The following is a 120857-nucleotide window of genomic DNA, read 5'->3' on the forward strand; positions in this document are numbered from 1 at the left end:
TTGACTAGCTCTGCATCAGTGGAATTCCCTTCTGTTTGGCCTGTGAAGCTCAAAACTGCGTGAATTTCCTCCGAGTTCCTTCTCGACGCTGAGGAGAGCCCCGTTGAGGCAACACACGCCCACTCGCTCGGCTGCTCCGCTGAAGATGGGAATCAGGTGGTTTCCAGGTCTCGGAAAGGCTCCGCCACTCTTTCTCACGTCCCGTTGGTTGGAACGTAGTCACATGGCCACGCTTGGTTGCAAGGGAGGCTGGGAAATATAGTCTTTTTGAGACACACCCGCCGCTATAAACTGGGGTTCTCTTTCGAGCGCATTTAAGGACATTTTCGTCCGTAAATGCCTTCGGCGGTCAGCAACAGAAAATCCTGCCTCAACTGGGCTTAAGCAATGAGGCACGTATTTTCTCCCGCCCCCGCCCCGTGGCTCCTGGATGTTTCCCAGCAGGCCTCCCTACTTCGAACCTCCTGGACTCCTCTCGGCTCTGTTGCTCTGTGATTCTCTTGGTTCTGCTCCTTTTCGCGTTGCATGCTTCCTCAGATGGGCACCAGTATTGCTGCAGCTACTCCAGACGTCTCATCATGAAGCCGCAACAGCCACAGGCACGGGGTCCACTAGGAACCTTTCTGTGGTCAGCAGAAGAACAGCCTCAAGGATGTTCACTTCCAAGTCCCCAGAACCTGGGAATGTGTTACGTTGCGTGATGAGGGGGATCAGATGAAGGTCGCAGATGGAATTAGGACTGCTAATCAGCTGCCCTTGAGGGGGGGAGATTATCCTGGATTATCTGGATGGGCTCAATGTAATCATAAGGGTCTTGGTGAGTGGAAGCAGGAGGCAGAAGAGAGAGCCAGAAAGTTGGCAGCATGAGGAATCAGCCCACATTGCTGAAAGGGTTATAAGCAGAGGAATGCAGAGGCTTCTAGAAGCTGCCCCCACACACACACACCAAGACCTCTGTCACATCTCATTAGCCAGAAGGGGGTTACACATCCATTCATAAACCAATCCCCAGCAAAGAGGTGAAACAGCGGTGAAGATTTATGCCAGCGCCCGGATAGAGTGGGCTTCCCTGAGTCCCACAGTGGGGAGTGGACACCCAAACAGTATCCAGGCTCTGTCCACAAGGAGGAGGCTGGCAGGTGGCTGGTGTCCAGCCGTGTCTGGCCCCAGGAGTACAAGAGGCTGGACCAAGAGAAGGCAGCGTCGTGTGCAGGGAGCAATAGTGGAAAACCTGTAAGGCAGGGGACAGCTCAAAGTTACCCTACACGGAATGACTATAACAGAAAACAAGACACTGCCTTGATTGGCAATGCCTTATCTGATATCTAGACCCTGTGCCCTCGGGAATTTGGACTCACTTGTCCTGGGTTGAATCAGGTCTCCCCAGAAAGACATGTTCAAATCCCAACACCCCCTCCACACCAGTGATCTGAGAAGACCAGGAGGAACTTCACTCTGTGGGTTCCCGAATGCTCCATGAACCTGGAGGCTGGGGCAAGGACCATTTCCAAGCATAATGGGGGCTGCCCTCCTGCCCCCTCTAGGCCCTTCTCTCCCAGGCTGCTCCCCGGGAGGCACAGCCCAGGCTCCTCTGAGCTGCTGCCTGCTGACCCAGCTGCCAGCATCTGTTGCTGTGGCAACCGGCTCGGCCCCCCGCTGGGACACCATCGGAGCTGCTGGTGACATTTGAATATGGACAGTGTTAGATATGAGCACTGTATCGGTGTGAAACCTCCCAGTCACTATCATCACAGTGGGTTCTAAAAGCAAATCCTGGTGTTTAGGAAATATACTGTGGTGTGCTATGGGTGAAGGGACATTGCACCTCCAGTCTTCAATGGTTCAGAAAAGTGCATTTAAATATGAGTGTGTGGGGGTGGCTGGGTGGCTCAGTCGATTGGGCATCTACTTGTCGGCTCAGGTCATGATACTGGGGTCCTGGGATCAGCCCTGTGTCGGGCTCCCTGCTCAGGGGGGAGCCTGCTTCTCCCTCTCCCCACCCCCTGCTCATGCTCTCTCACTATCTCTCTCTCTCTCTCAAATAAATAAAATCTTTAGAAAAATAAAAATAAATAAATATGAGTGTGTGCATATGGATGACAGATATGTGTAGACACAGAACATGACAAAGCAAATGGGGCAAAGTGCAACCAACTGGTGAATCTGGGCAGAGTCTACAGGAGTTTCTGGCATGAATCTCGGAAATTTCCTGTAAATTTGAGATTAGATCAAAATTAAAAGTTATGAAAACAACATCCAAAGTGCAGAGTTCTGGACCCCTCCAAAAGACTTGGCTCTGCCGGTCTAGGTAGGCCCAGAATCCAAATTAACCAGCAGCTGAGGAAAAGAAAGGTGTTGTGGGTTAGACTATGTGGCCCCCATGTTCAAGTCCCAACTCCCAGAACCTGTAAGAGAGACCTTATTTGAAAACAGGGAGTTTGGAAATAAACTTGAATCAAGACAAGGTTGTCCTGGAGTAGGGCCCCTAAATCCAATGACTGGTGTCCTTATAAGAAGAGGGAATAAGGAGAAGGTTTTGGAGGACAGAGGTTGGAGATGGGAGCAAGCGTCTACAAGCCAAGGAAGGCCAAGGATCATAGACACCACCAGGATCTGGGAGAGAGGCTTGGAACAGGTTTCCCCCCTGAGCCCCCAGAAAAAGTTAGCCATGCCAACACCTTGATCTTGGAGTTCTGGCCTCCAGAGCAATGGGAGAATATGTCTCTGTTGCTTACACTGTCCAATGTATGGCATTTGGTGCAGCAACCCAGAAGGCAAGTCCAGAGGGCATCTTGGGCAGGAAAGTGGGGGGAGGGGCCGCTCACCTCCCCAGAGGTGACCTCCCTAACTCAGCCCGTTAGGGAGCACTGAATCCAGGTTCAGACACTTCTAGGAAGAGCTGGCCATGGCCCTGGACAGTCAGTCAATTATTCACATACACTTTAAGCATACATTAGGCACCTACTCTGTGCACACCCCGGCAGAGTGGGGACCTAGCTATGAACAAAACCAACAGGGCGCCTGGGTGGCTCAGTTGGTTAAGCAACTGCCTTCGGCTCAGGTCATGATCCTGGAGTCCCGGGATCGAGTCCCATATCGGGCTCCCTGCTCAGCGGGGAGTCTGCTTCTCCCTCTGACCCTCTTCCCTCTCATGCTCTCTCTCTCATTCTCTCTCTCTCAAATAAATAAATAAAATCTTTAAAAAAAAAAAAAAAAAAACCAACAAAAAATCTCGGCCCTCCTGGAGCTGACCTCTCACCTAAGGTCACAAGGGTCACAAGATAATAAGCGATTTATGGGTTAGGAGGAGAGAAATCCAGCAGAGGCAGGGTGGCCTGGGGGCAAGATAAATAAAGTGGCCACAGGAGGCTTTACCAGGAGGGGAACTTTGAGCAAAGATGGGAAGGAAGTGGGGAAGTAGAGGGTGGTGCACCGGCAGAGGTACAGCCAGAGGAAAGGCGTAGGGGTGAGGTATGTGGGAGCACAGGGCACCGGTGAGGCCAGAGTGGAGTGAGGTGCTGAGGAGGGGTCAAAGAGGGTCCCATGACATTGGGGCTGTGACTCTACAGGGCTGGCCCACCACCCTGTGTATGGGTAGATGTGTGTGCGGGGTGCGCCCGGCGCACCCCTGACCTCCCCAACTCCCCTGACCCCCCACCCCGGCCTGCGGGCAGCCCCCCAGGGCTCCTGGAACACCCGCACGGGAAGGCTTCCCGGGCCCGCAGGTGCTCACCGGCGCCCTCTGGCGGCAGCGTGGGGAACAGACCGCGGGGGGCGCCGGGAGACGAGGGGGGAGGGGACTGCGCTGGTCCCTGAGGGGTGGGGGGAGGGGGGAGGGGGAGGGAGAGATGGGGGAGACGGCGGGGCGGGGCGGGGGGGTGCGGCGGGGGTATGGCGGAGGGAACAGCGGCGGAGGTGAGATGGGAGGGACGGTGGGGGGACTGGTGGGGGAGGAGGGACAGTGGGGGCTCGCCAGAAGGGGGGAGGAGGGGGGGAACAGTGGGGGTGAGGGTGGGGGGCAGGTGAGTGGGATGGCAGGGAGGGGGGAGAGGGGAATTCTGGGGAGGGCTGGGGGTAGGGATGGTGGGGGAGAGGGTCAGTGTGGGGGGGAATCTCACCAGGCGGAGGCTCAAGTGAGGGCAAGAAATGGGTGAGTTCTGAGAAATGTTTTCGTATCCTTTCTATTGAAATATAGCTTACAATACAGTAAAACGTACAAATCGTAAGTGTATCAAGTTCAGTGAGCTTTTTTAAAAATTGAACTAGAAGTCACATAAAATAAAATTAACCATTTTAAAGTGAACAATTCAGGGGCATCTGGTACATTCACAATATTGTGCAAGCCACACCTCTATGTAATTCCAGAACATTCCATCAGCTTAAAAGGGAACCCCATCCCATTAGTCCTCACTCCCTGTCTCCCCCCCCGACCCCCGGCCCCCGCGGGCCCCCTTCCCGTCCGCGGATGAGCCCGCTCCGGACGTGTCACCCACGTGGACGCACACCCCGCGTGGCCTCCGGTGTCCGGCTCCCTCCCTGCGCGTCGTGGGCTCGGGGTCCGGCCCCGGGGCCGCGCGCGTGGGCGCCTGGCTCCTGTCCATGGCCGATGGGTGGGTGAACCGCATTGTGTGTATCTGTTGATCTGTGGATGGACTTTGACAGTTTCCGCTTTTTGGCAGCTGTGTGAACATTAAAGTACAAGTTTTTGAGGCAAAACAGAGGCACCCGTTTCAGTCCTTCGGGTGCATCGGGGAGTGAACTACTGGCCGTTCCATGTGTCAGGTTTGAGGCAATGCCAGTCTGTTTTCCATCCCCAGCAGCCCTGTGTCAGGCTCCAGTCTGTCTAACCCTCACCAGCACGTGTTCTCTGGTTTTCTCGATCACGGTTATCCTGTGGGTGAGAAGCGGTATCTCCTCGTGGTTTTGACTGGCCTTTTCCTGGTGCCTGATGGTGGTGACCATCTTTCCATGAGCTTGCTGGACACTTTTATATCCTCTTTGGAGGCGTGTCTGTTCCCCTCCTTTGCCTATTTTTTAATTGGGTCGTTTGTCTTTTTTTTTTTTTTTTACTGGGTTGAAATTTTTAAATTTTTAAAATATATTCTGGATACTTGACCTTTATGAGCTCAGTGAGCATGTATAAATAAACTCACCGCTGTAACCACCACCCAGACCAACATATGGACAGCAACAGCTCCCGCAGGCCAACCTCATCCCCCTCCTCATGACACCCCCCCGCCGTGGCCACCATCCTGACTTTATCACCCCACATTCATGCTACCTGTCCTTGAACTCCTTATAAATGGAATCGCTCAGCATGTCCACACATTACGCGTGAGGGTTCATCCATGCTGTTCATTCTTTGCAGAGATGGTTCTGGGTGTGTTTGGAAGGCAGAACCTTCCGGGTTTGCTGGTGGGTGCGACAGAGTGGGGCTGAGAGAAGGAAGCCTGGCGTGACCCCCACCCACATCCCCGCATCCAGTCTCAGCACATGCCAGAGGGTTTATTTTTTTTAAGATTTTATTTATTTATTTGTCAGAGAGAGCGTGCTAGAGTGAGCACAAGCAGTGGGAGAGGCTGGCCAAGGGAGAAGCAGGCTCCCAGCAGAGTTGGGGGAGCCTGACATGGGGCTCCATCCCAGGACCCGGGGATCGTGACCTGAGCTGAAGGCAGATGCTTACCTACTGAGCCGCCCAGGCGCCCCTGTGCCAGAGGCTTTACACCTCAGTCTCTTTCAGATATGTCCTCTGCCCACTCCCCCCACACACGCCCCATTTCCATACCAGCCCCCTCCTCTGGATACAGCCCCAGCCTCCTCCCATGCTCTGTGGGGGCCAACAGTCCCCCTCCCTCCCAGACACCAGAGGGTCTCTCTTGAACATTTATCGAAGCCTACTCTCCCCCCAGGGACCCCTGTCCCGGTGAAGTCCACACACCGCTCAGACCCCTGGCCTCTCGGGGCGCACAGCCCTTCTTGCCCTAGGTCAGCGCTGCTCTTCCCCTTCCCCTCCCCATTCCCTGCCTCTTCCTCCAGAAGGCTCTCCAAGGGCAGGGCTCTGGTCACTCAGACAGGATACGTACCCCGAAACTTAGCGACGATGCTGCTGGACCCTGTGCCTCAGGGGCTTGGGCAGGCGCCACGGGGAGGTGAGTGTCTGCTCGGCGATATCGGAGACGCCAGCCAGAAGACTGCAGTCCAGGTACACACTGGCTCCATGAAACCTCCCTGGGACCACCAGCCTGACCCCTCCTGGGCCTGGGCCTCCCCCCAGCATGGCACAGGGCTCCGAGGGTGAGCATCCCAAGAGGAAGCCAGGCCAACACTGTGTTCTCACTGTGGCCTGTCCTTGGAGGTCACATGGTGTCCCTTCAGCCACGTTCTGTTGCTGCGGAGCAGACACGGGGCCTCCCGGATTTGAGGAGGAGGACCCCGAGAGTCCAGCCCTTGCTGGGGGTAGGCCAGGTTCTGGAAGAGCACGTGGGGCTGGAAATACCATCCCGGAGGCCATCTGTGGACGCTGTGGTCTGCCACAGCAGGAGTCTTGTCCGCGTGGCCTGCCGTGGGGTCCCCCGTGTCCAGCTAAAGCCTCAGCAGGTTGCAGGCACTTACTTGGTCAATATCTGCCACACAAAAAAGGAACAGCGAACATGCATTGAGTGTTGAGAATGTGGCGGCCACCATGCCAGGCACTTCCCATGCTTCCTCTCTTAGCACCCTCATGTGAGAAGAAAGCACCCTAGGACTTGCAAAGGGGCAAAATGGTCATTCTGTGCAGTATCACTGTAGGCCAGGGGCTCTCCCTGGGCACCTCCAACACTGGGGCAGGGTCATTCTTTGGGGTGGTGTGGTCCTGGGCCCAGTGTGGCATCCAGCAGCATCCCCAGCCCCCACTCACTCAACGCCACAAGAACCCCCAGTGGGGGAGCGGGAGGGTCAGAGGGAGAAGCAGGCTCCCCGCGGAGCAGGGAGCCCGATGCGGGGCTCGATCCCACCATCTGGAGATCGTGACCTGAGCTGAAGGCAGACGCTCAACCTACTGAGCCACCCAGTTGTCCCTATGCCAGAGGTTTTCACCCCAAGCCACCGTCAGGTTGGCAAATACGGGCTTGGCTGCTAACCTGAGGACTCGCAAGCTGCAAACATGTGAACTCTGTCCACAAGCCTACATTTTATTGCCTAACTAGTTTTGCTTCACCTTGAACTTGGAACGTGAGTCTCCTCTGAAGCAGCTTCGCCATCCCTTTGGTCCTCAGCGTGCACCCAGATAAACCTGTGACACACGTGGTCACTGGATGTTTGATGAGGTTTATGTTGTGACTCTCTGCCATTGGCCCACCCCCAGAGCTGAAAGCAAGCTTAGCGCCTTATTTTGCACACGGGGAACCTGAGGCTGGTGGGAGAGGTCTTGCCCAGGGTCCTCTGTGGGGAGTTTAGGGACCTAGGGTTGCCACCCATGATTCGAGGGACCTCCCTGACATCAAGGAATGAATAAGAGGCTCTGTGGCTTGGCTGGGGGAGCGGAAGTAGGGTTGGGAATCAAGGGTGGCCTGATCCAGGGACTCGGAGGGTTAGGGAAGTGACAGGGATGGGGAGCCCAGGAGTCAGCCAGGAGCTGGGGCTGGGGGGAGAACTCATGTGTCACCATGGCAATGTGAGCCCCCAGGGAGGGTGTGGACCTGGGTTGGAGGGTCCCAGAAGCAGCCGAGCTAGAAAGAGAAGACGGCCCAGGCTCCGCTCTGACATCAACTGCAAATTTGGGCATTCCCCAAACCACCTTCAGGTTGGAGAATTCTCTGGAGGGGACTCACAGAACTCACTGAACACAGGGAAAGGCTGTACAGGGCACTGGGGCTGAGGGAGGTGCCCAGGGGTGGAGTCAGCAGAGACACGGGAGCTGGCCTCCTGCCACATCTGGCCTGACCCGCGTGGCTGATCTCAGTCTCAGGTCCACTGATTCAGGGCCCCAAGGCTTGGTCTCGCTGGTATCAGGCGTGTTAAGGTTCACCTCCCAGGCCCCTCTGGACAAGGTTAAATTCTGGGCCAGCTCTGCCGGGACCAGGTTTGGGAGCCACGCCTGTACGCCTCAGACCTTGCCCCCAGCCCCACCCGCACGGTGTAGAGTGCGGGGTCCTGGGCGGAAACCGATTCCCAGAAGAGCCAGGCCCGAGGGCAGGCAGGGCCTGGAAGGCTGGGGGTCAGTGCCGCTCATGAGAAGGAGACTGTGGGTGTGTGGCAAGAGGGGGGACGGCAGCGCGGGTAAGGTGGAAGCCTTCGGGTCTGCGCCCAGCACCGGTAGGAACTGCCTTCCTGCCACCTGCTGGCTGGGTTTGCCCCCCTGTGCTTCAGTTTCCCCATGTGTGAGGAGGGTCAGCAGACTTGCTGCATGTGGGCCAGGCTTCGCCATCCATTTTGGGCTTAATATATGGGCCCTGCACGGTATGTGCATATCTTATGTAATGCTGGAGTGGAGTAGCATCTCCATGGTACAGAAGGGGAAACTGAGCCCCAGGGAGCCTGCAAGCAGCGGAGCCAGACTCCAGCCGCAGTCCGCTAGCCAGAAACCCAGGCAGCGGGAGGGGCGAGAGAGGCGCCCCCCCCCCCCGCCCCCGTGGGGAGGAGGGCATGCAAACGCGGGTCCTTCCATCCCTGCGGTTCCTTTTTACCGAGGTCGTTTCCTCCTCCGGGTCCCCAGAGCCTGCTAGGGCAGCCCCTCCCTCCCAGCCGCTGAGGAGCTGAGGAGAAAACAGAAGCTTAATTGAATCCCACACTGGAGGGAGGGTGCAGGCAGCTGGAGGGAGGAGCAGGTGCTGCTGGGAGAGCCGCCCTCCCCCCCCCCCACCCCCGCCCTCGCACCAGGAGGCCGAGGGAGAGCCCGGCCTCGGTGGGTCTGATGGTAGCCTATAATTATTAGCCTAATGTGATTATATTAATTATCATCGCAATATTGTGCCTGCTTCCGCGGAGCGTGCCTGAGCATTGAGCCCTTCTTCCCACAAAGGAGCCTGGACCTCATCACAACCCAAGCATATTGTGCATGGGGCAGCTGAGACTCAGACATGCCATGTGACGTGCCCAAGGCCACACCGCCTGCAGAGTGGAGAATGGGGGGCTTGAATTCCACCTCGGAGCCTTCCACTTGCACTTCTCCCAGACGAGGGTTCAGAACTCTGGGCCCAGGGAGGTGGGAGGCAGGTACGACACAAGCAAAGGTCCTGGGGAAGGGGCGTGAGCCACACGGTGGGGCAGGCACAGGGTGGGTCTCCAATGCGGGGATATGGGGCCATGGGGACCCCCATACCCAAGCCCCTTTCCTCCACCTCAGGAAGGTCCTCGCTGCCCCAGGACCCCTTCCCTGCTCAGATTCTGCCCCTTCTGCAAAGCCCTCCTTGATCAGTGCCCTGAGGGAGCGCCCTCGGTTGCCATCATTCCCAGCTCGGTGGGACATACAAACCCCAGGCCTTCCGGGGGCTGCCTGCCTTCTGCTTTCCCATGTCAGACTGCGACAGCCCTAGGTCAGCGTTGTTTCTATTTCCCCAGACTGAAGATCTGCTGTCTAATGTCAAACTGGTTTAAGCCAAGAAGGGACTTTATTGGCCCTCTGGACTGAAATGGCATGCAGTTATGGACTTCAGGCACAGCCAGATCCAGGTGCCCACAAGGTGAGCAGGCACTGGACTCCTCCTCTCCTGGCTCTGTTGTGTGTGGCCTATGCTGGCTCCACTCAGAGAAAGGGGCAGCATTTCGTGATTGGCACCCAGTTGGGTGCCTACTGCTGGCGGGGGCCCTGGATGTCCCTGGCTCTCCTGAGAGTAGCTACATTTGCGGTGGCGGCCAGGCTGCAAGGAGAGAGGACTGATGCCTCCCCTGGTTGCACCCTGGGCTGAGCGCTGGGTGCAAACACAGACCATCCTGCTCAGATTGCTGTCACAGGCAGTAGAGGGGGATCTGACCTCAATGGGGTATGGGTTGCCCTGGGAAAGAGAAGGGGGTTGAGACCTAAAGGCAGAATGGAGCACTCGGCAAGGGTGTTTCCCGCGAGGAGCCAGCACGCAGACAGGAGGAAGGAGTCTTCTCAGGCTGCTGGTCCCATTTGGGTATGTCCTTTCGGGTGTCCTGAGGAATGGCCAGTCACAGCACACACACGTGCACATGCATGACATAGCTTGTTACTGACTTGCACAGAGAAACACACACACACCACCCATGTAGACATGAGAGCGTGCGGGCACACATGCATGCTAACACACGCACATGGCCACACCGGCGTGCATGCGTGCCTTCACGTGCTTGCACCTGCACTGTGTCTTGTGTGCATACAAACAGGGCTGCACTCAGCATGCACGCGGCCACACGAATACACTCACATGTGTACAGAGGCACATGGCTGTGTACATGGCACACATGCGTGCATACACAGACATGTGCGCACGCGCACACATGCACACAGGCTGCCCAGCAATCAGTGGCTAGCAGGGAAGAGGCAAGAAGGTACTTGGTTGCCCTGGCAACACATCCTGGGACCTGACCAGGCCTTGTTCTTGTGGCTCATCTGGCAGGCTCTCGGGGGTGGGGGGGCTGCTCGGGACCCTAACCCCGCACAAAGGCTCCTGGTGGCTTTGTAATGGACAGTCTGGACCCCACGGGGCTAAGAGGAGAGAAAGCAGCCAGGCCCAGGGTCAGAGCAGGAGTCAGGGACCTGCACTGGGGAGACGCACACTGCCCTGGGAGACACAACTCAGTCCTGGGACCTGTGTGGGGGTACAGGGCCCTGCATGGGGGCACAGAGCACTCTCAGCCTGCCCAAGAATCCCAGAGGAAGCCAGCTCCAGTGCACAGGTCCGACGGGACCCCAGCTCTGAGCCAGCAGTGGGGGGTGACCCAGCCCAAGCCTGTCTGTGCTCCTGCCCTACTGTGCACGGGTTCAAGGCCCCCTCCTTTCTGGGGTTGCTCTGCTGTGAAGTGGGTGCACACATAGGAGGCCAGGCACACCCGGGGTGTAGGAGCTGCACGCAGTAGGGCCACATCCTGACCCTCCCACCTGGTTCCTGGGTTCTTTACCTGTGACTTGGGGCTTCCTTGCTGGCCCCAGGGGGGTCTTGTTTCCAGCATACAGCAGGAACCCAATAAATGCTCCCAGGCAGAAAGGCCGACTGCTCAGATGTGTTTGCTCCCCCCGCAGCCCCCCAGGCTGGCAGGACCCCCCCCAGGCCTCCCAGTTCTACGTGGAGGGCGTTGGCTGCACCAGGACAGGGCGGGCATGCCCAACACAGGCTTTGCTGAGTAAGGGGTAGCAGGGAGCACCTGCCGTCCCCTGGAACCCACGTCCCTGACCCTGCATGTCTTCCAGGCTGTGGTTCAGGTGTCCCTTCCTCCCGCCGTACCTCCCGACTCGATGAAATGATTCTGCTCCTGTCCCCAGCCTCCAGGGCTCACCTCTGGTCGGCACCACCTGGGAAGGCTTGTCTTTCCAGCTTTGCCTCATCTACCTCTTAATCCCAGAACTGGGGTGGGGGAAGCACAGCTCCTTGTTGAGCAAGTCCGTGAAGGTGCAGCTGGCCTTCTTCGATTCTCCGGGCCTCGGTTTCCCCATCTGTCACACAGAGCGAGTCAGGAGTAAACAGAGCCCACGTCAGCCCGGGCTCTGCGCTCCCTGAGACGGAGGAGGCCTGTGCTGACTGACCTGCTCTCCTCCTCACGATGTCCCCTCTCCAACCCCAGCCTCCTGTGACGGATGCCACCTCCCATCACGCCTCTGCTGGAAAGGGTTCCCCACATGTCTCGCCAACTCAGCCCTTCCACCGAAGGAGAACACGGGGAGGCAAGGTTGGGGAGCCCCGGCTAAACGCAGCAGCCCAAGTACCAGCTGTTCGTTAGGGGAGAGCAGGGGTGGGGTGAAGGGTGGGTGGGACCCTCGCCCTTTACCGCAGGCTTCCAGTTCCCCAGTGACTCTGCAGGGGCCTAGGCATGGGGTCAAGCCACGGTTTTCCAATGACTCATCCGTTACTGGTCAGGCGCCTCGTGGGTGCCCAGCATGGTGTTGGAGCTGAGGGTACCACTGACCAAGATGAACCTGTCCCAAACCCAGCCGGCATGTGAGCTGAGATCCGATGCAGGACATACTGAGAAAAGTCCCCTTCTCCAGCAGAGAGGACAGGGAAGCTTCCTGGAGGAGGTACCATCTCAGCTGAAGCCTGAAAGTGCAGTTGGGGGCTGGGAGGCGTTCCAGGCCGAGGAACCGGCATTGGCATCGATGTGAATGGCTGCAGCCCAAGCCTCCAAATCATGTGTCTCCAAGTCATGTGGGAGTGGTGGGGGTAGCCTCCTGGCTGAAGCACTTGCTTTCTGCTATCTGTCTGATCTCAGGGGCTGGGGCAGGCCAGATGAGGGCGAGGAGCAGGTCACGGGGGATGCTCCTGCTTGGCAGCCGATGGCATCTGATGGGGTCCCTGTTGGTGATGACGCTGCAAGTCCAGTGTGTCCCCAAGTGGGCAGAGCCTGGCCTCCTTGCAGTGGCCACAGTGAGGGTGCCGGTTCCAGTCCTGGCTCTCATTAGCTAGGCTGCCTTGGGCATATTACTAAGGCACCGCTGCCCTCGTCCGTGAGGTGGGACGCTGTGTGTGCAGATGGAGGGCGAAGACAGAACCGCTGAATAAATGCATGCTAGCCGCCACCGCGACGGGGCCCAGGGTCCCCAGGGGCACCACCCGGCTGCAGTCTGCCTTCCCACCCCCACCCCAAGCAGGAGACAGACCCAGAGGATCCGAAGGGGCTGAGAGGACTCCGACGGATCAGAAGGCCCCCACCACCCTCCCTGGAGCTCAAGGCAAAATTCCTCTTGTTATTAAACACCAAAGCAAACAGATCTCCACCCCCGCACTCCCGAAACACCTTTATTGCACTAAAAACAGCATTTATAAACAAACACACTTGGGAGAGGGTGTCTTAAGGATTTACCCACAGTCAACTTGGAACACAAAGATATCAAACAGTGCAGGGACATATAAAATGGGCCCTCCCCAGAGGGAAAGCAGGAGTTGGGGTCAGAGGGAAGGGAGAGGGTGCAAGCTCCAAGCATCTGACTCAGTGCAGGCTCCTCTGTCCACCTGCTCCAGCCCACGAGCCTGGTCCTGGGGGGTTCTCCAGGTTCTAGAGTAAAGGGGAGCCCCCCTCTGACACCAGGAGCAGGGAGCATGAAGGAACAGGCCCAGGACAGAGGTGGGGAGGGGAGAGGGGGCACAGCAAGGGACCTCAGCTCCAAGGGCCCCAAATCCTCAGTCCCAAAGTGCAAACAGGAACAAGTGCTTTCCCCGGCTATGGGGGAAATTTCCTTCATCCCTCCCCCAGTGGGATTTGGAAACCTAGTCAGGAGAGACAATGTTTGGATGGGGAGGGGTACCCCAGGATCCCCAGGGACTGCGCCGTCCAACCATCAGGCAGCCAGGCCTGGCCCCTGCTTCAGACTGTACCGTTTCTGTTGTGTTAAGCTGGGAAACATCCACAAACATCATTCAAGGACCCACATACGGACACAGTTTTAAACCCATGCAGCACGAAGGCGCACAACCAGGGTCCTCCCCGCCCGCCAGCTTCCACCCACGCTAACCAAAAGCTATTTACTGTGTGGAGTGAAAACCCAACCATCAGTCCCTGGCTATCACTTCCTGGCATCGTGCGGCCAAGGGTGCTGCGCAGGGGGGTGGCAGCCCCCTGCCTTGGAGGGACGGGGCAGAGTGGGGGCTGGGGGCTACGCTCTGGGCCTGTTCTGAGCAACCCCTCCAGGGGCGGGAGGGTCCTGAGCATGAGGTGGGCTGGCCCAGCAGGGCAGGCGCTGGAGGAAAAGCAGACAGGAGAGCTCCCAGGGGCAGGAGGGGAGCCCGAGCCTCCGCTGTCCTCCCCCGGGCCTTCCTCCACGTCCAGCCCCACAGCAAAGGTGCCTCCCTTCTCTGCCTGTCTTCTCCCAGTGGGAGGCACCTGCCTCGCTGACCTGCTCTGCTCTGGAGCCTACCCCAGGTGCGGTGTCTCCTGCAGCCTTGTGGGTGCTGTTGGTGGATCCCAGACCTGGTACTGCTGTCTGGTGGGGGCAGAGGGGGCGGGGGGGGGGTGTCTGGTGGGCCGAGGCAGGAGGACTCTCATGCAACCAAGGGAAATATTGGGCTCAGCCTCAGAACTGGCCACCTCTAGGTCTGTGATCCACTTCTGCGGCCTCCAGGCCCTCTGGGTCCCTGCAGGGTCACTGGGGAACTGGGAAGTAAAGGGTCTCACAGGTTCCTGCCACCCCCCCCCGCCGGAGAACCCCTTTCCAGAACTCTGAAAGGGGTGAGGCAGCATGGAACTTAGGGCATGGGGTAGCGGGGTGCTCAGCCCTGCAAAGTGTCCCCTTCTCTTCCTTGGCTGCCCCCTCTCTTCCTCCTCTGAAAAAATTAACCCATGAAAGATAGTGTTCCGGTCACCGTTGGCAACCCAGTAACCCCCAGCATGGACGGCAGCCCAGCCTGAGTTTGAACAGCCCTCCAGCCCCACTCCTGGCTGCTGGCCTCCTGCCCACAGGGATCTGAGTGGGAGGGAAGGGGGTCTTCCCTCTGCCCCCTGGGGAGCGAAAGAAGGAGGGAGGGAGGGAGGCAGGGAGGGGCCTTTACAAGAAAGGGAGCAGGGAGGTCAGCGGAAGCTCTTCCTCCCCGAGCAGCGTGTCCCGCTTGAGGCTGCTGCCCTTGTTGACCACCTTGATCCTGAGGGCCAGCTTCCGGACACTGGCCGGCCCCAGGCCATCGAAAAAGAAGTCCTCGTTGAAGACGGGGTGGCGGCTGTTCTTGATGATGGTGCTCCGCTGCTTCTGTAGCTTGCCGGGGACCAGGCACAGCCCCACACAGCAGTTGATGCTGTGGGCGTCACACAGGCGGTCATAGAGACCCTCGGCTGCCAGCAGGCGTACCCGCAGGCGGGCCTGGGCCGCCTCATACTCCACCAGCAGCCGCACGCTGCCCCGCAGGCCCATCCGGACCACATGCTCTGCACGGGGCACCTGGCCAGTCTCAGGGCCCGGCTCTGGGGTGGCCCTGCGGGTCAGGCGGCGCCGCGCCCTGGGGCTGGTGTCTGGTGCGCTGTCCTCGGCAGACAGGGAGCCGTGGCGGCCCGCCGAGTGCTTGAGCTGGCTCACTTTGGCCTGGCTGTCCTGGGCAAACCCTTTCAGCAGCGACACAGAGCGTGAGAGCAGAGGGGACCCGAAAGGGGAGGACTCCGCGGAGGACCCTGTGTCACTCTCCCCACCACTGAAGTAGCGGCTGGGGCTCATGAGGGCCCCCCCAGCCTCCCTGGGCACCCCATCGCCCCCATTGGCCTTGGCGCCCCCCCGACGGCGACCAGCACCTGGGGATCCCACCTGCGCCAGGGCTCCATGCTCGCTGTGGAACAGGGACTCCTTACGCCGCGTGTGGGGGCTCTCCGCCAGTGTGGCAAAGCCATAGGACGTCTGAGCCTTGGGCACGGAGGGCAGGGACATGGCGCCCTGGGCCTGGGGGTCAGCGTTGGTGGCAGCCTCCTCTACCGGCCAGTCCTCCGCACTCTCGATCTGGATCACGTGCCGAGTGGCTGCCTTCAGCAGGCTCTTGCTCTCAGCTGCCAACTTGGCAGGCAGCCGGGGGCTCCGGGGGGCTCGGCGGGGTGTCCCCGAGGCCAGGTTCTGCTCCGACGAGGCGGGGCCCAGCTCAGCCTGCCCCTCAGGATCTGCGGGGCCAGCGGGCAGTTTGGGGGGTATGAAGAAGTCAGGGATCTTGTCAGGTGTGAGCACATTGCTGTACAGGGGCCCCTTAGAAGCCTTGTCCCCAGCGTCGCTCCCAGGAGTGACGTTTTCCCCAGACCCCCGAAGACGCTCCAGGAACCACAGGTTGGTTTTCTTCATGGGGGCAGGCAGGACGGAGGTCAGGAGGAGCTCTGCGGAGTCTGGGAAGAGAAGCAGGGGTCAGGAGCTGCGGGCTCCCAAATACCGGTGGACTGGAAGAGGGGGCTCCTGGCGCCCGTGTGGGGTCCACAAGGACAAGGCCCTGGTCAGCAGGGCGCCATCAGGGTCACTCAGGGCGTGTCGCGCTTCCCCTCCCCTCCCACGAGAGAGCGGGCTTAACTTCCCAGACCGGAGAGCCCAAGCGAGGGAGGTGGGGGGCGGCGCTCCGACTCTTGGGAAGCTCCCAGGGGAGAGGGGCCCCTCTCCCGCCCCCACCCCGTTTTAAGGATCTCAAAGCGCTTTCTAAAGGGTCTGCGCTCAGTCCAAAGGGAAGACATCCACGGCGTGTGTGCGGACCCCCAGGATGTCCCAGCGCCGCGCCCCCCACCCCAAGCTCCCACCCACCTGTGGCTTCGCGCAGCGCCGAGGGCCCAGGCACCGGGGTGAGGCAGGGAGAGGAGGTGAGTCGGGGGCCTGACAGAGCAGCCAGCTGACCCCTCCCGCCAGTTCTCCGCCCCCCACCCCCGCCAGACTCAGCTTGGGGTGGGGGCGGGGGTCCCAGCAGACCCTGCGGACCGTGGCGGGGGTCCCCGCACTCACCTGCCCCGGGGTGGTGGCCCGAGGCTGGAGTCTGTCCCGCGGGCACGCCGGGGTCTTGGCGCGAAGGTCCGGGGCCCGCGCGGGGGAAGCGGCCGCAGCTCCAGCACGGGCGGCGGCGGCGGCAGCGCAGCAGGGACTCATTCACCGTCGGCGGCGGGAAACCGCCCAGCCTGGCCGCCGCGCCGCCGTATTCCTCCTAGTACGGCCGCACACGCTTCCCCAGCCTCCGCCCCCGCCTCGCCCCGCCCCCAGGCCGCAGGGGGCTGCCCCTCGGCCGGACCCCGGGGGCAGGTGGGTGGGCAGCAGGTGGTGGCGCCCTGTGGATGGCCACCCCTAGCGCTTGAGCCTGCGGACCCGCGAAGTCGGGGACCCCCGGGAGCCCCTGGCCCCTGCCTCAGTCCACCCGGGCGGGGCCCAGACCCACACTCGCTGTGGGCACGTTCTCTGGAGAGCCGCTTTCCTGACTCCAAGTGATGAATCAAGCAATGGCAACAAGGGGCGCAACTCAATTTATCATTGAGCGCCTTGTCCGGGCCGGGCCCCTAAGGACTCACAGCAACCCGGCGGTGGCTCTCCCCCGTCAGTGCGGGACGAAGTGAGGGTTTCCTTCCGGACATAAGGACCCAGCAGCTAAGCCGCGCTCCTCCCCGGTAAACGGTAAATGGGTGTCCACTCTGCAGCCGCCCAAGGAGCGGCCTGCGTTTCGAGAACAGATGTTTATTGAGCAGCTGGTGGACGCCGCGCCCAGCCTTCTGATGATTCCCAGTGCCAGGGACGCCAGTGGACAGGTACACAGGTACATTGTAAGTGTCGGTTTGTGGCTCCCGTGACAATCGTGTAGCAGGAAAACGTGATCCGAAGGGAGAGGGGCGAGCACCCCCACCATGCTGTTCACAGTTCAGAGACTGATGAGGGGCGGGACCAGGCCGCAGCCCCAGGCCTGGCAGCTCCTGAAACCACAGGGTCCCCTGGATGCCACCTGCTCTTGCCTTGAGCTCTGCCTGCCTCAACTTCTGCTTCCTCACCCCTTGCCTTCCCTCCCAACTCCATGTCCCCTTCTGGACCCTAAGGCCAACCAGTCCCTGGTCCAGTCTTGGTCTGTGAGAAGCCAGCAAGTTAGTGGATTGCCAGGACTAACCCAAAGCCTGGACTTTATTAAATTATGATGGTCCAGGAGCCTCCTGTGTTCCTCATTGCGGCCCCAGCTAGGATGGGGGGCTGGTCTGCTGTGACCGCTGGGTCATCAGCAGAAGGGGTGCAGAGGGGCAAGTGGGAGCAGGGCAGAACTCCCTTGGAGTGAAGTGGGGTTTGGAATTCCATTGTCCAGATGCAAAAAGCAAGGCTCTGAAAGGCCCATGACTTCCCCAAAAGGTCTGTCTCAGCTTTGCTCTCTTAGCAAACACTGAGCCCCTTTTTGTGCTGGGCAGAACACTGGCATGGCCACAAAGTCCAACAGGGGAAGAAGATGCCAGTGAATACTTCAGTTCACCTCTACCTCCAGGAAGCCTGCCCTGCCAGCCAGCCTGGGCGGGCTGGTCATCACAGCCTAACCATGCCCACTGAACCCCAACCTTAGCTATGGTGAAGAATGCCCCAGAGCAAATATTTGGTTGATGTCCACTGCCCCTGTCGGGCCTGGAGCTGCTGGGAGGAAGGCAGGAAGGCAGCCTTATCCCTGCTGTGACCCCAAGACACTGGGGGGACACTTTAATAAATACCTGCCAGACAAATGGATGAACTAGCACCACAGTAAAAAGCATGAGTCCTAGAATAGCGCTCGGTCCTGCAGCGGTCAGGAGGGGGCACCTCGGAAGCCACAAGCCACCTTCCTCCATCGCACAGACAGGGAGAGTGAGAGTGGTGCTCACAAAGGGGAAGTTTCTGAGTCAGGTCTGTGGGGGGTTTTCTGATGATAAGCCGGCCTGGGTACCGGGGGCTTCACTGCCCACTCCCCCTTACCCAGTTGGGGCAGGGTCTCCTCCCAGTTGGGTTGAGGGAGGAGGCCTTGAGCTTGTTCTGTGCTGATTCCCGTGCTGAGTAACTGGGGACTCTCATCTGGAGGTGCTCTGTTGGGGCTGGAAGCCTGACACTGATGCTTCCTGTGGTGTGATTGCTGGCAGGTGTCCAGACCTCTGCCTCTATCCCCGGGGCAGTTTGCAGGCATAAAGACTGCCCCGGCACCACAGCCTCAGGGTGAGGATGAACTGGTGATGACATGCAGAGGGCTTACAAAAGGGCCTAGAACACTGTGATGGGAGCTCTGGTCATCATTTCTTGGACGCTGCTACTGGTGAGAAAGGGGGCTGGCCCGGCCTCGAAAGGGACCCCAGAACCTGATCCTCACCACAGCCAGCTCAGCTGAAGCCCCTCCCCTGGACCCCCACCCCATCACCTTCGGGGGCTGGGGAAACCAAGGCCCAGAGAGACAAGGAACCTCGGGATAGGTCCCAAACATCTGCCTTCGGAGGTGCGGGGTCCAGGAGGCGGGCCCTTCCAGCTGGTTAGTTAGCCTTGTGGTCCCTAAACGGGAACCTCACCCAGTCCACAAAACCTACTTCCTCTGCAGAGCCCTGAGGCTGATTGGTGTGGTGTGGCAGATCCCCAGGACTCCCCCCACACCCCAAGCTGCAGCCTTCCTGAGATCAGAGATGCGGAGGCTGGGAAAGGGGCCCAGGTGGTATTAACCAGCCCCTCCCACCCTGAGTCACACCACCTCATGCTGCATGGCCTTGGTCCTCAACTCCCACCCCCCAGGGACCTAAACTTGTGGGAGAGAAGAGGGACAGGGTGCTTGCCAGGAGCCAGACCGCCCCCTGCAGCCACCCGCAGACAGGTCCTCCAGGAAGCTCAAAGAAAAAAGCTCCAGTCCTGAGAAGCCTCCTTACACCCATGTAGCTCTGGCCAACAGCTTCTCTGAGCTCTGTCTCCTCCCCTGGAAGAGGGACCGGAAGGCCTGTCCAAAGCTCCCAGGAGAGACCTCAGCCCAACAAGGCACAGGTTAACCCACTGTGGAGGAGGGCCACAGTCCTCAGTTTACAGACAGGGAAACTGAGGCACAGGCGAGTAGCCCAATTCAGGGAAAGGAAGCAAGCAGTCCAAGGCTACATGGTGCCTGCCTCCCACCCCAAGGCTCCCTGAGGACAAGGCTGGCCCAAGGAGCATTTGTCGACCAAATAATTGAGGGTAGATGGGGGCAGGAGACAAGTGTGGGGCACCAGCGGCAGCCGGGCTCGTGGCCCCCATCACTGCATGGGCACCCCAGACCTGGTGTTCCCAGCTCAGAGAGCAGGACAGGGGAGGTGATGGGGTGGGAATCCCAGCTCTGCCACCTCACCCTCTGAGCCTCTGCTCCCCCTTCTGTAAAGTGGGGAGAATCTGAGCACCCACAGCCGGTGCCGTTCTTAGCACATGCTTCAGCAGGTGTGCTAGATATAGAGGCTTTGAAGGAGGGCACAGGGGACCGAATGAATGGACAAAGTGCATTAGGGCCCCTCTCTAGCCTACAAGTCTCTGAAATCGGATACTTTTGGAGATTCCCCTAGTCCAGAACCCAGTGAATTCTCCCAACTGCCCCCCATTCCTCTCTTGTCCCCAACAGTGTACTTCCCACTTGGGAATCCTATCATTTCTGTGCTTCACAGCTCCCCAGCAGCTCTCCCTGGCTCCAAGCTTCCCCCCAGCCATGTCCTCCACTCCACCACCCCTCTGATCTCACCACCAGCCACACAGGTCATCCTTCTGGTCTCTGAATGTGCTGCGAGCTACACACCACGGGGCCTTTGCACATGCTATCACTCCTGCCTAGAACTCTTCCCCTGGGGCTCTCATCCTCCAGACCATATCCCCTGTGTCATTCCCACCCTCCTGGATTTCCTGGGCTAAGTTCACATTGTCATTACACACTTAGCGGTGATTTGCTGCTTGATGTCACTCGACTATCGATTCCATGAGGACCGATCGGTCTTGGTTACTGCTGCATCCTCATTACCCACCAGAGGTCCTGGCAGATAAGGGGAGCCCAACGCAGGCATACTAAAGGATACCAGGATCGGGGGACGGGTGGATGGACCAATGAATGGAATGAATAATGGATGGATGGGTGAGTAGATGATGGGTGGGTAGATGGATGGACAGACTGGCCCCTCTAACGTAAGAAACAAGGCATCAGAGTCCCCTCTGGCTCTGCCTTTTGATAGCTTCTCCCTCCCCCGCCCCAGTTACAGACAGAGTGGCCGTTGCTCCCCACACCCTCACCAGGCTCCCCCAGAGCATGGGGGTGGGGCCTGCTGATGAGCCAGACCCTAGGCACAGGTGTGGCCCTGGCAGGGTGTGGTGAGGGTCAGGGAGGCCTCTTCAGGATAGTCAGAGGAGGGCTCCCAGGGAGAGATGAGGTCTCTGGGAGGGAAGGTGTGGAGAGGCACTGGGGATAAGCAGGAGCTCCTGGGGAGACTGGAGTGGGGACACCTGAGAAGTCAGGCCACACTCAGGGCTAAGTTAGGAGCAGTCAAGAGGAGAAACAAAGAACTGTCTGCCAGATATTCAGGGCATCCTGAAAGACAGGGGTCTACAGCATATAGGAGATAAACTAGAGTGTTTCCCAGGAGAGGACAGGGCTGTGTCTAATAGAGGAGTGGGGTGCTTTTTCTGGGGGTGGAAATAGAAGTGTGAGGGTGGTGCTGGGACAGTGCTCCCCCACAGGGACACACCTCCAGGCCTGCACCCTCCTCTCCATTCCCCACACCCTCCAGCTGCAGGAGGACTCACGTGTGCCTTGGCTTTCCACCTGGGAGACTGGCCTTGGCCTCCCAGCCCAAGGGCCGCTCAGTGTCAGGTAGGCTGGCTTCCTCACCATCATCCCCATGTGTAATTACAAACAGACCCCAAATGTCCAGTACAGGTGGACAGCTGGGAGGGCAGGGCCCTCGTGGCCACCCCCCACCAGGGCAGGTTGTCCGGGTGCTGCCTGGATGCCCCCCACTGTCCCAGCTGAGCCCTGAGGTTCCCCCCTACACTTCAACATCCACAGGTGTCCTGGCCTGAGGACCCCAAACACCTCAATTCTTCCCCATAAAAGACAACTGTGCACTGATTTTTCAGGTGGAGAAACTGAGCTGTCAAGGACAGGAATCCATCTTTCCAGAGAGGTGAGCTGAAGTCCCTCTGGGGAGAGAGATGGTGCCTCCTGAACCCGGTGGGGACCCTGGCCAGGGCTCGGAGAGAGAGGACTGGGTTTCTGTAATATATTTTCTTTAAAGGTGAGAAAAGTTCTGTCTTTGGTATGGACACCCTCACCCCAGGCAGAGGGTGGAGGCAGGCAGGGGTCGGTGGGATTAAAGGGTCTTGGCCCCCATCTCTTGGCCTCACTGGCCCAGCCCAGGGCCGGCTGGAGAAGGAAGATCTAGAGGCCCAGCCGGAGGAAGGAGAGACAGCAGCAGCTCCAGCCTGACCAGGGTCCAGAGACAGGCTGAGGAGCCCGTAAGGCCACGACAGGGAGCATCTGCAGAGCGGGAGCTGAGAACCATCACCTGGGGAAGAAAGAGGAGGAGAGGTCAAGGGTCAGCTGTGACAGCAACCAGAGACCTGGGTCCAAGTGGCCCCCCGAATCTTAGTTACGGGGCCCAGTGAGGGTCCTCAGGCTGAGGGGCCAGGGAGAGGTCTCAGCTCCCCCGTGTCCTTGCAGTGTGACCTAGGGTAGTGCCTTCACCTCTCTGTGCCCTTCCTTCTTCTGCGAAAATGCTCAGAACCACCTGGGACTTAGGAGGCTTTGGGAGGTGCCAAGCACCATGCCTGGACTCGGCCACTGCTGCCATCGGCATTGTTTCTCAGGTCACACACCCCTTTGGGGATGGAAGGGAAGCACATCTTAGCCTAACACGTGCAAACACACAGCCCCAAAGGCACAGCAGATCATGTCAGTGTTCCATGTGCCCACTCCCAGCCCCGAAAGCCTGTCCCCAGGCTGGAAATCCCATCTGTGCCCGCAGCCTCAGGCTTGGCTGGGGACCGGGAGGCAGGAAGGGGCCATGGTCAGGGGGACTGGAGAGCAGCCCAACCTGGCTGGAAACTCCTCTCTGCGCAGCCCTGGGGGAAATTCCACAACCCTCTTCCCTTGCAGCCCCTCCCTCCCCAGCTGAACCCCCAGCTCCTGGCTTCCCAAATCCCAGGTCCTATCTCTCCCTCCTCCCCAAGTCAGTGCAGCCCAGCTCAGCCACACCTTCTCCCACCTAAACCACCCCCCACCGCCCCCAGAAGCCCCAGTCTCTCACCACAAAGGTCCTGGAATCTCCCAGACCTGCCTGTCCCTCCCCAGCTCAAAACCCTCCCACGGCCCCCCAGCACCAAAAGCAAAAGGCCAAGGGTTTACCTTTCCATCTCCCCCACCTCTCCCTGAACGCCCACCAGACAGACCCAGGCCACCCTAGTCCTCCCTCTGGTGTAGAGCCACCTCCTCCCAGAGATGTTTTATCACCAGTTAAACCCAGAGTTACCATGACAACTCAGCAATTCCACTCCTAGGTATAGACCCAGGAGCCACGAAAACACATCCACACAAAAACCTGGACATGCATGTTCTGAGTGGCATTATTAGTAATAGCCAAAAAGTGGAAACACCCAAATATCCATCGACAGTGAATAGGTAAACATGTGTCCATCCACGCACTGGAGCGTCACTGGGCCACAAACAGGAGCGAGGAGCCCACACACGCTGCCCCGGGGACAGACCCTGAGCCCACGACGCTCCGAGAGGGAACCAGACACAGAAGGTCACATGGGCTGTGAGTCCACATGTGTGATACGTCCAGAACAGACTCATCCACGGGATGGGAAGGGGGCTCGTGGGGGCCGGGGGCTGGGGCGGGGCGACGAGGAGTGATGACTAATGGAGAATGGAGATGGGGAGGGGAGGGGGTGATGGGGGCGGGGCGCCTTTTGGGGCGATGGAATGTTCTGGAATTAGGTAGAGAATAATTGCACATCTCTAAACACACTAAAAACCACTGAGTTGCACCTTTTAAATGGGTGAATTGTGTGGTTTGTGAATTCTTTCTTAATTTTTAAAATGAGAAAAAAACTGGGTGAATGGGTAAATGCTGCAAGCCCGTGGGGGTGGACTACACACCTGGCTCAGGGCTCACGTTTGACCACACCGCGCAGATGCAGCTCGCTTTCGGCAGCCACGATGGGCTGCCCGTTCTGCAGGTGGTAGTCGATCAGATGGCTGATGCTCTCAAAGAGCACATCCTTGGTCCGCACCTGCAGGGCCAGAGGCCTCAGTATCAGCACCACCGGGAGCTTGCTGGAGAGTCCTGCTGAATGGGAATCTGCATTCTCAGGAGCCCTCCCTGTGAGTCTGATGCACGCTCAAGTCTGAGAACTGCTGGCTCAGAAGCTTCCATGGAATCAGACTCAGAATTCCAGAGTTAGCAAGGACATGGGCTCCAAAACCACAGGATTCTGGGGCCATCCCTCCTACAGCAGGTGGAACGGTGGCCCCGAAAAAGATGTGTCTGTGTCACAACCCTGGAACATGCAGATGGGACCTTATTTGGAAAAAGTGTCTTTGCAGATGTGATTAAGTGAAGGGTCTTGAGATGAGCTCATTCTGGTGGCCCCAAAGCCAATGACTGGTGTCCTTATGAGAGCAGAAAAGTTGGACACAGAAAGCAGGCAAGGCAGGGACCAGAGGGATGTGTCAACTAGCCAGGGACACCAAGGGCTGTGGCACCTCCAGGACCTGGGGGAGCCTGGACAGGATCTTCCCTCGGAGCCTCAGCAGGAGCCCGCCCCATGACACCTGCATCTCAGACCTGCAGCCTCCGGAGCCAGGGAAGAAGACTCTTCCCTGTTTAACCCAATCCGTTAGTGGCCATTTGGTAGGGCAGGCCCAGAAAATCTTGGGAACACCTAATGGAAAGCAATCTGCTGCCTCTTAGAATGAGAAAATCTGAGCATCACCACATGCACCACGGAAGGTAACCCTCTGGCCCCACTGTCAAGTATTTCATGGGCAAAGCAGGCTCAACGGACACAGGCTTAGAAGGCACATTCCCGGGCCCCATGGCAAAACTGTCTATTTCTTTGGAACTGGGGTTGGGACCCGGGAGCCTGCCCTTTAACCAAGTATTTGAGGAAGTTCTGAAGTTTCTGGAGCTTTAGGAGTTGCTGATCCTATCAGGTAGATCCACTTAGCAGAGAGGGAATGGGGCCCAGGAGGTTCTGATATTACACGGGAGGCCAGAGGCTGCAGCGGTGAGCCAGACACAAGGTGAACTGAGAACAAGACCCCGGAGCTTCGGCCCCATCATGGGAGTGTGACCCATACGGACAGACAGAGAGGGGATGGCGCTCCCCGGGGCGGTTCTGAGGCTTGGGCTGGATGCAGTAAAAGCACCTGATAAGACTCTAACACCCCTAAGCTCCTTCCCCAGGGAAATAACCTGTAAACCCCAAGACCCTTGGACGCTGCAAAATGCTTCATGAACCCCAGAGCTCCTTGTAAATTTAAAAATGCTCTGTAAACCCCAAAATGCTTTAGGAACTGTAGAATACCAAAGTTCAAACGGACTCAAAGCAATGTTAAGATGCATCACTGTTTCATGTTCCACAAGGAAAGGGGAAAACCTCCCAGCAAAATAATCAGGGCAGCTCAAAGACCGAGTTAAAAAACAAGCAGGCTTCAAAGGTGTCAAAGTGAGAGAAAAGTATGCATTCAGTAACTTGTAGACCCTAGAACTCCTTGTAAATTGAACCATGCTTTGTGAGCCTTGAAATACACTAGAAAAGAAAAACATCGTATTTATCACTCAAAGACATCATTATTTGTAAGATACACAATGCTGATGGAACGTGGGAGAAAAGTGCATCAAATATAGTGCTTTGTAAACCCGGAAAGGCCTTGAAATTGGAAAAGGTTTTGTAACCCCCAAAATGCTGTATGGACTTCGGAACTTCTTTACAGATCCTAAAATTCTTGTTAAAGTGGAAAATGCTTTGTAATTCTAAATTACCTCGTCAACGGGAACAGAATCTGTAAACGTAAAGGGCTTTGTAATCCGGAAAATACTTGATTAAGCCTAAAGTCCGCTGCGGTGGGCGCCAGGGACCCTGTCCTCCTCCGGACGCTCCCCTACCCGCCCCCGCCTGCGGACCCTCCCCGCCCCCGCCCCGCCCCCGCCCCACTCCGGCCCCGCCTCCAGCCTGCGGACCCTCCCCACTCCGGCCCCGCCTCCAGCCTGCGGATCCTCCCCGCCTCCGCCCCCGCCCTACTCCTCCCCCGCCTCCAGCCGCGGACCCGCCCCGCCCCGGCCCCGCCCCCAGCCTGCGGACCTTCCCCCGCCCCGGCCCCGCCCCCAGCCTGCGAACCTTCCCCCGCCCCGGCCCGCCTACGAACCCGCCCCCGCCCCGCCCAACTCCGGCCCCGCCTCCAGCCCCTGTGCCCCACCTTACCACGCCCTCGGGGTCCACGAGCAGCAGGTGCTTGGGCTGCCCCGCGTGCATGCCCGTGAGGACGTACTGCCCAGGGTTGGTGACGCTGTCGCGCACCAGGAAGTCCCCGTCGGCTCGAAGCAGCTTCTCCGCCGCCCTTCGGCTCATCTGGCCGTGGTACCAGGGCTCCTGCCGCAGCTGCTCCTCCGTGGGGGCGATGGGGGCCCGGCGGGTCGGGGGGCTGGGCCACTGGTCTTCCAAGGGAAGGGGCGCTGCCGCCGTGCCCGTCCCCACAGAGCACTCGTGCAGCTTGAGAGCATCCTCGAAGGGTCCTGCAGGCGAGGACGAAGTGCAGGAGGCGGGGGCGGACAGCTGCCCCCTGCTGGCAAGGGAGGGGTCTGGGCTGGGAAGGGAAGGGTCCGGGTGGTCGCCCTACCCTGGGGAACTGAGCGCCTAGGGTGCATCAGACCTTGCACTGAGCCCACCGTACGTCAGCGGCTGTGTGCTGAGTGTGCACTGTGTGTGTGTGTGCTCATGTGCTCGCTGCGTGCTGCCTTCACCGTCTGTTGGGTTCTAGGAGTTATGCAGGATGTTCTCTTGGATTTTTATGTATATGCCCATAATGTATATGCAAATAAAGTGCTTCTTTCTCTCCAATGTGTACACATCCTTCTTTTTCTTGTCTTGTCACTTTGGCTTCGGTCCCAATGCGTATGCCTCCTGGCTCATTGATTGTCTGATCACACTGGCCAGCCCCTCATACAACACTGCATCTCCGTTGCAGGCATGCCTGTCTCCTGCACACTCTCCCAGACAAGCTGCTAGCGGTCTGCAGAGCACCAGTGCGACAGTGGACAGGCCGCTCGTCCTCTCTGAGCCTGTCTCCTCCTTGCAAAATTGGACGTGGGGCAGCACAGATCAGAACCCCAGCCCTGACCCCGACCCTGCATAGCTAGGTTCTGTGCCCCCACGCGCCTTCCCCTTTCTATCTCTCAGAAATCCCTCCTGCCTGACTCCTTCAGGGGTCCAGGTGTAGCTGACCCAGCCTCCAGCTAGCAGGACCTGCGACCAGGCCTGGCCAGTCAACATCTTCATCTCACACCCCCCCCCCCCACTGACCCAGGCCGGACAAATCAGACGCAGACCCAGAATTTTCAATGGATGGCTTGCTGGGGTTGCTGGGCCATCTGGTCACCCCAAGGGGACAGCTGGCCTCAGAAGCTCACACACTGGGGCACCTCCTTTCCCATCTGAGGATTGTTGTGAGGAGCCAGCAGGGGCCACGCTTTTAGCCCACTGACTGGTGCACAGTGGGTGCTCAATGGACATTAGCTCGTGTCATATCAGATGGTGGGAGAGGGGGCTTGGCAGACTTTGTGAAGGAAGAAATTTCCAGCTGGCTTGGTTTGTTTTGGGGGATCTCCCACTAGGGAGGTGTCCTGAGGAAGGGAAATGACCCTGCCTGGGCCAGCATGGAGCCAAGAGCCCCATGGTGCTGGTGGAAGAGTGTGGTGTTGGTGTTGTGGCAGGTAAGGAGGGTGTTTGGACACAAGCCTCCTCCATTAGACTGAGTCCTCCCGCAGGCCGGAGTGTCCCAGAGGGAAGGAAGGACAGGGCTCCCCCATCAGTGGTTCACTCTATCAACATGTGGTTAGGCCTGCCTCATTAGACTAGGGTCCCCCCAAAGGAGCAGTCCCCCCAAGGGTGCCTCCCCTAACAGGCCAGGATTCCCAGTGCAAGGGGTCTGGGCCCACTTCCTCAAACTACAGAGGAGGGAGATAAAATTCCCTCACCAGACTGGGAGACCCAGAGGGAAGGAGCTAAGCCTCCCCCAAGAGACTGAGGAGTCTCAGAGAGAAGAGGGGCCTGAGCCTCCCCCCATACCAGCCACTCGTTCAAGGCCTCCCCTCAGACTAGGGACCCCTGTAGAGAGGAAACTGGGTTACCCCAAGAAACTGAAGAGTCCCAGGGAGGGGGCCCCCCAGAGCTTCCCCTATCAGATAAGGGAGTCCCCCCACCCCACCCTCACCAACTTGCAAAGTCCCAAGGGGAAGAAGGCTGGGCCACCCCATCAGACCATGGGCTGCTAGGGGGCCTGCCCCCACATACGCATGTCAAACAGATCCTTCTTGGGACTGTCCTCTGGCTGCAGGGCCTCTGGGGCTTCCAGACCCTGTGTGTTGACGTACAGGTGGTCCTCATAGTCGCCAGGGCCCCTGGCATCGGCCTGCATGTAACCGTCCCCTGGTGGGCCTGGGGAGCGCAGCAGGGGTGGGGGGGTCAGCTGGGGGAGCCCAGGAGAGGGGAGCAGGAAGGACCCCACCGGGAGCCCCACCCACACCTGCCGCCCTCCAGGAAGCGGTAGGCCTGCTTGCGCAGCACCGTCTGGAGTGACAGACCCCGTAAATGTTCATCCAGGGGCTGTGGGGCACTAGAAGGCCACCCCCCGGGGAGGGGCCACTGCCACCAGGCAGGACGGTGGCGGAAAGCCCCACGCTTATGTTAAATGCCCACGTCCAAAAAATAATCACGATGAGACTGGTCTCCCTGTAATTCTGTTATCCACATGACACATGGGTCACTTGATTCTGTTCCTGTTCTATTTTAGGGTTTCCTTTCTTTCCTTCTTAATTGTGAGTGTGTGCAGCATTGCCATGGTTCAAAAGTCACAGAGACAGCAAAAGTTACCCTCAGAGGAATCTTTCACTTGGGTCCGCTCGGATTCTGCTGGATCCTGACCAGTCCTCTGGCATCGCCCGAGGTGTCCTACCAGGTGCCAGGGATTTGCTGGGCTGAGAGGTGAGAAATGGCATCTAGGGGATGTTAATTTCCATTTCTCGTATTTTGAGCAAGGCTGAGCTTCTCTTCCCAGGTTCAGAAAGCATTCGTGTATACTTTTCTCAGAACTGTCTATTCATTTCTAAACATCACCGTTTTTAATCCTTGGCAGAGAAATAATGATTTCAATACACTGCATGGCCACATCCAGCCCGAGGGCCCTACAGTTTATATTACATCCATGTTATGCCAGCTACATCTTTACCCTTGTGGACGTGTGAACTCACATACCAGCTCCACCTGCCCTCTGTGGACACGAGCAAGTCTGCTAACCTCTCTGCGCCCCAGTCTCTTCCTCGGTGAAGTGGGGAGATAGGAGTAGCTCCTTTACAAGTGGGGCTGAGGATTAAAAACTTAGAACAGTATATGGCAAAAGTTAGGATTCAGGGACGCCTGGGTGGCTCAGCCGTTAAGCGTCTGCCTTCGGCTCAGGTCATGATCCCGGGGTCCTGGGATCAAGCCCCACATCAGGCTCCCTGCTCAGTGGGAAGCCTGCTCCTCCCTCTTCCACTCCCCCTGCTTGTGTTCCCTCTCTCAAATAAAAAATAAATAAATAAATAAATAAATAAATAAATAAATAAAATCTTTATAAAAAGAATATTATGATTCAATATGAGTGCTGACAATGTGCCAGCCCTGGGTGGCTGATGTGGGCAGAGGGGTCTGAGCCCAGGCTTCCTGGTCTGCCTGGAGGGAGGCACCAATTCTCCCAGCCTCTCATAGCCAGGGCCAGGGAAGAGGGAAGAAGCCCGGGTTGTAGGAATCCAGACTGAGAGAGAATTCCGGGACATCGGAGCTGGGGCATGAACGTACTGGTAGGAGTTCTTGGCTAGAGAACAGGGAAAGGCATAACAAGAAGCACTAGCAGCTTGTGCAGAGGATCGGGGCTGGGAGATGCTGGGGAGCCCTGGGAGTCCGGGGTGACAGGGGGCAGGCAGCCCAGGTACCAGGGCCGGATCTTAGCTGGGCACCTGCTGGGTGCCCAATGACAAAAGTGGTCTTTCAGCACCACGCTGGGAGTCACGAAAATGCCCAGATTATTTGGGAAGATCTAAGAAAAACAAAAACAAAACCCAAACCCAGCACAGATGTTAGGGAGGCCGTGGGGGAACAGGCAGCTGCCGTGGGGCTGGTGGGCGGACAGCCTCGAAGCCTCTGGTAGCTCGACTAACAGGCTCTGCTCCTGGCTGTCCTCCAGCCCGGACTCCACAGGGCAGACACAGGGCTGAAAGACCCTCCGTGCCTGGCAAGAGGGGCCGCAGGGGTGAGAAACTGCGGGGCCTGGGCGAGAGCTTGCAGGCCTCAGAAGGACCTCATGGGGAGCAAGGAGCAGCGTGCCCCGGGCGCCCGGGGGCCTCAGTCGTTAAGCGACTGCCTCCCGCTCAGGTCATGATCCCGGAGTCCCGGGACCGAGTCCCGCATGGGGCTCCCGGCTTGGCGGGGAGCCTGCTTCTCCCTCTGCCCCTCTCCCCTCTCATGCTGTTTCTCTCTCTCTCTCTCTCTCTCTCTCTCAAATAAATAAATAAAATCTTTAAAAAAAAATAAAGAAAAAAAAAAGGAGCAGCATGCCTTGAGGGCCATCATCTTTTTGCTTCTCCCCAAGTCTGAAAGGAGACACAAATGTGCCACAGTGGGTGAGCTCCCAGACAGGGAGCGGGGCGCAGGAATCTAATTATGTGTAATGGGATAAGATGCTCATGGGCTGAAAACGCAATCATTTTGTTAAAACAAAAGCCCATGGTATCTTGATGGGAGGGCAACTGCGTGATTTCATCACAATAGAACAAGCAGCCTCTCTCCTGGGGACAGACTCTACTGAGACCCCTGAACCCACCTCATGCTGATGTCATAGCAAACACCTGGAGGTCTATCCACATGCCTATGAGTCAAGTAGAAGCAGAATAGAAAAGACCCTTCACAGGGTGGAGGAGTCCACTGTGGGGACAGGGGGAGGACATCTGCGTGGATGGACGCGGAAAGAACTCCAGGATGGGTGGCTACGTGGAGAAAGCGAGGTGCACCTGTGCACAGCACAGCACCATCTGTAGGGCTGCGGAAGATGGTGCACGCATTTGAATTGGCTTGAATATACATAGAAAATTCTGGGAAAATAATGGAAACTAGTAACTACCAACAGTTGGTGGCCTGACTGGGGAGGTGGATAGGCAGATGTGGGCGGGGGGCCCAGCAACTTCGCACTGAATGCTTTTTTATGCTCTGGCATTTTGAACCATGTAAATGCAGTATCTCTCCCCAAAATGCAATGAAACTAGTCTGTGCGGAATAAAAAGAAACGGATGTCGGCAGCCCTCCTAAGAGCTCGGGGAGTGAGCGTAGTCTCACAGGAGAAAGTGAGAGGAGAGACAGTGTGGGGAGGGGCTGGGGCACCTACCGGTACCTGAGGGGCCCAGGTCCCACGGCAGGCTGTGCGCGTCCCTTCGAGCAGGAGACAGCCCCTGAAAAAGAGAGTGAGGGGGCCTCCGGCCATGTGCAAGGCCCCCTACCCAGCCCAGCACCCAGGCCCCCCCAGCGCCCCACCCTCCTGCATGGTTGGAGACAATGGGAAGCTCTAAAGCTCTAAAAGCTAAAAAAGCTCTTCCACCCTTCCCCCAGCCCCTGGCTCTGAAACGGCCCTCCCCATCCCTCCACCCACCTCTGCTGCAGCCTCAGCTGCCCTCTCGGTTCCAGAAGGCGGTCTGCACCTTCCTGCCACCTGCCACATGCCGTTCCCTCCACCTGGATGCCCCTCCCTGTGCCACTCTCCCAAGCAACTCCTATTCACCCGTCAGGGCCCGGCCCAAACACTGCTTCCTCATGAAAGTCCTCCTGACCACAGAGTGAGTCTCCCCATCGTATATTCCCATTACCGCCCCTGGACTCCCATTTCACGGCCCTGATGAAACTGCTGATACAAGGGTCTACTCAGTGTCTGAGTCTGGAGGAGGGCCAGACGCTCTGTGCGTCGGAGGAAGGGGGGAAGGAAGCACAGGCCCTCCACTGAGATCAAGGAGAAGCAGAAGGAAACCCTAAGGTAAGGCCCAAGGAGTCAGCGCCTGGGGACAACCCTGCCCCCCCGCCCCCACCCATGAGGTCCACAGAGGCTGACCTGGCCGAGGGCTCCGAGGGCCCCGAGGGCACAGGGCTGAGTTAGGGTGAGCCTGGAGTCCACCAGCCCACCCAGGGGCGGCTCCTTCCCTGGGATGCTGTTGTAGTAATTGTGTTCCGTTTCCTCCTCGTCCCCCCAGGCCGACTGCTCTGGCCTGGTCAGCCTGGGGACAGACAGCAAGCAGGAGCACAGGCAGGAGCCCCAGGACTCAGGGGCAGGGAGAACGGGGGACACCCAAGAGGGTGCCAAGGCCTTGTGGCTTGAGCTTCGCCCAGTGGGTGGGACGAGCCAGGCCTCGGGGACTCAGACCCTGCCTCCTCTCAGGCTGAGGGTAGGGGGACCTGGGTGCTCTTTCCTCCTCCACAAAACAGGATCTCGCGCACTTTCCAGCACTTCTGCTGAACGACAGCAGGTCCTCGCTCCCTTCCACCCATCTCTGGCCCTGCCAGGGAGACCCCGAGAGAGAACACTACCCCCAGCTTGCACCCAGAGCCGCGGGGCTAGGATGGAAGTGCCCTCAGCATTGCAACGTCCTTGCCCTCTAGCCCTGCAATGGCACCTGTGGGTCCTGAGAGCAAAACAGGGGAAGCTGCTGGCACCAGAGGGCCCCCCGCACAGCCCCTGCGAGGCAGAGGCGGCTGCAGATGCCCCACCACGGGAGGCAAACACGGGTGTGCGTGTGTGACAGAGGTGTGAACCTGTGGGGAAGGAGGCCCAGGCACGCAGGTGAGGGGCAGTGCGGTGGAGACTCACGCGGCTGTCTGCTCCTGCATACTCTGCCTCTTCCTTATCACGCGCATATTTGAATTTCTAACACATTCATTTACTCATTATTTAGTCTAGCTAAATAATGCTAGTGTATTAAGTGTATTATTGTATTAGTGTATTATTCTACCTAGTGTATTAAGTAGCTGAGAGCAGGGCTCCGCAAATCTGGCCAGTTGCCCATATGCGTGCAGCCCAGGAGCTAAGAATGGTTTCTTCTCTTTTAAGCCACAGAACTTTTAAATGATTCAGAGAATATCCAAAGAACAATATTTGATGACATGTGAAAGTCACATGAAATTCAAAACTTAGTGTCTATAAATACAGATTTCCTGGCCCGGGGCCCGTTGATCCTTTTAAGCATCCCCCCACGGCAGCTTTTGCCGCAACGGCTGAGACAGGTGGTCTGGCCACAAAGCCAAAAACACTGACCGGCCCTTTGCAGAAGTGTGGGCCACCCCCGCCCAGCCTGGGGGTGACAGCAGCTGTGGACTGGCTCCCCGATTCCTCGCCTCGGCCAGGGCAGAGCAGGGTGTGTTCATCCCGGGTTTACAGACGAGGGAATGGGGACCTGGCGGCTGAGCCACAGGCCCACAGGGGCGCACAGAGGAAAGACGGGACAAAGCGGAGACCTGCACCCAGCACGGAGGAGGTGAGCTGGGGACTGTGCATCTGGCCTCGGTCAGGTGACACGCTGTCTCCGGGAAGACGGGGACGAGGCGGGCCTGGTACCTTTCTGGGGGCACAACCACCCTGGGGGGGCTGTGCAGGTACTGTTTGAAGCGCAGCTCGAAGGCTTGGCCCACGGTGCTGATGATGCTCTGGGCGAGGCCCTCACAGCACTCCAGGATGTGGCAGGCTGCAGAGGTTGTTTGTCACGCGGCATTAGCATGGCCTGTGCTGGCCCACCAGCCACAGGGCCCCCGCCCACCCCCGCCAGGACCCCACCTCTCTGGTTGATGGGATCCTTGGCTACATAGGCCACATAATCCGTCATGTCCTGGGAAGAGAGAGGACAGGGGCAGGGGGAGAGGTCAGCTGGCCCCGCCCGGGCCAGCCTGGCCAGGATGCCAGCCTCCAGCACTACGGTGCAGGGGCAGGCAGAGGGGACCAGAAGTCCACCCCCGGCCCTGGCCTTACCGTGTCGCCACCTGACGCGAAGGAGATGGACTGCATGTGGTGGTTGGCAATGATCTGGCCGGAGAGAGACACACGCGGTCACGGGAGCGGTCACGGGGGCTGCCTCCCCCACACGCGGCTGGGGCTGGTCACTGGGCCAGGGCCACGGGGAGGGGACGCGGGATGCAGCTGGATGGGGAGCCCCCCAGGGCAGGATGCAGAGGCCACACCCACCTTCACACGTGCACATGAACATCCCAGATATCCACATGTACAGACACGCACAGTTACACACAGAGACGCAGACACGCTCCTCTCCACAGATGCTCACACACGGACCAGAGCCACACACTCAGACACGCTCCAGCCCTCTTCACACCCTGACAGGCCCACTCACACAGACACCTAGGTGTGGCTCACTCATCTGCACACCCAGTGCAGCCCTGCAGGCCGGGAGAGACACAGGCGGGACCCCCCCGAGCCTCCAGTCCCCACACCGGCACCATGTGCTCACTTGCACACTCATTCGCACGCTCACTTATGCATGCGTCCCCGTATTTGCATGCTGTCTTGTGTGCACATTTGCACACTTGTTTCCATGTTCATTTCTGTGCTCATTTGCCACCATCCATTCCTGTCCTGAGTGCTCACGTTCCTCTCCTCCTCCCCAGGCTCTCCACAGATGCCCTGGCTTGGGCTCCCTCCCTCCTTGTGCCCCCACAGCCGCAGGTCACGGCACTTCCCGGGGTCACAGTGCTCTCTGGACAAATCCTAGAGCTGTGACTTGTCCAGCTCTGTCCCCCCACAGGGGGACCTCTGCCTGGGATGTCCTCTGCTCACCTCCTCCCTAGTGTCACCACCTCCAGGAAGCCCTCCATGACGCCCCTGCTAGGTCACAGTGCCTACAACATCCCTCGCCTGGCCCCATGGTCCTTTTTGGAATTTGTAATTATTCCCTTATTTAGCTGGTTTGTTTCCACCAGAAGATTCCAAGCCAGGGCCCTCCCCCTGGGCACTGCTGACACTGGGTCTGGGTCACTCTCTGCAGGGGCGTCATGGGCACTGTGGGGGTTTGGCCGCGTCCCTGGCCCCAGCGCCTCATGCGGACTGTGGCTGCCACAAGGCAGCTCAGCTCCTGGCTCGGGGGGCGGGTCTCAGCACATCTCCAGGTAAACGTGTCCACACACAGCCCTGCACCCACCATCCCTCCAGCTCCACCCGCAAGTCCCTGGACCTGCCCTGCGTGGGGCTGGGGGTGCAGGCGGTGGCACTCACCTGGCGTGTGGCGGGCACAGAGAGGTTGAGACCATCGGTGGAGATGCTCACAGCGATACTCATGCCCGCAAAGCGCAGGTTGCTCTTGCCCAGGATGGAGGCCAGCGCTTTGTTGGGGGCCTGGGGATGGGGACGGGGCAGAGGGCAGTGCCGGGCCTGCAGGCTGGGGAGCCTGGGCACTGGGGAAGGCAGGGCTGCAGAGGGGCTCTGGCTGGGGCAGGGTCCAAGGATGGCCATGGCAGCCCCCGCTGCTCCAACCACGCCCACCAGCACCACTCAGGGACCACAAGCCCCTCACCCACCTTCTTCTTCCAGGAGCCCCGGACACCAGGCACTGCCTCATGAAGCCGGTTGATGGCTTCCCTGTGTGGGGGGAGGGGGAGGGGCTTAGTGGGCTTGGAGGTGGGGTGTGGGGAGGAGGCAGGAGCTCAGAGAGTGTGGGGCTCACAGGAGGGACAGAAGCTAGGGTGCCTGGAAAGAGGCGGAAGGAACAGAGCCATGGACCAGGGGCTACCAGCCCCCAGCCCATTTGTACCTGCAGACACCCCCACACACCCCGCCCTTGGCTCTCGTCCTCTGGCACCTCCTTCTCAGTGACCAACGCATCCCTGGGCCACAGCCCAACTTAAAACCACAGGGGTCGGATTCAGGGGGACCAGCATAGCTCCTGAGCCCAGACCCCAAGTTCCATGTGGCCACAGGCCAGTCAAGATCCCCATCTGTGGCATGAGAGAGTGACCTTTGCTCTGGGCTCCCCCAGACAGTACGGAACAGACCACTGTGAAACTGCTAATCCCCCAGGGGAGGACCAGAACTTCACAGGACCCTAAAGATCAGACCACACCAGACCCCCAAAAATGCTGGTGCCACGAGAAGAAACTAGACCCTCACATCCAGCCGGCGGGAAGGTAAAACGGTGCTGCCACCTGGAAACGGTCCAGTAGCCCTTCAAACAGCGAGACGTGGGGTCACCGCACAGCCCAGCACCCCCTTCCCACATCCGGGTAACACGCCCAGGAGAAATGAAAACACACATCCACCCAAGACCTGTTCATAGCAGCACACATCATGATAGTCACCAACAGGTGGAAGCCACCCAGGGGTCCACTGACCGGTGAACAGATGCACACAGCGTGTCCCCCACGCACGGGAGCGTCCCGCGGCCGAGAACAGGAGCGAGGCACCCACGCGCGCGGCCCCGGGGACGGACCCCGAGCCCACGACGCTCAGGGAGGGAACCAGACACAGAAGGCCACACGGGGTGTGAGCCCACGTGGGTGACACGTCCGGAACGGGCTGATCCGCGGACGGGAAGGGGGCTCGTGGGGGCGAGGACTGGGGAGGATGGGGGGTGACAGATGGGGTCAGGGTTTCCTTTTGGGCTGCTGGAATGTTCTGGAATTAGGGAGGGAGTGGTTGCACAGCACTGTGAGGAAACCAAAACACATCGAACTGTGCACTTCAAGTGGGTGAATTGTTTGATGTGTGAATTACATCTCAGTAGTGTTTCTGTGTCTACGGTGAAGGGACTAACTCAGTTTTCACATGCAAAAAGATGTCGATCCTTTCTGTCTCAGCCCTGGTTGTAGCCATGACTCTTCATGACTCTGTTCCTGGCAGCTCAGAGCATCATGAGATCAATGTGCTTTCTCTGCACCAAAAAAAGCACGGACAACAGAAATGCCATCCCCGCCCTGGACAGGCTCCCAGCCCCTTCCAGCCCTGACCTGAGTCCTAACCGGGAACCAGCCAGCACCCGCGCGTCCCACGACCTGCTGAGGCGTCTCCCAGCACCCCTGTAGGACCCACACACTGGGAGGGACCAGGTGTCATCTCTACCTGACAGAGGGAATCCAGGGTCTGGGGAGCAGGGGCACCTGGAGGGCAGGACAGAGCTGGGACTCAGACACCACGTGCCCCACCCCAAGGCCCTTCTAAGTCCATGCCACACTGTTCCCCAAGGCAGGAGGGAATGTCACTGCGCCTGCCATCCTGGGTTCCCAGGGCAAACTGTCTGAGCCGCCTCTCTGAAGCCTCACATCAGCCCTCCCCCAGCTGCTCCGAACCCCCAGCCCCACAGCAGCCAGTCTCAAAGGCTCACCTGGTCACCTGGGTGCGGGTGTTAAAATCCAGGGAGCGCATGGAGCGGAGGACTTCAATGCAGCCCATGTACTAAGGGAAGAGAGAACGAGCGGTTAGCAGGCAGGTCCCAAGCCCCAGCCCAGAAAAGCCTGGGTCAGGGGACAGGTGAACCCAAGCCCTTCTTCCAGCAAGTACTTCACTCTCATCTCTTGCCCCCACTGGGCTGGAGCCCTGTCCCCTGTGCTCGACCACGTCCAGCCTTGCTGCCTCGGGGCCTTTGCACCTGCTGTCTCCTTGCTGCTCCCGTTCCCCATCGACTTGCAGACTGGTTCCTTCCTTATCTTGAGGCTCAGCATCACCTCCTCAGAGCCGCCTTCCCTGACACTAAGCAAGCTGTTTCCTGGAAGCTGGTTGATCCCTCCAGGCTCAGTCATGCTGTCGGTTTAACCATCTGCTGTTTGTTCTCGCTTTCTGTTCCACTAGAGCAGGAGCCCAGGATGGTGACCAGGATGGGGTCCTGACCAGGATGGGGATGCTCTTGCTCACTACTGCAGCCCCAAAGCCCAGCACAGGGCCTGCACATAGATGGGGAGGAAACCACCTGGCCCATGAAACCCAGCGCACTCTCTGACCCTTTCCAGGAAAAGTGCGCCAACTCCTGCCTGGGCCGCCTTCACCACAGAAAGGGGCTTCAGAGTCTCCAAGAGACAATGCTGAGGGACAGCAGAGGTAGAAACAGCTGGCAGAGCTCCCAGACTGCTCCAACCTCTGCCAAGGGAGCGGGAGCAGGGGCCAGCCCTGGGCCAGAAGCCTCGTTCCAGCTGGTGCCTGGGTGCTGGGGTGTCTGGCACTGACAGCACACGCGGCAGCACCTCTCCTATGCACACCTGCAATATGCGTGTGCAACGTCCAGGACAGGTAAACCCACAGAGACAGAAAGGTGGTTGGGAGGTGCCAGCAACTGGGGGAGGAGCAGGGATGGCGGCTAATGGGGACGGGTTTTTCTGGGACAAGGGAATGTTCTGGAACTAGAGAGTGGTGATGCTTGCACGACTTTGTGAATGTACTAAATACCATTAAATTGTATGTAGACTTTAAAATGGGTAATGGTTGGAGCACCTGGCCCGCTCAGGCAGTGGAACATGCCATTCTTAATCTCGGGGTTATGAGCTCAAGCCCCATGTTGGGCCTAGACCTTACTTAAATAAATAATAAAATATAATAAAATAAATAATAAAATAAAATAAAATAAAATAAAATAAAATAAAATAAAATAAAATAAATAAAATAAAATAATAAAATAAAATAGATCAAATATAGAATAGAATAGAAAATAAATAAAATGGCTAATGGTTAACTATTGTAAATGTTACCTCAATTTTTAAAAAACCTAAACAAACACACACTTTGACCTTGAAACTCCACTTTTAGGACTTTACCCCACAGATACATCAGCCCCGGGGCTGCCAGTGTGTGCAAAGCCGCCATGTGGGGTGGCCCATGTCCCGCCCTCTCCACAGGGCTCAGAACCCGCAGGACTAGAAGGGGAACAGGTGGGCAGGTGTTTGCTGCCCCCAAACAGCCCCAGTGGGTCAGCACCCACCCACTCCCTTTTCCCCCAAGCTCCCCCTCATGCTAGCCCCAGGGGCTGGTTCCCTATACCTGGCCCTCCTCTGTGAGTCCTGCCCCTCAGGTACACCTTTTGCACACACCCTCCCTTCCTGCAGGGACTCGTAGCACTGAACAAATTAGCAAGAAATTAGAGACACCCTAAAATACAACGCATCCAGTTTTGTGAGATTCAATACATGACCCCAGTTCAATTGGAATTGCCATTAAACAATGAATATTTTCTTTTTTTTTTTTTAGATTTTATTTATTTATTTGACAGAGAGAAACACAGTGAGAGAGGGAACACAAGCAGGGGGAGTGGGAGAGGGAGAAGCAGTCTTTCCACAGAGCAGGGAGCCTGATGCGGGACCCTGGGATCATGACCTGAGCCGAAGGCAGACGCTTAATGACTGAGCCACCCAGGCGCCCCATGAATATTTTCTCAGTATAAGTATGTCCCAAATAGTGCATGGGGCATACTTATACCAAAAATTATTGGTGTTCATTGGAACTTTTCATTTAACTGGGTGCCCTGTCTTCTTGCTAAATATAAGCAATTCATGGTTCTTGGAATCGAAGAGTATGCATTTGTAAAAAAGACAAGAATTTTTTAATGTATTTATATGAGATTATCTCCAAGGTCCATCATTAAGTAGCAAAAACAAGGTGTAGAACAGAGGTCTTGGTGAGTCACCATTCATGTGGACAAGGGGTCAAGGAGGAACACGTGCACACATGCATGTATATACAGTGTGTGTATGTATTTGCATGAGCATAGATGAATAATTCTAGCAGGTTACAGTGGGTACTTCTGGGAGAGAAACGATATGCTGTTGACAGACTGTAAACATGGCTGCAAGTCATTCCTCCCCCTATCCAAGCCCTTGGGTTGGCCATGGGACTTTGTTTGGGCCAATGGGATGTCAACCAAGGTGACACAGTCAAGGTCTAAAGGGCACTTGTGCCTGGAGCTTGTCCCCCCCCCCCGGTCTCAGGTCCTGCAATCTTGCCAGGCCAGCCTGCTCCATTAGGACAGACACGTGGCCCATCCCCATCATCCCAGCTGACACTGGCCAATCGCCATGTGAATGAAGAGACCGTTCAGCCCCAGCTGACCCACAGAACCACAAGAAATAAATGTTTGTTGTCCTGCACTAGATTGTGGAATGATTTGTTACATGGTGAGCACTAACTGAGATAGTGACCAGAGCAAGAGTGGGAGCAAGCCAAGCAAAGACCCAGGCAAAGGGAATGCCAAGTACAAGACCCAGAAGTGAGAGCAAGCATGGAGAGCCACGGACTCACTCCAGTGTAGCTAGAGCAGAGAATCAAGGAGCAAAGAAAGATGACAGGACATAAGCAAGGAGGTCGCAGGGCCCTAGGGCTGTGATGAGGGGCTGGGTTAGGCTGGGGAGCCAGGGGAGACTTTTAAGTAGGGGAGTGAGCAGATCTGTCTCACCTTCTCTTGGGCGGATGACGGATGGATAGATGGATAGATAGATGGATGGTTGGATGGCTGGATGGATGGGTGATGGATGGGTGGGTGGATGGGTAATGGATGGATGATGGACAGATAGATGGATGGATAGATAGATGATGGACGGATGGGTAGATGGATGGATAGATGGAGGGGTGATGGATGGATGAAGGATGGATGGATATATGATGGATGAATAGAGAGATGACAGATGGTCAGAAGGATGGACCGTGGATGGATGGAGAGATGGATGGGCGGACAAATGGATGATGGATGGATGAATGGTGGAGGAATGGATGGATGATGAATGGACAGATAAACAGGTGATGGATGGACAGAGGGATGAATGGGTGGACAGATGGTGGATGAGTGGACAAATGGATGATGGATGGACAGATAGACGGATGGGCATGGCCTATATGCCAGGCATGTGTTAGACGTGTGGGACCTCAAAGGGAATGTGCTGTGGTCCCTGCTCCCAGGAGTGGATTTTCTCACTGAGAGGACAGCTTTGGTGGGGCGCTGGCTGCCCAACAGGTATTGTCCCTCTGGGTGTGGCATCTGCGCAGCGGGTGTTGGTGTTCTAGGCCCAGGGTGAGGGGTTCTGATTCCCATACCACCCCCAGGCTCACCCCAATTAATGTCAAGTCCTCTCTAACTGCTCCAGTGTGTCCCCAGCCCCTGCTTGGATGAAGGGTGGGGTGCATGACTTAACTGCACTGGAGAGGTGGGGGCTCACACGAGAGGGGATGCAATGGGGCCACCCCGGAGGGCTGGGAACAGGGACTGAAAACTCAGATGCCAATGGGGCCAGGCAGGGGAGGCTAGCACATGGTCAGGGTGGGCTCCTGCACCCACAGACAGTAGTACCTACTGACCACGTAAGCACGCAGGACAAATTACCTCTCTTAATGCTCTGTACCCACTCCAAAGTGACAACTGTGACCCTCAGGAAACGCAGGTCCAAGGAGGCTCAATAAAAGTCACGAGCTTGTAGGTGTCAGAGGCAGGATTTGAACCCACACCCTCAGGCTCTGGAGTCCCACCAGTGCACGACCAGAAGTGGTGGTGGGGGGGGGTGGCATATACTGCATATTCCATAGCCAGAGGGGCCCAGTGCTGCCAGACACCTGATTTTTTTAAAAAGACACCAGAAATCCAGGGCTTTTGTGTGAAACCTCCTAATTTGTAAACATTGACCAGAAATTGAATTTTTACTTTTAAATAGACGGCGGAGGGAAAAGCTCAGAGGTCAGATTCAGCCTTGGGTCTGCCAGTAAACATGACCTCTGCCCGCGAAGCACAACCCACTGGACACCAGTTGTAGTGGGTCAGATGCTGGCCTTGCTGAAGGGTTTGTCCACCTGCTCACCCCCAGAGCCTGTGGATGGACCCTAAATCCAAGACAGGTGTCCCAGTAAGATGCAGGCAGAGCTCAGAGTGACCGATCTGCAAGCCGAGGGCCCCCTGGCACCTCCAGGACCTAGGGGAGCCTGGACAGGATCCTCCCTTGGAGCCTCAGCAGGAGCCCGCCCCATGACACCTGTGTCTCAGACCTGCAGCCTCGGGAAGAAGACTCTGCTGTTGATTTCATCTGTCCAGTGTGCAGTGATTTGTTACAGCACCCCAGGACACTGATACAGAAGGTCAGGAGGAGACCCCAGATGGCTCTGTATCCCAGCTTCCCCTTTGCACACGTGGAAGTAGAGGCAGCCCATAGGCCAACCCAGAATGCTACAGGGAAGGAGCTGATTTACACATGGGGAAACTGAGGCCCAGAGAGGTGAAGGGATGGAGCTAAGCTCCCACAGCGGGCCAGGCTAGAGATCTGATGAGAACCCAGCTCTCCAAACTCCCAGTGGGGGAGACCCTCCAACACCTGTCGACTTCCTTACATGTATGGCCCAGACTATTACTTGCTTAACATTTTATTTTAAGTAGACTCCATTTATAAACATAACTGGTTTTCTTTTTTAAGGAAATGGCAGGAAATGACTCAAGTCTGCGTCAATAGATGATCAGATCCATGTAGTGGGTCGACCACACACGGGAGCGTCCCTCGGCCGCCAACAGGGGCCAGGCGCCCACACGCGCGGCCCCGGGGACGGACCCCGAGCCCACGACGCTCAGGGAGGAAACCAGACACAGAAGGCCACACGGGGTGTGCATCCACGTGGGCGACACGTCCGGAGCAGGCTCATCCGCGGACGGGAAGGGGGCTCGTGGGGGCCGGGGGCCGAAGGAGGGTCTGGGGCAGGGGGGTGACGGCTGCTGGGAACAGCGTTTCTTCTTGGGGAGATGGAACATTCTGGGATGAGATCATGGTGAGGGTTTCTGTAAATGTACTAAAAACTTCTGACTTGTACAATTTAAATGGGCAAATTTTATGGTATTGAATTCTACCTTAATTTTTTTTTTCCATTTGTTTGAGGAAAGGAGGAAACTGCCTATTGCTCCCACCAGCCTCTGGTTTGAGGCCTAGTAGAGTTTTCCTGACAAGCACTAGAATGAACACGCCATGATCATAATGGGAAGTGTCCGTCCAGGCAATTTCTGCTAGGACAAACCAGTGGGAGTTTGTAGGCAGCCAGGATGTTTGCACAGCCTCTAAATCCTCTTCCCCAGGGAAGTTCCAGAGTATGGGAATGTGGTGGGGGGCGCTCTGCCGGTGCCTGGGGCAGGGCACAGCCAGGCTAGGTCTGCGGTGGCCGCGCTCCTGGTGAGCAAAACCGAGTCCTGCTATGAACTTGAGACTCCGGTACACGCTTTACATTCATTATCCCTCAATTCTGAAGGTCTGACCCCAAATTAAAAAGTACCTCCCCACAGAAACTTACTACTTATAAAGGAGACAAAGGTCACCCTAGCCAGCGTGTGGGTCTCCTGGGCCCTCTGTAACAAAGCAGCACAACCGGGACAGCTGACGACAACAGGACTTTATTGTCTCCCGGTTCCAGAGATCAAAGGTCCAAAATCAGATGTGGGCAGGGGGCATTCCCGCTGCTCCAAGGCAAGGCCCCACCTCCAGGCCTCCAGCTTCTGACTGCGGCAACGGCCCCAGGCCCTTGCAGGCACACACTCGGCTCTGCCTCTGTTGTCACATGGCTTCTCCCTGTGTATGTGTCCACGTTTCTCTCTCTTTAGGACACCATCCTGTTAGATTTCCACACTCTGGGGTGCCTGGGGGGCTCTGTCAGTAAAGCGTCTGACTCTCGATTTCGGATCAGGTCACGATCTCAGGGTCGTGAGATGGAGTCCTGCTTCTGGCATTGCACTCAGCGGGGAGTCTGCTGGAGACTCTCTTCCTCTCCCTCTGCCCCTCCCCCTGCTCTCTCTCTCTCTCTCTCAATAAAGAAAAGATTTACGGTCCATTCTAATCTAATGATCTAGGACAGCCTCACCGTCACCAGATTATATCTGCAAATAAAGTCACATTCTGAGGTCCCAGTGGACATGAAGTTGGGGGGACACCATTCTTACCAACACACCAAGTGACCCAAGTTTCCAGAATCGGTATCAGGACTGGCATCCATCCCCGCCTCTTGCTTTGCTTAATGGGGAAGGCACAGCACAGCCCTGTGCTTCCTGCCCAGGATGCACAAACTGAACCCAGTCGTGAGCAAACACCCGTCAGACACCAGCCAAGAGACAGCTGCAAAATCACCAGTGCACGCTCTTCAGAAAGCGGGGCACCCCGCTCTTCGCACAGGGAGTCTCACATTCACACCAAGGGTCCTAGGTCCCTCAGGATTTCAGAACATCCTGCCGGGCATTCTTGTATGTGGAAAACCCTGTATGATCACCATGCCTCCAATCTAACTCACTTCACCCATAACACGAGGCATGTGGGGCAGTTTTTGTTTGTTTACTTTCTAACTGTGGTAAAATACACGTAAGAGTCACCATCATAACCATCGCATGAAGCCCGCTCACTCGGTCCTGCAGCCACCCCACCCTCCGTCTCCAGAACGTTCCGTCTCCCCACACGGAGACTCTGTCCCCACCCCCTGCCCCAGCCCCGGCTCCCACCCTCTCCTCTCTGTCTGTGGGGACGGGACTCCTCTGGGGACCTCCTGGGAGTGGGGTCCTGCGGGATGTGTCCTTCTGGGTCCGGCTCCTCTCACTGAGCCCGGTGTCCTCGGGGTCCCTCCACGTCGTGGCAGGTGTCGGGGTCCCTTCCTTCCTGAGGCTGGAGCGTGTTCCTGCATGGGGACGGACTGTGCTGGGTGTACCCCTCATCTGTGGGTGGACACTGGGGTGTTTCCCCCATTTTTTGGGCTGCTGTGACTCGTGCGGCTGTGAACACGGGGCTGTGGGTACCTGTTGGAGTCCCTGCTTTTACTCCTTTGGCATGTACACCCAGACGTGGGATGACTGGGTCACATGGGGATTCTGTTTAACTTTTCTGGGCAGTCTTAACACACACTGAATTCAGTGAAACTATCATGCATATTGACAGAAGACTCAGACGTTACCAGGAGTTGTGCACTAGGTTAGAATATCACATTGCCTACAGCAAATCCAATGGAGTTTGAGTTGCTGGAGTTACGCCCTGTGTCTATGGAAGCTTCTGCCCACGTCCTTGTGCGTCTACAAGAGTGAAGTCTACACATCTACATATTGAAACATATCTTAAGTTATTATGGATTGCTGTCATTGTGTTTCTCCTTTTTATTGCTGCTTTGTTACATCATATCGATTCTCAGGGGAAATAAATGTGCAGGGAGGTGTTTGGGTTTTTTTTAAAGATTTTATTTATTTATTTGTCAGAGAGAGAGAGAGAGAGACAGAAAGAGCACAAGCAGGGGGAGTGGCAGGCAGAGGGAGAAGCAGGCTCCCCGCCGAGCAGGGAGCCCGATGTGGGACTCGATCCCAGGACCCTGGGATCATGACCTGAGCCGAAGGCAGACGCTTAACGACTGAGCCACCCAGGCGTCCCAGGGAAGTGTTTTATATCTATATCTATATCTATATCTATATCTATATATATATATATATATATATATACACATTTGAAGTTCATTTCGAGGTGGAGGGTTACGAAATACTGGGTATAAATAAGTAGCGGTTAATCCAACAGGAATGCAAGCAGTTGTCTTAAACTGGTGGTTCCCAAACATTAATGGATGTTGGAATCACCAGGAAACGTTGATTGCTGGGCCCACCCCGAGTTTCTGACTCAGCAGCTCTGGGGTGGAGCCCAAGAATGGGCATTTATAACAAGTTCCCAAATGTCTGGGCACCACACACTGTTCATCATTGGCTTAAGCCAACTTGGTAATCCCATCCCCCTTGCTATGAATGGATTTTGCCATTTGGGGCCAATGAGGTGTGGCAGGGTGGGGCAGGGGGAATGGTGGACAGTCTCTTACAAAGAGAACTAAGGAAGGGATGGTCTTCTTTTCTTCCAGTGTACATGGTTGGATCCATGTGTGATGCCTAGTGCTGTGGCTGCTATTTTGTGACCATGAGGGCAGCTAAGCCAGCATGCTAAAGACGGCAGCACAAAAAGATGGAAAGACCCAGGTCTTTAAGGATGTTGTCAAGCCACTGAATTAAGTCATCCTGGAGACACCCTACCCCTTGCTTTGAGGAATAAGCTGCATTTCAGGTAAAAACATCTCTACTCAGTTAACCTCCCACGGTTCCCTTGCATATCACCAGCATATGAAAACCACACTTCAGGAAACACTGAGTGACACAGAGTCCTGGTCATTTCACTGACATGTGTCCAGGCTTGAGCTCCATTTGCTCCCCAGCCGGAACCAGTCCACCTGGCCAGGGTCACTGGCTTTCTGTGCCCCACTGCACCATGAGCAGAGCTGGGCACACAGTTTAAAAACCTTCGTTCATGGAGAGCTTGTGAGAGGGCATGAGTGAGGGCACCTCAAAAAAGCAGAAAGCTCCCGGGGCGCCTGGGTGTTTCCGTGAGTCACGCATCTGTCTTCGGCTCATGTCATGATTTCAGGGGCGGGAGATCGAGCCCCACATCGGGCTCCCTGCTCAGCGGGGAGCCTGCTTCTTCCTCTACTTCTGCCCCTGCTCATGTGCTCTCTCTCTCTCGCTTACTCTGTCTCTCAAATAGATAAATAAAATCTTTTTTAAAAAATTTAAAAAGCAGAAAGTTCCTATCAGTGGAATTTTTGTGAAAGGGGAAGTCCAATGTGTGAAAATGGTATGAGTGAGAGGAAGACAGGACTGGTGGTCCACAGAGCTTGATGCAAATTCTGCCTTGTCCATAGTGCGGGTTCACTTTGTTAACAACAAAATTTTGCTCAGACATCCACCCTTCAGAAAGGTCAGAAGATCGGGGACAACTAGAGCTGAGCTGTCCAGTAGGGCAAGCGTGTGTCTCATATGACCACTTGAATTTAATTTAAAATTAAATAAAATTAAAATTTAGTTTGTTTGTCGCACCAGCCACATGGCTCCGTGGCCACGTGGGGCTACCATATTGGACAGCAGAGATCCCCAACATTCCATCGCCTCAGGAAAGTCTTTGGGCAGTGATGATCTAGGTTCACCACGCAGCTGGTTTAGGCAAAGTTCACGGGACACAAGTCTGGCCAATGAGACAGGAGGGGAAGCTGGCTGGGCACTTCTGGGAAAGGTTCCCTTACTCATGAAAGGACCCCACGGGAAGAAGGCTCTTTTTTGTAGGGTGATAGGACAGGACCTGGTCTGAGAGGGAAGTCAGTGTCAAGGGTGGCGTACTCTTCTCCTGGGGCGGCTGTCACCCCACAGATGGGGCAGCGTGGAACAACAGAAGCATATTTTCTCACAGTCTGGAGACCGGAGGCCTGAGATCTAGGTGTTCAAGTCTGGACACCCCAAGGAGGGTCCTTCCTGCCTCCTCCAGAGCCTGGCAGCCCTTGGTGTCCCTGCACAGGCAGCCAGGTCACTCTGTTCTCCACCCCCCTCTTCACATGGCCCCCTTCTCCAGGTGTCCTCACGCGACGTGCAAGGACACGTTGGATTCAGGGCCCGCCCTACTCCAGCATGATCTCTCCTTAATTATATCTGCAAAGACTTGTTTCCAAACAAGATCACGTTCTGAGGTTCCAGGTGGACGTGAATTTCGGGGACATTATTCACCCCAACACAGATGAACAGAGCCTGGATCCATGATGAGGTCACCGAGCTGCTGAGTTAAACAGCCACAGAGCTGCCGCCCGGGGTCTCTTCTCACGTGAGATAATGGACATCCTTTACCTCAAAGCTCTGAGTGCAGTTTAGGGTGATGCAGCCGGAGGCATCTCATCTGTGAAATGGGTGGGCAACCTCAGGGTTGTGAGGATAATGCACACCGATCCATGCACAGCACTCAACTGTGCACCTAGAACTCAGACACCACGTTCCCATCTCTGTCCGCCAGGGCTCCGCCTTCTCATCTCAAACAGGGATCATTCTAGGGTTTTGTGAGGCTTCCAGGCAAACAAAGCAGAGGACTGAGACTGTTTCAAACCCCATGGGGCCCAGGTCAGGGCCCTTCACCTGTCAGAGACGCCTGTGGGTTCCGTCTCCACAGAAGTGTCCCCCCTTCTCTCCGCCCCCATGTTGCCCTGGTCCAGGTCACCCCTCCTTTCCCCCTCCTGGGTCCCTCTGCAGCCCTTCTGGCCCCCACCCCCACCCCATTTCCACAGAGCTACCAGAAAGACCCTTTCGAAACTTCAAACTCCACCCTTTGATCCCTGCTTAAAACCACCTACACCCAAACTTGCCCAAAAATCTCTTATTCCTCTCCTTCACTCCATAAGCTCCAGACACATGGGCCCCTGCTGTTACCCGAACATGCCAAACCCATTCCCTGCCACTGGGCCTTTGTACTTGCTGTGCCCCTGCCTGGAACTCTCTTCCCCAGTTGTTTCATGTCTGGGGCATCATGGCTTCAGGTCTCAGTCTAAATGTCATCTCCTGAGAGATGCCTTCCCCTACTAGCCCCACTGAAGTAACCACCCAGTCGCTTACTCTGGCATCACTTTATTTAAATTTCTGCATTTTAATTTAGCACCTGCCAATATCTGCCATTTATTTGTTCTCTTCTGTATTTACTGTCAGGGTCTCCCTCTAGAATCTAAGCCCGGTAAAAGCAGGGACCAGATCTTCCTTATTTCCCACCAGGTTGTCAGCGCCTGGCAGGACGGGCATGCATTTGATATTTGCTGCGTTGAAAAAAACGTCATGATCATGGGAATAACCCAACAGCCTGCACCCCGCAATGCAGGCATCTGAATTCTGAACATTCTAAACCCCCCGTACCCACAGCCGAGGGGCAGACTCGGCTTCCCCTGTGCTTGAAGTCCACAGCACCATCCTTGAAATACCCTTGCTACAAAGCCAATCCTGAACCCATTCTAAACCCATTTAGAATTCTGAACATTCTAAACCCCCCGTACCCACAGCCAAGGGGCAGACTCGGCTTCCCCTGTGCTTGAAGTCCACAGCACCATCCTTGAAATACCCTTGCTACAAAGCCAATCCTGTAGACCCATTGCCAGGATTCAGGAAAAGAAAGGGCAAAGGACCAAGTTAAAAGACCCCACGAGAGAAGGGACAGATCCCGGATGTGGGGCAGTCTATGGCCCTGGCAAGTCCACGGTTAGGCCTGAGGATCTACGCATCTCGTAGGCTCCCCTGTGATACGATGCTCAGACCCAAACCACACATGGAGGAGGGAGGGTCTGGGACACTCAAAATGTCGACACTACCAGGGACACAGTACTTTCCTGGGGTTGCCATAACTAAGTACCACAAGCCGGGCAGCTTACAACCATGGAAGGTGTGCTCTCCCAGCTCTGGGGACCCAGAAGTCCGAAATCAGGGTGTAGGCAGGGCCACGTACCCTCTGGAGGCCCCAGGGGATGGTCCTTCCAGCCTCCTCCAGCTCCTGGGGGTGGTGAGCAGCAACCCTTTGGGCCCCCAAGCCTGTGGCAGCATCTCTGCAACCTCTGCCTCTGTCCTCACGTGGCTTCTCCCTGTGTGTCTGTGTCATTTCCCTCTTCTGACCACGACACCAGCCTACTCCAGGATGACCCCATTTTAACTTGATTATGTCTACAAAGACCCTATTTCTAAAGAAGCCTGCATTTGCAGGTGCCCATGGACATGATTTCAGCAGGGGGCACTACCCAACCCAGCCCTGCGAGAGGCGGGACAGGTGGTGTTGGGGACAGTTGGAAAGGGAACAGACAGAACCACATGCAAACGCATTAACTTCCAGGGTCCTGGTCCCAACAAGCCAATCGAGGGGGTGTGAATCCTGCCCGATGTTCGATGACATTTTGGGATCTCTGGTGATTTCTCAGACGGAACAATGAGCTGTGGGTAAGATGACGCTTTCTTGGGAGACCGTGCGGAAGCACTTAACAATCAGTGTCATCAGGGGCAGTTTACTCCACTGGTTCGCCGAAAACCACACACAGGGGTAGACATGTGAGTAGAGAAGGTAAAATGTTTACAGTCGTAGGTAGAGATACACAGGTGCTCTATTCGTCCGACTCTTCCGTCTGTTTGAAAGGTTCACAATAAAGCACCAGAATAAAAGATGGTCCCTCGCTTTACACCCCATCCCGAGTCCCGCAGTCTCCCATCGAATCCTGCGGTCTGGCTGGGCGCGGCCCCTTTCCAGATACCCCTTCTCCGCGCCCCCCACCTTAGCCAAGGCCTCTGCAGCTTCCGACCCGGCGGTCCGCGAAGACGCTTTTAATGGGGGTCTGGGGGGTAGGATGCGCCCACCGAAGTCCCCCCGCCACCGACTCCTCTCACAATACCAAGGGAGCGGGAGACTGTTTCAGCTGCGCATGCGTGTCCTCCACCCACCTGCCGCCCTCTCCCCGCCCCTCCCCACGTGACGCCGTGGGAACCCTGACCCCAGCACCGCCCCATTGGGGGCGGCCAGCGCCGCGCAGGCTGGAGATGGGGGTCCAGGGTGGTGGGGAGAGGAGTAAGGATGGAGAAGAGAGACCTGGCTCTCAGGGTCGAAGAGAAGGGGGAAGGGAGCCCCAACCTGGGAGTCCGGGGAAGACGTACTCCCAGGGATCCCGGCCGGCGCACTCACCCGCACGATGTAGGAGACCCCGGGCCCCAGGACCCTGGCGTCTGGGTGTAACCAGCCGTGCGCCGGCTTGTGGATGAAGCTGCCTTTGCGGATCCACTCGTCGGCGGCGGCGTCCGGGGGCCCGGCCACCCCCCGCGCGCCCCGCGGTCCCCGGGCCCCAGAGGCCCGGCAGCGGCTGAGCGCGGGCAGCGGGCAAGGCGCGGCGCAGCGCGGCTCGCAGGCGCCCAGGACCGCCGCCGCCAGCGCTGGGACGCCAGCCGGGCCGGCCGGCTCGGGCTGGGAGTCGGCGGCCCCCGCGCCCCCGGTTGTGCGCGGTGCAGCCGGGCCCCGGCCCAGGAAGCCCGCGGGGGCGGCGAACTTCCACTGCGGCATGCGCGGCAGCAGCGCGCAGAAGGTGGTGGGCGCCTCGGGCTCCGGGGGCGCAGGGGGTGCGGGGGGCGTGCGCCCGCCCGGACCCTGCGTCATGGCCGCGGTCGCCCGACCGAGCCCTACCGGGCGCTGCGCCTGGCGCGGAGGAGGCCCTCCCCTCCGTCCCGCTCCCTCCTCCTCCCCCCCGCCCCCCGGCCCGGTGATGTCATCCGCCCGGCCCAGCGCGCAGCCGCGGGGGGCTGCGCCCCTGGGACCCGGGCCCTGGGCGTCCCGGCGCCTGCAGGGAGCCTGGGGAAATTGAGGCCCGCTGAGGGCATGGACGCTGCCTCGGATCCAGCAGCCAGGGAGGGAGCAATGTTTCCAATCCAAGACCCGGGCAGCGACCCCAGCTTCGCCCCCCACCCGTTGCCCAGATTCCTAGAAGGACAGAGGTGGGAGAGACAGAAATCACCTGCCTTCTCCCGTTTTTGACTGATGGGAAAACTGACGCCTGGAAAGGGGTGGGGACGCGGTCAGGGAAGGAGAGAGCCCCAAACCCTAAGGTCAGGCACCTCCCTTCCCACTGTTCCAGCTGAAAGGTACTTGAAAATTATGCCCTGCTCGGTTTCCTAATGAGGAAACTGAGACCCAGAGAGGGGCACGCCGCGGAGACTCGGGCCCAGGAGTGTGGGTTGGGCTGGCTGGGTCTGGGAGGGAGGAGCGAAGCCCAGTCCCCCTTTTGCTGCTCTTCCCTGGGCTTCAGTTTTCCAGGCTGTAAGCCAGGGGCGTGAGCTGGGGGGTCACGGGTTCCTCCTCCATTTCTGGGGAGTTCTGTCTGTCATCAACCCAACTGAACTCTTGGGCCTCGGCCTCTCAGGCCGGCCTGCCCCTCCGTCCCCAGGCTCTTTGTCCCCCACCCAGACCTCAAAGGCTGAGTCCTTCTGCACCGGGGGTCGAGAGGCCACGGTCATCGCAGGACCCAGCCTCCTGGCCTCAGTCTAGACAGAGCCTCCTTCCCCTCCCCCGCCTGGGGTGGGGCTCACTGCCGGGAAACAAAGGGAGGGGGCCGGGGCGCGCGGGCAGGTGGGGAAGGAGGCGTGAGGCTGCCTGGAGCGGGATCGATAAATCAGAGAAATGAGATCACAGCCTGGCGGTCGCCCGCGAAGCCTGTGGAGAAGGAGGCGAAGAGGGGGAGGGACTCGCGGCGGATTGGCCGGCGTTGGGGTGGGGCGGGGGTCGGTGATGCTGCCCCAAGCCTGCGTGTGTCACGCTGGGACTGCTCTGGTGCATCTGCAGGGTCGGGATGAGAGGGTATACAGCGGTCAAGTCCTTGGGGTCTGCTGGGGAGGGGGGGCGTTGTCGGGGTCTGGAGCCTCCATCTGGGTTTGTGTGTGTTGTGTGTCTACATACATGTGGACCGTATGAGAGTTGGCCTGTTTGTCTACTGTGTGTAGATTTGAACATGTGTATGCATGTTAGGGGGGGCATCTGGGTTCTCCTGAGGGGTGGGTGTGCATGTATGTGTAGGGGTCCTGGTGTGTATCCACCTACATGGGTAAAGGGGTTCATGTTCAAGTTTGGCATTTCCAGGCTGGGAGGAAGGGACAGAGTAAGGGTCATGCATCTCAGGACCCCTCTGGGTCATGCCTGAGGTGCCACCCCTGGGCCATCTCCTCATGGTGGCAGTCTGTCCCTCCCAAGCTCCTGGGTTAGGGTCTTTCTGGGTCAGGGGTTTCTAAGACCTGGGCCTATCACACAGGAGGCTCAGTCACATGACACCATCCATGTGTTTCCTTCCTGTCCCCAGGGAAGCACGGCAGGAACAGAGCCCAGTGGCCAAGATTCAAATCCTGGCATCAGAGAGACACAAGGGCTCACAGTGTGCCCTCAGGCAAGGGTCCAATCTCTCCAAAGCCCCATTTTCTCTCAGTAAGCATTGACTGCCTCCTGAGTTGTTGTGCCGCTTAAATGATCTTTATCGATATCTGAAACATGGTAGGCACCTACTGATGATGGAAATTAGAATACATTAAACTCCTCTACATCCTTCAAAACCCAGTTTCAATGTCCCCTCTTCCAAGAAGCTTACCTGGCTTCCCCCATTCAAAGCTCTGGCTCTTACCCAGCCCTGGATCCCTCCTCTGGTCCCATCCAGTCCCCCAGGGGCCGCAGAATTGGGGTCTGGATCTTAAGAGCAGCACTTAACTCTCCTCCCTTTGATGTGGACAGCGGGTTAAATGCACTCACATGTGTGATGCTGACAGCTCTTGTACCACAGAGAGATTTATTGGCAGCCCCTAGAGGGAGGGGTATCAGCCCGATTTGGGGCCGGGACCAGCGCAGGCAGCTGTGCTTCCTTGAGGAGCAGGGAAGAGCCCAAGTTTAGCCGAAACCTGAGCCGTGTTGGGGACGCAGGCCCTAGCAGGGTGGACGCCAAGTTCTAGGGCACAGGAAGCTCATCCCCAGCCAGCCGCTGGGGAGGGCTGGGGCTCTCCCTTTCTCTGCCTGGCCTGACTTGGCCTGGTGTGACCAGAAGGAAGAATCTGGGGCACTGGACGGAAGATCACCCTGACGGGGCCGCAGGGTCACAGCCTTCAGGGACCGAAAGAAGCAGGTGGCCCAGAAGGACCTCAGAGTTCAGAAAAAAGGAGAAAAGAGGCACCTGCCCCCCACTTCTCCAAGCACCCCACCAGCCAAAGCCAGGCTCAAGAGGGGCCTGCCCGCACCCCATGTGACCACAGAGGTAAACTGAGGCTTGGTCCAGGGGCAGCTGGGAGTCCTGACCCCAAAGGTGTCAGGGCATGGTGTCCCCACCCATGGTGGTAGCCCTTTTGGAGTGGCGGATGCCCATGGTGAACGCTGGGGCCCTGGCTGTGGTCATGGTGACCTGCTCAGGTCTGTGGGCACCAGGCCCAGGAGTCTCTTCCGGGGTGCGGGTGGCACGCGGCCGGCCCAGCATGGTGAAGGCGGGCCGGCGCTGACGGTAGGTGTTGGGGTCTGGGCTATCATACTGGCCAGGGCCTGGTATCTCAGCAGGGTCCTGAGGGGGGCGAGTGGGGGGTGTGCGGCCTGCTACCGTGTAGCTGGGGCTGCTGGGCTTAGTGAATATCTGGGAGCCCCAGAGGGAGGGCAGAGTATAGGTGTTAGGGGCAGGGGCTGAGGTGTCCTGGAGCTGTGGTCGTAGGCGGGATCCCAGAGTGAAAGCCGGAGGCGTCCGGTGACGCACAGGGGCTACCTTCTCTGGGCTGTAGGCCCCAGGGCCTGGTGTCACCTCCAGACCTGTAAGAATGAGACAGGAGGGTTGGCAGGAGTCCTCACCCGCTCAAAGAGGCTGCCCATTGCCCCTATGCTTCCTGGAACCCACAGCACTTCTTGAGCAGCCCTGAGGTATCTCTCCTGATTCCCAGACCTCCCTGTAGAGTAGTCTGTTCCCTCTCTCTTTGTGGTTTTAGAGAGAGTGGGGCAGAGGGAGAGAGAGAGAGAGAGAGAACCTTAAGCAGGCTCCATGCCCAGTGTGTGAGCCCAACGTAGGGCTTGATCTCAGGACCCTGAGATCATGACCTGAGCCAAAATCAAGTGTCAGATGCTTAACCGACTGAGCTGCCCAGGCACCCCTCTGCCCCGTCCTCTTTTAACCCTCCAGGCCTTTGCCCACACTCAACCTTCTGCCAGGGATACCTTCCATTTTCCCATTCCCACCTCCCAGGAGCTGCTTCTCATCCTTCCAGATAGCCCCAAAGCCCCCTCCTTCCTGCTGCCTTTCCCACCCCCTCCTCCTAGGCAGAGCCCTCACAGCCCTTCCAAGGACCTCCCTCAGGCTTGAGTCTTCCCCTCCAGACATGGGCACAGTGAGGTGGGATGGTCTCCACCTGGACCTAACTCTACCACCAGACTGGGATCTTATAAAAAGCATGGGTATGTCAAATCTACTTCATCTCCTCGGCTTAATACATGTTTGAATGAATGAGTGAGTATAAGGCTGGGTGGTGAGTGGTTGGGTAAGGCATGAATGAGTAGATGAATGGATCCATGGATATGTAGATAGGTGGATCAATAGCTGAATTGTGGATGGATGGATGGATGGATCGTGGAAGGATGAATGGATGGATCATGGAAGGAAGGATGGAGGGACAGAGGGATGGAAGGATGGAAGGATCATAGAAGGGTGGATGGATGGATGGATGGACGTATGATGGAGGGTTGGATGGAAGGATGGATGATCGGGTGGATGGATGGATGGATCGTGGAAGGATGAATGGATGGATCATGGAAGGAAGGATGGATGGATCGTGGAAGGATGAATGGATGGATCGTGGAAGGATGGATGGATGGATCATGGAAGGAAGGATGGATGGATCGTGGAAGGATGAATGGATGGATCGTGGAAGGATGAATGGATGGATCGTGGAAGGATGGATGGATGGATCATGGAAGAATGGATAGATGGATGGATGGGTGATTGGGTGGATGGATGGATGGATGGATGGATGAAAGGAAGGATGGATGGGTGGGTGGGTGGGTAGATGATTGGGTAGCTGGATAAATGGGTTGATGGATTGTGGCTGGTTGGATGGATGGATAATATAGATGGATGGATCACGGGTGGATGGAGGAGTAGATGGATGGATAGATAGATTGATGGATGAATCAGTGGATCAATAGATGGATTGGATGATTGAACAAGTGGATGGTTGTGTAGGTTGGTGAATAGATAGGTGGGTGGATGGATGGATGAACTGATGGAGCAGTGAGTGGATGAGCAAATGGGTGACAGGTCAAAAGATGAAAGAGTGGGTGGATGGGAGACTGGAATCAGGTCATTTAATCAGGCACGTCAGGTGGAAGTGAGTTGTTTGGAGCCCGTGAAGGGGATTGCTGTATTTGCCACAGTCCCCACCGTGCCCTTTGTCCCCCCATGCCAAAGATGAGCCCCAGCTGCCCTCACAGCACCCCATGTGCTCAGTGTCACTGTCACCCTGGCCCACATCACACATTCAGGTTCTCTCAGGGCCCCTTGATTTTTGTCATCCAAAGACACTGAAGTTCCAGGAACTGGGTGAAGGGAGGGGAAGGGGAGGGCTCTGAAAAGGCAAGGTCCTTGTGGAACAGCACTGGTCAGATACTCACCCCGAGACTTGCCCCGACCCTGCATGGAGTAGGCAGGGGTGCAGCTTCGGCCAAAGCGGGTGACTTTTGGGTCCAGGAAGTACACAGGCCCAGGGCTGGTGTCCTGTGGAGATGCTGCAGGGAGGAGCCCAGAGTCCTAAGGGCACCTCGACCCCGCTCAGTGCCCCTGGTCCACCCCAAGGCACTCCCACCCTCCAGGCAGCCCCCAGCCCCACCTTGGGCCGCTGAGGCAGGGTTGCCCTGACCTGGGGGCCTTGGGTTTCTGCCTCAACTTTGTCCTGATGAGCGTTTCTGTGCCCCTGTGATCACGACTGTCCCACCCCTCAGAACAGGGAAGCAGCTGGTGGGTTGGTTGGAATTGCACGTACAGCAAGACTAGACCCTGAGGAGGGGCTCTTTGCATGCTTGGGCTCGTCCCTGGGTGGGACCGCGTGGGTCTCAGCACGGCCCCCTGTGAGCTGCATCTCTGCCTCGGTCTCCTTAGTGACGGGGTGAGATGGAATGGCGGGAGGGTCCGTGGAGGGCAGCCCAGTGCGGGGCACCTCACTGCTAGGACTGATGTCACCGCCACTGCTGAGCCGTAAATGCACGTGCCTCTGCGTGTGTCGTGGCTGCAACGCGGATCCACCGGGCGGCACAACACGCGAGCTGGCTCACGAGCACGTCCCAGCTCCAGGTCTGTGCGTCTGCTGCCAGCCCTACCGAGTCCCTTTCTCCTGGGGGCTCTACTGAACCCCTCATCCTGCAAAGCCCAGACCACGTGCCTCCCCCTCCAAGAAGTCTTCCCTAGGGAACCAGCAAAGTCTACCCTGGCCCCCACCCACCCCCAACTCCCCGGCCTGTCTCTCCCTCTGTCCCAGGATGTCCTGGGAGAACCCAGGCCGCTCTGGGCCAGAAGCAAAGTTCTTACCCCTTCCTTGGAGCTTCTGGAGTTTTGTTTCAGGTTGGGTTGGGATTTTTGCTGATTCTAAAGGCTGAGAAGAAGTTGCTGCCCCGCATGTTCGTCAGCCACCCCCACCCCAAACCTTCATCCCTGTGAATCAAAGTCCTTGTGTGGGACCCTCCCCAACCAGTGCGCACCAGGACCTCAGCTCTAGAAAACGGGGTGATGGAGTCTGTGGGCATTCACATGAAGGGCAGAGTGTTGCTAGAACGTGGACTCCACTAATAGGAATGGGCAGTGAGCTGGGGCCATGGCCACCCACGTTAGCGGCTCTGATGGTGCTGACCCTTGCACACATCCTGATGCAGCCCTTCTGGCCAGGGGCAAGGTGGGCAACGTGGAAGCAAGGACCCCGCTGCCCACTGGCTGTCCGCACCACCCTGCCCTCTCTGCAGCTGTCTGTGAGGAGCCCCGTCCTGCTGATGGAGACATTGAGGCTAGGACCCCCGTGAAACCCATTTCCACTGCGCTGTCTAGGCACCAGGCACTGATCCTGGCTCACGGATGTCTGCAGGCACCGGTTGGTTTCATGTGAGGACAGCTCTGTAAGGGGCACACTGTCACTGTTCGTGGGGGAGGGCACTGGGGCACAGAGCTGCTGAGCAGCCTGTCCAAAGTCAGGCAGCCAGGAAGCTGCGAGACCCGGGAGACAGGCTCAGGGCTCCGCAGCACGCTGCGTTCTGCCTTCCCTTCTCATCGGAGGACACAGAAGACACAGCGCTTCCTCAGGGTCACCCCGCAAGCCGGAAGTGGGGCCTCGGGGTCTAGGGGAGATGGGAGGCTCAGAGGGCCCCTCCCCCACCCATCCAGCCCCCACCAGCACGGGCACCGGTCTTACCGATCTTACTGGGGCGGGGCCTCCGGAAGAGGGAGTAGGCCGGGCTGACCGCCCTGGTGCAGTCGTGGTTGATGTAGCCCACGGTGGACGGCAGGACATACAAGCCTGGCCCCGAGCCTGCGACCAAAGCCCTCAGGTCACAGCCTGCAGCTCCAGATGTTGACACAGGGGCGGGCACCCAGGGCCCAGCCCCTGAGCGCCCCCCTGGGCTGCCTGCCACCCTCCATGGCAGGGGTGGGGGTGGGAGCTGCCCGCCCCCCCACAGGGGGAAAGTGAGTGAGGGGCATTGTGAGTCAAACCCGAGTCAAAGGTAGGAGGGGCCAGGGCCAGCAGTCTCCTCCTGCTTTAGGGCACACTGGGACAACTGAGGCCCAGACACAGAGACGCAATGTCGCAGGTGGGGAAACCGAGGCCCAGACACAGAGACGCGCTGTCGCAGGTGGGGAAACTGAGGCCCAGACACAGAGACGTGCTGTCACAGTTGCAGGGTTTGGTGGCCTCGGCAGGAACATCAGGGCCCCGGAGCCTAACTCCTGCTGTTTTGTTGCACACGGATGGTGGAAGCCAGGGCCGGGACCTCACTGAGAACGCACAGTTAGCCTCAGGGTGGGAATGTTCAGGCCCCTGCCGAGTGTCCAGACCTTCAAGCCTCACACTCATCTCTTCTCTCCTTGCTGCTTTATGTTGTTCAAGGCTTTCCTCACGGATTGATACACCAAAGAATTCTTATCTGTTTCGCCTTGTGTCTGTCTCCCCCACGAACCTCTGCCACTCTGTCACTGCTGTAGCATCAGCCCCTGCCATGGTGCCTGCCCATAAAATGCTCAGTTCTTGTTGGGTGGAAGCCCACGCAAAAGCCAACAGAAATGTGACATTCACACCCATCCTACTGGGAGGAAAACTGAGGTTTGGGGAAGGGCAGGGACTTGTCAGAGACTCCCACCTCCAGCTGGGCTCCCAGAACTTTCCAGAAGCCACAGCGGAGCTAGGGAGAATAGAGCAGGACAAGCTTCCACCACCACGGCCTCCCTCCTCCACAGCTGGAGCATACCATTCTCCACAGTGTCCATCCCGCAGGACTTCCTCAAGCCGGTCTCCAGAATCTGGCACTCAGTGGCCCGCCAGCCCTGGGGTGCTGTGGTCAGCCGTGGACCAGGGTTGCAGCTGAGGGTCCCCATGGTGAGCAGGTGAGGAGCTGCAAGGAGCTCAGGGGCCAGGCAGCACCCACGCCCGGTGCCGTCTCCTCGGCAGCAGCAGCTCTGGGCCGCAGGTCCCGGCTCTGTCCTCAGTCCTTGCGGCTTGTGCTGATGTTGGCAGGGCCCTGGCCTCACCACACACCCCCCGGGGACTGCACAGACAGTCCCTTGTCCCTCAGCAGAGAGTCTTGGCACCCTGGCCCTAGCGGGCCGATCAGTGGACACTGGCCTGGAAGTGGGGCCAAGATCGAGTGTCAGCCTGGGGCTGGATGGTCCAGGAAAGAATCCTGTGTCAGCAGAGTGGGTCCCCAGGGAGCAGCCAACCTGGGCGGTCGGGGCCAGAGAAGGCTCCAGAGAGCCAAAGCGATAAACACAACACCTACAGCCTTGTAGCAGAAGGGACTGGTGAGGTCTTGGGCAGTGTGGCCCTATTTCTACAGCTGGGGAAACTGAGGTGCAGCACAAGGTCATACAGTGAGTTTGCCCCTATATGGGAATTGCAACTTCAGGCCAAGAAACTTGCCTACCCGCCTGCTTGCATCCCTTCCCTCCTTCTTCCTTTCATCCAATATGCACTTATTGAGCACCTACTGCATACTAGGTTCTGTTTGGGTTGGAGGGGACATGAAGGAATAGACAGATGAGGAGCTGATGTTCTCAGTAGGGGACAAAAGAAATAAACAATGAATTAATAAATGAGCAAATAGTATATAAGAAGGGGTTAAATGTGCTAGAAAACACTGGGCCAGGCTAGGAGCCCTAGATGGCAGCGCAGGTGCAGGCCAAGTGTTGGGGCAGGAGGACAGGTCACTGAATTGAGAAGTGAAAGGAGAGCATGTCTTAAGGGAATGGCCATGCAAAGGCCCTGGGGCAGAAGCAAAGATGGCAAGAAGGCAATGGCGGTCCTCCAGGACAACCCATGACCTCCCAGAAGCCAACAGAGATTTACTCCCCAACTGGAGTTTATTTCTCTGCCTGCACTAAAGGCAACCGCTGTGTCAGGCTCTAAGAATGGGCTCAGGGAACCTGGCAGAGCAGAATTCAAATTCCTGTGTCTTCCATGTGTGTCGCTGTGTTGTCAGGCTGTTTTGCACTGTCACCTTTAACAGCTTTATTGAGTGACAACTGACATATGACGCAATTCACTCCTCAATTTAATTGTAATACATCCTATGGTTTTTTAACTTTTTAATCAAAATGCTAAAAAGTTCATGAAACGAGTCTGAAATGTTTATATTAGAAAAGAAGGGGGGGAAAGAAGAAAGATCTTAAAACCAGTGACCTCAGGTTCCACCTTTAGAAGCTAGAAAGAGAAGAATAAGTGGAAGGGAGGAAATCAAAGACATAATAGTAGAAATGCATGAAATGGAAAACTGTAGAAAGAATCGACAAAGCCCCTCCCCCCAAAAGCTGGTTCTTTAAAAAGATCAGCAAATTTGATAAAGCTCAAGATAGAATGACCAAAAAACAATGAGAAAGAACATAAATGACCAATATCAAGAATGGAAAAGAGACATCACTACAGACCCACATGCCTTAAAGGGATGATAGGGTCTATGTGAAGCTACCAGCAGAAAAACTCCCATCCTTTTTATGCTCAGGCACCTCATGTGCATCACGTTGGTTAATTATCTCAGCATCCCATTGAGGGAAATGCTGTGGCTAAACCTCATTTGTGGTCACAGATAGGGAAACTGAGGCTCAGAGAGGGGAGGTGACATGTGCAGGTCCCTGAGTAACTTAGCAGCAGAGCAGGAGTTGAATCCAGGACATTCTGACTCAGATTTTGGTTCAAAGTTTAGGGTCAAGGGCTTCTCCCAAACTCTGATCCCAGCTCAGTGTTCTGGGAGTGCTGAAAACCCACTGTGGACTCCTACAGCCCCAAAGATAAAATCCAAGCCCTCGCTGGCACCCAAGGCCATGCCAGGCACAGTCTTGGCCCCCCTCCCCTCTGCCCTCGCCTCTGATCCTTCAGTCCTCACTCACTCTCCTCTGGTCACAGTAGCACTCCTATTCCTTGAAGCCACTCCAACCAGGTCCCACCTCAGGGTGCCTGCTTGAGCTCCCTCCACCTGGGGCACCTTGGCCTACAAACCAGCCCACAGCCAGCTCCTTTCTCAGTCACCTCTGGGCCCCCCAAATTGGACAAGCCACTTGCTTCTTTCCAGAAGCAGCACAAACCCCAGCACTGTGAACGGAACTAGGCATTGATGAGGGAGACAGGAGGTACAAACCCCAACCTCCTCCTCCTGCCAATCAGTCTGTCCCACTGACCAAAACTGGCCAGAAGTGCAGGAGCCCAGGGGTACCATCACTGAGATCAGCCTCAAGGACCCAGGACCAGGCAGAGAAAGGACCAGGGTCCTGGCTGGAGGATGATCTTTCATCCAGGTCCAAGCTGGGACTTGGCCCCAACTGCCTCTGTTTCCCCATCGTGACATGGGAAGAAGCGAAGAGCTAATGCGGGGTGGGAAACAGACAGGAATGACTACCTGATCCTGAAGGGGAGGTTTTGGCGACCGCAAAGTCCAGCAATATCACCAGACTGAGCTTATCCGAGAGACCCCCCACCCCCAGCCGGTCCCCAACCAATCACACCAGCTTCTCTCAGCCAACTCACTTTTGGCTCAGAGCTCCCCACCACCGCCAAGTAATGGCATGTAAATGAGAAGCTAATTCTAAGCCCATGCAAATGAGCCATGTTTTTAATCCAATCTGATTCATTGACAGAGGAGAGCAAATCAGCAAAATAGAACAAGGAAGCCTGTACTGGGATAGGGCGCAAGGCTCCTCCCTCAGCAATATGATGTGGCCTGGGGGGGGCCCAGGTGATGGACGGCAGGCTCTGGGCCTCAGTACCCCCAGAAGAGGCTGCAGGGACTGAGCTGATAGCATCGATGCTCATAATTATCAATCCGACTGTTATTTATTTGTGTGCCCACTGTGTGCCAGGCACGGTTCAGGCACTGGGAAAACGGGTGTGAACAAAACCCATCAGCTCCCTTCCTCACCCTTATTGTTGAGAGAGACAAACGAGTGAGTGCGTTTTACATTACTTTAGAAGGCAAAGTAGCGTCTTGGAGAAAAATCGAGGCCAAGGAGGGCTTGGAGGTGTGGGGAGTTGCAGTTTGAAATGGAGTGGTCAGGCGAAGCCTCACTGAGAAGGTGACATTCAAGAGAGACCTAAAGGAGGTGAGGAGGGAGCCAGGGGCTGGCCTGGGGAGAAGGCACAGCAGGTGCAAAGGTCTTGAGCCTCAAGGGCACCTAGCATTCCGGAGGAACGGCGAGGAGACCCGTATTGGTTGGAGCGGAGGGAGTGATGGGTAAAGAGAGGGAGCAGGTCGTGCAGGGTCCCGGGAGAGGACTGAGGCTTTTACGCGCAGAGGCACCTGGGGCAGAGCGGGGGCTCTTCCCAACTCGGTGCTCACCAGCTCTGCCCAACTCGGTCCCGGGGAGAGCTGGGGCAGAGCAGGGACCTGCCCAACTCGGTGCTCACCAGCGCCCCCTGGCTGCCGCGGGGAGAACGGACCGCGGGTGGCGCCGGGAGACGAGGAGGGAGGGGACTGCGCTGGTCGGGGTGGGGCGGGAGAGATGGGGGATGGAGGTGGGGGGTGGAGGTGGGGGAAGAGGTGGGGGAGATGTGGGAAGGCGGTGGGGGAGAAGATGGGGAGGGGGAGACGGGAAGGAGGAGAACGGAGCTGGGGTGGAGGTGGGGGAGGCGGCGGGGGGCAGGAGATGGGGAGGATGGAGGTGGGGGGAGGGGGGAGAGGAGATGGGGGAGTTGGGGGAGAGGAGAGGAGGCGGGGGTGGGAAATGGAGGGGACAAGTGTTAGGCTCCACCAGTTGGTGGTGGAGCAGGAGGTAACAAGCAGGTGGGTCCTGGATCTATTTTAAAACTAAAACCAACAGGGGGCGCCTGGGGGGCGCAGTCGTTAAGCGTCTGCCTTCGGCTCAGGTCATGGTCCCGGGGTCCTGGGACCGAGCCCCGGCATCGGGCTCCCTGCTCAGCGGGGAGCCTGCCTCTCCCTCTCCCTCTGCCCCTGCTTGTGTTCCCTCTCTCGCTGTGTCTCTCCCTGTCAAATAAATAAATAAAATCTTAAAAAAAAAAAAACTAAACTAAAACCAACGGGTTTTGTGGGCCCATCTGATGTGCTGCCTCCAGGATTTGGGCCTGAGAACAGGACCCGATCGAGCTGCCTGTGACTGGGAGGGGAAATGCAGGTGTTCAGAGAAGATCCAGAGCTCAGTTTTGGGACGGTGGGATGTGGAGCCTCTGGTGGACAGCAGCTGTGCAGGTCCAGGTTCTAGGTTCTCTGTGCCACATAACAAAGTCCCCCAAACTCAGTGGCTTAAAAAAACACCCACGTTTAGTATGTCACCGTTTCGGAGGGCAGCAGAGTTACGTCCTCGGCTCAGGCTGCATTGCTGCTGTTGGCTGGGCTGAGGGCTGACTCGGGAGGCCCCGACAGGGAACAGTCCACTTCCCCGCTCCCTCGGTTGTTTCCTTGTGGCTGTAGGACTGGGAGCCCCCTTCCAACTGGCTTCTGACCAGGTGGCCTCCTAACGTGGCTGCTTAGTTTTTCAAAGCCAGCAAAGGAAAAAGTCTCAGCAATATGCCGGATGGAGCTGATATTATTTATAACAGTAAGAGTGAGCAGGTGTCCCTACCAAGGGCCCTGGTTCTTCCCTCTCTCCACTCCCTCCTCCTCTTCCTGAATCCTCTAGTTCCTTCTTCAATCATTGCCCCCAGATTCACTCATCTCTCTTCTTCCCCTGCAACCCATTTTCTGCACAAGAACCAAATGATCTTTTGGAATCGAAAGTCACCCCCGTATCTATGCTCTGCTTACAAAACATTCCCCTGGCTCTCCCTGTGCCGTGAACAAATCCACACTTCTAACCTTGCCTATGTCTGGCTTTGAGGGCCGGAACTGCACATATTGGGCACCGATCATGTACCAGCCTCTGTGCAGGGGCAACCCACACCGCCCACAAGACACAGAATGCAAACTACATGTGCCATCTTGAGTTTTCTAGTAGCCATGTCAAAAAACAGAAACAAGATAAATTAGTTTTAATAATACATTTTATTTAACTCAACAGAACCAAAATAGTATCATTTCAGTATACAAAAACTGTGGTTGAGACATTTTACATTCTTTTCTTCACGCTAAGTCTTCAAAATCCAGTGTGCGTCTTGCACTCACAGCACATCTGTTTGAGCCAGCTGCAGTTCAAATACTCAGTGGCCACTGTGTTGTCAGCACAGATCTAGAGTGCTTTAGATTTAGAGTTCCCTTAGTCCGGTGGCTCTCAGCCCAAGGCCCCTGGACACCGCACAATATCTGGGGACACTTTCGGTTGCCAAGACTGGGTGGGAAGGGTGCTCCTGACACTCTGTGTGGGGGCCAGGGATGCAGAGGGTAGCCTGATGCAGAGGGCTGCCACCAGCATTCCTCCTCACAGATCAAGCACACCCGTGTAGTCAGCCCTCAGATCCTGGGACAAGATGCTTCCAGCCCCCCAGAAGCCCCATCATGCCCCCTTCCAGTCGTCTCCTCCCCTCTACCTTGTAACCACTGTCCTGACTTCAAAAGTGAGGCTGTTGCCACCCCACTTTTTTCCTTTGCTTTATATAAACAGAACTGTGCACTGCATTCCTATGAGGCCTCTTTCCCTAGACCTAGTGTGTACGATCCATCCTCTTGCTGGGTGTGCTTATAGACCGTTCATTTCCATTGCTGTGTAATATTCCATCGCATGAGGACAGCACCCTTTATTTGACGAGCTGCTAGGGAGTTTCCCTTTGAGGCTACTGCAGATAATGCTGTTCTCAGCATTCCAGGCATAGGGCACCGCCTGTGCAGAGGTCCTGGGGAAGCACTGGGCTTATGTGCTGAACAGTGAGGAGGCCCTTGTGGTTGGAGCAGCGTTGAGTGGGGGGAGAGAAAAAGGAGTTAAGGGCAGGGAGGGGATGAGGGCAGGGTGAGGGGGGTGGGCACCCTGAAGGGCTCTGGGCAGAGGAGGGCTGAGGTCAGGTATAAGAGAAAGGAGTCAAGAATGGCTACAAGGCTTTGACCTGAATCTCCTGAAGAACAGGTCTGAGGCTGAACCCAGATGAGGGGCCTGTTCCAGCTGCACCCCTGCACAGCCGCACCCCTGCACGTGACATGCCGGTGCAGACACATGCACAGGAGGAGACCGGAGCTGCGCCTGTCGCGTCCTAGAGTACAGAGCCAGTGCACAACGAACTCCTCCTGACATGTGGGTGAGGGGGACGCTTGTCGACATTACAGCTGCTGTCAGTCCAAGTTCCTACCAACCCTTTGTAAAATCATCCGGAGGCTGAAAGTGAGGATGTGCCCCCAGAACGCTGTGGGGGGGGGGGGGTTGTTGGGATTTTTTTTTTAGATTTTATTTATTTGAGAAAGAGAGAGAGAGCACAAGCAGGAGGGAGGGGCAGAGCAAGAGGAAGAAGCAGATCGACGTGGGGTCCAATCCCAGGACCCCGAGATCATGACCTGAGCAGAAGGCAGACACTTCACTGACTGAGGCAGCCAGGCGCCCCAGAAGGCCGGGTTTATTGAGTGACCTGCTGTCTTCTGTTGCTGGAAAGCGGGTGGCAGCCAAGCAGGTGTTCATGGCCGCCCCCATCCAGTGTCAGATGCAGCTCTGACCTCCCATCTGCCACGATCTGTCACTTCCCACCCACTCCCCCGGGGCATCTGCAACTGTCCTTTGTCCCACGGCCAGCCCCCTGACTCACATGCCTCTGTGGCTGCCTGCCCCTTTGTTCCAAGGGGACTCTAACAAAGAAGACTTGTTCTCCCCAAGACAAGAGCACAGTGAACCTGCCAGGCTCCCCTCCTGTCTCCATCTGGGAAAGTGGCCGCTTTCCATGTGGGACAGAGCAGGGGTAGGCTCAGGTCTTGTGTTCTGCTAGGTACCCAGCTGCATGTCTGCCAAGTCCCCATTTTGCAGATGCAAACACTGAGGTTCAGAGGAAGGCAGGCTTGTACTCCGAAGACTGGAGGGCTGGATAGATGTCTCGGCCGGCTTTCCTGAAGCCTACAGAATTCTACCCAACCAGGTCCTTTCTCTCCCTCTGGCTTCATCCATCCCTCTGGAGCAGCCCCCCTGGCCTCTTTGCTTTCCTAGAACACACCAGGCAGCTCCAGGCTCAGGGCCTTTGGACTCACTGTACCCTCTCCCTGGTATGCCCTTTCCCACATAGATGCTTGTGAAATCTCTTCAGTTCCTCCAAGTCTTTGCTCAGGCCTCTCCATCTAAACAAATCTTCCTCTGAGCGCTCAATTTAATTCTACAACGTGCCCCATCTCCACACTACCGGACCCTCTTCCATTTCACTCGTTCTTTCGCTCACAGCATTTATCACCAGCAAACAGAGTATACCCTTTACCCACTGCACAGTGGTGGACCAGAGTTTTGTGAGCTCACTGAGGTCATGTTGGTAGCTTGAAATCAGCCATGATGGGAATGACTACACCACAGGAATCAGCATGCACTACAGAGTTAGGCTTTTTATGCGGCAGAAGCCAGGATTCAACATTTATCAACACACAGCTGCCTGTTTATTACACTTAGTGCTTATGGCCTCTGGTTCCTCCTGCCTCCATTAGAATGTAAGCTCCTAGGGGCAGGGGTCTGCCCACCTTGCTCTCTGCTGTCACCCTGGCATCCAGGAGGCACTCAATAAATACTTGTTGAATGGAGTGACCCTCATCCCTAGCAACTGCTCTCCGACTTTGACATCAGGCCCCCATGACGAACCACCCCTCGGCATGACCCTGGTCCCTAGCACCATTTCGCCAGACCCCAGAAACACCCTCCACCTTTAGATACATCCCTCGAGCTCCCTAGCACCCCGACCCTAGGCCAGGCAATCCGGTCCCCTCGCAGCTCCCGCGGTCGCGGGGAAGGGAGCAGAAACACCGCCGCCTCTGACTCCGGTCATTCCGCACGGATTTCCTGCGCGCCTGCTGCCCTCTCGGCTCTGGCACGCAGGGCCGTCCTCGCCGCCTCCGCGAGGCCGGTACCAGGGCCGCACGACCCACACGCCGCACGGCGTCCTGGTCATTCGCTGTGAGAGGCGCGCGGACCGCAGGCGCCGGGCGCGCGTAGGCCCGCTCTCGGCCCCCAGCGAGCGGCCGCGCCCGGACCCGCAAGAACGCTGGTCTCCACCTGCGGGTCTGCGGGTCTGCGGGTCTGCGGGTCTGCGGGTCTGCGGGTCTGCGGGTCTGCGGGTCTGCGGCTCAGGTCCCGGGAGGCGCAGCGCCCCGCGCGACCTTGTAGGAAACACCGCCCCGGGGCCCGCGGCATGCCGGGAGTTGTAGTGCGGCGGCGCGGGGCGAGCGCGGGATCCACCGGGACTTGTGGCCGCCGCGGGAGCTTCGGCAGAGCCCCGCGGGAGGAGCTGAGCCGGGCCGGGGCCCCAGTGGGCGCAGGGCTGCAGGATGTTAACGCGCTGCACGGCGGGGGCCCCGCGACCCGCAAGAAGAAGAAGCGGCTGAACCGCAGCGCCCTGCTGGCTAGGAAGATGGTCACCGAGAGTGCGCTCGGTGGCGGCGAGAGTGCCTGAGCCCCTGCCCACCCCTGACGCTGGGCACCAGCCCAATCCGGGACCCCACCCCCAACTCTAACCCTGCTGGGCACCCACAGCCCATCTGGACCGGCTGGGACTCCCAGTCTCAGCCTTGGACGCTGAAACCTAACGCCATTCCCTCCCCAGGACCCCCAAACCCAGCGTGGTCCACCCAGACACCCAGGCACAGCCCTGCAACCTCAGTTCCCCACCCTCCCTACAGAACCACCTCCAGCGCCAACTTAACCACGCTCTGATCTTGGCCCCACCTCATCACCCAGACCTGGCTCCTAGACTCCCATGCCGCCCAAGCTCCCGGACCTCACTCACAGAGCAGGTGCAGACCCTGCTCCTGAAAGAAGGTCCTTGGGCAGAGAGCCTCCCTGAGGGGGTCTGGTCTGAGCACTGACTGTGACCCCCAGCCTCAGCGCCTCCTCCCTCTACAGTCCCGCCTATGGGACCCCCAGCCTAGCCCCTATGCCTCCCCCAGCCTTACCCACCCAGTGTTTCCCAACCACTGGTATTGGGGCTGAATTGTTCCCTGGGCGGTGTGGGGGGGTTGAGCAGAAGTGGCACCCATCCACTCCAGGCCAGAAGCACCCCAGCTCTGACAACCACATGTGTCTCCCAGACATCACCCAGTGTCCCCTCAGGGCAGGACTGCCTGGGTGAGAACCACTGTCCTAACCCATTAAAACACCAGGGGTTCCCACATCTCAGCCTGGGGTTAGGTGGAGCAGAGGGGAGCTCCCCACCTCAGGAAAGGACATTTCCATTCGGTGCTCAGAACAGGCCACAAACCCAGCCTGAGGTCAAAGCCCCCTGCTCACTAGAGCACACAGGTCACTTAAATTCTCCAGCAACCATGTGGAAAAAACAGGAAAAAATGTGGCATAAATAGGGGCTCCTGGCTGGCTCAGTGGGTGGAGAGTGCAACTCTTCGTTCTTGGGGTTGTGAGTTCCAGCCCCACACTGGGCGGAGAGGTTACTTAAAAATAAACATCAGGATGCCTGGGTGGCTTAGTCCGTTAAACATCTGCCTTCAGCTCTGTACTTGACAGGGGGTCTGCTTGAGATTCTTTCCCCCTCCCTATCCCTCAGCTCCTCCCCTCCTCACCCCGCGCGCTCTCACGCTGGCGCGTGCTCTCTCTCGAATAAATAAACAAAATCTTTAAAAATAAATAAAATTTAAAAATTAAAAATTAGGGGCGCCTGGGTGGCTCAGTCGGTTAAGCGACTGCCTTCGGCTCAGGTCATGATCCTGGAGTCCCGGGATCGAGTCCCACATCGGGCTCCCTGCTTGGCAGGGAGTCTGCTTCTCCCTCTGACCCTCCTCCCTCTCATGCTCTCTCTCTCTATCTCATTCTCTCTCTCAAATAAATAAATAAAATCTTAATAAAAAAATAAAAATTAATAAAAACTAAAAATTAAATAAAAGTAGATTCACAAACCCAAGTTGTTACAAAGTCACTTTAAGGTTTTCCAGTAAATGAGTTAAGTATCTGCATTTAAGTTGAAATGTTAATTAAAAATTACATTTCAGGTGGTCAGTAGACACACATGGCTGGCAGCTCTGCCCTGGCCTCACCTTGTTGTGTGACCCAGCATCGACACTTCTCCGGCCCAGCTCTCCTGGGGTTGGGCAGCCGGGCTGCTCTAGCACATGGTTGGACACTGGAGAGCAGATCTAGCCCTGGACCTGGTGACCCATGGACAAATCCTTCTGAACTATTTGAATTTATCACCACACATCTGCTTTGGGAGATGGTCTACCTCCTCATAGAAAACCCAAAGATTCATCAACACTGGGTCTGCATTTCTGTGGGGGCATAGCAATGACTACCTCCTCAGATACCACTGGCCCCCACTCCATGACGGCTACAGGGCATGGTCACCTTGGGGTGGCAGAATGGGGAGGGTGCTCAGTCGGGGGAGGACAGAAGAGTGGTTGGATGGGTGGATGGGCGATGGATGATGGACATGTGGACAGGTAGATGGCCAGACGATGGGCAGATGAATGGATGGTTGGGTACGTGGACGGATGGTCAATAAGTGGAAAGATGGATGGACAGGCAGGTGGGTTGATGATGCATGAACATGTCAGTCTCTGGTCAGACTGACAGATGATGACCTCACCCCTGAACTCCACCCTGGTCGGCCCACACCTCCTAGGATCAGTTTGGACGTGTTCTGCCCTCTGCCCTGCAGGTGTCTGGGGGAGTGGTGACCCGCCTGCAGCCCCATCCCCAGGTGTGGGGCAGAACATAATCACCAGCAACCTCGGCCTGTGCCAGGGCCCCACCCTCTACAGCTTTGTCTTCTACCTGATCCACGTGGAGCTAAGCAAAATGGCGGCCCGGGGCCCCGGACAACGCTGCCAGGACCAGCACGGCAAACCCTTCAGACGAGGTCCCGCCCTCCCCCCACCTGTGTCCCACCTGTCGCCCTGCCTGTCTCCAGGGACAGGGACACCACAGTGGCCTCTCTTCTCACTGGACCATCATCCTGGGCCACTCTTCCTCTTTGGCACCTGCCCCATTCTCCTCCAGCTCCTGGTCACCCTTTTGATCCCCCATAGCACAATCACCTGGCCCTGCAGCCCAGGGCCCACAAGAAGCTTGGTGGGGGTCCCCAAGCTGTCCCACAGCCCTTCGGGTGGGGGCCCCATCAGCAAAGAGCCGCTGCTGGAGGGCAGCATAGCCTGACTTAGCAACAGGACCTGAGATCAGGGGTTACACTTCTGGGAGCCCCAGCCTCAGGATGGTAGAGCCAGCACCCTAAAATCAGCTCTCACCAAGATGTGCCTTCCTGCTCCTTGGGGCAGGTGAGGGGCCTGAGGACCCTCAAGGCCCTCACCCTTGCCTGTTCAGCTCATTTAGGGCTACCCCAGCCTGAACCCTCCACCCCTGGTAGGGGACGAGCCACAGTCCCCAGGGATGCTGGGCCCAGCTATGGGGACTTTGAGGGCCACCCTGACCCTACTCCACCACGAAGGGCCTCCATCCAGTCTGTCTGAACCCAGATGTCACAGCCCAAAGCCTCCGACCCCTTGATGCTCATGACAACTTAAATCTCAGGCCCTCAGACCGGCCTCAAGGGGTCAGGCAGTGTGCAGACGCCAGGCTCTGACAGCCCTGGCCACCACCAGTGTGGGGTTCAGCTTCCCAGAGAAAGAGAAGTTGTCTTTTTTTTTAAAGATGTTATTTATTTATATGGGAGAGAGAGAGAGAGTGCAGGGGGGGGCGGGGGCAGAGTGAGAGGGAGAAGCAGACCCCCTGCTGAGCAGGGAGCCCGATGCGGGACTGGATGCAGAACTCAATCCCAGAACCCTGGGATCATGACCTGAGCCAAAGGCAGATGCTTAACCCACTGAGCGAACCAGGCGCCAGAGATAAGTTGTCTTCACAGGCATTTGGTGTTATTTACTTGGGGCTCTGGCCCCCAACCTTGGTGCCCTGGGTGTCATCCCTCCCACCAAGCCCCCTTGGTCTAACTCAGCCAGGCAACTTCAGGGCAATTTCTCCAGCCTTCTAGAGCCTTCTATGGGTATTTATTAAAAGATCATTCACAAAAAATAATAAAGAAAGAAAGAATCATTCACAGCCTCCGTTTCCTTCCCCCCTCCCCCGTCCCGGAGACCCACAGGAGCAGGGAGTGAATGTGGGGTGGGGGGGGAAGGGGGCATGTCCTAGGTAGGGGGTCCTCCAGCGTGAAAGACACTGCTCTTGTGGCCCCAGCCCACCCCAAAGGAAGAGCTGTGAGCCCCCAACTGGCCAGTGGTACCAATGAGTGGAGCTGGCCCAGCCCAGGTGAGAAGGGTGTCCCTGGAGAGAATGAGCACCTCTGGGGGGCTGGGACAAGCTGGCCCCTCCTGGATACCCTCTGAGGAGGCCAGGTCCCCTTCAAACGCTGCTGCTGTCATGGAAGCTTGAGGCCATGATGACAGGTCTTAGGGGGGCTGGGACCCCCGCATGGGAAGGAGGTTTCCTGCTCAGGCCACTGAGGACTTCCTCCTGGGTGGGGACAATGCCGGGAAGGGGAAGGGATCTGCAGGCAAGCACAGCAGGAAGCTCAGGTTGCGGGGGCAGGGGGAGGTAGAGGGATGACCTCAGTCCCCACGGAGGTGGCTGGCTCCATGGGCTCAGTCTCCCAAGTACAAGACCAGATGTCCCAGATGCAGGAAGGACATGTGGTTCCGTCCCTGCTAGTGCTGGCCTTGGGCCCCTCTTCCCAGGCCCCTGCCCCCTCCCTCTTCTGCCACCCTCCCTCCCTCTGTCGCTCTGTTGCCCCTCCCCACCCTAGGTTCCAGCTTTTCCTTACCTCTGCCCAGAACCCTCTGGGTCTGATCCACCCACCTGCCCCCTTTCCTCTGGGCACCCATATCACCAGGTCCTCCATCTGTTCTCTTAGGGTTGTGTGTGTCTTTGAGCATGGAGGTCTGCCATCCGCACGGGTAGAGCATTTGGAGCCTGGAATGAGCACCGTGGAGGACGGGTGATGGATGCGGGAGGCAGAGCCCAGAGCGCTAGGTCCCGCCCTCCAAGGGGCCTTGGCTGGGAGGGAGGCAGGAAGCAGGGTCAGGGGCTGGGAAGAGGCCCATTCACCAGGCCCACTGCCCCCTGCCCGGGTTAAGAGCCCAGCTTCCCGAGAAAGGCCCACACCTCCGGCCTGGGGAGGGCCTCACCTAGGAGTCCACCTTCCTGTGCCGCCCTTCCCGGCACAAGGCTACGGGGGGATGGGACCAAGGAAAACAGGACTCCAAGTTCACACGTGTGGACCCTTGCCTCACCAAGGCCTCAGTTTCCCCCCTCTGCTCCCAGTCCCTCCTCTTGCGCCTCAGTTTCTGCCTCTGGCAATTAAGACATGAAGGAGACCCAGGCACAGAGCTAGTGCAGTTTCACACTTCATGGCCCGGCTGCCCCTCCTTCTTTTCCCAAGCCAGGGAAAGTGAGGCGCCAGCCACACCCTGAGGTCACCCTGAAGCAACCCAGGACCCCTCCATTCTTTTCTTCCAGCATGCATGCTGTGCCTGGGGCCCGGGGTCGTGGGGTGGCAGGGCACAACAGACAAGGTCTACCTCCAGTAAATGGGAAATGAGGTTTTAGCTACATGACTTCACTAAGGGCTACAAGGAAAATGCAGTGGGAGAAAGTGAAATTGAGGTGCGGAGGGGTGAAGCCGGTTGGCAAAGACTCTGAGGAGGCAACATTTGGGCAGAGACCGGACAGGGTGAGTGAGTGCACAGCCATGCCGAGGCCCTGGGGCTTCCCGATCCTGCAAGGCTCCTCTCCTTTATGCCACAGGCAGCCTTGGGTGGTCAGCATGCTCAGAAAGGTGTTCCTAAAACCACTCTGGGTGCTGGGTGGTACATGGCCATGAAGGACAGAGAAATGAGGCCAGGCTGAGGGGCAAGGAGAAAAAGGTGGATGGATTTCTCAGGACTCACTGATGACGGCTGTGAGTGGGCAGCCTGGCCAGAGTCCCTTCCTGGGCTTCCCCTGTAGACCTCCATCCCTGTGTGGAACAGGGCAGGGAGGCAGCCCCTACCCTGAGTTCCCAGGGTCCCAAGAGCCCTAGCGGTTTTACTGAGGAGAGACAAGCTCAGAGGTAGGTGGTGAAGTGTCTCAGCTCCATCAGTCCCAGGAGACCCTCACATCGAAGAGAATGTGACCCCTAGAAGACCCCCATCACCCCCACAAGATCCTCACCCGAGAAGGACTCCTCTTCCAGGAGGTTCCACTCCCAGGAGCCCCACCACCCCCGGGGCACTCCCACCCCAGAGACCCTCACCCGCAGGAGGCCCCACCCCCAGAGCACCCTCTCCCCCAGAAGCCCCCCCACCTCCAGGTGACCCCCCCACCCCAGAGTCTCACCCGCAGGAGGCCCCACCCGAGGAGAACCTGCCCCGCCCCACCCAACTCCGCACTTCCGCGCGAGAAGAAGGCCGCTCTCCGTCGCCCCCGCTCAGCCGCTCCGGGCAGTGGAGGCTGAGATCGCACGGCTGTCGGGGCGGCTGAGGGTGGCGCCAACCCGGGCCTGGTTCCGATTTCCATTCGGTTGACTTGGACCGCCACCCCTCTCCGGCCTCCATCTTCCAATCTTCCCATCCCTCAAAGTGGAGTCCGCTCACACCTTCCCGCCCCGTCTGTTCTGACCTTGGCTGCGGGGTCCCCGCCAACCCTGGCCCCCAGGCCCTGCCTCTCTGTCGCCTCCAGGGTCGAGGGTCAGGGCGGGAAACCCCCTCGGGAAAGCCCCGGGGAGCAGCTGGAGGACGGGGCGGCGGGAAAGAGGCGGGGGCACCGCTATTTAAGGCGCGTCCTGGGAGAACGGAAGACAGAGCCGGGACCGAGCATGGAGCAGGGTCTCGCCCTCCTGTTTCCCGTCTTTCTGGGGCTCCTCCAGCGAGGCCAGGGTGAGCAAGGGAGGGGGCTCCGTTAGGGCAGTGAGTTTAGAAGAGAGGGGAGGGCTGGGACCGAGGGAAGGCTCGCAGCAGGGCGGTGCGGTGGCTCGGGGAAGGTGCGGAGGACCCTACGGTGGGGGGTCTCGGAGGAGGCCGGGCGAAGGGCAGTAGGGAGAAAGCTCAGGCTGGGGGGTCTGGGGCGGGGACCCGCGGCTGGGGGCGGGGCTGAGAGCGCTGTCTGCCCGCAGGTGGGCCCTTGGAGTTGGAGCCCCCAGACCCCGTGGTGGCAGTGTCCTTGGGCGGGTCGCAGCAGCTCACCTGCCGGCTGGCCTGCGCTGACCACAGGACCCCCTCGGTGCAGTGGCGGGGCCTGGACACGAGCCTGGGCGCCGTGCGGTCGGACGCGGGCAGCAGTGTCCTTTACGTGCGCAATGCGTCCCTGTCCGCGGCCGGCACCCGCGTGTGCGTGGGCTCCTGCGGGACTCTCACCTTCCAGCGGACCGTGCAGCTCCTGGTGTTCGGTGAGCTCCCACCCTTCCCCGCCGCCTGTGCACCTTCCGGGCACCCAGCAACCTTGCCTTACCTCCGTACCAATACCACCTTTTCCTGGAGCCTTCCCAGATGGCCCACCCTGCCCCCCAGCTCAAAGGCTGTATCAGCTCCACCTAAGTCACTCTGCCATCCATTTCTTCCCCTCATCACTCCCCCTCCCCCACCTGACCCCCACGCTTTCTGCTCTGGACCTGTCTCCAGTACCTGACATTCTAGACACACAAGCCCTGGCTGCTGGGCCTTCCCCTGACCCCACGCACCAGCAGTCCCCACTCACCCCTTGGCCCCACCCCAAGCCCCCTCCTCAGGGCCCAGTACTGACCCTATGGACTCGGCCCGCCCGGCTCACACCCTCTGTCCACAGCATTCCCAGACCAGCTGACTGTCTCCCCAGTAGCCCTGGTGGCCAAGCAGGACCGAGAAGTGGCCTGCACCGCCCATAACATCACACCTGCCAGCCCCGAGGCCCTCTCCTTGTCCCTGCTCCTGGGGGACCAGGAACTGGAGGGGGTGCAGGCCCTGGGCTGGGATGTGGAGGAGGAGCCCCAGCAGGGCGAGGACCAACTGCTTCGGGTAACAGAGCGCTGGCTGCTGCCCCCACTGGAGAAGACCCCCACCCCACTCACCCTCCACTGCCGGGCAACCATGAAACTACCTGGCCAGAACCTGACCCAACAGCGGGCCATTCCAGGTGAGTCTTCGGGGTTCTGGCCAGCCTGCACTCAGTGCCCCCAGGAAGTAGGTAAAGTCCCCCCGCCCAGCTCCTGTGAGCCTTGAGGAGTGGGGCCCAGGGGCTCTTCTGGAACCCTGCCTCCCTGTGTCCCAGTCTGGATCGGTCACAATACCCACGGCAGCCGGCAGCCGGCAGCCACAGCGGGGGAATGCCGAGCGCCTCCAGCGTGGTACCCCTCATAAGTGCATTCGCCCATGCAGCAGGCTAACTGAGCACCTGCCCTGGGCCGGCCCCCTGAGATCCTGTGCTGCTTTGCCCCCAGTCCTCCAAGGTTTCTACCTCCCTCCGGGTACAAACCAACTCCTCCCATGTCCACAGCGCCATCAACCACCTGCCCTCACCTCCTCCCTCTCTCCCCATCACTCTGCTCCGGCCGCATGAGCCTCCCAGCTGCTCCTGCAACAGGCCAGGCATGGCACTACCCCAGGACCTTTACATATGCTCCACCTCCACTGGGAATGCTCTTCCCCCAGCTCTCTCCATTGCTCCCTCACTCACCTTCCCATGAGCCTTCTCCTGACCTGTCTAAAGGGTCAAAGTATCCTTACTACCTCTTACACATGGATATGTACACACACACATATGCACACACACACACGAGCCGTTTCTCCTATTGTATGTTTTTTGACACCTTTTATCAATATATGGCATCCTGCGTTTTCTGCTCATTTGTCCCATTGTCTGTATCCCCTACTGTTGGCTTCACTGAGAAAGGAATATGTCTTGTTTGTGGCTATGTCCCCAGTGGCTAAAACAGTGCCCAGCGCATAGCAGGTATTCAACACATACATTCTGCATGGATGGATGAAACCACGGTGCCCAGCACAGAGTAGGTGCACAATAACGACTTGCTGAATGAACAAATGAAAACATTTAACTTGGGGCTGAGGACACAGTAGGTGCTCAGTTTGTGTCAGACATTATTAATTTAACAAACATGTCTAATGTGGGACAGGCACTGTCCACATCATGAAGCCCCCAGCAACCTCTCACTAAAGAAGCACAAATTCCTTCTCCAGCAGGGCACCCTGAAACTCATGTTAATGCACTTGGGGTCATCAGGGGTGGGGATGGAGCAAGGGAGCTCCCAGGGGACTGGAAGGGGGGGGCAGGTAGGGTGCGGTGGGAGGCCAGAGAGGCCACTGGATTTGAAAGACATTTCATGGTAGGATGTATAAATCCCCTCCTGGATCCTGTCTCCCCATCTGTACCACAACGAATGGAGCACCCCTTCCCTTCACCAGGGAGCACCTTCCCCTCTCTCCACTTCCCAGTCCTGTAATTTATAAAATCCGGGACTCACCAACCCTGCACTCTGATCACTCTCCATGGCAACCCCCAGGATGGATGGCTCTCACCCCCTATACAGTTGAGGAAACTGAGATGCAGACGTTCAGAAGCTCACTCAGAGTGGGGAGGGGACCAAGACAGAACCTGACCCTGCTCCTACCCACTGGGATACCCTTCGATCTGCCCAAGTGGCCCAGGATGGGGCTTCAGCGGTTCTGGTCCAACCCTGTGGTCTAAACGGAGAGACAGGCAGAAGAGGGAGCCTGGGGCAGGAGAAAAACCATCACCCTGTTTTCCAGTCCTGCACAGGCTGACCTCCCCGGAGCCCCCTGTCACGACCTCCGCCGAGGCCACCCCAGAGCTGAGCTCCACCCACAGCTCCGAGAATCCAGGACCCCCACCCGGGAACAGTTCCACCAGGCTCTGCCACCCTGAGATCCGCCAGTCACCAGCAGCAGGGGGTCTGGACCTACTTTGTGAGGCTGTCTGTGGCCCTGGTGTGGCAGTGGGCTGGACCCAGGCCCCCGGGGGTCTAGAAGCTTACCAGAGGTGGGAGGCTGGGGCCCAGGCTTGGCTGAGCGTGCCCCGGGCCGGCTGCAGCCTTGAAGGCTGGTTTCGGTGTCGCCTGGACCCAGGGGGACAGATGGCCAGCCTGTACCTGGTCCCGGAAATCTGTGAGTTCTGGGGGCTAGGGAGGGGTCCGGGGGAGCCTCAGAGGGAGGGAAGCCTGGCATCAAGACCTCAGACAAGGGATGGGCCTGCCCAGCTTCAGTCTCCCCAGTTGTCCAGTGGGCTTCCCTAATGGTGGAAGATTCCAGTTACTTGGCACTGTGAGGACTGCTAATTTCAGAAACTCTAGATTTCAGAGCACTCTGTAAACTCTAACCTGTACAGCCCACAACAGTCTGTAGGATAGAAATAGAATAGAGCCACTTAGGTAATTTCAAATTCTCCAGTAGCCATATTTAGAAATATAAATGAAACACTTTACATTCTTTCCTTTTTTTTTAACTAAGTCTTCAAAATGTGGTGTGTAATTACACTAACAGCACGTTGCATTTGGACGAGCCATATTTCAAACAGGCATGGTGGGCAGCCAACTCACTTCCAACCATAAGGTCCTACGTACCTTTCAAAAGATCCACTCCAGAAGTCCTTTGGATATTTCAGCAGTTTTTGTACACTTCAAATGACACTCTAAACCATGGAGTCTTTTGCAAAATCTCAGGGAACTCAGTAAATGTGGAAGCCCCTAGCAGATTCTGCTGAGCTTCTCCCCCACACCTGCAAAGAGGTGCTCAGGACTCCTGATGCTTCCTTCTCCAGGCTCCCAGACAACACCCCCAGCTCTGTGGACGGGCAGCTTGGTGCTGGGGCTGCTCTTCTTGGTGTTCCTCACCTATCGCCTGTGGAAACGCTGCAGGCCCGCCCAGTGACAACCAAGCCCATCAGCTCCTCTGGGCCCCCTGCCCCACCTGGACGGATTGAGGGGGACTGGCCTGCCTTTCCTTCCACACAGTTGCAACCAGAGGACAATTGCAGGGTTCTGGACCTACATGGTTGAGAGCTGACCATTAGCCCCTTATCCTGATGGCCAGCATCTGAGTTTCCCCTCAGTGGAGCCCCTGAGGACCCCCCCCCCCGCCGCAATGGTCCAGAGCTGGAGAATAAAGAGCATCTGGTCTGACCTCAGTGGTTTCTGCGGTGTTACAAGGATGCTGGAATCTTCCACACAGCTCCAGCTACCCTCTGCACTGGGAGACGCCCCCAAGAGATGAGGATGGACAGGACCCCCAACCCCTACTTGGCCAGGGCTGGGGGAAAAGGAGCAACAGGGAGCGTGGGTTCTGCCTGGGGTGGGGAGAGCACAGCTTGTACCTTTCCCCGGATGGGGGTACAGCTAAGGAATAACTAGAAGTCCTCAAAAGAAGTGGGGAAAGTTGGGGGGGTGGACAAAAGACACAGAAGTGGCTTGTTAAAGGAAAGTTTCTCTCTCTTGGGGTGGCTTGAGAGCTAAGTCGGTGGGGTGGGGGAGAGGCGAGGAGGAGTCTGGGAACCAGATCGGCAGAGGAAAGCTGGGGATTCCGCGGCGGGCACTGGGGCGCTGGGGGAGAGTTCAGAACTGCAGAAGCCGTGGTGTGAGAGAGCCCTCTGGCGGTGAGGAAAGGTAACAGCATGGCACGGGGAGCGGGGACCTCGGTGGTCCACTCGTTCGGCGAGCCGTGACAACCCACAGCACACCCCTCACTCAGCCTGGCGGGTGGCTGGCGGGGCAGAGGAGCCCTCTCCCCACGGGGTGATCCACGAACTCAGACGGAGACTGCACGGGGCTGAAGGCCAGACTGGGCACAAAGGCTCGAGGAAAATCAGAAGGCTGGGCAGGGTCGGCGCTCAGTCCCGGAGCTGGAACGATCCCCGCGCATGCGCCGCCTGGCTCCCCAGCTAACCGAGGAGCCTGGTTGCTAGGGGACCATGCTAATGAGGGACTCGTCCATCACCATCGGCTTCAGGCCAAACACCATGCCCTTCCTAGAGAGCCATTTTGGAGTCTGGCAAAATTCAGGTTCCGGGACTAAACTTGGAAAGCTAACCAAGCACACGCAAAGAGGAACAGGAGGAAGAATGCCAGTTAGAGCCTGCGGGGGGGGGGGGGGGGGGGGGGGGGGCCGGGGGGCGGGGGCGGGTAGCCCGGTCTAGTTATTTGTCAGAGTCTCCAGCGGAATCCGGGCGCCCTCTGCCCTTAACCAAGATGGCCGCCCCGAGGCGCCAGCGCACTGTGGAATACGGCGGCGCTTCCGGTCCCGTTGCCCTCAACGAAGATGGCGGCAGTGGAGAAGCGGCGGCCGGCCGTGGCTCCGGCGGCCAGTTTTGCCGACAGCAGCCGGCCGGCGGCGTCCCGAGCAGCAGCAACGGCCGAGAGTGAGGAGGACTTCCTGCGGCAGGTCGGCGTGACGGAGATGCTGCGCGCGGCCCTGCTGAAGGTGCTGGAGGCGCGGCCCGAGGAGCCGATCGCCTTCCTGGCGCACTACTTCGAGAACATGGGCCTGCGCTCGCCTGCAAACGGCGGCGCCGGGGAGCCCCCAGGCCAGCTCCTGCTGCAGCAGCAGCGCCTGGGCCGCGCTCTGTGGCACCTTCGCCTGGCTCACCACTCCCAGAGGTGCGGGGCCGGGCCGGGGCGGGGCGGGGCGGGGCCGCTGCGGACCTGGAGCCCCAGCGTGCTGCCCGCGGGCATGCTGGGCGCTGTAGTCCGCACGCCTCCTGGCGCGGGGTAGACCCGGACCGCGGGGGGTCCCTGTACTTCTGGCCAGCTCTGTCTTTTGTGATGCCTTTCTGCAGGTGCTGAGTTTCCCCTTGCAGCCCACCCCACTTTTAAAAGCCACGGGGCCCAGAGAGGACCCAAAGTCACAGACCTAGTCCTCCGAGCCAGGTCCTTCCAAACTAGGTTTTTCTTTAAATACCTTGTTACTGGCGGCGTTGCAACCCCATCCATTAAGCCAGAAAGGGGATATTTACAGGGCTGAGAACAACTCAGTCACCCGAGGCCCGTACCCCCGGAGGCAGCGCCCAGCGGGCAGGAGGGGTGTCCAGAAAGAGGCCTGCTTCACGCACAGGGAAAGGGGCTGCGGGCCCGAGGCGGGCAGGTGCACTGGCCTGGAGGCCATAAAGCTGCCGTGTGGGACCCACAGGCTCCTCAGCCTTCCCGTGGCTGAAGCACGGCGGGAGGGTGGGGATGGCGCCTGCCCCCCTACACGTGCCTCCCCCCCCCCCCCCCCGCCAACAGTTCTGAGCCCACGAAAGGTGATTGAGGAATATGTATTGAATGAATGGTCCACATCAGATGGATCGAGGAGCGTTCTGAATGCAACATCAGCCAGGTGAGGTCATGACTGGATGTGGGTAGGCTGGGCCTTGGCTGGTGGGGAGGGGTCCCTGGAAGCAGAACCTGAGGCAAGCGTTCGTGTGTGGGTAATGTTATAAGGGAGTGCTCCCAGAGAACCCAGGAAGGGAGAGGAAACCAAGGAAGGGAACATTCCAGCCTGATCACCAGGGGATTCCCCCCTGTGCTTCCAGCACCTGCCCACCTTTCGGCAGCCCTCCCAAGAGAGTCACAGTACAGGCCGTAAGAACAGCACTGGGAAGCTGGGGAGGGATCTCAGGTATGGGAAGGGGTGTGGAGGGTGGGAATCTGAGCAGAGCATCCATGTGCGCTGAAGGTCGAGCTGCTGGGTTCGCAGGGGCAAGGGTGGGAAAGAAGTATGCAGAGACAGTCCTAGGTCGTCCATGGGGCTGTCCACTGAGATGGGGGGTCGCTGATTTGGGGCAAGTGTCCAGGGTTGCTTGGGGACTCTTAAGTCGGGCGGCTGGGAGAACCTTGCAGTTGGAGGGTGGACAGGTGGCTCTGCAAGTGGGACAGGAAGTTGTCAGCCAGGAGGGGTTGTGAAGGCCTCAGGAGAACCGAGAAAAGCCCGGGACCCAGCCCTGAGGAGCCCCAGCCTCAGAGAACCCACAAAAAAGCATGATCAGGCCAACCAGACATGAAGGAGGGAACTAGAAGAGAATGGCATCATGGAACATCTTCCAAAGGGGAAAAGTCGTCAGTGGCTGGGCCGCCATGTACCGTTGTTCAGGCCAAGCACTGCACGAGCCACTCACCTATAGACAGTCACAAATGGAGATATGTCTATGAGGGCTTTTTGCAGTTTCTTCCTAATCCACACAGAGGCACCCTGTGGGCTGCCGCAGTCCTGTATCCAATGGCCCATAGATGAGGGCTGACAAGTGTCTGTTGGATTTAGGGCTGTAATTATGTCCTGTGGCAGCTGTAACAAATTATCACGAGCTTGGTGGCTTAAAACAACAGAAATGTGGGGCACCTGGCTGACTGGGTTGGTAGAGGGTGCGACTCTTGATCTCAGTGTTGTAAGTTCAAGCCCCACGTTGTGTGTAGAAATTACTTAAAAATCTTTAAAAAGGTGGGGGGGGGAAGAAATTTATTCTCTCGCAGTTCTGGAGGCTGAAAGTCTGAGATCAAGCTATCACAAGGCTGCCCTCCCTCCGGGGGCTCCAGGGTTGGGTCCCTCCTGCCTCTCCCAGCTCCTGGGGTCTCCAGATGTCCCTCGGCGTGCGGCCGCATCACTCCAGTGCCTGCCTGTGTCCTCCTCTGTGTCTCTGTGTCTTCTTCTTTCTCTTCTAAGGACTCTTGGATTTAGGGCTACCTCATCACATCTCCAGATCCTGAACAGATTACATCTGCAAAGACCCTATTTCCAAATAAGGTCACCCTCACAGGTTCCAGATAGACATGCATCTTGGGGGGGGACTCGGCTCACTGCACTGCAGGGGTGTTGGAGCCGTGGGTTGGAGGCACTTTGGAGCTGGAGGGGCACAGAGAGTGGAGTGAATAGGGGAGTGGCGGGCGCCACCTGCTCTCCCCAGAGACGGAGCCAGTGGCTGGCTCAGAAGACAGAGTCCCCGTCAGGAGCCCCTGGACCTAGCCTGAGGGGCCAAAAGCGGAAGCCAGGCCAGGCAAGTGCCAGTGTGGAAAGCAGGTGTCCCGTCTGACGTGGAGTGGCTGACTGGGCCACCTTGGAGCTGTTCTTGAGGGCCTCATCAGCATGAAAGATTTGGGGAGAAGTCATCCACAATTCCTTTTCTCTGTTTTGTGCGGATCACAAGTGTTGGTCTCCGGGAGGGACTGGAGATGGTGGCCGCAGGTGCAATCGACCCTGCCAGCCTCAAGGCCCCAAGGGCACAAAAACCATGTTTGTGGGACTTGCTGAGGGCTGCATGGTCACTAAGGGGTGGATACAGAGTCCGATCTGGACAGTGTGGCCCCCTCACCCCCAAGGCCTCTGAGCTGCCACGATGCTAGTAGTAACAGCCAGAGTGCCCTTCCTGCAGGCCCCCCTGACCTGGGAAAACCTTCGAAAGGGCATCCCCAAGTCCAGGTTCCTCAGCTCAGTCTCTGGGCCAGGCCCTCCTGGGCACTGTAGGGTGTTGAGCAGCCTCCTTGGCCCCCACCTGCCCCCCAAGTGATAACACCCAAAAGTGCCCCCAGATCTCACCAAGAGTCACCCCCATGGAGAACCCCTGGTCTAAAGTGAAATGTTTCCATGTCTCCAGAAATATGCTATACACTCTCACATAGGTATTATTTAAGCAATGCTCACTCTAGTGCTCTGGGTAGGAGCTGATAGGGTGGAGCCCTCCGTGCCCAGTCCCCGCGTCACCAACAGGGAAGCCAAGTCCCAGAGCCCGGCGATCCCGCGGACGGAGCAGGTGCTCCCTGGTGGCCGCTGGGAACTGTGTGCGGGTCCCTGGGAGCTGCAGACCCGCGGCCAGCAGCCTAGAGGTTGGATGTCACCTTCCTCGGTGCCTTTCCTGTCAGCTCTGATCTTGTAGGGCTGTGATCACTCCTCTGTGTGTCTTCCTGCCCCATGAGGCCAGGACTGTAAGACAAACAGCGTGTGGGCAGCCCACTGAGTCCCGCCCTGGTCACAGCTAACGATGAGTGCAGGAGGGACCCCTCCACATGCCAGGCCCTGTTTTAAGTACTTGGCTCATGAGAACCCTGAGAGGCAGGGATGGGGACCCTCGCTCTCCAGTGATCAGAACTCAAGCGTAGGTCCAGGTGGGGTCCAGGGACAGAGCTATGCTCCCAGAAGGCGCTCGGTGAACATGGGAACCAAACGGCACGGGGGTCTTGCCCGCCAGGCCCCAGCCTCTAGAGAGGAGGGAATTTGCTCACCTGGAGGGCAGACCAGGTTGCTGGAGAAGAGGCATCGTGGTCCAGAGTTGGATGAATCGTGGACCATGTTTGTATCAGGACAGCTGTGTCACGTGGCAGTAACAGCTCTGAGACCTCGGTGGCCCCAACACAAAGGACTGCTTCCAGAAGCACGAGGCAGAGGCCGAGGGGGCTGCACTCACACACGCACTGGGAGTTTACCCAAGCATGGCAATGGGGAGTGGATGCCAGGGACTCACTGTAGCTCTCACAACTTGCCTCGGAAGTGGACCACGTGTGGCTTCCACGCCCATCTCTTGGCGGAACCAACTCCTGTGGCTCATCCTCACTTCAGAGGGGTGGCCAGCCTTCAGGAGGCCCCCCAGTCCTCACCTCCCACATCAGATGGGGCCGACCTGCACCCCCATCGGGAATGGCGGCATGGTGGGCGGTGGCCTCTGTGTCCCATCCTGGGGCACAGCCGTTGTGTGGGGAGGGCTCTGGAGACACCATGGGCTTGGGATGGAGGCCCAGGCGTCCGCGCCTTCAGAGGATGGGCAGACCCTGAGCCACTGCCTCGGTGGTCTATCAACGTCTGCTGCCATCTTAGGCCGCTGGGTTTGGGGTGATTTGTTACGCAGGATGGGTAGTTGACAGAGCACTAGTGACCGCCGCGTGTTCACAGCAGACCTCCCCGCTTCCTGGTGAAGGGAATTAACGTTCAGAGTTCCTGCAGAGAGTTGGTTTGAGGCATCAGCCAGATACTGCAGGTGACGGGGGAGATAGCAGGAAGGAGCGCCCGAGGAGCTGCCCAGCTCTGGTCTCACTGACCACCAGTCCCAGCACATTGCAAGGGCCCAACGAATGAGAAGAAAAAGGGGTTTATAGCCAGACGGACTGAGAGCTGAGTCCCAGCTGGGAGGGAGACACCCGCAGGCTACTGTTCTTATATCTCTGGGCCACGGTTTCCTCCTCTGATGCACAGAGCTCGCTGGGTCAGCACATGCATCCATAAGCCCCACACAGACTGGACATCTGCAGTGTGCTAGCCCGCGTGTACCGGGCTCAACTGCTTGCTGGCCCACGGAAAGGTGAGACAGTGTGCCCAGGTCACACAGGAGGTGAATGGAGCCACATGGGCCTTCCTTCACCGTGGAGCCGAGCTCCCAGAAAGGATTGGCTCACCCCCTCCTCTCTGGGACCCTTGGCCCGACCGTGAGCCCCCAATGAGCCTCACTACCTATTGGTCATGGTGGAAATGCTAAAGGGCCACCAGCCGTGCTAGTGCTGGGCTACCAGCCACCCAGGCTCACCCTGCAGCCCACACTTAACCACCATGCTCCCCAAATCTGCTCGTGAAGCTCACAGCACAGCCAGGCCATGTAGTAGAGCCTCGGGCTCTTCTTGGGCAAAGAATCATGCGTGCCTCATAGCAGATAGCAAGGAAGGCAGACTTTCCCATAGAAGAACAGGTCGTATTTTCGGTTTTGTGGGTCAATCCCTGTTGCAACCATTCGGCTCTGCCTTTGCAGCAGGAAAGCAACCCTGAGCGGCATGTCAGTGCCGGATAAGACCGTGTGCCAATAAAACTTTATTTACAAACCAGGCAGTGGGCCGGATATGACCCATGGGTGTAGTTTGCTGACTCCCGGCCAGTGTGAAATGAGTTAATGCACATTAAATGCCAGGAGTGACCACCCCATAAGTGTGAGTGGCATGGTTGGGGGGCAGTGGGAGAGCCCCGTGGGGCAATGCCCACTGGCCAACTCAGCAGATGTTTATAGAGCACCTGCTGTGTGCAGGCCATGTTCTAGGCACTGGGGGCTGTACATAAACTCCCTGATGTGTGCTCCTGGGCTGACGTTCTGAAGGACATGAAACTTCATCCTGAGGACATCTTACACTAAAATGGCGGTAACTGCCGTGAAGAAAAAGAGAGGAGGCGGGGGTGGGGGTGGCATTGAAAAGGTGACACTTGAGCAAAGACTGGGAGGAGCTGGAGGAGCCATGGGGAGACCTGGGGGAAGGGCACTCCAGGCAAAGGACACAGCCTGTGCAAGGGCCCTGGGGCTGGCGGACGGGCGAGGGGGCCGTGGGCTGTGCGGGGCTCTGCCCATATGGCTCAACGCTCCCGTCCTCCTACAGGACGGCCTTCAACAACAACGTCAGCGTGGCCTATGAGTGCCTGAGCGCCAGTGGGCGCAAGAAGAAGCCGGGGCTGGACGGGCGCACCTACAGTGAGCTTCTCAAACGCATCTGCCGGGACGGGGAAGCCCCTGAGGAGGTCGTGGCGCCGCTGCTGCACAAGATCCAGTGCCGGGACCACGAGGCCGTGCCGCTGGACGTGTTCCGCGCCGGCATGCTCACCTGCTTCGTGCTGCTGGAGTTCGTGGCACGGGCCAGCGCCCTCTACCAGCTGCTGGAGGACCCCGCCCTGGCTGTGGCCGACCGACGCGTGGGCCAGGCGGTGCTGGACACCCTGGAGGGGGCCCTGCAGGCCAGCGATGGAGGTGCTGTGCCCGCCCGCTACCTGGAGGCTGGCTCACGCCTGGGCCCCGACAGCCTGGCACTGGCCATGGACCGCGCCCTGGTGGCTCGGCGGCCCAGCTCCCCGATGACCCGGGAGGAGTTCCTGGAGAAGGCTGCTGCTCTCTTCATCGCCAAGGTCAAGCCGGTGGCCTGAGCGTCCCCACCCCCGTCCCCCACACACCTTGCCTGCCCCTCCTCCACCTACACAGCTGGGGGTGGTAGCCACCTGCTCCTGGGCAGAACACGGGTCTGGGACCAGGACTGGACAGTCCCTGCATGCAGGGGGGTCCTCCCCACACCCACCTTCCGACCTGGAATCATGCCCCGGTCCCTTTAGAGGGGAAGCCAGGGGTCCCAGGAAGTGGGCACACCCTCCCCGCACCCCCGCAAAGGGCCCTCTCTCCTCGGAGTAATAAAGTCTGTTCTCCAGGCTGACCTGGAGTGTGTGTCTGCTCCCCTACCCCATCCCCCACCCCATCCCCTGTCTGCTCCCCTACCCCAACCCCCACCCCATCCCCCACCCCGTCCCGTGTCTGCTCCCCCACCCCATCCCCTACCCCATCCCCCACCCCATCCCGTGTCTGCTCCCCCACCCCGTCCCGTGTCTGCTCCCCACCCCATCCCGTGTCTGCTCCCCCACCCCATCCCCTGTCTGCTCCCCTACCCCATCCCCCACCCCATCCCCTGTCTGCTTCCCTACCCCATCCCCTACCCCATCCCCCACCCCATCCCGTGTCTGCTCCCCCACCCCGTCCCGTGTCTGCTCCCGACCCCGTCTGTGTCTGCTCCCCACCCCGTCCCGTGTCTGCTCCCCACCCTGTCCCGTGTCTGCTCCCCGCCCCCCGTCGTGTCTGCTCCCCACCCCGTCCCGTGTCTGCAGAAATGCTTCTCCGCTCCAGCCTCAGCTGCCCCTCCCCCTCAGTGCTGCTTGGGGACAAGCCTGGCCACCTGGAAATGCCAAGGCACCCCTGGACTCCACTTTATGGAAGCCCAGTGTCGGGCCCTGGACTCACAACCCCGAGGCCCAGGGGGCCCTGCTCTCTGCAAGGGCCCAACCAAGTGCTTCCACTCTGGGCCTCGGGTTCCCCAGCTGTCAAAGGAAGAGGTCCGCTGGGCAGGTCGTCGTGAACCGTGACGGTGGAAACAGCCAACATGGGTGAGCCCTGCGAGGTCTCACGTGCCCTCTGAGGAAGGGAAGTGACTACCCAGCTTTAGCAGACGGGGAAATCCAGGCCCAGAGAGGTGCATGGTCACCCTACCAGCAAGGGGCCCACTCTGGAACCCACACACCACACTACCTGCACCACCTGCCATCAGCCCACCCAGAATCCACACACGCCTGGGAACTTCTCCAGTCACTGCTCACCGGGCACCCACTGGGCATCCCTCCTCCCCTCCAGGGGGATGGCTTCTTCCACAGGGAAGCCCACTGGGAGCAGGAGGAGGGAGGCCAGGGTCAGATTCCCAGCCCAGAATGACTGCTGGCCAGTGACTTCATACTCAGCTTCCAGCTCCGGTAAATGGGGCCCAGGACAGCAGCGGTTCTGATTGAGGGAGACCCCACGGGAACAGAGTTTAACCCCTTTACAAGCTACTGCTGGCCAGGATCACCTCATCTCATTTCCCAGTCCCTGGTACTCCCAGCACAGACCAGGCAATCAGGGAACCGGTGAGTTGTGGCTACTGTTTTCCAAAAACCACCACAGCAACATTTCTGTTCCCACACGCTCTTCCACAACTTTCCCCTCAGAAGGCAGATCGGAGACGTGGAATCTGCATTCCCTTCCCTTGCACTTGTGAGTGGCTTTTGTGACATTACATGATTTCCATGGCAAGGTCACAAAAGGTGGCGGATGCCACGGCCACCGGGGGCTCATCGAGTCGCCCAGCAGCCATGTTGTGAGGAAGACCAGGTGACAGATAACTCCTGCTTTGCAATGCAGGAACTAAGCAAATTCTTGGTTTCAGCCACAAAGTTGTTGGGTCATATATCGTGCAGCGATCTAGGTAGCCAGAGGATTAATGAAAAGCTCAATACGCAGTAGCTGTCACAATTGTAATCTGTCATGGGTCCCCACACAGGAGATGCACCAGACGTGTCTGCCGCATGGTCACCACAGGGCTAGGCAGCAGCGGGGAGCAAGTGCGGGGCCTGCAGACAGCGGACCATCCGTGTCACGTGCACAGCTGTCCCGGAAGCCAAGACGGGTGCAGGGCAGGCAGCTCCCAGGGTCTCATAAGCCAAGGCCACCTCGGCTCAGCTCCGTGGCCCCTGGGTGGTCCCTGGGGTGGTCCCTCCTAGTCACTGGAAGCCAGGGTAGGCAGTGTGCAGTGGGTGTCCCCCTCGGCAGCTGAGCCACACAGCCCGGGAGGCCCCACCCCTCCATGTGGGGCAGGTGTTACCGATGAGTGAGGACCAGGGCGTACACGAGCCAGCCCCCTTGTCTCAGGTGGAGGGAACTCAGGGCAGCTCATGCTTCAGGGCCCCCCGGATCAGACTGAGGCCAACCCCAGCCAGGACCACTTGCCCCCACAGCCTCCCTGGGTCGCCTGGCTGCCTGGTCTGGGGTCCAGAAGTCCCGTGTGTCATGATCCTGGCTTGACCTCTGCCAGCCAACAGAGTCCTGGGAAGCTGACATGACCTCCTTAGCTGACCTCAACTCACGACAGTGTGGGCCTTGTAACACTGCAAACCCCCCTCTCTGGCAGCACTCTCTCCCCGCTCTCCAAATGCACCCGCCCCACAGTGGTTTCCCCACTTCCCCCCAGAAGGCTCCTCCTCCTAGCTCAGCTTCCCTGGGGGAACATGGCCTCCTGGCTCTCCTCTCCCCTCATGCATCCTCCTCACTCCGCACCTCACCAGCCAATGGCTTCCGTTACCCCCTGGACGCCAAGGATTCTCAAATTCATGGCTTGGGCCCCTTGCCCTGCCCTCGAGAGCCAACTGCCTGCCAGCTGTCTTCTGGGGACGTCCCAAGGACATCCCAGGCCTGCCGTATCCAAGACAGACCCTCCAGCCAGCCTCCCGAACCTGGGGCTCCCCTGGGGTTTGTGGTCTCTGCAGAAGCTCCCGGGCCCCCCAGGTCTGGCGGGGCTGACCGGATGCCTCCTCCTGCCCCCCCAGCTGGCCCTTTTCTGCATCCTGTTGCTTTCCCTTCACAGCTTTATCCTCAGCACTCCTCCTGCACACGGGTCCAGCCCGCCTGGCTGACCCCGCCAGCCAATGCGAGTGCTCCAGGCTCCCTGTCCTCAGGGTGACTCGGGGATGGCCAGTGAGGGGCAGCTCTGGCATTTTTTTCTAAGGTGGCCGAGCTGGGAGGACATGCGCCTGAATTCTGTCACCACAAGTCCCGTGAAGAAAGCCAGCACTCAAGAAAGCGGACCCAGGGGACTTCCCAGCTTCTTTTCTTGCCTCTGTCCCTCACTCTGCCCCAGGCACCCTGGTCTCCAGTCACTTGTCCCCACCGCGGGGCCTTTGTACATGCGATTCCCTCTTTCTCTCATACTGTTCCTCCAGACCCACGGGGCTCGCTTCCTCACTCCACTCTGGTCTCTGCTCAAATGCCACCTCCTGAGAGACACCTCCCCTGACCACTATCCAAATTAACGCTCCAACGCCCCCCCCCACCCCCACCCCCCCACCCCCCGCTGCTAATGCTCACAGTGCTTTGCCTTCCCAGCTATTGTTGCTACTTACTTACCAGCTTGTTTATGACCTCTCTCCCTATTTCCCCAAGGGTGAGGGGTTTTGCTAGTTTTGTTCACTGCTGCATCTCCAGCGCCTAGATTTGTGCACAGAAGGTCATGGAACAATCAATCAATTTTCCAATGGAAGAATTTGAAGATCATTGACGTAAGTGTATTCAATTCCTATGGCTATTGTAACAAATCACCACAAACATAATGGCTCAAACCACACACACTGATCCTCTGACACTCTGAGGTCTGAAGTCCTAAAACCCAGGCGTGGGCAGGGTTGGTTCCCCCCAGGACCCCAGGTTGACCCGGCTCCTGCCCCCCAGCCCATTTCCAGAGGCCCCACATCCCTGGCCCGCAGGCCCCCTTCACCCTCACCACAGGCAGCACCAGGTTAGCCCATCTCTCTGACTCTGACCCTCTCGGGAGTGAGGTAGATTTCACAGGGCCCACCTGGATTAACCAAGATACTCTCCCTATCTCAAGATTTTGGCAGGGGGGGGGGGGCTGGGTGGCTCAGTTGGTTAAGCAACTGCCTTCGGCTCAGGTCATGATCCTGGAGTCCCGGGATCGAGTCCCACATCGGGCTCCCTGCTCAGCAGGGAGTCTGCTTCTCCCTCTGACTCTCCTCCCCTTCATGCTCTGTCTCTCATTCTCTCTCTCAAATAAATAAATAAAATCTTTAAAAAAAAAGATTTTTGGGGGGCGCCTGGGTGGCTCAGTTGGTTAAGCGACTGCCTTCGGCTCAGGTCATGATCCTGGAGTCCTGGGATCGAGTCCCGCATCGGGCTCCCTGCTCAGCGGGGAGTCTGCTTCTCCCTCTGACCCTCTCCCCTCTCATGCTCTCTCTCTATCTCATTCTCTCTCTCAAATAAATAAATAAAATCTTTAAAAAAAAAAAAGATTTTTTTTTTTTTTTTTAATGTTAGCTCTACACCCAACGTGGGGCCTGAACTCAGCACCCTGAGATCAAGAGCTGCATGCTCAGGGCACATGGATGGCTCAGTCGATTAGGCGATTAAGCGTCTGCCTTCAGCTCAGGTCATGATCCCAGGGGACCTGCTCAGCGGGGAGCTTGCTTCTCCCTTTCCCTCTCCCTCTGCCACTCTCTAGCTCGCTCTCTCTCTCAAATAAATAAAATCTTTAAAAAAATAAAAATGAAATGAGTTGCATGCTCTCCTGACTGAGCCACCCAGGTGCCCCTTCCCATCTCAAGAGTCTTTTTTCTTTTTTAAGATTTTATTTATTTATTCATGAGAGACAGAGAGAGAGAGAGAGAGAGAGAGAGAGAGAGAGAGGCAGAGGGAGAAGCAGGCTCCCGCCGAGCAGGGAGCCCGATGCGGGGCTCGATCCCAGGACCCTGGGACCATGACCTGAGCCGAAGGCAGATGTTAACGACTGAGCCGCGCAGGCGCCCCCATCTCAAGAGTCTTAATCCCATATGCAAAGCCCCTTTTGTCCTATGAAGGAACATAATCACAGGCTGAGAGTAGGGTGAGGACAGCTATGGGGGCATTATTCTCTACCACAGCACCGGCCCCAGAGGGCACAGCCCACAAGAGGAGGCAGAGCTGGCCTGGAAGCTGGTTCTTCTGCATCCAGAGTAGCCCTGAAGCCTTTGTCTTTGGACTCCATTTCCCCCTGCCCTTGAGGGCCACATTCTCCCCGTGCATCCTTTGGCTTCACTCCTGCAGCTCCTGCCTCCTGAGATCATGTCTTCCTTCTCAACGGCATAATTGCAGCAAAACGCTATTGTGTGTCTGTCCATAGTATCTTCAGGGTCCATGCTGAGATCTTTTCAAATATCATCTCATGTACCTCATCTTACAGATAGAGAAACTGAGACTCAGCTTAGCATTTGAGGACCATTTCCAAGGTAGTGGCAGAACTTGTAACTGAATGCAGGGCTCTTCTGCAACATGTGATGGAAGGCCCAAGTCAAACGAGCTTAATAAGAACAAAAGTAATTTATCAGCTTGCATCTTTGGAGCAGTCAGGGAAGGTCAGCCTGGCTGGATCCAGGAGCACACACAGGGTCATTGGCACTTTGTCCATCGACTCAGGTTCCCTGGGTGCCAACTTGGTTCACAGGGCTTGTGGTGATGAGATGGTCCCATTACTCCAGGCCCAGGTCCTCCCAGCTCAGCCACCTGAGCTCAGTGTTCTCAGAAAAAGTCCCAAAGCTGCATTCATTAGATGGCTGAGCCACATGCTGTTCCTAAAGAAACTCACTGCAGCAGGGGGCCTGGAGCACTCTGACTGGATGACCCCTCCCTACTGCCAGGGTTTGGAGGTCAGTCCAATTTGAGCCTTATAGACTAAGAAGGGGAAGTCCCCAAGAGAAAATCAAGGTGCTGTGGACAGAAAACCCAGATGGCAGAAACCCTAGATGACCAGCACTCCAGGATTTCAGAGCCCAAGGAGCAGGCTTTCCTGGGGGATGAGGCCCCATGTGGCACCTGCTGGAGCAGCCATAAACCAGTGCCTCCCTTCACCTTTCCAGAACCGGCCCACCCACCCAATGCTGCATGGGGATGTGGGGCTGACATAGGGAGATCCTGGGAAACCTGTCTGGAAGAACCATGATTAGTTCTAATTCCTATTTATCGACAAGCTGCCACATGCCGATGCGGACGTTGGTGCTCTAGGCAGAGAATGAGGGTGAGAACACCTGGAACCCTTGGCAAAGGGCACACAGTCCTTTTTACTGACGAGGGGCCTGCTCCACGTCCCCCAGGGTGCAGGGCGGAGGTGAGAAATTCAAGGCCCCAGCCTTGGGCCGGCTACCAGCAGCTGCTGCTCGGCCCAGGGCTCTCCCTCAGAGTCCTCCGTCCCTCTCCCGTCGTTGAAATTTGGCTTTCCTTGCCCGAGACAGGTTTACCTGCCTGTCCTCAGCTGGGCCACGGCCAGGGCCCAGGTGTCGGGGCACCTGGAGGAGGGGGTCCCCTGGGCACAACCCAAGGCGCTGGAACTGTGGGATGTCCTGACGCTGGCCAGCAAGGCTGCAGCCGCATGCCCGGGGCGCAACCACAGCACCACGCCCACCCTCACGGGGAGCTGTCACCCCGAGGACGTGGAGGACGGAAGCCGGGGCGCCACGCTCAATTCTCACGCCCAAGTGTCCTGGCAAGGGGGGCATGTGTCTAGGCCGAGGACCAGCCAGGTCTGAGCCCAGGCGCCGTCGGAAGGGAGAGCTGGGGAGATTAGGGCACAGCCAGGGCCAGGGCTCGTCTGAAGGTGGGACTGTCTGGGGGTTCGGCCGGGACGGGTGCTGAATCCGTGCTGCGAAGGAAAGCTGAAAACGGGGTACACTGATCTCCCCAGCTTGTCTGGGGAGGGCGTCTCGCCGATCTCGATTCCAGCCCGTCGGACTGAATCGAGCAGGGCGGCTCCTCCCCGCCTCGGCGCCGGGTCCCGCACTGAGCTCGCCGGGCCTTAGCACTCCGCCCCAAGCTCCGCCCTACTCTCGGCTCCTCGGACGGGAGACAGAGGCCCCGCCCGCCGAGGGCTCTCAACCCGGCCTCCCGCCTCCCCACTGCCGGCCGGCCCTCCCTTTCCTCTCGCCCAGAACCACCCGAGAAGGGAGTCGGCCCGCTTCCGCCCCGCCCGGGCCAGAGGACCCCGCCCCGCCCCGCCCGCGGCCCGCCCCCGGCCCGGCTCCCCAGTTCCCCGCCCCCGGCCCCACCCCGCGCTGGGACGTCATAAAAAAGACCCCAAAAGCTCAGCGGCCGGTGCCGGGACCACGCAGCCCAGCCCTGCCCGCCTCCCCGCGCACAGGCATCCGGGGTACTCGTCCGAGCGGGGGGCGGTGGCTGCGGCCTCCCGGGGGTCGGAAGCGCCAAGGCGCCTGCGCGCTCGGCCCCCCCCCTCCCGGCGGTCGCGCCTGCGCGCTCGGCGGGGAGGGGGCGGGGACTCCATTTCCCGGCGTGCCCCGCGGGCGGGCGCGCAGGCTCAGTCCGGGCCCCGCCGCGGCGCGCAGGCGCGGTCGGGGACCGGAGGCGGCGCGCAGGCGCAGCGTGGGGCGGGGCGCGCGGGCGAGGCCGAGGCGAGCGCCGGGCGGGCGGCGGCGCCAGAGCGAGTGGAGCGTTCAGGGCTCCCGAGTGGCGGCGGCGGCGGCGGCGGCGTTGGCGGCGGCGGCGGCGGCGGCGTAGAGGAGGAAGGCGGCGGCGGCGGCCCCGGCCCCGGCGCCCCCCCGGCCGGCGCGCGGCCCGGCCCGTCCCGCGCCTCTGCGGCGGCCCCGCGGCCCAGCGCGTCCCCGACCCCGGGCCCCGCCGCCGCCGCCGCCATGGCCCGGCCGCTGGTGCCCAGCTCGCAGAAGGCGCTGCTGCTCGAGCTCAAGGGGCTGCAGGAGGAGCCGGTGGAGGGCTTCCGGGTGACCCTGGTGGACGAGGGTGACCTGTACAACTGGGAGGTGGCCATCTTCGGGCCCCCCAACACCTACTACGAGGGCGGCTACTTCAAGGTGAGCCGGCGGCTCGCGGTCCCGGTTCCCGTCAGGCCCCTCTCCTCTCGGTGGCCCCCCTCTGTCCGTCCGGCCCCTGTGAAGCAGCTGCAGGCCCCCGCTTTCCCAGCCAGCCCCCGAGACCCCCAGAGAGGAGCCCCGGGGGCGCTGCCTGTTGGTTTGGGCGTGGGGCTCTTGCTTGCCTCGGCCCGACCCAGGCCCTCCGCTGCCTTCCCCGCCCCCTGCCCGGAGGAGACAAAGAGCTTCCCCAGACCCAGCAAGCCCTATTGTTGGGGAGCACGGGGTTGGGGGAGAGAGGGAGGGAGGCCAGCCTCGGGGGGGGCTGCCCCGCCGCTTGCTGGGGCTCCAACAAAGGCCCGGATGGGGCCCTGCCAGCTGGGGCTGCTTGGACAGCGGCCACCCTTCTCGACAGCAGCGGGCCAGGCCCTCTTGGCTGCATCCGAGCTTTATGTAACCTGTTCTCGCGGGAAGGTTGAGGCTTGTCACCACCGCCATCCACTTTGTCTGGAGAGCCACACCGCAGAGAGCGACTGCCGGGCCCTGGGCCCCTCTCTCACCCCAGCTGGCCTTTCCCCGGTTCCACCGCCAAGCAGATGGCCTCTTGGAGCTCGATCTCAACCTCTGGGTCGTTTTTTCTGTCCTCTGGTAGTGTCGTCCAGAGCAGTTCTCTTTTGTTGCTGGGAGCAGGGAGGGGGTGCTGTCCCTGGGACTGGCTGTTTCCGACGAGTGTGACAAGGGACTTGAGCCAGGACCCAGGCAGCTTTCTTGGCCTCACCGTCAGAGCCCAGACGTGGCCTTGGAAGGACTCTTCTCAGATTGCAGGGCTTCGCTCTTTGAGCCACAGGCACAGGGCCCAGGTCTCCCTGCATGAGAGGTGGGGAATGAGCCGTCAGCCTAGGAACACCCCCACCCCACCCCACCCCACCCCACCCCACCCCTGCCTGCCTGCCAAGAGGCTGCACAGCCCTGCCAGGTTCTGCCTGGCTGAGGCCTGGGTGGGGAGCAGGAACCACAGCTAGACCAGGCTGTGGGGGAGGGGCCGGCGATGCTCCCAGGACAGATGTCTGTGTTTGCACTTTGGCTAATGTTTCAGTTGAGCCTGCTCAGTGGCCGTGAGGGAGCAGCCTGGTCAGCTGGGGGTGATTCCTGAGTTGAGGTTCCCTTGGTGCTGCGGTGGGATCGGGATGAGTGTGGGTAGCCCTGGGCTGGCTTCCACATCAGGAACACGGCCTCTGACACGCAGGGAATGGATTTGGGGTTGATCGCCTAACGGTTTAACTAGGGCCCTCTCCCGGCCTCTTTTGTCTGCTTCGGGCTGTAAGGAGAAGGGCTCCGCTCACAGCCAGGATGATGGAGTCCCACCCTGAGACCAGGCAGGCCAGGACTCTTAAGTGAGCTCACAGGTCTGGAAGGAAAGGATGTGGGTTTCTGACTTTTGCCCACTAATGGTTGCAGGGATTGTGGGTAGATCCTCCAGGCTGGCATCGGGGGGATCATCCCATGTTTCTAGAGAAGGAACTGCCAGATTCCAAACACATCTGCCACAGGTCCTGTCCTCCACGAAGCCAGCGTGGCCCTAGGGTGGTCACCCACTGAGGTCCTCCTGTCTAGGTGGGACTGGGCGGGGAGAGGAAGTGTGGAAATGCACACTGGGAAGCCCCTGAGGGCCATCATCACTTCCCAACGAGTTCCCACAGCGTCTTCCTTGCCAGCTTGGCCGTCTAAGCCGTAGTGAGCTTTCAGGCAATGCAGTGTACAGAAGGGGGTGCCAGAGAGGAGCAGTTGAGGAGCCTCCTCCTCCCAGCTTACCCGCTGTGTGTCCTTGGGCAAGGTACTTTTCTTCTCTGAGCCTCGGTTGGCTCAGCGGTGAAGTCCTGTCCAGGGATGCTTGAAACAGTATGCGGTGGGACTTGGTGGGTGTTGGGTGCCGGGGAGGGCTCAGCAGGCTGCACCTGTTCTCAGGGCCATCACTTAGAAATCTGTAGGGCAGGTTCCGAGTTCTAGGTTTGCTCTGCAGTCACCAGCAAGTTACTTACCTTCTGGGCCTCAGCATGGTCACCCCAGAACAGAGGGACTTCCCCTAAATGCCCTGAACGCCCCCTGCCCAGGAGGGTCACTTTCCAAAGATGGGCCTAGGGGAGTTGCAGCACAGGTGCCCAGCTCTGGCTCCCCGCACACAGGCTAGCCCCCGAGAGCCTGGAGTGCCGCCAGGCGTCCCGATGTCTGGGACTGGGGCTTAAACAAGCAAATGAAGCTTCTTTACCTGCTGAGGCCTGAGCAGCTCTGTCACCTGGGCAGGTGGCCCTCCGCATCTGTCCCATGACCTTCCTGTTTGCCTTCCTGGCCCCCCGTAATGGACACTTGTGGGCAGAGAGCCTGTCCATCCAGCACTGACTCATCTCCTCCCACAGGGCCCGGCCCACGGAGGTGGCGGGAGTGATTGCTGAGTGAACACACGTCTATTTTAATCTTCCCCGCAACCTGGAAACTGAGGCTGGGGAGTCCACCACCGACCGTGCTGGGGGTGCACAGTGTCCAGGGCCCTGCCAGCCCGGAGCTATGTGCTGGCCTGAACCCGCCATGCTCCCTGGGGCCCGGCTCCTGGTCCCTCCCACAGGTCTGCGCTGAGACTGGCCTTAGAGTTGCTCCTCAGCAGCAGGGTAGGGGCCCAGATCAGCTCAGATGACCCCAAATAGTCCTAGGAGGCCTTTGAGGGGCATGTGTGACAGGCATGTGTCCAGGCGGCCCTCTTGTGGTGGGCGTGTCTGTCCTGATTGACATCCTTGTTTGAGTGTTCATGGGCACAGTCCCCAAGCACTGGCTGAGCCCTCCTGCCCTCTGCCCCTCCCCAGGCACGCCTCAAGTTCCCCATCGACTATCCGTACTCCCCACCGGCCTTCCGATTCCTGACCAAGATGTGGCACCCCAACATCTATGAGGTGAGTCCACCAGGCATGCCTCTCCCAGCCTCTCCATATTGGGGCCGGGGGGTGGGGGGAGACACTGCGCTGCCTGATGAGAGTGGGGAGTGGTGTGAGCACTGATCCCTCTTTCCTGTCCCCACACAGACGGGGGACGTATGCATTTCCATCCTCCACCCCCCAGTCGATGACCCCCAGAGCGGGGAGCTGCCCTCAGAGCGGTGGAACCCCACCCAGAACGTCAGGTGAGACTAGACCGGGCCCTGTCTGAGGGGCTGCTTGGTAGATGGACCCTGTCCCGCAGCAGCATTCCTGACTTTGCTCCTGTGGGGCTTCCTGAGGCCTGGCCAGGCCTGGAGACACAGCTGTGGGAGGGCACCTGTCTTGCTCTCAGGGACGCGATTCCCTGCAGTGCTGTGAGATCCCTGCAAGCTGGCCTCCCGCAGGGTGCCGGGGGCCCCAAGACCCTCTCCTCTCGTCTCCTGATACCCCGTGCCCCACCATCGGGAACAGCCACTGCGAGTCTCGAGTCCATATTTCCTCTCCCACAGTCCCTCTGCCTGTCCCTGGGGTCTCTCCTCCTGCCTCAGTCCCCTCCCAGAGCGCAGTCGCCTCCGTCTCGGGACTGAGCCGTTCGCCCTGAGTGGGCCGGCCTCCCTGCCTGCACATCTTTAGTCCAGCCCAAGCCGTAAAAGCTGGTGGCACGGAGGGACCCACTTGCCTACAGGATGTCTTGGGGACAAGGACATGGGGAGCGAAGGTGGTCCTGGCTTCAGCTGCCCACACATGTCTTGTCCCAGGGCCTGGGCCAGCGGGCGGGGTGGAGGGGGATGGGCTGGGAGTCGGCCCCTGCTATCCTAGGGGCCTGAGACAAAAACCAGCAGCACCAAATGTCGCCTGCAGGGTTGGGGGCCATGGGGGCCCCTGGGCGGGTGCTGGCCTCTGGGTATCTCCACGAATGCTGTGGCACTAGGCCCAGCTCCTTGGGGGGTGGTGTGGCCAGAGAGCACCCTGCACCTGCTGACTCCACGCTCCCCCAGGACCATCCTGCTGAGTGTCATCTCGCTCCTCAACGAACCTAACACCTTCTCCCCGGCCAACGTGGACGCCTCTGTGATGTACAGGAAGTGGAAAGAGAGCAAAGGCAAGGACCGGGAGTACACGGACATCATCAGGTGAGGCCCTCGCGCCTGGGCTTTACTCACGGGCAGCGGTCCCGGGAGGGAGACCCGGTCACTGGGGGGTGGCCAGTGCACTGGGTGCCCCCACCCCGCTTTTTGTAAGAAAAGAGGTGTTATTTCTCTCTGTCACGCTGTGAGGTGCGCCAGTCCTGCAGGCACGTGGTCTGTGTGTCTACCACGTGTGTGTAGCTTACTGCATCTGAACCGTGCGAAATGGCGGTGTCTGTGCTTTCCAAGTACGCGTGGTCAGGCCTAATGGCGTGCGCCTTCTCCAGCCCCCGAGCGTCCACCACCAAGCTTGAACAAGGTCTTACCGCGGTGCCTTCGCTGCGTGACTGAAACACAGTGACGCTCGGCGATACTTGGGGTCTTACCCCCTGCTGGGCAGCCTGGCCCCCTGCTCACCCCATGATGAGTATCCAGCAGGTGGGCGGTGCTCCATAACAGGTCCTTCCCGGACTGGCTCCTGCCCTCAACTTTGTTTCATGCTTTCTCTTCTGGGGGCAATTTGTTTTTCACGTATCACACTGTATCTTTTCCACATCATGATCTGCTGTGAACATCATTTACATTTATAATTTTGAAACTTAGAATCATTTTCTAAAGACAGAAAATGATCACAATACTGGTGTGTTTAAAAAATCACTTTTTTTCTAAAAAATAGATTTTTTTCTTGGTTTTACAAGCAGTGTGTCGTGTAGGGATTGGCCAGAACTAACCATCCAGCTCTCGTTTTGGTCGTTTCCAGTGCTCCCTGCTTAGGAATAAGTGGGTGACCATCCCTGGAAAGAAATCTTCTTACAGAATGAATGCTGCGCGGTGCAGGTGCCGGACCAGGGTGGAAATGTGCTTTAAGGCCCAGGGTAGACAAGCTGTCCGCTCAGGCCCCAGAGCCACTTGACCTGCTTTTCTCTCCCTTGTTCTGTTGCATTGTGTGAGCTGCTCTGTGTCCATTGTCCATTGTTACTTTGTAATGTGGTTTACAGATTTGTTCATGACCAACTTAACCCTTCATTAGGTTTTTTCCAAAAATTCTCTGTTGTTTACCTTTTACCTAGAAGGATGCGTAAGGTCTGCATGTAGCTGCAGTACAACCCCGCCGTTAGAGGTCTAAGTACCCCAGAGAAGTGGAGACAGTGACCACACCAGCATCCACACGAACGTTCAGAACGTTGGCTTCAGTTTGCCAGAAACTGGCAACAACCCTGGTGTACGTCCGCACAGCATCGAAGGGCACGTCTGTGGCTGTCAGGGCGGCAGGCCTTCAGAGGCACAGCAGAACCTCCGGGGTGAGGGGGTGGTGTCATGGGACATATGTGGCTCAGAAGTCACCGCTGTGCACTTTAATCTGGCATAGTTCATGCAGATAAAGCTACAGAAGCTCACGTTGGGTGAGGAGGTGATGTGTTCGTGACAGAGAAATGAATGTTCAAGGAGAAACGAAAAGGAAGCTTTGTGATCTTCCTAGGTCACCTGACAGTTACTGTTTTTGTGTGGCCTTGCAGATACCCGCACAAACCACCGCTCCTCAGACTTCCCCGCGGCCTGGCCTTCTGTGGCGGCTGCTCTGCCTGACCTTGGAGGCCCATCCGCGCTGGCGGGCCACAGACTCTCTCCCCCCCCCCCCCCCCCCCCCCCCCCGCTCGTCAGTGCTCCTGTCATCCGTGGCCCCCCGGTTCCCTGTACTCCAGGTGCACCTGGATGGATGCAGGGTGTCGTCAGCGTGCACACCTCCCCCCCCCCCACCCGTCTGCTCTGTAGTAACCCTTTCTGCTGATTTTAGCTCTCTCTTCTCAGGGTGAAACCACGTCCACTTTCTTCTATGGGTCTGGCCCGTTTTTGCTGGTTCTGTAGTGATTTCTGTGAGCATAATCTGAACAATTTCTGCAGTATTGCTTGTGTGACCCGAGTGCATCTTACCCCCCCAACACCACGCACACAGCCCCAAGGTGACCCCTGTGCCTGCAGAGCGGCCCCTTTCCACATGTCCTTGTCCCCCGTTGTCCCAGGAAGTAAGTTTGTCCCCTGAGGCTGGGTGGTCACGGCTTTTGGTTTGTGCAGATGAGGAGCAGCAGAGCTGGCTGTTGCCGCAGGGAATGCGTGTCCCCAGAGTTTTGCGCAGTGAGCCTCAGGTGCTGCCCTGAGGGACCCTCCCGGTGGGGCTCAGCACCTGGGGAGGGCCCTGCCCACACGGCCTGCTCCGCGCCCCAGTTCTTTTCCCAGCCACCTCCCACGTGGCACCAGAATTAAAACCAGACTGTTTTTATCCTTTAAGACACTCCCTATGGGGCCGCTCACATGCGCCCACGTGAGGGAGGCTGTGATGCGTGCTTCTGCCCACCCCACACCCTCCCCGCCAAGCCGTGTTCCCCACACGCTCTGCCGGTGGGTGCATTTAGGGGACGCGTTGTCTGTGGTCCTGCAGAGTGTCCGTTCCGGGTGTGCCTTGTGCTGGGACGTCGGGCTCTAGGTGGGAGCACCCCCACCTCGGGAGTCGTGCTGTGCTCAGTATGAGTCTCCAGAGAGCCATGCGCTGTGCTGGGTGTGAGCCCTTGGCGTCCGCAGCCCCATTTTCCTCTTAGTGTGGGCCGTGCTTGTCCGCGCCCGTCCCCCCGTGTGTGGTGGGCGCCGCGCTGGCCCAGGCACCGAACACAAGAGCGGGGAGTTCCGGCCGGAGTCATAGCCCTGCCGCCCCTGCTGCCGAATCTCTGCTGTCTCAGGCAGGGCTGTGCGTGGCCGAACACCTCACAGAACCGCTCGTCTCTGGTCCTCGGGGTCCCCCGTGCCGTGGGCCCTGCTCTGCCTGGCCCTTGCCTGGGGCACCTGAGCTGCTCTGGGCTGGCTCCTGGCGTGGGACCGCGGCGGCGACAGAGCCGTAACCCGCAGGCCCTCTCTCCCCCAGGAAGCAGGTCCTGGGAACCAAGGTGGACGCGGAGCGGGACGGCGTGAAGGTGCCCACCACGCTGGCCGAGTACTGTGTGAAGACCAAGGCCCCGGCGCCTGACGAGGGCTCGGACCTCTTCTACGACGACTACTACGAGGACGGCGAGCCCGAGGCCGAGGCCGACAGCTGCTTCGGGGACGAGGACGACGACTCTGGCACCGAGGAGTCCTGACACCGCGACCCCGAGAATAAACTTACAGATCTTACCTCAGCAGGCCCGGACTGTGTGGCGCCGAGACTGCCTCGCGGGAGGGGTGCTGCCTGGCCCCTCGGGTGGTCTCCTCGGGGGTCGCCCTCCTCCCCCGCGTGTGTCCTGGGTCCTCTGCTTCCGAGGGGAGGGCCACCCGCCCTGTCCTCCCTCCCTGGGCGGCAGGGGCCTGAGGGACCTGGACCCCCCGCTCGTCCGCGGCTCCTGCTGGCTGGAGCCAGAGACTCGGGCTCCCCGCTCGTGTGTGGACGGATTCACTTGTGGTCACCTCTTCTCTCTGCTTTGGTTTGTTTGGAATCTAAATAAAACGACTTTATGAGAAGCTAGAGAACCAAGCTCTTCTTGGCCTCCCCAAAGGACTGCAGAGAACGGTTTGTCACCGGGCCCCTGGATGCCCACAGTGCCCACGTGCCTGTGACCCTTCCTGCCAGGCGCAGGGGCTGGGGTGCCTGCAGGCGCCCCAGGAGATGCAGGGATCTGGGGTCTGGGCAGAAGGGTGCCATTGTGTTAACAGACGCCCTGGCCACCTGGGGCCAGACACCTGTTAGCTGGCCCGTGCCCACCCCACAGGGCCTCGGGGTGGTAAGTCTTCTCCATGCTGACCGTTGGGCCCCTGGCGGCCCCTCTGCAGCCACGGGACCCCCAAGGGGTCCTACCTACGTCATGCTGCTGTCACCTAAGCCTTGTGGCTTCATTTTCCTGTAACTGACAAGTCCAGAGTGGCCCAAATTCAGGATCAGATGGTGTCGTCGGGACGAGGTCCCCCATGGGTCGGACGGGTACATGCCCAGCCTGACCAGGCACCACAGCTGGGCCTGGCTGACCCCATGCAGGAGGGGGATGGGCAGAAGGGGCCAGGCCATCCAGGGTGAACCTGGTCAGACCCTCACGGAGGCCTGCACACCAGGGCCTCTCCCGTGCCCCCCCACCCAGTGTGCCCTCAGCCCCGTGAACACAGCTGTCTGTGAGCCTCCATGGTCTGGTGGCTTCCTAACGCGGAAGGTTTCACACACTCATTTTAGTTCCTGGCTTTTCTTCAACCCAGAGGGCTGGAAGTGCCGGACCGGCGAGGGGCCCCTCTGGACGGGACTCGCAGCTGGTGTTCTCAGCTGACGTGAGTAGTCTGGGCTGTGACAGCCACACCTGTTCCCCTCCCCCCGCTCCTAGTTTGGGCCTCGGGGCACCGGGGTTTCCAGATCGTGAGTGGGGGCTGGGGCTGGGTTTTCCGTGAACCCACTGTGTGGCTGGCACCCTGCACAGGGGACGCTGGTGCCGGTCAGGAAGGGGATGGGCACAGTGGGGTGGCTTGTCCCTGCTCCGCCCCGTCTGGGTGGCCCAGAGGTGTCCAGCGTCCTCCCCTGGGCTCCGCGGACCTGGCGCCCATGGGTGCCCCCCTCCCCCCACTGCTTGGGCTTCCTCACGGCATGGTGGCTCGGACTCCAGGCTGAGGGGCCACAAGCAGGGCCATTTCCACCCACGCGGACGTCACACCACCATTTCTGCACAAGATCGGACACAGGTGTGCATGAGCCCAGCCAGACCCGAGAGGAGGGGACCCGGACCCCACCTCTTGATGGGAGTCGTGTTCCCCCTCGGACCATCCCCACACAACTGCCTCACACCCCAGATCTGACTGTGGTATCTGAGGCCTCAGTTCAAATCCTGTAACCTGTCCGTGGACAAGCGGCATCAACGACCCTCAGCATTGGAAGCTGCAAGAGAAAGGCAATTAGGGTTGCCCAGTCACATACAAAGTTCAGATAAATCGTTCTTACTGTATATATATGATACCGTGTATATATGTATCCTGTGCCATATTTGGGGCATACTTTTCTTACCAAGACAGTGTTTGTCGTTGATCTGAAATTCCAAGTGCTCTCTGTCTAGGTGCCCGGTGAGGGCCTACGTGCTGGGGTGGTTACAACTAAGCTAGATAGGACACGTGAACACTCTTTAAACACTAATTTCTCCTGAGCTCATCCCTCGCCTGACACACCCTCCTGGGTGAAGATAGGACTCCCTTGCCAGACGCCACCAAACGAGGAAATGGGTGGTAATGTGTTTCCAGAGTCCCCGCACCTGGGTGAGTTCATCGGTCTGTGTGATCATTTGGTTTTAGCCACCTCTCCTTTATGATGACCCCTTCAGTGGCAAAGGGCAAAATTGACTCAAGCCAACTGGAATTTCACTGCTTCTATGAGTGAAAGGCCATGGTTTCAGGCATAGCTGGATCCAGGCACGTGTTCTGTCCAGGCTCTGTCTCCCCAGGCCTGTGGTCAGCAGAGTAACAGCTCCAAAGACGTCCGTGCCCTACTCCCGGAATCTGTCTCTGAGAATTAGAAAAGGCAAGGAAGGGGTTCTGCCCTGGAGTCTCTGGAGGAGCCAACCCTGCCCACGGCAGGACTCTGGCCGCCTGAGGCCCGTTTCCTCCCTCTGGTCGCCAGCACTGTGGAAGGATGAGCTTGTGTGGTCTCGGGCGCTGAATGTGTGCTAAATTGCTAATCCGGGACAGCTGCACAGCTCAGCTTTCTCTGAGTGACCCTCCTCCTCAGGGGGCTCCTCTCCCCTTGGGACCAGCCAGGCGGACACCCTAATCACTCCACGTCCAGCAGAGTAAGAGCTGCTTTGGAAAGTTCATGGAAGAGGTCAGACGCCCTGAGCACCATGGTGACCCCACTTCCCCTCTGCCGGCCCTGGGGGCCTGTGCACAGGTGAGAGCCAGAGCGCGATGGCAACTGTCCCGCCCATCAGCCCGAACCTCCCAGGAAGTGGGGTGGTCATGTCAGGGGTCCGGGGCCTCTCGCCGCTGCGGTAGGAAGGTCCCGGCAGGGCGTGGGGCACCCAGCCCTAACCTGGCTCTCCCCAGGAGGCGACAGAGCTTTGAGATTCACATCACTGGGTCATAAGCATGCCCCCCGCTCCTTGCCCTCACGTGGTCTGCACCTGTGTGGGGCTGGGGGTGCGGGCCTTGTACACTCACCGTGGGTGCTGACGGCTGCCTGGGCAGCCGTGAGGGACCCCACCCTGCTCTGCCCCCTCTGTCACCCCAAGGGGGTGGGTAGGTCCTTAGAGATGTAGGCCGGTCGTGGGGCCGTGGGAGGCCGTGGGAGGCCGTGAGGAAGGGCTACTGACTACGACAAAGTGCCTTTCCACTGGTCGGAGCTGGGTCTCTTGTGACACCTGGCCATGGGGCTAGAGCTGGCCCGCGAGGGTGGCACGGTCATCACCAGCAGGAACCTGGCCCTTGATGCCCTGGTGGAGCCACCACATAAACCCATCCTGGAGCTGGCTGGCCATGAAGGCCCCAGATGAAGCTGGTGAGGTGACCGAAGGGGATCTTCCAGGCACAGCTTGCTTCAGGTGCTCACGTGGGGCCCTCAGGAGCCTGCCTGCCTCTCAGCTCTGCTGTTTTGCCCCTTAGCCACATGATCAGGAAGACTTTCCCACATGGTGGAAGGACGGGCACCCTGGGCCCCGTGGAAAGAGCTTCTCTACATTTACAAGGATCAGTGCTGATGGGCCCAGCCTCTGAACCAGTCACTGGATTGCAGGGGCTGCAGCCAGGGGCTTGGCATTTTTGGACACACGTTCTGGAGTCTGGGGCAGCGGTGGGAACAGAGGAGGACTGGCCAGAGAGGAGCCAGTGGAGGGGCCATGGCCCACACCCTGACCCCGCTGCCCGCACAACATAGCCGCTGAGGCTGGTGCAGGGGCTCCCACGCTTGGAGACCCCAGCCTTACCTCCTGCATCAGGGCAGTTGCCTAGCATCCCACACGTAAGCTGGCCCCTAGTCTAGAGAACCACCTCCAGATGCTCAAGGTGCTGGGGGCAGCCGGGAGGAGTAATAGCTTGCACCCCAGGCCCCCATCCTCCACTGCTCCCCTCCCTGCACCCCTCCACTGACCTACCCCTTCCTGTCGCCTGCAGCAGGAACCCCAGCTCCTGGCCTGTCTCCGGTGGCAGCACCAACATGGTGCAGCACGACGGGCTGGGGGCTGACCCACTGGCCAGGGCACTTCGGGAGCTGGACCTGCAGATGCTGGACATACAGACCTGCAACAAGGCTCACTTCTGGCCTGGCAGCATCACTCCCTGCAAGGTGCAGGAGCACCAGTGGGGAGGGCTGGGGCAGCCTGGCCTGGCAGCAGGACATCAGCCCATGGTGGGGGCCACCAGACAAGCCCCCTATTTTCCTTTCTCTGGGTGGTCCTGGAGGTGGACACTGGCATTAGCCCATTTCTCAGATGCAGAAACTGAGGCACAGAGAGGTTAAGTAAGCTGCCCAGAGTCACACAGGTCATGGTGAAGCTGGGGTTTGAACTCTAGTGCCAGTGATCAGGGCATGGATGCAGCATGTGCAAAGGCCCCGGAACAGGAAGGAGCAGCAAAGCGTGTCAGAAGGACATGAAGGAAGGATGTAGGGAGTCACGGGACAGTCCCCTATGGCCATGGGGCTGGGTCTGTGCCCCGGAGTCAGGGCCCCTCCAGCGGGCACAGGGGTGATCTGTGTTCCGTCGCTTCTGGCAGGGAACTCGGGGGCCCTGGTGTAGGGCAGAGGTCAGCTGGCTAGAATTCTGTCCTGTGGCTCTAAGGTCAAACCTCCCAGGCCCCTGCTGTGGCCCCTCGTGTCCTGTCTCAGGTCGCTAGCCACTGTGGCCCCTGCCTCAGACCTGGCACCCCGGGGATGACCCTACTCCCTTGCCTGGCAGAACCCTCCCCTGCAGGATTGTGGGGAGGGGAAAGGGGATGGATTGTAATAAACCACATGGACCTGTGTGGACTCTGACCCCACTTCTGTTCCACACAGGCCAGTTTCCCTACTGATGAAGCAGGTTGCACTTTCAAGGCTGTTCGTGGAGTCCAGCTAAAGTCAAGGACCAGCTTTGCCCAAGACAGGCTCCAGGCAGGGGGCCCCAGGGCCCGGGGCAGAGGTGCGTCAGCCGGCGCTGGGCCCGGGGCAGCCACTGCGTTGTGCAGGCCTGCAGGGAGGCGGGGCGCTGGGGTGTGGGGTGCAGAGACACTGAACAGCGATACTCCAGTATCGTCTTCCTCTATTTTTTTGGTAACATCTTTATTGAGATACAATTCACACGCTTGCTGCAGACGTGCCTAATTCAGGGGGTGTTAGTACATTCACAGGGTTGTGCAACCAGCACCTCTAGAACGTTCCATCACCTTAGAAGGAAACCCCGTCTCCATCAGCTGTCACCTCTCCCCCCCCCCAGCCCCCGGCCCCCACGAGCTCCCTTCCCGTCCACGGATGAGCCTGTTCTGGACGTGTCACCGACGTGGACTCACACCCCATGTGGCCTTCCGTGTCTGGCTCCCTCCCTGAGCGTCGTGGGCTCAGGGTCCGTCCCTGGGGCCACGCATGTGGGCGCCTCCCTCCTGCTTGCAGCTGAGGTCACGTGCCCGTGCGTGGGGGCCTGTGTGTTCTGTCCACCTGCCCATGGACATTTGGGCTGTGTCTCCACTTGGCTGCTGGGAACATCCGTGGCCTTCCGCTCTGGCCACTTCTTTCCTGCACAGAAGAGCTGGCCTGCCGCCATGCCCCCTCCAGCACCGTGGCCCCTGTACTTGCTTTGCAGGAAGCCACGGGTTGTATTGTTCTGTGACATCCTCAAGGGAGAACCACGTTTAGAGGCAGGGAGGCCAGGAAGGAAGCCTTGGGCCTTGTCCGGGTCCTGGCGTGGCTCCATCTGGCTGCAGATCAGGGCGGGGGGTTGAGGGGAAGGCTTATCTCCCCATCCCAGCTGTTCCTTCCTAGCCCAGTGGGGCCCCCCCCACAGGTCCCCAGGTAAGCAGAAGGCCACCAGCACAAATGAGAAGGACCCCACCCTGCCTGGGGACTCAGAGCACTGCCCAGGGCCTTCTACAGGGTAAAACGATCTCTCTGTTCTCTGACGGTTTCCCCGGGATAGTGGTACGTACTGCCTCCGAGGGAGGCAAAGTCCCAAGGCCGGCCCTCAGAACAGTGGATCCTATCCTTCCACATTCTGGGGCCCGAAGTCAGAGATCAAGGTGGGCAGGCTCCAGCGGAGGGCCCTTCCTGGCTCCTCCAGCTCCTGGGGGCTCCAGGCGTTCCCTCCGCCTGGGGCCGTGTCCCTCCCGTGGCTGCCTCCGTGGTCACGTGGCTTCTGCTCTGTGTCAGAATTCCCCTTTTATGAGGACATCAGCCATAGGATAGGGCCTGCCCTGCTCCAGTGTGACCTCATTTCAACCTGATTACACCTGCAACTACTCCAAGATAAGGGCGCGTCCTCAGGTTCCTCTGGACACGGATGGGGGGCACAATTCAGCCCAGCACAGACATGGACACTTGTCACCCCACCGTAAACACCAGCTCACCTTCCCCAGTGCCCTGTGATTGGCGAGGTCGTTCTGGTCCCAGCTGACTGATGAGGGGACCTGGGCTCTGGGGACAAAGCCAAGTGTCTCGCGGTGGGGACTCGCGCCTGGGCACGCCAGCATGATGCTCAGGAAACAGCCGAGCCCCAAGGAGAGCCTGGCCAGCCTGGGGTCTGCCCCAGAATAATGGACTGGAGCCCACAGGGCAGCTGCCTGCAGCGTGGGGCCTGGGTCTGGGAAAACGGCTGCTCAGAGGCTGAAGTCGGGGCATCTGGGGAGATCTGACTGGAGCGTAGATCCAGTATTAATTTGCCGCGACCCTAAGCTTCTCAAGTTGGACCCTTTTTCTCCCATCTTAGGGTTGGAGGGGGGTGCCTGCAACTCACTGCCAGGGAGCTCTGGAAGACCAACAGGGGAGGGAAGAGGCACAGAGGGAGGGAGGGCAATGTGCAGAACCCACCGGGGAGCCAGGCGGAGGGGGGCCACCAGTCTCATAAGGCTGCAGGTCGAGGACTGGCTCAAATAAAAGGCTGAACAAGAAAGAACCCTCCTGAGATCCCACTGTGGCAAAGACACCAGCAACGGAGTGAGGAACCGTGGACCACCGGCAAGTCTGGATAGGGTACACCAGGTCACTGAGGCAGAGCAGCTGACATCTTTCTGGGGAAAGTACTAGTTGAGCGATGAAGAGCCCATGGAGGTGAGAGGCTGAACCCCTCGCGTGCCGCAGTGCCCACCCCCAGGGAGCCTCCCCATCTCAGTTCCGGTTGTGCACCCTGGACGGCCCCACACCACCCCCACTGCCGTCAAGTCAGTGCTGACGGGCGTGTACGATCTGCACCAGTTCCTGGGGCGCCGGTAACAGCAAACTGGACGGCTGAAAACAACAGAAACCATGCTCCTACGGTTCTGGGGCCAGAAGTCCATGATCGAGGTGGGCTGAGCTCCTGCTGCAAGCTCTTGGGATGGTCCTTCTGCCTCTTCCAGCTCCTGGGGGCTCCAGGCGTCATCCCTGGGCTTCTGGCCGCGTCCCTCCTGTGTCTGTCTCCTTCCTAGGCTGTTGCCCCTGTGTGTCTGTGTCTCATCTTGCATCTCAGACGGACGCTCATCTCAAGACCCTTTTTCCAAATGAGGCCCCATTCACAGGTTCTGGGGGGCACTACTCAACCCAATGACCACCCTGTCCCCCGCCCATTTCCCAGGCCCCTCTCCCCCTCGGTGGCCCAGACATCTCTCTAGAACACACAGTAGATGACAGCCCCCCTTGCCCGAACCCCTCCCAGGGCTCCCTAACGCTGAAGCATAAAATCCCCACTACCCTCCCTCCCCCACTGCCTGGAGAGGGTTGGATTTCAAAGCTCCCCCTTTCAGAAAAATGCACATAAAAAAATAAGCGGAGACATGTTAGCTGTGGACAGATGGGCGTAACAGAATGAAAATCTGACGTCATCTTGTCTCTCCTCGTCTGTGAGTTTGAGAGGTTTTCTAAGAAAAATTAGAAGGCAAACGCTGTGTAACCGGGCGGGGATGGCATCCTGGGTGTATGGTGCTGGAGATAGGAGAGCCCATGGAGGTGAGAGGCTGAACCCCTCGTGACCAGGAGAGGCCTCTGCCCGGCGGCGGCCAGCGTGGGGCAAGGAGGGAACCAGCTGTACCGCACAGCCTGCCGCCACCCGGCCAGGACTCCAAGGCAGGACACAGGGCCAGGGAGGCTGAGCCAAAGGCCTGGGGTGCCCAGTCCTGAGGGTCAGCAGGGGCTGGGCTTCTAGCCGTCCCCAGGGCAAAGCTGCAGAGACAGAGGCCAAAGAGGTAGAGCTGTCCCCTTGCCATTCTGTCAGAGGAAGACATCCAAATCTGGAATCTCAGACCCTCCCGGAGAGGGAGCCAGCCACAGAGTCCAGGAGCGGAGGACGGAGCAAGGAAGGGCACCTGCAGAATGCAAGAGTGGCCGTCTGTCCCCGCCCCCATGCACCGGCGGGCAGCAAGCAAGGAGCTCGGGCTGGACACGAGGTCAGAGAGTGACCAGTGCAGTGAGGGAATTTACAACAGGCGATGGAGCTGGGCTGCTCTTGAGCAGGTCAGAGACGCCAGATGGAAGACAGGACGCCCAGTTACATCTGCGTTTCATATATAGAACAGGGACATTTTAGTGTAAGTCCACCCCAGATACGGCATGGGATAGACTTACACTTTAAAAATCATGGATTTTTTTTTTTTTAATCTGAAATTCAACCTGCATTTTTATTTGCTAAATCTGGCCACCGTTGCTGGAGTGGTCCTGGAGGGCTTCTCCTGCCCCAGGGTGGGGCCGGGACAGAGCGGGACAGGGATCTGACCAGCGGGAGGGGACCGGGAAGACTTTCCAGAGCGGGGGCCAGAACACTGGGTCTTGGGGGAGGCACAGCTTGATTTTGTAAACAAGAGCAAAGACCGCCTGGCAGCCCTAATATTTCCCACGAGATCTGTCCTCAGCCCAGCCCAGGGAGGGCAGGAGAGGGGGCCGTGGAATTGCACCCAGGCCAGAGGGACTTTGAAGCCAGCTGGCCGCTTTCCTGGTCATTCTGCACGTAGCTCTCGGCCCCCTTCTGAGCGGCCTTGTCCAGCCCTCGGCCCCCAGGCTGGGGCTCCTGGCCGCTCTGAGACTCCCAGGCACTGAGAGTGAGTCTCCAAAGAGCAGAGCCCATTCATCAGCAGGTCCTGGCCCCTCTCCCCTCCAGCATTCACCGTAGCCCATCTTGCCTCTGCCCAGCCTCCCTCCTCCAGGGTTTCTGCCTCCCCCAGCCTGCCCGGCTGTCCTCAGATTTGCCCTCGCCTCCCCACGCTGCTGCCGCCGCTCTGAACATCACAGCCTCGGGAAGCTGCCAGGCCGGATCTAAAGGAGCCCTCCCTCACCCACAGAGGTGCAGGAAACTTCCCCTTTTTCCCTTCTAGGGCTTTGGTGGTCTAATCCTTAAATTGACATAAAACAGATGAGCAGGAGAGAAACAAACAGAAGGTTAATAACATGGGAGACACGCAGGAAAACAGAGAAACGCTCCCCAGTGACCAAAGCCAGCCCCTTAAAAACCACCTTCGGCTAAAGCCAAGAGCTGAGGCTGGGGGTGGGGAGTCCGCTAGGGGAGGTGGACAGGGTGAGGCTGCGCATGCAGGTCCCTGCCTGCTCCACCATGCGGGTTTCAGGAGATGGCGTGATCCCTCTTCCTGGCCTGTGAGGGAGACACCCGGCAAACCGGCTTTCCCTTGTAAGTGTCTCTTGCAAAAAGGTAACTTCTCAATTCTTCAGAGCTCCTCTGGTGTCTGCAGTTCTTAAAATTAACCAGTACAGGGTGGCTCCATCTCGTTAAGCGTCTGCCTTCGGCTCAGGTCATGGTCCTGGCGTCCTGGGATCGGGCCCCACGTCAGGCTCCCTGCTCAGCTGGGAGCCTGCTTCTCCTTCTGCCTCTTTCTCTCTGTCTCTCATGAATGAATGAATGAATGAATGAATGAATGAATGAATAAATAAATAAATAAATAAATATTTGTTCGAGTGGTGCCTGTCTGGCTGGGTTGGTAGAGCACGCAACTTTGGATCTCAGGGTTGTGAGTTCAAGCCCCACCTTGGGTGTAGAGATTACTATTATTATTATTATTATTTTTAAAGATTTTATTTATTTATTTGACAGAGAGAGACAGAGAGGGAACACAAGCAGGGGGAGTGGGAGAGGGAGAGGCAGGCTTCCTGTGGAGCGGGGAGCCCCGTGCGGGGCTCGATCCCAGGACCCTGGGACCATGACCTGAGCCGAAGGTAGACGCTTAACCGACTGAGCCACCCAGGTGCCCCACTATTATTATTTAAAAATAAAATCTTAATGAAAAATAAGTGAACAAGCATTTGTTGTAAAGCGTGGTTTTCCAGACAAAATGCAGTACAGCCAGTTAATGTGAATTTCAGGTAAATAGCGAGTGCTTTCTTGGCACAACCATGTGCAGATATTGCACGGGATACTTACGCGAGGAAATGAAGTTCAAATTTAACTGCCATCCAGGTATTTTTATTTGCTAAATCCGGCAGCCCGCCGCAGCCCAGGACACACAGCCCACCTGTTCACAGGGATCCCGACCCCTTCAATGTTTTTCTTCTTCTCCGTATTGTGACAAAATACACATAATTTAAAGCGAGCATTTCAACCACTTGGGAGTCTACACTTCTGTTCTGACGTCACACTCTGAGAGGCTGCAGAAAGGGAGGAGGGGCCCAGCGCCGCCCTCGCAGGTCCCGCCCCCGTTTCCTAGCAACGCAACCACGCCCCCAGGCAGTGGGGCGTGGCCATCAGGGTCACGTGGGGCCTCTGCAGGCGCCCGCTCTCTCCAGCGCGTGCGTACGTGCGTCCGCGCGCGTGCGCGGGGGGGGCCGGCGTGCCGTGCGCGTCCCCGCCCCTCGGCGTCGCCCTGCGCGCGCGCGCCCGGCCCTCCCTCCGGTTCTTATAGCGCTGCGGGCGGCGGTTTGGCGGCAGGGACGGCACGGACGGTGGCGACATGGCGGCTCCGCGGCTCGTGGTGCTGGCGCTGGCGCTGCTGAGGGCCGAGGTCGGCTCCGGGGCAGGTGAGCGTCCCGCCCGGCGGGGGTGGGGGCGGAGCCGGGGCGCGGGGGCCGGAAGCCGGCGACACTGGAAGTGGGGGTCCCTGGACCCCGACGGCCCGGGCGCGCGAGGGGACCCGGGAGCTGGCCCGACCCCTGGCCGAGGGCACCTTCCGCCCTCCCCTGGGAACCGGCGGCCCCTCGCCCCTCAAGCCCCGCGCCGGCCGTGCCAGGCCGAGGGGCGCGGCGGAGAGCCCCCGGGACTCCCGCGCGGCCCCGGCGAAGCCTGTGCGGCCTGGAGCAGCGCCCGCCCGGGCCCGGGGCTCTCCCCTGGCTAGCGCGCTGGTGCCCTCGAGAGGACGCGCGGCGGTGCCCCTGCAGCCGGTGGGCTCGCCGGACCTGGAAGGGATTGTCATTCTTGGCAGGATTTAGGTCCCGTGTCGTGCTCCGGGGAGGCACCTGCCCCCCTGGTGTCGGCCCAAACACTGAAACCCTTGGAGGGAAGCCAGCGCGCTCCGCTTCCCCTGATGTCCGATTTCAGAGGACAGAGGGAGATGTCCACCCCTTCCTGTTACAGGAGTGGAAACTGAGGCCCAGGTCGGGAGGGGACATGTGCCAAGGTCGCCATGAGGTCGCCTTGGCAGCCCGGTGTGGAGCGGGAACTGTTGAGAGGGTTGTTTTTAGCCCCAAACAGCATTTATTTTCCGGAGCTCTTCACAGGAGTGGGCAGTGTTTTGGGGGTGGACAGGTGTGGTTTGGAGAAGGCTCGCTGGAAAATGGATTCAAGCGTGTTTTTCAGGGGAAAGCAGCACAGCCTGTCTGTCTGTCCCTGACAGAGATTTTCTTCCTGTGTTGCGACTTCCCGTTTTGTTCTTGGTTAAAGATTTCCAGTGATGGGCAGGTAGGGAACAAAGTGCGGAGCAGGGTCTGGGGCTCCTGTGGGAGGCCTCTTGTGGAAGCTTCACCTGCTCACTCCTGACCCACTTGAAGGTCTCAGTTGGCCTCTCTCCTCCTCCTCGGAGTCAAGATGGCAGTTTACTGAATGCCTCTAGGCGAGGGCCTTGGCCCCTAGCCCGCACCCTGCTCGCTGTGTCTTCCAGCGGATCTCTGGAAGACTCCGATAGGAGCCCGCAGCAAGATGAATGTGGAAGATAGGCTGCTGTTTTTGGCAGCTTGAGCCTTTGCAAATAGCTCTCGGTGGCTGGAGGTGGTGGCCACGGGCGGGCGGCCAAGGGGGTGAAGGAGGACTCTTGGTTTTCCTCTGCTGGTAGCACGGGCCCTGAGCTTGCTCCCCTCATCACAGGGTGGAAGCACTCATTCCCGGGCTCAGTGACCCCAGCTCCAGCCGGGAGACTGAAAGGACCCCTGCCACTGGGGCTTGGGGCTGCTCCTGCCCTCTCGCACACCATGGGGTGGCGGGGGAAGGACTCAGTTTGTCTGCACAGTGTCTGAATCCACCTGGGACCTGTGTCTGCTTTCTTCTTTCTCACCTTTTTTTTTTTTTTTGAAGACTTTATTTATTTACTTATTTATTTGAGAGAGAACAGAGAGAGAGAGTGAGCATGAGCAGGGGTGGGGAGGGGCAGACTCCACGCTGAGCGGGGCTCAATCCCAGGACCCCGGGATCACGACCTGGGCCGAAAGCAGACGCGTAACCCGCTGAGCCAGCCAGGCGCCCCCTTCTTTCTCACCTTTGACGGCTCCACATCTCCAGGGACTCTCAGAAATAGCACCTTTTTCTGCTGGGACAGGTGAACTCCTGATGGCGTTTGCCTCTCCCGTCCGGGTCAGCTTCCCAGAAACTCTTCAGGGTACTCTGCCAACAGTGGGTTTCCTCAACTTAAGCAGCAAGTGCCTGCCAGGTTGGCACCCGTGTCGGCCGAGGCCCCAGGACAGCGCCCTCCCTGGGATTGTCCTCGGCCCCACGGCCCTGGCAGGCCTGGTTGAGAGGGTACAAGTGGGCACCAGTTTGCTAGCTGGGTTCTGCAGGCTGCGGGTGTGGCCTGTCTGTGCCTCAGGTGAAGGGAGCAGGAAGCCCCCCCCACCCCCCACCCCCCGGCCAGACGGAGGGGCGGGTGGAGAGGCCCAGAGCCTGTGGCTGGCATCCCAGAAACGTTCTGTCGCTCCTCCTACCTGAGCGGAGCTGTGAGGAGGGTGGGTGCTGGCAGCCTCGTCCCTGCTCCTGGGCTGTTTACTCTAAGGCCTGCCTGGCCCCGTGCCCTGCCCGGCGGCCTAAGGGCATGGAGCAGGGGTGGCTGTTTTTAGATGAAGGTGACTTCACTTGAGAACCAGGGCTCACAGTCACATGGCCAAAACTGAGTTTTTACTTTTCGGGCTCTCTCCCTTGTTCGTCCCTCCTGCACCTGTGCTCTTGAGGATCCCTGTGAATTCCTGGGGTGCCCCCTCCCATCTCCGGGGCCAGGTGCAGTGTGCGTCGGTCCCCTGCTGTGTGTGACCCTCAGGCAGGGTGGGGGTGTCAGCCTGTGGCTCCTCAGACTCGGGGGTGGGGGCTGGGGGGAGGGGGTGGGGAATGCCCTGCCTTGTTCTCTCTCTGAGAGCTGAGTCCCCTGCTCCCCCCGGGGAGTAGCCCCCAAGCCTGTGGTGTTTGGGACACTTCTTTCTCCCCTAGGGAGGCAGGGTGCAGCTGGGACAGATCTGACAGCCCCTGGGTGAGGGGACAAGGCTACAGACACGAGTCCTGAGGCCTTAGAGACTTTAGAGGTGCAGGCCAGTCTGGGAGGAGGGCTGTCTCTGGCCTCACTTCCTGCCCTGACTCACCACTCCCAGCTCTGCACGGAGCTGCTCGTTTTGCAATCTTGGGAAATCGTGACTCCTGAGAAATGCAGCTCACTGGGAGGGGATCCTTCGGTCAAAATGGCGCTGCCACAGAAGGGTTTCAGCCCTCTTCCAGCTTCACGCCTCTGCTTGTCGTGGTGCGGGCCCTGAGTCCTGCGAATGGTCTCTGGGCTACCCCCAGTGGGGGGACATGAAGGTCTACCTGTCCCCAGGACCTTGGGGCGTGTGCCACCTTGCCCCAGAGCAGAAAGCCCGAAGGCTTCACGGCTTTGTGGCCGTAGCCTGAAGCTGTGAGCGTGTGTGCGTGTATGTGTGTGAGCTGCGTGCATGCACACGTGGGAGCGCACTCGCATGTCCATGTGTGTACACCTGTATTCAGGAGCCCACGGGGGTGGGAGGAGCCTGGGGCGCCAGAGAGGGGGCCTCCGTGCAGTTCCTGTCTGCCTCTTCCCCTGCCTGCCTGGGGCTCTGTGTCCTGTCCACCCTGGCCTCTGGCCTCACCTCTTCACACAGAGGCCGCCACCACCCCTCCCCCAGACTGGAAGTGCATCTGGGGGAGCTAGGGCCTGCGGGTGTTGAGTTCCTAGCGGGACGGGAGGGGAGCTGTCAGCCCACTGAGGACTCAGGTGCCAGGGACTTTAAGTAGGAGACAGGCACATTCTGCCTGTGAGTCATTCGAGAAAGCTGCCCCGCTGTGATATCCCTCCAGTAAAGATTGCCTGCTGCCCTTTTGGGTTTTCAGGTTAAAGTTTCTTTTTTTTTTTTTTCTTTAAGATTTTATTTATAGGGGCGCCTGGGTGGCTCAATTGTTGGGCGTCTGCCTTCAGCTCAGGTCATGGTCCCCGGGTCCTGGGATCGAGCCCCGCGTCGGGCTCCCTGCTCCGCGGGAAGCCTGCTCCTCCCTCTCCTGCTCCCCCTGCTTGTGTTCCCTCTCTCGCTGGGTCTCTGTCTGTCAAGTAAATAAAGATTTTATTTATATATTTAAGAGAGAGCAGGCACATGAGTCGGGGGTGGGGAGGAAGAGGCAGAGGGAGAAGAGGCAGATCCCAGGACCCTGGAATCATGACCTGAGCTGAAGGCAGATGCCCAACCAACTGAGCCACCCAGGCGCCCCTTCAGGTTAAATTTTCTTAGTGACTGACTGGGTGTCTGTGTGGACGACGGAGCCTGTTTCTTGTTGGTACTTCCATCTCCTGTTCTGATTTTTCACCCAACTTCATGCTGTAAGCGTCTCCCTACAGACTAAATGGGAAAAAGCTTACTGCCAATCGCCCTGAGGTGGCTCTCTCTGTGCCCAGATTCTCTGGGCATGGTCTTCTAGAAGGGACGCCTCTGGGACACATGAATTTGGGTGACAGATGCTACTGAGTAAACGAGGAGCTGCTAACCGTTGCACTGAGACCTCTCTGTCTGGGAGCCTGTGTCACAAAGTCCCCGCCGGTGGGCACGGGAGTGTCCCCACCACACCTGCTGCGAGCCCTGGGCTAGGGCTCTCATGTGGACACAGGTGGGCTTGCTGCTCAGCCTCTGGTGAAGAGGGTGGACCGGGGGTCCTCCTCCTGGTTCATTCTCACAGCTCCATCCTCCCTGAACTCTGGTCCCTAGGGGGAGCTGCTCCCGACAGAGGGGCCCTCCCCGGCTCAGGCCTTCCTGCTTCAGCAGGTTGCTCACCTTCCGGTTCTAAGCGATGTTCACATTTTGCTTCCTAAAGAAAACATCTCGAACCACTGGGGAAGTTTGCCTGGTTGGAAATTAAATGGAGGGGCCACTGGGGACGCACCAGTGGCGTCTGGGCCATCTCTCTCGTGGCTTTGTGGCAAGTGGGAGAGGAGCCCTTGACCTTCCAGAAGAGGGGCAGCCGGAGCCCCCGAGCCCCACCTCGGACGGCCTTGCTTTGGTGGGGGGGAGGGGGCTCCGCAGGAGCTTCCAGTGAGGGAATGGTGGCCTGGGCAGTGGTAGTTTTGTTTTTGTTTGTTTTTTGAGAGCGCGCACAAGCAGGGGGAGTGGGAGAGGGAGAAGCAGCCTCCCCACGGAGCAAGGAGCCCGATGTCAGGCTCCATCCCAGGACCTCGGGATCACGACCTGAGCCTAAGGCAGACACCCAACCACTGAGCCACCCAGGCGCCCCTAGATTTATCTTTTAAAAACGGAATTTCAGGTGTGTGCTGGGGCTGGGCCCAGCAGTCCATGGACCCAGTCTGGTCGTTGGCTTCTGTTCCCACACCTGAGACCCAGCTGGTTAAAACATTTCCTGACCAAAAGCTGCATCGAGCCCTCTGTACCGACAGGCGGCTCTTCAGCCCCGAGGCCCCTTTAGTGCAGCAGAAGGAGTCGGGTGTGATTCAGGCTTGTGGCTTCTCTCCTCTGGGAGGGTGCTCCGACAGTGTGGAGGGTCTGCGGTGGCAGGGCCATTGCAGGCTGGCTCAGGAACATGTGGGCAGGCAGCTTGGGGCCCTGGGTTTGGGTCCTTTCTTGCTCTGATCCCTTTGCTCACGTCCTCTCATGTGGTCCCCCCAGGGAGCGGGATCTGGACTTCTGTAGATGATATTGGCTCCAAGACACGGCTTACCTGTACCTTGAACCACAGCACCACTGAGATCATCGGCCACCGCTGGGTGAAGGGGGGCAAGGTGCTCAAGGAGGATGCACTGCCTGACATGAAGACGGAGTATGAGTGAGTGGGGCCCAGAGGCGGGTGCCCCAACCTGCCCCAGGGCCTGCAGAGATTCCAGACCCCCATTTCAGCCTGCGGGCATCACCCTTAGGCCCCTCCCTGCACCCCTCTTGCTCCAACATGTTGTTGCTGCCAACGGCCTCTGTGGTCAGTCAGAACGAAGGTTGGAGTCCGTTGGCTCGCTCTGGACAGGCATTAGACACGAGCTCTGCTCACACCCCCTAGCTGTGAGATGGCCAAGGCCCCGGATCCAGCCAGGGGCCAGGGGCTGCTGAATGTAGTGCTGGCCTCGGAGACCCTTCCCTTCTTTCCCCAGAGCACTGGCTCGGGTGGGCGGGCAGACTTCTCTGGGACTTCTCAGGGTTCTCCCTGGCCTGAGTCCCTGGCTTACTGAGGTCTCGAGCACTCCAGGCCGCCCTGCTCTGAAGCCTTGACTTAGTCGGTTCCTGAGCCAGCTGTAGAAGCAGAGTCCTGTTTGTTTCAAGGATGGCTGGGCACATAGGCTCATTGATGCAGGCCCCTGGTCATGGTGGGGGGACCGGTTCCATGTGTTGTCCCCGCACCTCCTCGTCCCTCCTGACTGGTCCTGGCTCCGACTGCAGTCGGTAGGAGTCACCTGCAGCGTGCTGTGGTGTGAACTGAACTTGGGACGGGACGGCACTTCTGTGCGTGCTCCGCTCACTGCCGTGCGTCTGCTTACAGGGTGGACTTGGATGAGCGCTCTGGGGAGTACTCATGCATCTTCCTCCCAGAGATGGCGGGCAGGACCAGAATCGAGGTGAAGGGTGAGCTTGGCCAGCCCTCGGGCGCATCTGGGGAGGGGGCGGAGGACACCGCCTGCCAACCCAGCAAGGCCACCGCTTAGGAACCGCCAGAGAGTGGGCTCAGGCTCCTGCCTTGCTCGGTCTCCCCTGTAGGGCTCCCCAATATCAAGGCCGTGAAGAGGTCAGAGCATGCCACTGAGCGGGAGACGGTCGTGCTGGGCTGCAAGTCGGACTCCTTCCCCCTGGTCAGCGAATGGGTGTGGTACAAGATGGAAAGCTCTGGGGACCAGGTGAGACCCATGTCTGCCCGGGGACGAGCTGGCCTCAGCCTCGGCCTCAGTCCCTACAAGGTCCACCTGCCCCCAGGTCATCAGCAACAGCTCCCACAGCAAGTACTTGGTGATGTCCTCGGAGACCAAGACGGAGCTGCACATCTTGAACCTGGACCTGGAGACAGACCCTGGCAAGTATGCGTGCAACGGCACCAACTCGGAAGGCACCGGCCAGGCCATCATCGTGCTGCGCGTGCGAAACCGCTTTGCCGCCCTTTGGCCCTTCCTGGGCATCGTGGCCGAGGTGCTGGTGCTGGTCACTGTCATCTTCATCTACGAGAAGCGGCGGAAGCCGGACGAGGTCCTGGATGGTGAGCCCACACGCCCTTTGCTCGCCGTTCGGTTGAGGGGGGCGGGGTCCCTGCCGGGGGGGGCTCCCGACCCAGGCCTCATGTGCTCCACTGTCCTCCCTCACTTGGCTGCAGGTGGGTGTCCTCCGCGGCCAGTGGCCGCCTTCCGCTGCTCCACCTGTGCTGGTGGTGGCTGCTTGGGGCCCGAGGCTTGTGGCAACCAGCAAGCTCTTGACTTTGTGCAGATGTTGCTCAGGAAGCCTGAGCTTGCCCTCCTGCCTGGCACCTGTGGGCAGGGCTCCCAGATGCCCCTCGGGCCGTGACCCCACACGGCTCGTTCTGAGGGTGCATGTCCTGGGGGCAGGATTGGCTGCCTGCATTTACAGTCAGGGACACTGAGGGTAGGGCCCAACAGGACCGGTGCCACCCTGCAAGGGGCCTGGTGCAGGGACCGCTCCTGATGGCCTGCCCTCTCCTTGCATGTGGCTGCGCATCTGCACAGATGAGGACACAGGCTCCGCTCCTCTGTAAGTCATGGCCTTGCTGGGAGGAGGGTGGGTGGGCCGTGTCCCCCGGGCAGGGCTTAGAGGACTGCCGGCCTGGGCAGCGTCCACTGTGCACGTGCTGGGTGGGCGTGGGGCCGCTGTTCCGTCCTCCTGAGCGCCCAGAAGCCCTCCGTCCTGTCCCCCAGGAAGAGCAGCGGGCACGTGAATGACAAAGGCAAGAACGTGCGTCAGAGGAACGCCAACTGAGGTGAGGCGTGGGGGGAGGGGAGGGTGCGGGGCCTGCCCAGCCGGCGTCAGGCTGGGCTCTGAGCAACCCCCTGCCCTGCACAGGCATCCAGCCTCCGTCTAGAGCAGCTCAGCGTCTGGTGTTTGCAGATCCTCTCAAAGGAGACCCGCCCTACGAAAGCAGACCACACCGTGGGTCAAATCACAATGTTTCTTTCCTTTTTTAAACTAAACTAGGGTTTCCTACACATAGAATTCTGTTCCTTAGGGGTTTTGTTTTTCCTTTTTAAACATTTTGTGAGCGCCTCGGGGGAGCTGTGAGCTTCCTGTGAGACCCCTCAGCCCGTCCCCTCAGCTGCCCCTGCCCACCTGACCCCTCGCTGTCCCCCCACTGTCTCCCACTTGTTCCTCCTCCCCCTTGGGCATTTAGCCTCCTAGCCCCTAGTGGGGGTTTGGAAGGGCAGGTTGGCCTTTTTCTGGGGCTCTACCTCCTGAGACTGCTGGGCCTTGTTGGGAGCCTTTGTGGAAGGTCACAGGTCGTGCACGGTGCGAGTGTCCTGCCTGTCTGAAGTGGCGCTGGCGGGGTGCCTCGGGTCTGTTGTCGTGCGTCAGGACAGCTCTGCACGCGGCTGCTGGTGGGCCCGCCCTGCCCCTGCCGTCCACACGCCCAGCTGCAGGGGAGTAGTCCGGCGACCACGCTGCAGAACCCCCTCCCCAACTGCCCCCCAGCACCCTGACTCACCCACCACCTGCCTGCTCACCAATAAAGAAAGGCCGACCCGTCTCTTTCTTCTTGGGCTCCTGTGTGCGCCGCCTGGGTCTTACAGGAGAGCTAGCAGGGGCGTGAGCGCCACGTGGTGCTGAGTGCTGGGTGCAGTTGGGCTGCATGGGGGTGAGGCAGGGCTAACCGGCTGGCCAGCAGTTTTGTTCCCAGGATGAAGGGTGAAGGTGCGTGGGGGGTGCAGAGGACCTCAAGGGGCCCTGTGAGTGTTCCAGAGCAGGGCTGGGCCCCCCCAGGACAGGCATCCCTCCCGTACCCACAGCTGCCTGGCACCCACCTGTCCCGGGCTAGAAGCTCCCTGCGGTGTGTGATGGAGGCGGGGGGGGGCAGCCAGGACCTCATGAGAGAGCCCCAGCAGGTGTCCCCAGTAGAACCAGCCCCTTGGGACTCCGCTTCAGCCCAAGAGGGGCTGGCTGAGGCCTGGAAAGCCATGGAGGTGGCCCTCCTGGCCCCCAGGAGAAGGGAGTCCCTGTCAGCTGAGCCCAGGCTGACCCCTGGAGCAAACTGGGCGACATGGACAGGGTTGAAGGGCTGGGTCATGCTCTAGGGGAGCAGGTGGGAGGAGGCAGGGCCTCGCCAAACTTGGGAGCTC

At 58.7% G+C, this 120857-nt stretch overlaps 7 protein-coding genes across 11 annotated transcripts; 4 read left to right on the plus strand and 3 right to left on the minus strand.

Annotated features, from left to right (window-relative positions):
- Positions 1-12879: 12879 nt before the first annotated feature.
- C2CD4C (C2 calcium dependent domain containing 4C) lies at positions 12880-16719 on the minus strand. The gene is made up of 2 exons (XM_027585230.2): positions 16538-16719; positions 12880-15939 (listed from the first exon to the last, which is right to left on the minus strand). Exon 2 carries the CDS (start codon positions 15896-15898, stop codon positions 14636-14638), a length of 1263 nt encoding a protein of 420 aa, XP_027441031.1. The 5' UTR covers positions 15899-15939; positions 16538-16719; the 3' UTR covers positions 12880-14635.
- A 519-nt stretch (positions 16720-17238) lies between these two features.
- Positions 17239-50769, minus strand: SHC2 (SHC adaptor protein 2). 2 transcript variants are annotated; one of them, XM_027585928.1, is made up of 13 exons: positions 50294-50769; positions 37168-37238; positions 35369-35429; positions 35067-35186; positions 33813-33866; positions 33621-33672; positions 33405-33531; positions 31908-32070; positions 31200-31257; positions 28073-28216; positions 25985-26295; positions 23658-23791; positions 17239-22062 (listed from the first exon to the last, which is right to left on the minus strand). In XM_027585928.1, exons 1-12 carry the CDS (start codon positions 50756-50758, stop codon positions 23663-23665), a joined length of 1755 nt encoding a protein of 584 aa, XP_027441729.1. In that variant the 5' UTR covers positions 50759-50769; the 3' UTR covers positions 17239-22062; positions 23658-23662. The 2 variants fall into 2 exon arrangements, with proteins under 2 accessions (XP_027441729.1, XP_027441728.1); XM_027585927.1 differs by having other exon boundaries at positions 31194-31257.
- Positions 50770-52915: 2146 nt separating this feature from the next.
- Positions 52916-57775, minus strand: ODF3L2 (outer dense fiber of sperm tails 3 like 2). 3 transcript variants are annotated; one of them, XM_035722610.1, is made up of 4 exons: positions 57550-57775; positions 56679-56742; positions 55769-55882; positions 52916-53920 (listed from the first exon to the last, which is right to left on the minus strand). In XM_035722610.1, exons 1-4 carry the CDS (start codon positions 57646-57648, stop codon positions 53436-53438), a joined length of 762 nt encoding a protein of 253 aa, XP_035578503.1. In that variant the 5' UTR covers positions 57649-57775; the 3' UTR covers positions 52916-53435. The 3 variants fall into 3 exon arrangements, with proteins under 3 accessions (XP_035578503.1, XP_035578504.1, XP_035578505.1); XM_035722611.1 differs by lacking the exon at positions 56679-56742 and having other exon boundaries at positions 55769-55871; XM_035722612.1 differs by lacking the exon at positions 56679-56742 and having other exon boundaries at positions 57550-57682.
- A 15542-nt stretch (positions 57776-73317) lies between these two features.
- Positions 73318-78009, plus strand: MADCAM1 (mucosal vascular addressin cell adhesion molecule 1). 2 transcript variants are annotated; one of them, XM_027585057.1, is made up of 5 exons: positions 73318-73759; positions 73996-74268; positions 74694-74990; positions 76622-76996; positions 77649-78009. In XM_027585057.1, exons 1-5 carry the CDS (start codon positions 73699-73701, stop codon positions 77756-77758), a joined length of 1116 nt encoding a protein of 371 aa, XP_027440858.1. In that variant the 5' UTR covers positions 73318-73698; the 3' UTR covers positions 77759-78009. The 2 variants fall into 2 exon arrangements, with proteins under 2 accessions (XP_027440858.1, XP_027440857.1); XM_027585056.1 differs by having other exon boundaries at positions 73319-73759; positions 74664-74990.
- A 1080-nt stretch (positions 78010-79089) lies between these two features.
- TPGS1 (tubulin polyglutamylase complex subunit 1) lies at positions 79090-86012 on the plus strand. The gene is made up of 2 exons (XM_027581713.2): positions 79090-79479; positions 85195-86012. Exons 1-2 carry the CDS (start codon positions 79142-79144, stop codon positions 85730-85732), a joined length of 876 nt encoding a protein of 291 aa, XP_027437514.1. The 5' UTR covers positions 79090-79141; the 3' UTR covers positions 85733-86012.
- A 7496-nt stretch (positions 86013-93508) lies between these two features.
- CDC34 (cell division cycle 34, ubiqiutin conjugating enzyme) lies at positions 93509-101316 on the plus strand. The gene is made up of 5 exons (XM_027587275.1): positions 93509-93736; positions 96589-96675; positions 96805-96902; positions 97698-97832; positions 100741-101316. Exons 1-5 carry the CDS (start codon positions 93560-93562, stop codon positions 100952-100954), a joined length of 711 nt encoding a protein of 236 aa, XP_027443076.1. The 5' UTR covers positions 93509-93559; the 3' UTR covers positions 100955-101316.
- Positions 101317-111767: 10451 nt separating this feature from the next.
- On the plus strand, positions 111768-120268 carry BSG (basigin (Ok blood group)). Its single transcript, XM_027587067.1, has 8 exons — positions 111768-111921; positions 117211-117367; positions 118070-118152; positions 118285-118421; positions 118498-118774; positions 119256-119280; positions 119445-119506; positions 119590-120268. The coding sequence occupies exons 1-7, from the start codon at positions 111855-111857 to the stop codon at positions 119503-119505; spliced, it is 807 nt and encodes a 268-aa protein (XP_027442868.1). The 5' UTR covers positions 111768-111854; the 3' UTR covers position 119506; positions 119590-120268.
- The last annotated feature ends 589 nt before the right edge of the window (positions 120269-120857 follow it).

The sequence above is a fragment of the Zalophus californianus genome, chromosome 1 (genome assembly GCF_009762305.2).
Source record: "Zalophus californianus isolate mZalCal1 chromosome 1, mZalCal1.pri.v2, whole genome shotgun sequence".
Taxonomy (NCBI): Eukaryota; Metazoa; Chordata; class Mammalia; order Carnivora; family Otariidae; genus Zalophus; species Zalophus californianus.

Excerpts from the sequence above, each read along its gene's own strand:
- C2CD4C (XM_027585230.2), bottom strand. The coding sequence starts at position 15,898 with ATGAAGAAAACCAACCTGTGGTTCCTGGAGCGTCTTCGGGGGTCTGGG.
- SHC2 (XM_027585927.1), bottom strand. The coding sequence starts at position 50,758 with ATGACGCAGGGTCCGGGCGGGCGCACGCCCCCCGCACCCCCTGCGCCC. Across the intron at positions 32,071-33,404 it reads GTGGTTGTGCCCCCAGAAAG|GCTGACCAGGCCAGAGCAGT; the intron begins GTACCAGGCCCG and ends GTCTGTCCCCAG. Across the intron at positions 23,792-25,984 it reads TCGTGGACCCCGAGGGCGTG|GTGCGGACCAAGGATGTGCT; the intron begins GTAAGGTGGGGC and ends CTGGCCCTGCAG.
- ODF3L2 (XM_035722610.1), bottom strand. The coding sequence starts at position 57,648 with ATGTCCTGCCGTCCACCGTGGGCTACATCAACCACGACTGCACCAGGG. Across the intron at positions 56,743-57,549 it reads GCCCCGCCCCAGTAAGATCG|CCTTTAGAATCAGCAAAAAT; the intron begins GTAAGACCGGTG and ends ACTTCTTCTCAG. Across the intron at positions 55,883-56,678 it reads CCAGAAGCTCCAAGGAAGGG|CATCTCCACAGGACACCAGC; the intron begins GTAAGAACTTTG and ends TCCTCCCTGCAG.
- MADCAM1 (XM_027585056.1), top strand. The coding sequence starts at position 73,699 with ATGGAGCAGGGTCTCGCCCTCCTGTTTCCCGTCTTTCTGGGGCTCCTC. Across the intron at positions 74,991-76,621 it reads CCAACAGCGGGCCATTCCAG|TCCTGCACAGGCTGACCTCC; the intron begins GTGAGTCTTCGG and ends CCTGTTTTCCAG. Across the intron at positions 76,997-77,648 it reads GTACCTGGTCCCGGAAATCT|GCTCCCAGACAACACCCCCA; the intron begins GTGAGTTCTGGG and ends TTCCTTCTCCAG.
- TPGS1 (XM_027581713.2), top strand. The coding sequence starts at position 79,142 with ATGGCGGCAGTGGAGAAGCGGCGGCCGGCCGTGGCTCCGGCGGCCAGT. Across the intron at positions 79,480-85,194 it reads CTGGCTCACCACTCCCAGAG|GACGGCCTTCAACAACAACG; the intron begins GTGCGGGGCCGG and ends GTCCTCCTACAG.
- CDC34 (XM_027587275.1), top strand. The coding sequence starts at position 93,560 with ATGGCCCGGCCGCTGGTGCCCAGCTCGCAGAAGGCGCTGCTGCTCGAG. Across the intron at positions 96,903-97,697 it reads AACCCCACCCAGAACGTCAG|GACCATCCTGCTGAGTGTCA; the intron begins GTGAGACTAGAC and ends ACGCTCCCCCAG. Across the intron at positions 97,833-100,740 it reads GAGTACACGGACATCATCAG|GAAGCAGGTCCTGGGAACCA; the intron begins GTGAGGCCCTCG and ends TCTCTCCCCCAG.
- BSG (XM_027587067.1), top strand. The coding sequence starts at position 111,855 with ATGGCGGCTCCGCGGCTCGTGGTGCTGGCGCTGGCGCTGCTGAGGGCC. Across the intron at positions 118,153-118,284 it reads GACCAGAATCGAGGTGAAGG|GGCTCCCCAATATCAAGGCC; the intron begins GTGAGCTTGGCC and ends TCTCCCCTGTAG. Across the intron at positions 118,422-118,497 it reads TGGAAAGCTCTGGGGACCAG|GTCATCAGCAACAGCTCCCA; the intron begins GTGAGACCCATG and ends ACCTGCCCCCAG.